The 105155-nt window shown below is 44.1% G+C and overlaps 1 protein-coding gene across 4 annotated transcripts; it reads right to left on the minus strand.

Annotated features, from left to right (window-relative positions):
* Positions 1-13195: 13195 nt before the first annotated feature.
* LOC125458159 (receptor expression-enhancing protein 2-like) lies at positions 13196-104941 on the minus strand. Of its 4 annotated transcripts, XM_059650799.1 has the most exons (9): positions 104486-104939; positions 60863-60935; positions 44987-45063; positions 44043-44163; positions 40623-40736; positions 29990-30137; positions 26256-26422; positions 23656-23769; positions 13196-13995 (listed from the first exon to the last, which is right to left on the minus strand). In XM_059650799.1, the coding sequence occupies exons 1-8, from the start codon at positions 104515-104517 to the stop codon at positions 23695-23697; spliced, it is 807 nt and encodes a 268-aa protein (XP_059506782.1). In that variant the 5' UTR covers positions 104518-104939; the 3' UTR covers positions 13196-13995; positions 23656-23694. The 4 variants fall into 4 exon arrangements, with proteins under 4 accessions (XP_059506782.1, XP_059506784.1, XP_059506781.1 ...); XM_059650801.1 differs by lacking the exon at positions 23656-23769 and having other exon boundaries at positions 104486-104941; XM_059650798.1 differs by lacking the exon at positions 13196-13995 and having other exon boundaries at positions 19807-23769.
* Between the last annotated feature and the right edge of the window lie 214 nt (positions 104942-105155).

A 105155-nucleotide genomic window follows, 5' to 3' on the forward strand; every position in this document is an offset into this window, starting at 1 on the left:
CTCTCCACCTATCTTCTTTACTCTCCATCTTCGGTCCGCCTCCCCCTCTCTCCCTATTTATTCCAGTTCTCTCTCCCCATCCCCCTCTCTGATGAAGGGTCTAGGCCCGAAACGTCGGCTTTTGTGCTCCTGAGATGCTGCTTGGCCTGCTGTGTTCATCCAGCTTCACATTTTATTATCTTGAAACTATGGGATGATGTGTTTTGGAAAAGATCAGAGATGTTTCTCAGTATCTTGGTACATTTTGAGAACAGAAAGCTCCAGCATCAGAATTTTTAATTTATAAATCGCACAAGGAAATGTGGATTGCATTTTAGATTGGCAGGGAAACTTGTTTTGCCCCTGAAGCAATGGAAAAACTCCATCTTAGCTGCAACAGGTAAGAAAATCTCTAAGAGATGGGAAACCAGCATTTTAAATGAGAAAGGCCAGGAACATTCCCAGTAAGCAGAACAGAGATAATGTAATGCTATTTGGCAGAATTTGAAACTTTAAAAGAGGAGAAAACTACAGTACTAACTTAACATAGAAATTTATTAGAAGAAAATACATCATAGAGTTTAACAGCTTACAGCCAAAATTAATGCTGCAACATGCTATTACATAGTTTAAAAGTTTGAAGAGACTTTAAGACAAGAGAATTAAAGCATCATTAATGTACTGCAAGATTAAAAATATGAAAACACCAGCATTTATCTACAGAAGGATTATTGAATCTTTGAGTAAAGTAATGTATTCAACATTGAAATGTAACAGATTTAAAACAGTTTTAAAGCAATAAAAAGAAATAACCACGTTACAAAGAAATAGAAGGAGAAATAATATGATTAAAAAGAGTTAATGTCAGAGATATGCCAAACAGGACATAATTTTGGGCATTCAGAGATAGCAAGAACTGCAGATGCTGGAGTCAGAGATAAGATGTTGTGGAACTGGAGGAACTCAGCAGGCCAGGCAGCATCAGAGGAGCAGGAAAGTTGATGTTTCGGGTCAGGTCATTTCTGAAGAAGCATTCCAAGCCAAAACATCAACTTCCTGCTCCTCTGATGCTGCCTGGCCTGCTGTGTTCATCCAGCTCCACACTGTCGTAAGTTTGGACATTCTTGAGAAAACGCTTCATTAGCGGGAAAATTGTGTTATTAAATCAAAATTAAATAGTAAATCTCAAGCTGCACAAGTCAACACACTATTACAGTCGTACAGCACTGAAACAGACCCTTTGGATCAGCTTGTCCATACTGACCAAGTTTTCCAAAATAAACTAGTCCCAGTTGCCTGCATTTAGTCCATATCCCTCTCAACTGTCTCTATTCACGTACCTGTCGAAATATCATTTAGATGTTGTAACTGTATCTGCACCTACCACTTCTTATGGCAGTTCAAACCACGTACAACCCACCCCATGTGTAAAAAAGTTGTCTTTCATGTCCCTTTTAAATCTTTCTCCTCCCACCTTAAAAATATGCCCTCTAGTTCTGCACTCCCCTACCTACAGAAAAGATCTTTGCTATTCACCTTATCTATGCCCCTCACGATTTTATAAACCTCTATAAAGTCACCTCTCAACCTCCTGTGCTCCTGTGAAAAAGATCCCAAGATCTGATGATCGAAAGATCTGTAGCCTCTCCTTATAACTCAATCCCTCCAGTCCAGGTAACATCCTTTTCAATATTTTCTGCACTCTCTCCAATTTAATAACATCCTTCCTATAGAAGGGTGACCAGAACTGTACACAGTACTCCGACACCATATTGTATTCATTCAGTCCTGTATTTGACTACATTGCAAATCATAAAAAAGGGTACAGATATTTTTAAAGAAGTTCTAACAATTTTGGTAATGACTTCATTCTGAGAATAAATAAAATCCCCAAAAGAGTTTTGATTTAACAGAAGAGTTCAACATACCAGTGAATTCACAGATAACTTCCAGAATGACCTTCACTAATTAGTACAGTACTATGACAATGGAGGTTTGAAATTAGAAATTGTAAGAGGCAAAATTATTGTTGTAAATATTGGCCAGTCTTTGTCAGATTTATTACAGTAAAACGAATATTTGATATTGGAGAAAGCCATTCAAACTAGAGGGATTCAGAGTCAAATCCTGAGAGGAGAAGGATAAGCTTATCGTAGGAGATCAACAGAATTAATCCACTTTGTAAAGGACAAAAATTCTATTGATACGTTTGACCAGACAACACAAACAGTAAACCAAACAGCATGTGCATCAGGACCAAAAACAGAAGTTGCTGGAAAAGCTCAGCAGGTCTGGCAGGATCCGTGAAGATAAAATCAGTTAAGGTTTCAGGTCCGGTGACCCTTGCTCAGAGGTTTTCACTGAGCATGTGCATCAGTGTCACTGCTGTGGAACAAAGAGCCTCACAAGCAAAAACAGTGCTCTGCTCTAATTATTGCTGCAGATGTAACCTATTGGTCACTTCCAGAAGATGTCCCAAAAGAGGATACAGTTTCAGAGTAGCAAAAAACCAAATGAGGTTTACCATACAAAGAGATTTTGTGTGGTATGACCTCCTCTGTATGAAAAGAAATCCAAGGCATTCCCAACGGAAACTGGTGATCCAACTGGTTCAAATTTGACAGAATTTCTGCGTGACAATGGACATCCCGTTAATTTTAAGTCTGAGCCAGATGTGTATATCAATGCTCCGTCAGTTCAAATATCATGACTCATGAAACAGAAGCTACGGTCTACAGAAATGAAACCATACGCAGAATAATTCTCCAGATAAATGGTATGCTCCAAGTAACACAACAACACAAAGAGATTCAGAGAGTTGAAAATGTTTTTGTAATTTGAATTCAGTACTTGTCTCTTTTGGGCCCACAGGTGTGTCTTTGCCTGAGCGTCCTTAGGACAGCAGAAGGTGTTTAATTAGTTCCAAGAGAACAATTGGTTCAGAAAGAAACTGTCGCCATCTAACTGATTAAAGCAGGAGCTATGGAAGATTTCACTGGGCTTTCCAGTCACATGGTGAAACCCAAAAAGAAGAAAGAATCCATTGCGATTACTGACACAAGACAATTATTTCATACTGTCAATAGGAAGGAAGTTGCAGACTTTACAGGAGTTGTAGAAATATCTTCCATTCCCATTATTACCAAAGAATGTTCAAGTAATAACAATCAGCAAAATTTGTCTCAGTGCTAAACATCCTTAAGAATGAATGATATAACCCAGTTGAGCTAACTAACAAATCTCCACCTGAAGTTCTTCAGGCAGCAGAATGCATTGAATAAATTGATGTGGCAGACATTTTTCAATGTCAGATGATGAGCTGATGCAATCTCACGAATAACGTCAATCCTTCATCTTTCAAAGCCAAGTTATCAGTATTGATGACAGAGAAACTGTTCATTAAGCATCAATCCTCTTGCACCTTGATTGAGGATGTGAAAGTGCCTCATTCAATTGAAGTGTATTATAGAAAGTGAATGAAATTGTTAAACCTACTGTCTAAATTAAATCAAATTTCCATACTTGAACTTGGATGAATGAGCAGATTGCTATGATCAAATGAAGAGGGATTTGTGACAATACTATGGCTTTAAGAGGTGTATTTTGTCCCGGTTTTTATTTGAAGAGAGGTTTTGAGCCATAGTTGATGAGCTGTCTCTCCCAAGCCAATAAAATAAACAGCTTGTGAGGCCTTGGATTTTTTCAAAGTTCAAAAAAAGAAGCAGCACAAATGGGCGGAGTCAGGCTCCCACAGAAACTAGGGTTTCAGTTTAGCTTTCAGAACTTATTGGGGATTTGAAGTTAGCTACGGAAGTGCTATACATCTCTGTCCGCCACAGCAAAAGGCCTGAGTTGTCTTACTCAGCCAGAATTTTCTCTTGGCGTTCTTTTCTCCTGGAATGGAGAAATATTGCACGTGAAACAATCTATTTTACTGACTTTGCCTTTGCCAAAAGTGTGTTATTGCATTTTACTGTCCTGGAACAGTAGCTGTTCATAATTAAATAAACCATTATTCAGTTAAGCTTTCCAAATAGAGTTAAAGTTACGTCAATTTGTCTTACTTTTATCTGTATTTTTGGTGTAAGTGTAAACTGTGTTTTGCTTAAAGCTGAGTAGCATGACCAATTGAATTATATCTTGAATGCAGCACCTTTTACTTGCCTTTAAATAAGCTGTAAGTTAAGGTCTGGGCTATTTCCTTGATATATTTGAAGGGGGGGGGCTAGTGTGGTCCATATCGGTAATTCAAGTATCCTCTTTTTAGTCCTGTCGTGGTCAGTCACAACAGGTTTTTTAAAAATTATTTTAGCACAGCTATTGTATTTCAATTAGAACATTGTTCCAGTGAAATTGAGAAATCAGTCGTAAGATTTTCTTGTCTGAAAGAAAGAGAAATAGTATGATTTACAAACCCAAGACAAATCGCAAGATATGATATCACACACACAAGCAATACGTTTTAAAAGGAGAGAGAGTGGTACAGAAATGAAGAAAATAAAGGCTGTACAGTTTAAAAGTCTGTGAGATGTTAGATTTTGAAGCTATGATCGTGGTTATGTAATTGTTGACAGGGGGAGCAGATTTAGCACTGAGTTGAGGAGGAAATTCTTCACCCAACGGGTTGTGAATGTGTGAAATTCCCTGCCCAGTGAAGCAGTTGAGGCTACCTTATTGAATGTTTTCAATGCAAATATGGATAGACTTTTAAACAGTAAAGGAATTAAGGGTTATGGTGAATAGATGGATAAGTAGAGCTGCGTCCACAAAACAATCAGCCAGATGGCCGACTCCTGCTCCTATTTCTTATATTCTTATGATCCCCAGCAGTGGTGAAGTTCCTAGATATTTTTGTGTTCTCAATGAAGGTTTGTTTTCCCTGTTTGCTTTTTTTACTAGACACTGTCTTCAAGATGATGAAGAGGAAATGGGAGAGAAATACTTCCAAATATTGTTGTTACAAGATCATTTTTCCTAATCTCTCCTCTGTTCTGCCAAGTAGTGAATTAAAAGTGGTTCATATGTATATTCACAAATCTGGCTCCATTGTTTTTCCAAGCCAGCTAGAAGTAAGGCTTTTCAATCTCCTGAAGTGTGAAGTTATCATACAGGAGTGAATTGAAACAAAATATATGTACTCCCTAATCTGATTCAGTTGGCTGGTTTCAATACCTTTAGCTGACATAACTTCACTGCAGACAGTTCCTGAGAAAGGGTTATACTCGAAATGTTGAATGCCCCTTTCCTCCAGACTCTTCTTGGTTAGCTGTGTTCTTCCAGCCTCCTGTTTGTCTACATGTATTCCACATGAATTCCAAGGATTTGCCTTAATCCAGGAATAGACAATCACAGCAAATTTTAGGTAAGTATGTGTCTTTTCTTTAAAAACATAATTTGGTTCATAACATTCTAAGGTATAACAATTGGATGACAAAAGTTAAAATTTGATAATCCACACCTCTCCACAACAAAGAAAGAACATAAAAGATGTTTCTCCTTTTTGCTTGCGCTGAGATTCTGTTAAAAGTTTGAATGGGAAATAACAATAAACCAACAAACATAACCCACATTCACCCACTTCACCCAAACCTGAGTTCAAAAGCCTGAAGCTGTTCTTGTTTCCTGAGCTGTTTGCTTTTCTGAGTTTTAAGCTTTCACTGCCCACATCTATAATTCATGCACTAGATTCAGGCATTTTTACAATATTTATTTCAAGGAGGTTGGTGGGTGGTAATTTTCTTCATCATTCTTTCAGACGATTTGGGCATCTCTGGCTGGGCCAGCATTTATCATCCTTTCCAATTGCCCAGAGGGCAGTTAAGTGTCAACCACATTGCTGTGGGTCTGGAGTCACCTGTGGACCAGATCAGCTAAGGATGGCAGATTCCTTCCATCAAGCACATTAGTGAACCAGGTGGGCTTTCCCCCCAATAATTAACAATGATTTCATGGTCATCATTACACCCTCAGTACCAGATTTTTATCAAATTCAAATTGTACCTTCTACCATTGGCAGGATTTGAACCCAAACGTTACCTGGGCCTCTGAATTAACAATGCAATGGTAATATCACTAGGCCATCCTCTCTCTTGAAGTTTGACTGCCATATGGTGTCTGAACTTACACCTAAGATGAAGGCTATCTATAAATAATATATAAATGCTTTAAATTCATTCTTGGGATGTGGACATCACTGGCTGGGGCAGCATTTATTGCCTGTCTGTAGTCACCCTTCAGAAGGTGGTGGTGAGCTGCCTTCTTGAACTGCAGTAGTCCATGTGCTGCAGGGTAGATCCACAGTTCCCTTTGGGGGAGAGCTCCAGGATTTTGAATCATTTGTATCTGGGAGCTCAAGCTCTAAAGTGGAGAAAAAAAAATGGATTTTAGTTTTCAGTTCTGTAAAGGTCTGGCTTGCCCTATTTTTGAAAACAAAGTCAGAAAGTCATTTTGAACAGTGATTTGAAAGCGAAACAAATGATGTAACTTTAGCTATATGAAAAGCATGCCAACTCTGGAGATAATTATTAGGGTGATTGCTCACTTGAGTTTTATGACCCAGAGAGAGAGAGAGAAGGGGTCACCAATACAGATGTTGTTAAACTCGAAAGGGTGCAGAAAAGATTTACAAGGATGTTGCCAGGGTTAGATGGTTTGAGCTATGGGGAGAGGCTGAATAAGCTGGGGCTATTTTCCTGGTATCATTGGAGGCTGAGGGATGACCTTGTAGAAGTTTATAAAATCATGAGGGTCATGGATAGGGTGAATAGCAAAGATCTTTTTCCTGGGGTGGGGGAGTCCAAAACCAGAGCGGCATAGGTTTAAGATGAGAGGGGTAAGATTTAAAAGGGACCTAAAGGTCAACTTTTTCACACAGAGGGTGGTGCATATATGGAATGAGCTGCCAGAGGAAGTAGTGGACACTGGTACAGTTATAACATTTAAAAGGCATCTGGATGTGGTATAGTAACAGGAAGGGTTTAGAGGGATATGGGCCCAATCTTGGAAAAAAGGGACTAGATCAGTTCAGGATATTTGGTTGTCATGGGCTAGTTGAACTGAAGAGTGCATTTCCAAGCTGTACAACTTTATGATTTTGTGATTCCATAAGCAAGTCCTTTCAAACAGAGCTGGTGAACTCAAGAGAAGAGTCGTTATGTAGTTGAAGTGCTGTTTTTAGTTGACCAAACCATCAAAGGGTGCTCTAAAGAAAGCCAGAAACAGAAGGCTGTGGAGGTATCGGAGAGAAAGGCATCCTGCAAGGCTATTGAAAACATGAGGTTAAGTGCCAATGGTAATTAGTAAGTAATTAAGCGAACAATTTGTTTGAAAGTATTGGGCTGAGACTTGTACTAAAGAAAATAGCATCAAGTGAGTGCAGAAGCTTGCCAAATGATTACAGCTGTGCCAGAAGTTTCATAGTGGAGGCAGGCCTGACATTTTACATCAGAAACCTTTTTTGAAGAAGGGCCCTGACCCGAAATGTCAACTTTCCTGCTCCTCTGATGCTGCCTGGCCTTCTGTGCTCCTCCAGTTCCACACTGTGTTGTCTTTGACCCTAGCATCTGCAGTTCTTGCTATTTCTGATATTTTGCTAACATTTGAGCATCTGTAATGTTGCAGTTAGGGGAAGGTATTGATGCTTCTTTCTGATATTTATAACATGACCATTTCAAACAGTTTTTGCCTTGTGAAAACAACTTGTTTACTTTTTGTGTCATAGACCTTTAAGTTAGTTTGGTAAAAAATGTCTTTTTTCAATCTCTCTCCTCTCACCTTAAAATATGTCCCCAAATCTTGAAATACCCCATCCTAGAGAAAAGACACCTACCATTAACTCTTAGCTATGCCCCTCATGACTGTATACACTTCTACCAGGTTGCCACTCAACCTCCTACACTCCAATGAACATAGTTCTAGCCTATCCAGCCTTTCTTTATAATTCAAACCTTTCATAGCCAGCAACATCTCCTCTGAACACTCTCTAGCTTACTGGACAAGGCTGGTGGGCTATTTCTTGGCAGCTACAAGCCAAATGGCTACCTTTGTGTTCCAAATTTATGCTACTAATACAGATTTTTCTTAAGTTTTGTCTTTCTTTATAAACAGTTTCTCACCATAATTATCTTAACTAAGATCGTGAGCCTAGGTAACTGCATGAAACATGCAGCATTTAAATGGATATGATTCACCCTCTGCTGGCTATGCAGGATGACTGTTTGAACTAACACCTTCGAGCACAGAATCAGCTTAGCACACATGAAGGTATTCAGTCCTACCCCAGAAGTGATCACCAGGTCCGAAAGATGGAAGCAATGATTGTAACAAGGGTCAGCCAGTGGACCTCACAGAATAAGAGTTTCCTGATAGGGGCTGTTAATCTGGTCCAAGCAGGGAGCCATGTCTCTCAGATATAAACAGGAGTGTCAGAGGTTCTGTTCACTCTGAGAGCTGGCTCTGAGGAAGCTGGATCAGGGCCAAGCATTCTTCATGTATAAATAAAGGGTGACTTGATGATGGGATACCAGCCTCTGTGGTGTATTTCAGTGGAGATAGAGTCATAGAGCTGTGCAGCACAGAAACAGACCCTTCAGTCCAACTCATCCATGCAGACCAGATATCCTAAATTAATCTAGTCCCATTTGCCAGCATTTGGCCCATATCCCTCTAAACCCTTCCTATTCATGTACCCATCCAGATGCCTTTTAAATGCTGTAATTGTACCAGCCTCCACCACTTCCTCTGGCAGCTCATTCCATACATGCACCACTGTCTGCATGAAAATGTTGCCCCTCAGGTCTCTATTAAATCTTTCCCCTCGCACCTTAAGGCTATTCCCTTGAGTTTTGCACTCCCCAACCTTGGGGAAAAGACCTTGCCTATCTATGCCTTGGATGACTGCCTGCGTGGAGTTTGCACCTTCTCCCCATGTCTGTGTGGGTTTCCTATCTATGCCCCTCATGATTTTATAAACCTCTGTAAGATCACCCCTCAGCCTCCGGTACTGGCTCTCCCTACCTCAAAATGGTGGACAAGAGAAAATCATGGTGGAGAGGGTTTTCTCAGTGGTGGAGATCTTTTAAATATCTTTTTGAAGGAAATGTTAAGCACTCCTGTACTGTTGATCAGAGCACCACAAGGGTGTTACCAGAGTGAATGGGAAGGAGGGCAGGAATTTCTAATGAACGAAGTGGCAATTTCACAAGAAAGCATCATGTGGAATGCAAGATAACAAGGTGTGGAGCTGGATGAACACAGCAGGCCAAGCAGCATCTTAGGAGCAGGAAAGCTGACACTTCGGGCCTGGACCCTTCATCAGAAGTGGGGGAGGGGAAGGGGGTTCTGAAATAAATAGGGAGAGAAGGGGAGGCAGAGCGAAGATGGATAGAGGAGGCATTGGTGGAGAGGAGACAGAGGCAGGGATGGAGCCAGTAAAGGTGAGTGTAGGTGGGGAGGTAGGGAGGAGATAGGTCAGTCCGGGGAGGACGGACAGGTCAAGAGGGCGGGATGAGGTGAGCAGAAAAGAAATGGGGGTGCGGCTTGAGATGGGAGGAGGGGATAGTTGAGAGGAAGAACATGTTAGGGAGGCGGGGACAAGCTGGGCTGGTTTTGGGATGCAGTGGGGGAAGGGGAGATTTTGATGCTTGTGAAATCCACATTGATACCATTGGGCTGCAGGGTTCCCAAGTGGAATATGAGTTGCTGTTCCTGCAACCTTCGGGTGGCATCATTGTGGCACTGCAGGAGGCCCATGATGGACATGTCATCTGAGGAATGGGAGGGGGAATTAAAATGGTTTGCGACTGGGAGGTGCAGTTGTTTATTGTGAACCGATCGTAGGTGTTCTGCAAAGCAGACCCCATGTCTCCGCTTGGTTTCCCCAATGTAGAGGTAGCCACACCGGGTACAGTGGATGCAGTATACCACATTGGCGGATGTGCAGTTAAACATCTGCTTGATATGGAAACTCTTCTTGGGGCCTGGGATGGGGGTGAGGGAGGAGGTGTGGGGGCAAGTGTAGCACTTCCTGCGTTTGCAGGGGAAGGTGCCGGGTGTGGTGGGGTTGGAGGGGAGTGTGGAGCAGACAAGGGAGTCATGGAGAGAGTGGTTCCTCCAGAAAGCAGACCAGGGTGGGATGGGAAAATTGTCTTGGGTGGTGGGATCGGATTGTAGATGGCGGAAGTGTCGGATGATGACACTTGCACCCTCCTGGCTGTAGTGGCCACAGCTTTATCAAAGGCTTCGTCGTTGGTGGCTGTGGCCTGTTCCTCCAGGTGGTAGCATGTTGGTTTTGGTCATGGCCAGAGTGGTGGTGGCGTGGTGGTTCTGGTTCGATCCTCGTGGCTTCGGCGACAATGTGGTGGATTCTGGCGGCAACTGAAGTGGCAACGTTTTCAGCATCGGTGACTTGGGGGGTGGGGGGCTCCGGTCTGTCCCTCCTTACGATGGCGGTGATGCAGTGGTTTTGGTGCTGGCTTCGGCAGTGGCAGGGTGGTGGTGTCTGGTCCAGAAATCCTTGCTTTGGTGGCCTCAGGGGCTGCGTTAAGCAGCAACGTTCTGTAGCCAGGAGCAGCGGAGGTAACTAACGATGAACCCTGTCTTAACGTTGTCTCAATTATTTCTTCTTATAATTGCTGTAAATTGGTGCCAAATTATGGTGACTTATACCCATCTCACTGTATTTTCATTACTACAAGTGACAGCAAATTGCTATTCTATTCTATATAATAACCTTATACATATCTGCTCGGCCCAACCCTTTCCTTTTTAATTCCTTGCATTTAGCATTCTGATAAAATATCTTTGGCTTTTCTGCGTTTTAACCTGCCTTATTTTTAATATCCTCTCTTTGCTTTTCTAATTTCCTTTCTGACTTCACCCCTGTACTTTCTGTACTCCGTCAAGCTTCGGAGAGCATTACTTTCATGGAATTGTTATAAGCTTTCCTTTTCTGCTTTATCCCACTCTGCATTCTCCTGGATAGACTTGACAGTACCACCCTTTATCTTTGTGGGAATGAGTCTGCACTGCCTATAAAATCTCACTTCTGAATGCCTCTCACCCTGTATAGCGGTACTTATCTCCAATATGGTCAGCCACTAACACTCCTGACACTCGTCCAGCTTCACTTTTAAGACTAAATCTGGAAATGCAGCCAGTCTTATTCAGGGCATGATGCGCTGGTTAAAATGTCCATGTTTAATGTTTGAGAACATTGTGCTGTTTGTACCATTCATTCTGTTCATATCCCAGTTGATATTAGGGTCATTGAAGTCCCCAATTATTAATGCCTGATGGACTTTTAGCTCAAATTTGCCCACACACATTTGCTGATGTATCTCCCTCCTCTGTTAGCATTGGGGCTGAGTGACCCCGAAATAACCTGCTTGTAAATTTGACACCATGTTCATAGTTCATAAAATATCCACCGAATCTCAACCCCTCACCGTCCCCAATCTGTATGCCTAAAGAAATCTACCTGAGTGCAACATTTAACTACAAAACGGAATTAAAATTAGATTTAGCTTTACTGTCACATGTGCTCACATAAGTACAGCAAAAGCATGACAAGCCACCACTTCATTGCCTGACAATGGAAAATTCCAGGAACGGGAAGTTTATCTTGGACTGGAACACCCCCCATCCATGCCAACCCAGGGCTCTTTCCCATCTCTGTGCCCCTTTACAGAGCCTGTGCCTATCTCCCATGTCTGCTGATTCCCCATATATGTCCAATCATCCCAATGGCCCTCTATTGCCCCATGCCAATTTTGTGCCAACTTGGAGCCCCAACCACCACCCGTTGCCTTTCCCTCTCCATGCCAACACACATGCTTGAGTGTAACTGTGTCTCCACCTCTGTTGGGTCTGTTTTGCTGGTGGAACAGGGTGAATCCAGGGATGGTGATAGTGGCATCTGGATGAGAGCACCTGTCCATCCCACTGCACTGACAACCTCCCTCACCTCCCAACCAAGAGATCCCTGACTCAGGCCCTTTATTTGTCCTGGGGCCGTATCCACAGGGGTACATAAGTATCTGTAAAATGTCCAATGTAACATGCCCTTAACTTGTCTTGTGTCCTTACTCTGGGCTGCAGACTCCAGGGAGTTCCAAAATGATTTGTAGAGGCAGTGGATCATTGAAATGGCCAAATCTTTCTGTGGACTGTGCATGATCCAGAACGGGCCCCAGTCTTGCAAATCCACATGCCTGCTGCAATCAAGGTGCTCTCCATCATATCAAAATATTATGAGCCTCGAACTCTTATGTTGTTAAAACTCAGGAAAATTTGCCCACTTAACCCCTTACAGCCAGCACACAAACAGTTAAGTGCTTACATTGCACTGGTCGGTCAAATTATAAAACACATGTGACACATTCAAATCAGGAAAAGCTATACCATCTATTTTGTTCCTCCTTACCTTGTTGTAATATGTTTGATTAGCCGTATCCCTCTAAGACAATGGTGATGTTTTTTCTGGCACCTTGATATGACATAGTCATAGAGTCCTAGAGCTGTACAGCATGGATCAGACCCTTTGATCTAACTTGTCCATGCCAACCAGATATCCTAAACGAATCCAGTCCCATTTACCAGCATTTGCCCCTTTATCTCTAGAAACCTTTCCTACACATGTATCCATCCAGATGCCTTTTAAATGCTGTAACTGTACCAGACTCCTCCTCTGGCAACTCATTCCACACACACACCACCCTCTGCGTGAAAATGTTGCCCCTTAGATCCCTTTTAAATCTTTCGCCTCTCACCTTAAACCCACACCCTCTAGTTTTTGGACTCCCCTACCCCGGGGAAAAGACCTTCGCTATTCACCCTATCCATGCCCCTCATGATTTTATAAAGCTCTCTAGTGTCACCTCTTAGCCTCCGATGCTTCAGGGAAAAAAACCCCAGCCTATTCAGCCTCTCCCTATAGCTCAAACCCTCCTTCCCTGGCAATATCCTTGTAAATCCTAACTTCGTCACCTTTAGTGCGGGGCCATCAAGGCCAGCCTCTGATAGACATTGCACTTCATGTTGATACCACAATTCTCAAACAATCGAGTGTATTATTTATTATGGGCCGAAAGAGTAGATTGGATACTGCAGGGTATCTGTATGTTACTTCGGGTCGAAGGTGAGATCATTCTCAAAGTTTGCACAGTCAAATTTAAAACCAGTTACACAACTCAAACAGAGTACAACAGGTGAAGTCAGTTTTTTTTTAATACCCAGTTTCCAAACTACAAGACATTGTTAAATATTTTCAGGTAAGGTCACCAACAGCTGATCTAAACCAATTCAAATCATGTTTGGGAATGCACAACTTAAAAAGATTAACATACAGAAAATGCAATTCCTGTTACAGTTTATCAAAAAAATTCACTGACAGTCACTGCTAATGATAAATAATTGCACCTATTTTGACTTGTCACTGAAACAATTTGTTGCAGAAATACAGCATTTGGACCTACATTGTCTCTTGGGATGTACAATGAAAAAAAATAACCATTAATCTAACCATGGTTACAAGAGATGCTAAAGGAAGGTTTTGTTGAGAATACTGCACACACCCATGTTCAGTTCAGCTATATCATACACTAGATAATAGACACAGCTCCACATCTGGGTCAAGCTCAAATCCAACTGTGACAACAATATAAGTTTGCAAAATAGCACATGCTCCCTGGAGGTTAGCAGACAGGATCTGCTCCAAATCCTGATCATTACATTTCAAACCAGTTCTGTGGATCAAGGTGACTGGCCTGTGTTTCACCTGTGTAATTAAATTCTGGCAGGGTAACTATATTAAATCCCAGTGAACAGCATACATAGCTAACAATTCAGGTAGCCGATAAATTCCACGGCATCTGGGATATAGCTGTCTGATCACAGAAACATTGACATAAATACATTCCGGATTTTATCGAGTTGTTTTCATGCTGCCGTTCAATCCAGTGGCAATCCATCGAGACTAATTCACTGCGGTGCCAAGATTGAGTGTTCCATTGAAGGATCCTGTAATAGAAAACCTATTGCATTGTTCTCATTGATATTGGTGTAACAGGGCCCCACCAGGACAATGGTTCAAACAGATAATTGATTGTTTAGCTCATTGCACTGTTACAGGTTGAGAAGTATGGCATTGTTACAGTTGAGTTACTGAATGATAAACTAGGCTGGCACAGAGAAGGAAAAGGCATAAAAACAGATGCTCACTTTCCAAGAATGAACTTTTTAAAAAAATGCTGCTTCACCTTTCTTCTCCATCAGACATAATTCCCTTCTGTCACTTCCTTTCCAACCAAGCACAAGGGCATGTTCTCATTCTGATTGTAAACACACACACACACACACACACACACACACACACTCTTCCACAGCGGTCACTAGCATCAATTGCTTGTCATTAACTAGCCTTCATGTAAAAATCAACAACCTCTCTCAGAACCTTCATTAATTCTCAGGCCTGCCACTTCCTTCACATTCTGATATTTTTCATAATATCCTGATTGCATTTGCTTCTGTCCAGCAGGATTTGCATCAGCTCCACAAAATTGTGCTCTCCTTTCCAGTGGCCATTCACTACCTCTTCCGCAAGGCAATATCCCAAAACTGTGAGAGAAAATGGTGCAGGATAGGGGCTTTCAAAAATAGAGGGATTTTCTGGTTTCTGCCCTCCCAAGGATTAATGGAAATGCTGACATTCTCCCCTTGAGAATAGCACACATTAATATCCTGAGGGCTTATTGCCTCATTAGTCCTCGACAGAAACCCAGCTGGAATAAACTTTGAAGAAGCTCAAAGTGCAAGTTTGTCCATCTGAGGCCAGTACACTCAGGAACCATCTACCACAATGTGTCAAAACAGCCCAAATGAGCAACAGCAGCCTTTCTCCAACTTTGTTGTAGACTCTGGGAGAGGGGACACACAGGAGCATTAACAGTGGAGTTAACCTCCTGTGAATCACCATGAGTTGTGCATTTGAGTGTTACATGATTTTAGTTAAATTTTGATTGTAAATAAATTTATAACCTCTGACATATTTGGGATTTTGGCGTGTAGCCTCTTTTCAATCCAGTTAATTTGTCCATAGTGGAGGAATGCTAGTGATTATAAAAAGGTTGGCTGCTTTTGCTGTTCTTTAAAGGGAATGGGTAAAGAGATAGCGAGGACTGTTAAACGTGAAAGAGCTTGTTGCAGGGCTCCCTCAGAACAGTCAAGGCCTGAATTTTAGCTTCACAGTGCCAGTGGTAGTATCCAATGGTGTATATGTCTGATCTCTGGTTATTATTGTAGGTTTGCTGCTCAAAACGTGGTGGGGTTGCCAAAGTGTGTCACAGCAGTGGAGTTCTATGCAATGGGTACCCATTTGCTCCTGACAGTCAGCCTTCGATATTCATGGAGGTGCAGGGGAGAGGGGGAGAGATAGTGATGGTCATATATGTAATGTCAGCAAGTTTTGTGCAAAGATCTTGTTCGTTATCTGTTGACCTGATAAATACAGGCTTGCAGCCAATGATATTGACAAGGATACATAACCATTGCTGTCATTCCAAGACTCTCATTTTGACAGTTGCCACCATTAACAAATTAATGTACTGATTTGCTGTGCTGGAGGTGACCAGTGTAGACCAGTGGGTGATAGAGGTGATGTCTCCAGTAGCAGATAGGAGTGAGCATGGTGCTCTAGTCCAGTTTGGCATGCAGCAGGAGGTTACATAGCTGTGATAATGTGCCGCTTCCTGACACACTGATGCCCAGAGGCAAAAGAAGAACCACTTAATATCAATATTCATAATGCCTCCATTCCCCCTCCCTCCCACCCTGCCCATCCCCCAGTCCCTCCATCCAGTGCATTCAAATCGGCACAAGCCTATTCAATCATCCAATTTCTCCAGAGTTCAACCCGGGGCAGGATGCTCTTAGTAAAGTTGGTGTGGACTGGATGGGCCGAATGGCCTGCTTCCACACTGCAGGAATTCTACTCTATGGTTCTGTCAAAACCAATGCGTTTGGGTTTCTCGAGGAGTCACTGATCCATGAAACACATGCCATCTCCAAGTCGAATCTCTCTGATGGAATATCTGCCAGAAGTGTCTGCCACAGAAGTGGTGAAGTTGGCAGGTTTGTCTTTGTAAACATCTTTTCATTCTATGTGGTCTGATAATTGTGAGCTAGTAATTATGTGGATGTGAGTTTGATCGCTGGGCTGGAAGGTTAGTTTTCAGACGTTTCGTCATCATTCTAGGTAACATCATCAGTGAGCCTCCGACGAAGCGCTAGTGTTAAGCGCTGGTTTCCAAAGAAATCTGAACAGATAACTAGAAAGCAGGACATAACACCAGCGCTTCGTCGGAGGCTCACTGATGATGTTACCTGGAATGGTAACGAAACGTCGGAAAACTAACCTTCCAGCTCAGCGAGCAATCTCACATCCAGAACCTCAACCTGAGCTACAAATCTTCTCAAAACTCGCTAGTAATTATGTCCTGTGTGAGTACCACACTGTCGGTTTTTCAGCTGGGTAAAGATACAGGAGCACCTTCTCATTGTGGTTCATAACTTCCTGAATATAGAACTGATTTCTCATATTTACTTCTATTTAAAGTTAAGGAGTCAAGTTTAACCCTGTCAATTACATCAATGGGCAATTACAGAACAAACTAAAGCCGTATTCAGACTTCTCTGGTCTCAGCTTCCAGGAGGGATATTAGACTCAAAACATTCACTCTGTTTCCCTTTCCATTGCCAGACCTGTTGAGTATCTCCAATATTTCAGACTGATGGCCTTTCATCAGAATGGATGAATTGATCTGAAATACGAACTGCTTCTCTCAGCACACACGCTGCCTGACATCCTGTGCAGACAATGGGATCTCACTGGTGTCGTAGCTGGTTCCTGACAAAGGAAGTTACTGTTTTAGTATCAGGCTGATGGTAGGGACGAAAAGGCTTTCAAAACAGTCAGAGTGTCCTTTCTGGATCAGGACATCTCTTGCTGCCTTTTGCACAACCTTCTGAAACTCCTTCCCTGCCAGTTACCTGGAAGCTGCCAGGGACCACCCCATCTTTCTCTGCACTCTGCTTGCCCATTCTGGACAGGTGGTCTGGTGATCAAAACTGCCTGGGCCTTCTGACCCTTCAGGTGGGTAAGAAACTAACCTGTCAGGGCAGATACCCTTGGAAAGCTGTTTCAAGTTAAAGACCATCCTGGAAACCCTTTATACTGAATCCTCCTTCAGAGATCATATGTTGGTAAATTGGATTCAGTGATACTGGAGGGAGACACATGGGAATTTTTCTCTGGCCGTGATGACAATAACTGTCCTTTTACCAAGCATCCTTTTGCAACAACAGACACATCATGGAGATAAGGTCCACTTCACCAGATCGTGTGGATGTCCATCCAACCCATACACTGTACAGGTGAACAGGTGGCTCTGACCTCCATAATGATGAAGTGCTTTGAGTTGTCAGTCATGGCCCACATCAACTCAAGCCTCCCAGCCTGCCTTGATCCCTTGCAATTTGCCTACCAGCGCAACAGGTCCACGACAGATGCCATCTCTCTGGCCCTGTGCTCATCCCTAGAACATCTGGATAACGAGGACACCTACACAAGGTTCCTATTCATTGACTACAGCTTTGCCTTCAACCAAACTAATCTCCAAACACCGAAACCTATTCTGTCCCTTGCAACTGGATCCTCCACTGCAATCAGTGAGGATAGGCAACAGCATCTCCTGCACAACAATCCTCAACACCGGCTGGGGACTCAGCCCCTAACTGTACTCCCTGTACGCTCATGACTGTGTGTCCAAATTTTATCCTAACTCCAGCTCCACAGGTTTGCTGACGACACCGTCACTGTCGGCTGGGTATCAAACAATGATGAGACAGAATACAGGAAAGAGATAGAATGCTTGGTTGCATGGTGTAACAATCTCTCCCTCAACGTCTGCAAAACTGAACAGCTGGTCATTGACTTCAGGAGGAAAAGTGGAGGACACACCCCTATCTACATCAATGGAGCTAAGGTGGACATGGTCAGCAGCATCAAGTTCCTAGAAGTGACAGTCATCAACAATCTGTCCTGGGCCCCCGACATTGATGCAAAGGTCAACAAAGCACAACAATGCCTCTACTTCCTTAGGAGGCTAAGGAAATTCTGTAAAGACTCAGCAATTTTTATAGATGCACCACAGAAAGCATGCTATCTGGGTGCATCACAGCCTGTTACAGCAACTGCTCTACTTAGGACCATAAGTAACTACAGGGAGTTGTGAACTCAGCCCATCACACAAGCCAAACTCCCATCCATTGACTCTAACCACACTTCTCACTGCCTCAGGAAGGCAGCCAATGTCATCAAAGACACCTCTCACCCAGGTTATAATCTCTTCTAGCCTCTCCCATCAGGCAGAAGATACAAAAGCTTAAACACACGTGCCAACAAGTTCAAGAACCGCTTCTTTCCTGCTGTTGTCAGACTTGTGAATGGGCCTGTCGAATTTCAGATCTAATGTTGATCTCGCTCCTTGTGCACCTTCTCTGCAGCTGTAACATTGTATTCCTCGCTCTGCTCTATTACCCTGATGTGATTTGTATGGTAAGATCTTCCTGTACTGCATGCAAAACAATACTTTTCACTGTACCTAAGTACACGTGACAAAAAAAATCAAATCAAATCAGTACAATCCATGGTCTGGTTAGAGAGCAGTATGGCCATGAAAAAAGGAATTCATATTAAGTGTGAATGGACCCTTATTCTCCATTCTCTAACAGGAGAATGTGATGAACTGAATGCAGTGAGTCCCAAAGCATGGGTCTGTAATAATGCATTGAGCAGAGTGGATGCCTTTTGCAAAGGCACATCTGATTATCCACTATCTACATTTCACAACTGATGTCAAATATTAGCCATTTGCATTGCGGAACAGGAATTGGTCACAAAAATGAAAAAAAGCTCTCAGAAGATTTTGCCGTCTATTTTCCAACTCTGCCCCAGTAGGGATGAGTAATAAATGCTGGCCTAGCCAGCGATGCCCTCATCCCATTAATAAATTAAAATAAACTCCTTAGGCTCCACTTTCTTGACGAAGTGTTCGGGGAACATTCAGGATCAATCTAGGCGGCTGTCAGAACTTTGGCAATTGTTGTTAATTCCCAAACCATCAAAAAAATTACTTCAGGATTTTTATTTCACAGCTAGTTGCTCTCCTCTTTATGACACTCTGATCTTGCTGACCCTTATTGTTGTGTCGATTTTGACAGTTTCAGGTAGCAGAGTTGAAGGCTGTCGCGTACCAACATTCATTTGCATGGTCATTGTAGTGAGGATCATTGGCGAGTGATCTATGGGGGAAACGATTTCTGCTCCCTATTCCAGCTGTACTGACACCATTGGCATGCCATTGCTGCATCCCGAAAAACAAGTCAATAATAAAACTTGGAGCTTTCCTATGTTTCAGCTACTCAACATTCTTGTAGCTACTGTAGGATCCCTACTTAATTTCGCAAACCCTCCCCCCACTCACCCAATCACTCCAACCCAATTTTCTTTTTTCTCCTCAGAAGATGACAATGTGCTGACTGAAAATATACAAGAATTGACTGGGAGTTAAACATAACCAGCACACTCTGGTACCTTCTTCAATAAAAGCTGAAAGAACTGAAGATGCTGTAAGTCAGAAACAAACGCAGAAATTGCTGGAAAAGCTCAGCAGGTCTAGCAGTATCAGTGGAGAGAAGTCAGAGTTAATGTTTCGGGTCAAGTGACACTTCCTCAGAACTTGACCCAAAACGTTAACTCTGGCTTCTCTCCATAGATGCTGCCAGACCTGCTGAGCTTTTCCAGCTACTTCTGGTACCTTCTTAGTTAGATTGACAATTTTTACATACTGTATAGCCAATTGTCAGACCAACCATACAAACCATTAACACACTTTTAGTGTTTCTGGTATTTTTACCCTCTCTTGGAATGGTGAAAGGGCCGTACTTAGATTCACAAAGTCAACAAATGTGACTGATTGTCTCAGGAATCTGCACTTGAGTGGTAATGTTTAAATTACATTACTTTGGAGAATTCCTCATGTATAAATTTTATAAACACATTATTTTCTTCTGTTTTTGTTATTGGAGTAGAAACAGAGCAGAATAATCAATCACAGAAGTCAGTAGAATTACTCCCACACACCTATAAAGGGTGCATTAAAGTGCAAGAAGATCTGAAAATACAATGCATACGATGTGAACTGTTCCAAAAAATGGTGAGGGACAGCCAATGGTGTTTTCAGCACACTGTCATGAACTGACTGTCAAATGTTAAAAACTAAGACAAAATCAACATTTAAGTCAATGGAAAAAGATCACCCATCTTTCTTTGAGAGGAATGCAGCAGGCAGCACAGACTAATAGCATTTACGTAAAAGAAAACTTCAGACAAGACTGCGGTTTGCAACATATTGGCTCCCTTATGAGTGAGTGTTGAATACTGCAGGGCTAGAACATCCAAATCTAAATACACATAAACACTAAACCACTACTTCCTCTCTGGTTAGGATCAGGGTCCTTTTATTTTCCTGTCACTGCTTTAGATGATGGATATTTGTGATCCATACTTCTTTGCTGGCTGAGATTAGCAATCCATTTAATTCCTGTTCAATGCAATCATTGCTGGTCTTTTACTGCCTCCAATTAGCATATGGTAAATACTCTAAAAGTGGATAGAGCTTGGCTCAGCCACTCAAAACCACCTTGTAATGAATAACTGGTATTAACTGACATGAGAAACACTGGGGTGCTGTGAATTACATAAATTAATTAACAAACTGCAAAGTCTTTTGGATGGTTGGAAAATGAGTATGGGTACTGTGTGTCCCTAGAAAAGCCCATACAATTTTTGTAACTAGTGTATTCATGAAAAGAGTGCGACAAACCCTTAACAGAAATGAAAAGGATGACATGCAACTAATGTTGATAGAAAAGATCTTAGTCAAATAGTTTCACATTGAACATCTTTAAGCAGTGATGACCATCACTGAGAGGGTAGTAGAGCTTTTGGGTAAAATAAGCTAGCATTCTTTTTAATATTTCGAGGGGTTGGGGGTTATTAGGACATTAATAGCATTCTCTATAAACTGTTCCCCTTGATTAAAGGAAGTCTGATGCATCTGGACACTGGAATCTATGCTCCTTTTAGCCAATTACTCTTCCACACCTGCCATATTTTATTGGACTGAGACAGATTCCAGAGGAACTGTTGACACAAGTCCCTGAGATGGTGACCTATTCATCATGGTCCACACCAGTCAGTGAAGGTGCTTTTATATTATATGAGTCCACTTATGGTCCGTGCAATGACACAGGCAATTGTAAATAAAAGGACACAATGCATCTTGTTCCAACAACAGCGAAAAACCCAGTATATCACGGGGTTTGGGAACCCTGCGAGATTTGCCAGCTGACAGACATCCAATGCAAACAGTTGCAGACCCGGAATGTAAACTGAGCAGAAATGGAGATGGAAGCTGCATTGACCCATTCTCTGAAAACAACATAAAAAAAAAGCAGCTTCATACCAATTTTTGAGGCTCGCAGCACATACAGACTTTCAGACCTGCCCATGTTCCGTGATAAGTTGGAGAGAACCACGATTTTGGGCACTTTCCCCACGCACAAACTCAAATAAAGTGAAGCAAACTGAGCAATAGTGACAATAGATATTGAAATGGATGGTATGGTCATCATTTGTGTTAGCCTTATGAGCTAATTAAAGAATACTGACCAGCCTGATACATTATTAGAAGGTGCTGAATGAGAACTTCAAAACTCACTCAATATATGATTATGATACTGGCTTGTCGTATAGGTCCACTATATGGTTTATTCTACAGTTTTACAATCTATTCTGGTTAACCTGCTATATCAGTTATAGTAATTTTCCTGGTAATTCATAACTATATGTCACATAATGCCACACAATGTCAATTCCTACATTACTACCATTTTTATTTACATTACATAACCTCTGCCCCACTTGGGGTACCCACTGGAAATCAGTAGGAAGTCAAAAATAAATATAAATAGTATAAACACAAAGAAGAGCGAAAATCCAGCATTCAATCCATTTCATTCCGAGTTTCTGGCAACATTCATAAATCAGCCTCTCTTCACCTTAGTATATATGGTATCATCAGATCCTGACTGATTGACTTACTGTTTACAACTCATTACCAACCAGTTCCCCACATGATTCTAAAAACTGGGGCACTATTGACTTCCTGACTCTTGCTGTGCACAGAGGAGATACCATAACCTTACAGTCACAGTGCGTATGAAAATCATGCAGGAATTCCAAGAAAAGATCATCATTAAAACAACTTGAATCTGATCCCTGTAGATGTCATCTGGAAAAGAATCTCAAAGCATCCCATTTCAGAATCCTACAAGATTAAAGGGACAATGAACTTCAGATCCGAATAGAGAAAATTCAATCCTTTCCATCAACCAAATCTCTGCCACTCTTCCACATCCTGGGATCTCAGTCTGACAAGTCGCAGCTCCACGTACTTTGTTAAACTGACTCTAACTATGTACAATTCCAAGTGAAGAATCCACATCCCGTAACTCCCATTTTACCAGTTTCCAACATCCCACATCACCTTCTATTCACTTCCACTCTATAGAACAGCAAAGCACTTCCTGTTTACTGTCAATAATTCCAGAGCAAGAGACCCCCCTCACATTCATTCACATTGTAGCAAATTTTAACACATTAAATCTTTACCCATTTTCTCCTACTTTGTATAGAATACTAATAGAGCAGTCTTCCTGTTCATTCCTACAATGTGAAATTTCAGATTTATACATTAAATATTCTCCAGTTGCATAGATTTTAATGGTCAGTTGCCAAATACGGTGAATCTACCATCATAAATGCTTAAAGGTGGCACCATATTTTAGAAACTTAAATAAAATATATTGTTCCTGCATGTTCTGCAGCTGATGTTTTGGTTGAGTTACTGAGTGAACAATTTATCAATTTGTTTGCATTATAAATCTTTCGAAACATGGTGTTCTTGTCTTCCTGGAGGTTCTGTGAGTAATCACAGTTCAAAAACAAAATACATTAGCCATTTTTTTCTGTTTCAGGATTCAAATGGACTGAAAACCAAAGCCATTAAGTTCACAGGTTGCAACTGCTGCTGGTCATGACTCTCAGTCACTTCCACGTGAGAGTGCCAGAAATTTTTATCTGCAATCAAAGATTTTTTAATTAATTCATTGAAATTGAAACAATCGTGGATTTGGATCCTGTGCTTCCTTTTCACATCACATGACGGGACTGGAAGCACAAAAATAAAAGGATCAATCCAAAGAAAGAAAGTGATTATTGCAAAGTGAAAGCAATGTTTTCTTGGAGACAGCTGGGTGAAATTTTGACTTGAATTCTTGTTCCTATTGGTGAGATGTTGATATAACACTGAGCAAGTCTATTTTATTTGGTCTCTCATTGGTTGCCCTAATACTGCTGTGTTGTGCTGACACCTGCATTCCCCTACACCTGCTAAAGACACGTCCCCACGGCTCTTATTTACACAGTGTGGCTCCTCTGTGCTTTAGCAACTTCCTGCTTGAAGCAAGACTCAAAGTACTGAAGACAGATGGAAAGACCTGTTGCACTCTGCAGGACCTTGTTTCCACACATTCTGTTCATGCAGACTCAGGACTGCTCGCAGTGCTTGCAGCCTTCTTCTTCGTACGTAACTTGAGACTCTTCGATTGTGGCTGAGAAAGAGATATTAAAAGGCAACTCATCAGATCTTTTGTGTTTGGAGATACTCACACATTCAACCACCTTATCCCCATCAGCAGAGGGGAGATTCACAATGCATCATCCATTCCTCATCATTCTCTATATTTCTTCATGGGATGTGGGCATCTTTGTCTCGGCCAGCAATTATTGCCCCACCCTGAATCGCTGTGGAATTCAATGACATACTGGGCTGTTTCAAAGCACAGTTAAGAGTCAACCACATTGCAGTGGGACTGTAGTCACGTATAGTCACAAATCAGGTAAGGGTGGCAGTTTTTGTTTTGAAATAATTGCCCAGAGGCCAGCATCCCATCACCAAATCACCGTTTATTTACTTGTGCACAGTACACTGGCTGTGATCAGCCAGCTCAGAGTCAGTCCCCTGAACTGAGGAGATTGATAATCTCCTGTTTATATTGGCCAGCCAGGCCTTCCTGATTGACCCCAGTTAACAACCCTAGTCCATGACATCCACTTGTTTTGAATCACTACAATTTCCTCAAGGATTTTCAGATTGTACGGTCCACTACTGGCCTCAGCACTATGTTCCAACTGGATAAAATTAACCAGTGGTTATTAATGCAGATCATAAACAGACAAAGACCCAGCACTGATCCTTGTGACACTCTCCAACTTCAGGTTTTCCAAGTTGAAAATGGCTCATTTTTCCTGACTCGCTGTTTCCTGTTAGCTCATCCTTTGCCCACTAACACTGCCAACACCAGAAGCTCTTAATTTGTGCGTGCTAACCTTTTATGTGACACTTTATCAAATGCCTTTTGGAAATCCAAATACCCCAGATCTACCGGTTCCCCTTTAACTATGGAATTTTGGTCGATTACAAACAGTGGATCCACTATCACTGCAGCCAAGTCTGTTATCATCCTTAGAAAAGACCATCAGGTCCAGGAAACCTGTCAGCCTTTTGCTACAAAAACAGAAATTACTGGAAAAGCTCAACAGGTCTGGCAGCATCTAGGGAGAGAAGTTAGAGTTAACATTTTGGATTCAGTGACCCTTCTGATTTCTCCCTCCATTAACTCTGATTTCTTTTCACAGATACTTGCAAACCTGCTAAGCTTTTCCAGTAACTTCTGTTTTTCTTTCTGATTTAGAGCATCCGCAGTTCTTTCAGTTTTTATTTAGCCTTTCAATACATTCGTTTTTTGATGTATTTCCCCTTAGAAACAGGGATTGCTCTAAGCTCCTCTCTCCTTTTCCCATTGTGATTTTCTCCTCTTCTCAGAATGCTTTTGATGTCTTCTGCTGTGAATATTGGTACAAAATACATGTCCAAACCCTCAGCCATTTTCTTGTTTCCCATTGTTAATACCACAGCTAAGTGTAAAAGTGCTTCTGTTTTCTAACACAGGTCCTCACTGCTCACACTCCACTAACAGAATGGCAGTTTTCATGCTACATAACTTACTGGTAACCTACAGAAACCAAGAAAACCGGATCTTTTCCCTCCCACTCTAGCCCTGAGGAGTCATCTTAAACATGGCACGGCGCAGACAACACTGCCTTCTGGAATCTCGCTCTCATCTACAGAGACGCTGTATCTGATCAGGGCAGAGGATGCCTGCTATTGTCCCTTGTTGTCCCAGTCCATCCATTCATCAACTTGTTACCCATGCATCATCTTGACCAATAATTTTGTTGTCTGTTCAAAGAATTTCAGTAGTTAAAGCATGTCATCAAATGCTGCTTTGAAATCTGTGCTTTCTTCGGAAAATTACATTCAATTCTGGTCTCCCTGCTACAGGAAAGATGTTGTGAAACTTGAAAAAGGTGCAGAAAAGATTTACAAAGATGTTGCCAGCGTTGGAGGGTTTGAGGGGAAAGGCTGAATAGGCTGGGGCTATTTTCCCTGGAGTGTTGAAGGCTGAGGGGTGGCCTTAACAAGTTTATAAAATCATGAGGGGCATGGATAGGGTGAATTGTCAAGGTCTTGTTCCCTGCGGAGGGGAGTCCAAAACTAGAGAGCATAGGTTTAAGGTGAGAGGGGAAAGATTTAAAAGGGACCTAAGGTCACACAGAGGGTGGTGCATGTATGGAACAAACTGCTAGAGGAAGTGGTGGAGGCTGGTACAATTACAACATTTAAAAGGCATCTGGATGGGTACATAAAGAGGAAGGATTCAGAGGGATATGGGCCAAATGCTGGCAAATGGGACTAGATTAGTTGAAGATATCTGGTCAGCATGGACGAGTTGGTCGAAGGGTCTGTTTCCATGCTGTACAACTCTGTGATTCTGCATTACTTAAGTATCCATTGGCAAATGACTGGATGTCACCATTTGAAATAGAAGTCTGAGATTACCAGAAATCAAGTTTGGTGAGGTTGGAGGGGAACAACTCTTGGTCAATGGAACTGCAAACATTCACCAGCGAAGGCATTAACAGTGCTGCGGATAGACAGCGAGCTAAAGGGCTGAGGTGAACAGTCACATGATACCTCTGAACGCTGCAGCTTCTGTTTAGGGGCTTTAAGGCTCTGGGTGCGTTTTGGCACTTTCTCCATATCATCATCCAACTGTTCAGGTTTCGCATCCGGCTGCTCCGCCTCGGACCTTGGAGCTGGGGTGCTCCTTACCTCTTCTCCTGAAGGAAGCCAGCGTGTGTCTGAGAAACAACAAGGCAAAAAAAGGAGAGCGTGAAAACCAAAACCAATATTTAGCAAGAGAACATGAGGTAAAGACATGTCTTCTCAAAACGGTGCTGACACATTGGGAGAAATAATTTTCAAATAAATGGAAATGACTGTCTCACAGAAGGTGGGCTATTTCAAACACCTTTTGTATTTTCATCATGGCAAGCGCCTTTGTGTATATTTGGAAGTAACATATACATACATTATGTCATTTCCAAATGACTAATCAACCCAGCCTGCACATCCCTGGGCACTATGAGGCAACTTAGCATGGTCAATCCACCCTAACCCGCACATCTGTGGGTTGTGGGAGGAACCCAGAGCACCCGAAGGACATCCAAACAGACACTGAGAGAACGTGCAAACTCCACACAGACATTTGTCCAACGACGGAATCTAACTTGGGTCCCTGGCGTTGTAAGGCAGCATTGTTAAGCACTGAGCCACCATGCTGGCCTACCATAACTCCCTGAGACATAATGGAATGCAGCATAAATTGAGACTCTATTACAAAAATCTCTCCTATTGTAATTGCTAAAATGGGCAATTCATTATAATAAGATTCAACATTCAATACTTCCGTTGTGGCAAATTCTCATCATAAATATTGTTAACATTGTGCTTGGTGCAACAAGAATAAAATTACCTCATAATTGTCTTCATGCAATAAGTCCTTGTTGCTACCCATCTCATTTTGAGAAATAATTAATACACAGCAGAAGTTTCATTGTAATCAGTAAGAGATGTATCAGGTGGCATCTTCTAAAGGCGACAATTTGTAATAAAGTGGTTTGGCTAGGCATGTTATGAACTGAATGATTGATGAGCACAATCAATGCAGGCTGAATGGAGAAGGTAGAACTTACATACAATTCCCAGTGTGAGGCAATGGAAGAGGAGGAAAAAAATGAGAGTTAAAAGATTGGAGCAAAGACTTCTTCAGGGCATTTGAATGCTTCAGGGAATTAGGTGCTCCATTTGCTTTGTGAAGGAACATTGTTAAGCTATTCTTCTGGAATGTATGTTTGTAATTTTAATAACTTTCTACAGAAACTTTTAACACAGCACCTCCTCATCATCTACATTCTTTGATAGGGCAGCAATTTAGGAACAAGCCCTGATTTTGCTAGAAGCTCCACTGACCCCAACTTGTGTTGGGGAGGGGAATTAGGCAAATCTCCATGTGATTCACTAAATTCCAGTAAGCAGTACAATTCCGTATCTGGCAACACAGCAATGCTGAAAGCCAGACACTGTTAAAACACAGAGTCAACAGGTCCCACAACGTAATCTCATCTCCTTCCCCTAATTATAATTAAGTCTGTTTAAATATATCGAGTGATTGAGTTAAGCAGGGAAAGGCAGCTCCTAGAAGCAATATCATGTCGCATCCTGTTCAAATTATACCCAGTAGCTGGTGGAAGCAAGTGGAAGAATTTCAGCCAATACCCATACTGCTGTGAGCTGAATCAATCACAGGACCATCTATTAATGAAATGCCATCCCTGTACATTATCGCATGAATCATGTGGTAATAACACAGCTTTGAGTGCATGTATCCATGATTGTGGACACTCTTCACACCTCCTGCCTATTCCAGTTCAAACTGCAAATCTGGACCTATATCCTTATAAATATTCAAATCCATCTCATGTGTACCTGAATAACTGTTCCAGCTTCATCTCGAACGCCCTTGAAACAGCCTAACTGCTAACCTGCTTCTGAAAGACAACAGAGCACGCTCTGTTTTCATGCAATGAATCGACTGTTAGCATGAACTGCCAACCAACTTCCTTTATCCAGAGTCTCCTGGCACAGGCTAGTGCACAGAGCTCACTGCACGTCTGCATCAGTCACAATGAACTGAGCAGGCACAATGGAGAGAGCAGCCAACGAATGATGGGCAACGCAGGCCTTGTCTTCACTCTGACTCCTGTAGGGCTGAGCTAATGTCTGACTGGCTACTTAATAAAAAGAGCACATTAATATTCCACACACACACACATATACACACACACAGTGCTGCTGAACAGCTTTAGCTCACTGAAGCCAAGTACTGTATCTTTATTTAGTCAGATCAAGCAGCCTTCATGTTAATTCAGGCCATGTAATAGCCCACATAACGCTGAGGCAATGCATCAGCAGAGTACAGCAGTACTCGGTTGAACTATTTTAACCGAGTTACAATTAAATGCAACCCACTAAATTCCCAGGTTCACCTCTACGAGCAGGGGCAGTTTAATTCTGTATCAAAAACTCTTGATACAGATGAAATTATACTTGGGTTCGTTTTGATATTATGTGATAGCAAGTGCTGGAAGTTAGCAAACAGGGGCTTGCTGCTGCCTCCTGATTTCATGAGACTGAAAATAAAAATGGTGAGGTATAAAACAGACAGGCAATTTGCTTCCAATCAATCCACACAATTCCACAGATGACTCAATTTCTCCACACTTAATTCAAAGGCGGTGAGTAATGCTTTCAAGCATGGGAATGCACCTCCAAGTAACATTTTTAACAATGTCTGCTCACTGCAGAAGGAGACATCTTCAGAATGTGTGGAGTGTAATCAGCAAGTCAATAATTTTCAGTATGATCATTGATACATTAGCATGAGAACAAAATACGGGAAACCTGAAACAGAAACAGCAAATGCTGGAAATACTCAGCAGTTCGGGTGGTGTTTACAGACAGAGAGATAAACAGAGTTGACAGGCAGAACTTTGGGTCCGCTCAAGAGTGGGACTGAGCTGAATGGTTGCTAAACAGAGCACCATTGCTTGGGGCACCAGGGTCACACTGCCGTTCCGACTGCCGATAATTTTCTTCAGCTCGGGAAAACTGGGGTCCCGGAGTCTGCCTGATTTGGGAAGGAGGTCGACGAGTGTTAACTCATTTGATGGGGGTGCATAGCTGGTTTGAATGTTGGCCCACGGATAGTTTTGGCCAATGGAGATGACAATGCAGCAGGGAGCCATAGCTGGATAGCAAGAGGGCCCGTAAGAGTGGGCACAGCTCAAGGGAGAGTCAAGACTTTGGCGCACTGCCACCATTGAGTGGGTAGAGCTGGGAGAGGTGTATGCCTGGAGAGTGCAGGGGTTGTAACCCACCCGACATGGTCGGGACACACGCAGAAGGCCTAGGGTTCTAGAGAATGCAGTGTGTGCAGCCCAGCAAAGTAAGGGAATCACTTGTCATTGGAGCACAATTCTCAGATGTTTTCTGCAATTACAAATGGGATTAACATCCTGAGCAACAGAGACAGAATCATGGGGAAGGATTGGGGAAGGAGCGACAGGAATGCACATGCTGTTGAAGTTGGATCTCCATGCACATGTCAGAGATCCTTTCACCACTACCAGGAAGCAACGATGTGAATATGACCTCCACTGTAGCACATCAACACACACTGCACCATCATTTATCGGCACACTTTGGGAGTGAGCAGGAGAACAGACCCTCCATTTGCAAACATTGGCTTTCTCGGTTTACTAACCCTTGGCATAATGCACACTGTAAAGTGATTTCTCACAACCTACCAGGATCATTGACCATTTCAGGAATGTTGCCAATGGAGGTTCTCATGACGGGGTCAGCACCCCGCAGGTGGATTGAGTCTTCATCCCTCAGCAGTGTCAGATCCTGCATGCTGAAACTCCGCAGCTTATCCGACAGCACTCCTTGACCCTGGGCCAACAAAGTAGATGGGTGAACAGATCAGCAATGGAGAAATCTGACTGCAGTAAAGACAAAACTGGAAGTCACTCTCTTCACCACCAGGAGAGAGGCCTGGTTTCTGGCTCGCTTGAAGTCAAAGGACAAGTCTTAAGTTGACCACACTGCTCGCACTGCACACTGTTCACACTGCACACTGTTCGCACTGCACACTGTTCACACTGCTCGCACTGCACACTGTTCACACTGCACACTGTTCGCACTGCACACTGTTCGCACTGCACACTGTTCACACTGCTCACACTGCACACTGTTCGCACTGCACACTGTTCACACTGCTCACACTGCACACTGTTCGCACTGCACACTGTTCGCACTGCACTGTTCACACTGCTCACACTGCACACTGTTTGCACTGCACACTGTTCACACTGCTCACACTGCACACTGTTCACACTGCACACTTTTCGCACTGCTCGCACTGCACACTGTTCGCACTGCACACTGTTCACACTGCTCACGCTGCACACTGTTCGCACTGCACACTGTTCACACTGCACTGTTCACACTGCTCACACTGCACACTGTTTGCACTGCACACTGTTCACACTGCTCACACTGCACACTGTTCACACTGCACACTTTTCGCACTGCTCGCACTGCACACTGTTCGCACTGCACACTGTTCACACTGCTCACGCTGCACACTGTTTGCACTGCACACTGTTCACACTGCTCATACTGTTCACACTGCACAATTTTCGCACTGCTCGCACTGCACACTGTTCGCACTGCACACTGTTCACACTGCTCACACTGCACATTGTTCGCACTGCACACTGTTCACACTGCTCACACCGCACACTGCTCACACTGCACACTGTTCACACTGCACACTGCTCACACTGCACACTTTTCGCACTGCTCGCACTGCACACTGTTCACACTGCACATTGTCCGCACTGCACACTGTGCGTACCACACACTGTTCGGCCTGCACACTTTGCTCGCTGCACACTTTTCGCACTGCACATTGTCCGCACTGCACACTGTTTGCACTGCTCACTTCACACTGCACATTGTTCGCACTGTACACTGGTTCACATTGTTCACAAGCTCACACTGCACACTGGCTCACACTGTTGGATGGTTCAAAGCTACGAGTCACCCTGTGCCTCCAGGGGACAAAGGTTGAATAAGATAACAATTCTCTCCCATTCTCACATCCCATTGCCAACCTGGAGAGCCTCCAGTGGAAGGGGATTTGCAGCTGAATGGTCAAGACGGAATATGGGATGTTGCACTCGGGTACTGCCTAAATCTTCTCTGGGTTATTGCTGGGAGCTTCATTTGCTCTTTCTGTCATGGTTCAACTCAATAGCTTGTGGTTTTACAACTGTGTGAACTGCTTGGCATTAAGATTGGGACTGAAGTCAACCAGAGCAGGAAGTGAAATCAAAATGTCTCCTTACAATCCATTCTGGGTTTTGCCCATCAATCCAGCCGTTGTCATGGTCACTTCATACAATGTCTACTCAGCACCGATCAGATTATTTAATTCATTTTCACAGCTTGCTTCTGTGGGGTTTGTACTGACAATTCCTCGATCTCTAATTCCATACCTTCATCTCTGTATTGTTTTCTGCAGTGACCCTGCACTGTCCTCCCATTCCGAGGGAGCCCAAGAAATAGTCGGTTTGAGAAGGGGAAACAGGATATTGTCGGAACACTGCTAAAGAGGAACAGAAAAAAGTGGGGGTGGTGGGGGGGTTGGTGGGCGCATCAGGGCCTATGCTGAGGATGTGTCAGATGCTACAGGACGTATGGAGGAGATGCAGATGAGGTTACTATCCCTTTGGGGAAGTCACATTCTGTCTGCATGGTATGACTAAATGAAATGACTTGCTTTGGTGGCACTGTGGCTCAGTGGTTGGCACTGCAGCCTCACAGCACCAGGGACCGGATTCAATTCCACCCTCAGGTGACTGTCTGTGTGGAGTTTGCACATTCTCCCTGTGTCTGCGTGGGTTTCCTCCGGGTGCTTCGGTTTCCTCTCATAGCCCAAAGATGTGCAGGTCAGGGTGGACTGGCCGTGCTAAATTGCTCATAGTGTTCAGGGATAGGTAGATTAGGTGGATTATGCAGGATGGGTCTGGGTGGGATGCTCTGAGGGCCAGTGTGGACTTGTTGGGCCAATGGGCCTGTTTCCAAAATGTAGGGATTCTATGATTTCTATACTGGGAAATAAGCAGGACTTTATCTACAGCTGACCTAAGCAAAGCAGAGAAATGTTGAAAGCTCTTCACTAATGCCGGCATCGCTGATCCTCTGCCACTAGGGCAGCAGTAGGATAAGAAGATTAGGATGTAAAGAAACTCAAGCATTTACCATCCGCACAGATAAGCAACAGGACAACAACTAGTCACACCTTTTGTATCACTTTTAAGTTATGATTGGATTTCATTTCAGAGTTACTTTTTAAGGGTGTAGAATGAAGAGTTAACAAATGAACAGGCGGCACGGTGGCTCAGTGGTTAGCACTGCAACCTCACTGCGCCAGGGACCCAGGTCTGATTCTAGCCTTGGCCAACTGTCTGTGTGGAGTTTGCACGTTCTCCCCATGTCTGCGTGGGTTTGCTCCACTTTCCTCCCACAATCCAAAGATGTGCAGCTTACAGTGGATCAGCCATGCTAATTTGTCCCTAGTGTCCAGGGATATGTGGATTGGCCATGGGAAATATAGGGATAGGGTAGGGGTTGGATCTGGGTGGGATACCCTTCGAAGAGCCGAATGGCCTGTTTCCACACTGTAAGGATCCTAGGACCAGACTGGCAGCCACGATGTTGCGAATGTTTTTGGTAGGGAGACTGTGTGTTATTAAACACTTTGCATTTCCGGGCAGCTACCTCTCTCAAAGATAGTCATCGAAAAGGAGATCCGGCAGAGAGTCACACATACCAATGTTACCTTCATAAAAAAAGAACAACCACGCTACATCAAAACGTCTACAATGTGTTCTTTGGGAAGTGTGGGTTGCAGGATTTCTATATGTTTGCTGCTTTTTATGTCCATTTCAACAGACAGCGAAACGTGGTTGAAAGGGGAGCTTCAATATCCTGAAGGCTAATCTTGCTGTCTGCCTTCTTTAAACAGCTTAAGCAAAATAGGTCATCGTCCTTATCTTGTGATCTAAAATTCAGCTCATTTTAGTTCATTCGCTCTAAAATTCACTGAACGCTGCTTGAATTTAGTTCATAAATAAATCTGGAATTTCCAGTTAAATTACTTTATTCAGGACTCATTCCACACTTTATTTCCCTTATTCATTAGTGGGATGATGATCTTACTGGCTAGGCCACATTTATTGCCCAGAGGGCAGTTCAGAGCCAACCACATTGCTGTGGGTCTGGAGTCACACATAGGCCAGACCAGGTAAGGATGGCAGTTTCCTTCCCTAAAGGACATTAGTGAACCAGACGGGTTTTTCCCCAACAATTGACAAGGGACTCACGGTCATCATTTGACTCTTAATTCCAGATATTTTATCAAATTCAAATTCCACCATCTGCTGTGGCAGGATATGAACCCAGGTCCCTGGAACATTACCTTGGTCTCTGGATTAACAGTCCAGCAATAATACCACTAGGCTATCACTTCCCCCTATCATATTGGTAACCTTTTATTATGATGAAGAGCTTCTTAAAATGAGCCCTAAATGTTGTCTTTTACTGACTCAAACTGTTGAATCCTCTCACCCACTCTCGAATATAATCTAAAGTAATTTTAAAGGAAATGTTTAAAAGATCAATCTTCCCAAGCTCTAGTCCATTTGTGGGACTTTAAGACCCCAGCAGGAATTTTGGATTCTTTTATATTATGATGATGCTTTATGTTAATTATGTTTAGCATAAGGTTACATGCAGGCAGCACAAAAGCTTCTGGGAATGTGGATCAGAATCAGATGGACACATCCAAAATGTGCCTTCTATCCTGACATGGGAGAAGTGGGCTCCATTTTGTGGGGACTGGTACCAATCGTTGGCATTGTACCATTGGGATGGTCCATGTTGGGATGACACTGGCATCTGATTTGATTTGATTTATTGCTGTCACACTGAGCACATTGGAAAGTTTTTTTTGTGAGCAGCACAGGCGGATCACAGCAAACAAGAACATACAGATCATCGGGTGGTTAGGCAGAGAGAGGCATACAAGGTTACAGGTTCACAGGAGGGGGCACAAAAGCAAGATCAACGTTAGATTTGAAATTACAGAGGTCCATTCTGAAGTCTAATAACAGTGGGGAAGAAGCTGTCCTTATGACCTTGTGAGCCACATAACGAGGGACACAGAGGGCTTTCAACAAAACAAGGGAATCAATGTGGAAACACGTGACAAATTAAATAGGAGAGACAAGGTAAGGGAGGAAAATAGTGAGTTGGGGAACAAGGGTCAGAGAATGGTACAAAGGGACAAAAGAAGCAGACTATCAAGACCACATATTACAAAAATAACAAAAGTCTCTGCGTGAAAGCATTGTAGCATTCAAATCAACGACACGGGTCGAAGTAAGTAACCACAATCTGATCACCATTACAGGGAGATGACATCGGGATAATGGATTAGAACAGTTTGGGAGGAGCCCATTCAGCCCATCAAATCCACACTGACCCTCCAAAGAGCAAAGATTAGGTCCTGAACAGTGAGGGCTCTCCCAGTTAAATTGGAAGCGAGGTAAAGGTGCTGAGACAGCACTGCTCAGCAATGCAGGTGTTGATGCAATTGTTTGAGACGGCCTCAGTACAGGAGGTCAGGATAGTGGAACATGGGGAAAACTTTCACTGGTGGTAAAGGTTTACAGAAACCCTAACAGTAACTCTGATGTTGGACAAAATACACAGGACGACAAATATGGTTTTGGCAATAATTGTGGGTGATTTGAAGTGACATATCGAGTGGAAAACCAGTGGTAGCCTGGCTGAGAAGTTCATAAGGTGCTTTTGAGGTTGTTTCTTACAGCATTGCAGCTTGGAACCAGGTTATATGAGGCTGTATTGTGCAACATGACACAATCAATGCAAGATCTCCAAGTAAAGGCACCCCGAGGTAGCAGTGAATATGATTAAATGTTTCATCTAGTTGGAAACAGCCTGAGATTAATGAGCTACATTTAAATAGGGACAACGATGCTGGGATGGCAGCTGAGCTAGCTGAAGTGAACCGGCAAAGGAGACAGACCAATCAAAACACATAGACAGACGTTTAAGGAGACATTTCAGAATACACAGGATAACATCGTTCCTACTATAAAGACAAACCCTCACAATCTGCGGTTAGTTAGAAACATAGAAATATAGAACAGGAGGCCATTCAGCCCTTCGAGCCTGCTCTGCCATTCTTCACGACCATGGCTGATCATCCAACTCAATAGCTTAATCCTGCTTTCTCCCCATAACCTTTGATCCCATTCGCCCAAGTGCTATATCTAGTCACCTCTTGAATACATTCAATGTTTTGACATCAACTACTTCCTGTGGTAATAAACTCCACAGGATCTCCACTCTTGGAGTGAAGAAACATCTCCTCCTCTCCGTCCTAAATGGTCTACCCAGAATCCTCAGACTGTAACCCCTGGTCGTGGACACACCCACCATCAGGAACATCCTCCCTGCATCTACCCTGTCCAGTCCTGTTAGAATTTTATAAGTCTCTATGAGATTCCTCCCTCATTCGCCTGAACTCCAGCAAAAACAATCCCAACTGAGTCAATCTCTCCTCATGCATCAGACCCGCCATCCCCGGAATCAGCCTGTAAACCTTCGCTGCACTCCCTCGAGAGCAAGAGCATCCTTCCTCAGAAGAAGGAGACCAAAACTGTATAACTGTAACAACACATCCCTGCTCCTGTACTCGAAACCTCTCGCAATGAAGGCCAACATCCCATTTATCTTCTTTACCACCTGCTGCACCTGCATGGTGACCTTCAGCGACTGGCGCACAAGGACACCCAGGTCCCACTGCACACTCCCCTCTCCCAATTTACAGCCATTCAGGTAGTAATCTGCTGCCTTGTTTTTGCTTCTGAAGTGAATAACCTCACATTTATCCAAATGACACTGCATCTGCCATTGATTTGCCCTCTCACCCAACCTGTCCAGATCATGCTGAGGGATCTCTGCATCCTCGTCACAGTTCACCCTTCTACCCAACTTGGTATCATCTGTAAAATTGGGCATGTTACATTTTGTTCCCTCATCCAAATCATTCATATATTGTGAATAGCCGGGGTCCCAGCACCAATCCCTGTGGCACCCCACAAGATACCGCCTGCCAATTTGAAAAGGACCCATTAATTCCTACACTTTGTTTCCTCTCTGACAACCAGTTTTCTAACCATTTCAATACACTCCCCCCACCAAAGACATGCTCTTTAACCTTGCGCATTAATCTCTTAGGTGGGACTTTGATAAACGCTTTCTGAAAGTCCACATATACCACACTGACTGGTTCCCCCTTGTCAACTCTACCAGTTACATTTTTATAGAATTCCATCAGATCTGTCACGCATGATTTCCCTTCATATATCCACGCTGACTCTGTCTGATCCTGCCACTGCTTTCTATATGCTCTGCTATAAAATCTTAGACAACGGATTCAAGAATTTTCCCCACTACCAATATTAGGCTCGCCAGTCTATAATTCTCTGTCTTCTCTCTACCTCTCTTATTGAATATTTGAATGACATTAGCCACCCTCCAACCTGCAGGGACAGCTCCAGGGTCTATACAGTCGTGGAAGATGACCGTCACTGCATCCACTATTTCTACAGCTACTTCCTTAAGAACACTGGGCTGTAGATTATCCCGGGGATTTATTAGCCTTCAATCTCAACAATTTTGCCAGCACCATTCCTCTACTAACATTGATCTCCCTCAGTTCTTCCCTCTCACTAAATCTTGCATTACCCAGCAATTCTGGTATCTGATTTGTGTTCTTTTTTGTGAAGACAGAACCAAAGTATATATTCAGTTCCTCAGCCTTTTCTTTGTCCCCTATTACACGTTCCCTCATTTCTGTCTGTAGGGGACCTACATTTGTCTTTACCAATCTCTTTCTCTTCATGTTCCTGTAGAAACTCTGAGCATCAGTCTTTATGAACCCTGCAAACTTACTTTCAAACTCTATTTTCCCCTTCTTAACCTATCGATTGGTCCTTCTTTGCTGAATTCTAAACTGCTCCCAATCCTCAGGTTTATTCTTTTTCTTGGCCAATCAGTATGCTTCTTCCTTGGATTGGATACTATCTCTTATTTCCTTTGTAAGCCATGGATTGGCCCCCTTTCCCATTTTGCTTTTGTGACAGACAGGATGGTTGAGACTGGACTTGGGGGAAGGTGGGAGATGTAAAAACTGGATGGGTTACATCTGGGCAGGACTATGTTTGCTAGAGCGGTTGGGGAGGGTTTAAACTAGTATGCTGGGGGATGGGGACTCATGTAAGAGAAGAAGGCAGCTAGAAAAGGGAATAAGAAAAGTGATAGGCTGAGAAACCAAGGACAAGATTCAAACAGGGCTATTGAGAAAAATAAAGAGCAGACAAACACTGTTAAAAGGACAAACTTAAAGGCCTCGTGCCTTAATGTGGGGAGCATCTGCAACAAAGTGGATGAACTAATTGCACAGATAGATGTAAATGGGATTACAGAGACATGGCTGCAAGGTGACCAGGGATGGGGACTGAATGTTCCAGAGTGTTTAGTATTTGGAAAGGACAGGATAAAAGGAAAAGGTGTTGGAGCGGCATTGCTGGTCAAAGAAGAAATTAACACAAGAGTGAGAAAGGATATTACTCTGACAATGCGGACCCTCTATGGGTAGAGTTGAGAAATACCAAGGGGCAAAGAACATTAGTTGGTGTCAGATATAGACCCCCAAACTGCAGTGGTGATGTTGGAAATAGCGTTAAACAGGAAATTGGAGATGCATGTAATAAGGGTTTATCAGTAATCTGCACATAGATTGGACAAATCAAATTAGCCACAGTGCTATAGTGTGTACAGGGGACGGTTTTCTTGACCAATACGTGGAGGAACCAACTAGAGAGCAGGCCATCTTAGACTGGGTACTGTGTAATGAGAAGGGAATCATTGCCAATCTAGCTGTGTGAGGCCCCTTGGGGAAGAGCAACCATAACTTAATAGAATTTTTTATCAAGAAGGACAGCGAGGTTGTTGATTCAAAGACTAGGGTGCTGAACCTTAATAAAGAGAACTATGAGGAGATGAGGTGTGAGTTGGCCTTGGTAGATTGAGGAGAGTTACTTAAAGGGATGGCAGTGGATTAACAATGGCAAACATTCAAGGAAGGCAGAGGGGAACTGCAATAACTGTTTATTCTTGTCTGTCGCAAAAGCTAAACAAGTTAGGGAAAGCATCAAACACAGGGAAAAGCATATAACTGTGTAAAGCTAACTGACAGGTCAGATGATTGGCAGGGAATGACTGAAAGGTTAATCATGACAAAAAATTTAGAGTTTGAGAGGAAGCTAGTTACAAATGTGAAAACAGACAGTGAGAGTTTCTATGAGAATTTCTATTTAAAAAAGAAGAGGTTTAATAGAGTGAGGGTTGGTCCTCTGGGGGGGTGAGGATGGGGAGTCAATTATAGGTAACAAGGAAATGGCTGATAAATATTTTGTTTCTACCTTTGCTATAGATTATAGAAAAAAAATTCCAGTTAATAGCTGTATACCAGTAGGTGGAAGGGAGAGTGAAATATAATGAAATTACTATTGCATGGTAATGGTGTGAAACAGACTGATGGTGTGACAAGTGCTTGGTTTCAGATGGGTTCCATCCTGCGATCTTAGGAGAGGGGCTAATGAGGCAGTAAATGTCTTCGTGTTAATGTTCCAAAACATCTCTAGATTCAGGAAAGGTTCTGTTTGAGTGGCAAATGAGAAATGGGGTGGCACAGCGGCTCATTGGTTAGCACTGCTGCCTCACAACACCAGGGACCTGGGTTCGATTCCAACCTTAGGTGGCTGGCTGTGTGGACATTCTCCCTGCGTCCATGTGGGTTTCCTCCAGGTACTCCAGTTTCTTCCCACTGTTCAAGGATATGCAGGTTAGCAGGATTAGGGATAGGGTGGAGGGTGGTGGTGGTGAAGGGTCTTTGGAGAGTCAGTATAAGCTGAATGGCCTGCTGCCACACCATAGGGATTCAATGATTCTAAACACAACCGCTCTACTCAAGAAAGGATAAAGGGAGAAAACAGGAAATTATAGTCACATTAGCTTGATGTCAGCAACAGGGGAAGCGTTCGAGTCCATCAGTAAAGGTGTTGCCACGGCCCATTTTGGAAAATTCAAAGCAATCAGGAAGAGTCAACATCCTTTTGTCAAAGGCAGACCATGCTTAACCAGTTTCTTCAAGTTATTTGAAGAAGTAACATGCTGTGGTTAAAGGAGAACTGGTAAACATACTCTACTTGGATTTCCAAAAGGCGCTGAGAAAATAAAAGCTCATATTTAAAGGATCATATACTAGCATGGTTAGAAGTTTAGCTGGCTGGCAGAAAACAGGCAGTTTTATAAATGGGCCTTTGTCTTGTAGGCAAGATGTGATAGGTGAAGTGCCTCGGGTCTGTGCTGGGGGCTCAATATTTACAATGTATATCAATAACTCAGATGAAGAGAGCAAATGCATTGTTGCCGAATGCACAACTGACATCCAGGTAGGTAGGAAAATGTCTTGTGAAGAACATGTAACGAAGCTGCAGACAAATACGGATAAACTGAATAAGTGGGCAAAAGTTGGCAGGCAGGGTTTATCGTGGGGAACATGCGAAATTGCCCAATTTGGCAGGAAGAATAAAAAAGTCTAGTATCATTTACACAGAACAACTTAGGGAGTCCTAGAGCACGAGTCTCAAGAGGATAGAATGCAATGACATCATCAAGAACGCTATGTAGATGCTGTTCTTCAATATGACTAGAATGGTACAGAAACGTAAGGATAAAAGTGAAAGGACTGTGGATGCTAGAAATCAGAAACAAAACCAGAAATTGCTGGAAAAGCTCAGCAGGCCTGGCAGCATCTGTGGGAAGAAAGCAGAGTCACTGTTTCAGGTCCAGTGACCCTTCCTCAGAACCGTTCTGAGGAAGGGTCACTTAACCTAAAGTGTTAACTCTGATTTCTCTCCACAAATGCTGTCAGAGCTGCTGAGCTTCTCCAGTGATTTCTAGAAGAGTTGCGATGTTATGGTTCAGTTATCCAAGGCCCCATCTGGAAACAAGTGTGGACTTAAAATGACTCGACGCAGCTCCAGTCTGTAACATTTCTCTGCTGGAGACAGGGGTGAACTCTTGCTGCGGGAATACTCAGAATTCACTCGTTCCCAGCGGTCAGAATTTGGGAGATTGGGCAAGACGTCCCGAGGCGAAAGTGGTGCCCAATAATGAAACAACTCCCGAGCGAAGTGACCCAGCACGCACCTTTGCTGCCGCTGTCACCGCAGCGTTAGCGGCAAGATTGAGTCCGCGCTTCCCAAACCGCATCATCGTTTCATAACTGCGATCTCTGGCTTGGCTGATGTACTCATCAATTTCCTAGAGGGGCAGACAGGAAACAGCAGGTTGAGAAGGAGGCGGAAAATCAGAGTGAAAAAGCTGATGCACCAGCCTGCAGAAATAGCAGTATTTAATTGTTTGCAAACACCAAGGCTCATGCACTGGCCTTAAGAGCAGCGAAACATCCTTTAACCACCCACAGCAGAGTCCTGTCTCATGCAGATCATGCCACTCACCTACATCAGAAATCACTATTCTGTGTGGCCTCTGGTGCATGTGTGGACATCTGAGTCATTATTCCTGATATGTTTCTGAGGACAGCATTGTTCACAGTGCCTGGTTTGTCATTTTTAAGGTTGGACCTATAGACAACAGTTTGGAGGGATGCAGATACAAAACACCTTCATATTCCGTGTATGCACATGGAAGATCGGGAAACTGGGAGTTTATCATTAGAATTCATATCTCTCCTAATGACTGTCACTGAGTCACACTTATTGAAATCCCCAACTTACCCACTCTCTTAGTTATACAGTCATACAGCATGGAAACAGGCCCTTCCACCCAACTCATCCATGCTGACCAGGTTTCTTAAACTGAATTAGTCCCATTTGCCTGCGTCTGACCCATATCCTTTAAACTTTTATAACTGTAAATCATGAAATCCCTACAGTGTGGCAATGGCCCATTCAGTCCAACTAGTCCACACTGACTCTCTGAAGAGCATCCCACCCAGACTCACCCTCCCTATCCTAGGAATCCTGTATTTCTCCTGGGTAACCCGCACATCCCTGGTCACTGTGGGCAATTTAGCATGGCAAACCCATCTAGCCCTGCACATCTTTAGACTGGGAGCAAACCAGAGCACCCGGAGGAAACCCACGCAGACACAGGGAGAACGTGAAAACTCCACACAGGCAGTTGGCCGAGGCTAGAATCGAACCCGGGTCCCTGGTGCTGTGAGGCTGCAGTGCTAACCACTGAGCCACCAAGCCTTTGATTAACCTTAGATAACAAGGTGTCGATCTGGAGGAACACACCAGGCCAAGCAGCATCAGAGGAGCAGGAAAGCTGACGTTTTGGGCCTCGATCCTTCTTCAGAAAATCAGAAAATCGGTCTAGGCCCAAATTGTCAGCTTTCCTGCTCCTCTGATGCTGCTTGGCCTGGTGTGTTCCTCCAGATCGACACCTTGTTATCTCAGATTCTCCAGCATCTGCAGTTCCTACTATCTTTAATTAACCTTTATCATTTTGATTAATGTTAATCAAAAATAAAGATGTCCATATGTTTCCTAAAGTGGAATAACTGGCTTGGCTGTAAAAATAAATTGCATTTTACATTAACATGGGTAAACACTCACACAGTGACGCACTGCATTTAATACTGCCCTGTATCATTCCTCAATACAGTCTGTAAAGACCATGTTTATTTCTTTTTATTTCTCTGTATGTTTGATTGTGGAGTGAAATGAGAAATGAACTGTTTTAAAAATCTAGCATTAGAAACATAGATACTCAGAGCAGGGCTAAGCCATTTGGTCCTTTAAGCCTATGTTGCCATTCAATATGATTATGGGAAGATTGTTATGAAAGCAAGGTGCCTGATAGTGATCACAAGCATCATTTACACAGCTATTGGTTCAAGCAGTGATTGAAGTGAACTTTGTAAATGGACTGGAACCAAGGGGTGTGTACAAATGAAGATTAGTCCAGCAACAATCAGCTGATTGGTCTGTGGTCTAGTGACCAGATATTGATGACTAAGGGCTTCTGCCTTCCAATAGCTATGTGATTGGTTCTCAGGCAGCTGAACAGATAGGGGCTGTGAACCAGAGACAGAGAAGTGATCTGATCTTCATCAACTCAGGAGCTCTCCCTGTTCTTGGAAGCAAAACCCTGTTTAAAGGTGAAGTTAAAAAATGTACTTTTCCTTCCCAGTTGTGTGAATGGTAACTTTTAACAAATCAGAGACTTTTCTGAAAATGGGAACCAAACCCCATGCCTCCCGTAAACCAGTATAAGAAGGAAGACTCAGAAGTAGCTTTTGACGACCACATGAATCATATCAATCATCTGAGCTATTCTGTGAACAGGAATCACTGAACTAGCTTCTCAGTCTTTCCATCTACCCTAAAAAACACATAGTTTTTCAATATCTTGGTGTGGATGTGTGCGAGGCAGTGTGTGTCTATGTGTTTGTCTTTGTTTATGTGTCAGATTGTGTGTGTGTGTGTGTGTGTGTGTGTGTGTGTGAGTGTGTGAGTATGAATGTGTGTTTTGTGTTGAAGTGTGAGAAAGAATGTGTTTATGCATTTGTATGTGACTGTGTGGATGTTTGTCTGTGACTGTGTGTGTTTGTTTGGGTGTATGTGTTTTTGTGTGTGTGTTTGTGTGTGAGCACGCGTGCATGTGTGTGTTTGAGTGCATGTGATTGTGTGAGGGTGTCTGTGTGCTCATGTGTAACAATGTATGAGTGTGTGTTTGTGTGTGAGAATGTGTGTTTATACATGTCAATGTGTGTGTGTGTGAATGTGTGTAACGGGGAGTTCACAACAGGATGAGAGTTTAAATTAATACAGTTACCTGTCAACAGTTCATTAATGTTTACCTGCAGTTAAAATCTAATTACTTGGAGTAAACAGTCATTTTTGATTAGTGGGGAAAGCTGGTCTGTTTTTTCTGATAGCCAGAATCTGTGAATGACGTATGTTGGAAAATCCTGGTGTACTTTTAAAAAAATCTTTAACATTTGTAATGTCTCCAGGAATATCAGGGCTTTATTTCCAGTGTGCTGTCCCAGTAAGGATGGCAAGTCTGAATTGAACTGGACCTGCAGATGGTGGCAGACTGCTCAAGCTGAAATGCTCTTTCAGCGATATTGAAGAGCAGAGAGTAGAATTCATCATTTGTAAACAGACAAGAGGTGATGGTGATGATGTTGGACATGCGTATTTAATCTTCTAGGATCTGCTGGAACTTTATCTCAAAGATTCGAGTTAAGCTAATGAAAGGTTTTAACAACATTGATGCAAATCATCATGACATCACTTCTCGAGACCAAGGACACTGCCCTACAAAATAAATCACTTACAGCAAACACAGATGGAGCTCACTAGCCAGAAACTGCTGAGCATGGTGAAGAATTTTATACATTAGGTCCTTGTATGATTTATGCCAAATGGGTGACTGGATCCTCGGTGAAATTAAATGATGAGATGTGAATTTACAATGAATGAAATCAATCATTGCTGCATTATTCCATAAAATATTCATGGAATACTGAAAGCTTCTTCTTCTTCAGGTGAAGCAACAATAAAAGAGACAGTCAAGATGCATCAGTGGTACCTTCTCTTTGCTGGACAGGGTTGGATGAACAAACTTTCTGTAGAGAACGCTGGATCCTTTCGTGTAAGGGGACAGCAGCCAGATAACAAAAGCTATCTTCAACTCAAAGTAAAATGGAAACCTACGGGAACACAAGAGGAAGATGATTGAGAAGAATGAGAGTCAGTGACGAAACAGACTGTCCCCAAAACTGTTCAAACTTTTCAATCCGTCTTCAAAGGAAGTCAGTGATCGGCACCACACACGTCACTGAACAGAACGCTTTCAGAATCACGTTTTCTCAACGTCAGTTTGAGATTCAGTACTTCCTGATTTTTAAGCTATCTCTTATCATACTGTCTGTGTCTCACCCACATCAACTTGCTTTCTGGAGTAGGTGAGCCAATCCCAGTGTAGGAGCAGCTCCAATGAAGACTCGCCTAGACTGGAAACATTGGCTTGCTCTCTCTCCATGGATGCTGCCTGACCTGCTGTGATCACCTGTATTTTTTTGTTTTCAGTTGACCTATTCCAGGGGGCTATTTCGCAACCAGTAATTTAGAACCAGCTGACAACTGGTGAAAACGAAATTCAGGTCTGAAGGCGGGGAGGATGTTTCTCTAAATCCGACAATCAATGGTCTTGTATATGGCAAAACACTAATTTCTTACACTCATTTGAGATTCAATTGTAGGATTTTGTGGTGAAGTCCAGGCGTTTTGTTGAGGTGGATGAGATATATTGGGTCCTACATATCAACCTCACTCTCATCCATCACCAAACCAATCTTTGAGTTGATACTGGGTGGAAGGTGCAGGGGGTGCAGACTCAGGGACAGGCAAATCAGAAATAGAAAGGAAACTGCACCCTCGAGCTTTATCCCTTAAAGGGACCTGGTTAATTGATTGAGCAATGCTGTTCGTACGTCGACTCGCGAAGCAGTCCTGCTGTGATTCTTTACTCACCATGACAGGATTAGATCTGTGAGGGTCTCTGCTGTAGTAAAAAATGCAAACACAATCCAGTACATCATCCACTTCACCTGAAAGAGATGGCAAAGTGTCAATGACTAACAAATAGCCCATTCAGGAACACTCTCCACTGCAATGTTAATTCGCTGATTCAGAAGGAAGAGTTGGAGAGCAAATTCTTATCCGCTGGTACAGTTACACAGCCAGCAGTTCTCAACCTGCTTGACCAAACAAGAACTCTCAGGACAGGTTCACTGGAATAAAGCAGAACTTGCACAATAAGTGGGTCCCCACAAGCTGCGCAATCTACAATAAAACAAAGAACTGCAGATGCTGGAGATCTGAAACAAAAACAAAAATAGCCCAAGAAATTCTGCAGGTTTGGGAGCATCCATGGAGAAGAAACAACATTAACATTTCGGGTCCAATGGCTCTCTTCGGGAGTGGGATGTCCTGTTCTGTTTGAATTTGTCACTCCTTACTAAATGCATGAAATTAAACCTCATCAATCCAGGAGTAATCTATCGCTAATTTTTATCCTGATAATTTAAACACAGATTTTAAATTTAACAAATACATATTAATTCAGTACAGTGAAAACTAATGTTAGAATTGCATGGTGGCTCAGTGGTTAGCACTGCTGCCTCACAGTGCCAGGATCCCAGGTTTGATTCCAGCCTCAGGCAACTGTCTGTGTGGAGTTTGCACATTCTCCCTGTGTCTGCGTGGGTTTCCTCCGGGTGCTCCGGTTTTCTCCCACAGTCCAAAGGTGTGCAGTGTCAGTGGATTGGCTGTGCTAAATTGCCCACAGTGTCTAGGGATGTGCTGGTTAGATGGGTTAGCCATGGGAAATGTCAGGTTACAGGGATAGGTAAGGGGGATGGGTTGCACTCGGGAAGGTGGTGTGAATTTAATGGGCCAAATGTTCTGTTTCCACACTGCAGGGATTCTCTGAATAATTTTCCTCGAGCCTTTAACTCTAACACGTAGTACCAGCTCGATGCCACTAGATGTCCTAAATTTGACTTCAAATCCATGAACTTGTGAACAAAGCAACATTGACTATCCCTGCCAGCCTTTCCCATACTTGTCCTGCTCCTCAGGTACCTCGACAGCTCTTGCAGTCGGGTTTATGTTCCCCATTCTATTGAGCATTATGAAGATCATTTGGGGTTCTAATTGGGTTTTGAATTTCAGTAATGAATTAATTGAATAATTTTATAGAATGACAGATGAATCACATATTTAATGTTAAGGGGTGTAAATAACGACAACATCCTCAGAAAACACTAAACTTAATCGTTCTAGATGGAGCGAATTCAGCAAAAATATTTGAACAGCAGCCAGACATTTCACTCCAGCTTCTTTACACTGCAGTGACCTCTCAGCTGAAAATTGCTGCATTTGTCAGCCTCTCATTCATCGATGAATACATTCGTTTGACAGTGTATGTGGCTTATATGTGTAAATGGTGTACACGTGTGTGTACATGCATGTGTTGTTTGTGGGTGAGTCTGAGAGTGTGTCTGTGTGCCTGTTTGTGTCATTTGATGTTGTGTCTGAGAATGTATGGTGTCTCTGTGTGTGTGGAAATTGGTGTGTTTGTGTGTGTGTGTGTGTGTGTGTGTGTGTGTGTGTGTGTGTGAGAGAGAGAGTGTGTGGGTGTGCGTATGTGAGTTTATAGTGTGTGTCTTTGTGTGTGTGCGAGTATGTGCATGTGTTGTGAGAGTGCTTGTGTGCATGATATATATGTGTCTGGGTGTGTATGGAAATTGGTGCGCGTGTGTGTGTGTGTGTGTGTGTGTGTGTGTGTGTAGAGTATATTGCATGTGTCAGTGGGTCTGTGTGTAAATTTGTACGCAATGCGGTGTGTTTTGTAGATAGGCCAATCTTGTTGGGTAATGTGAAGCGAAACCAATTAAGAAGGAGTTGAAGAAAATCTCGGCTCAATCTCCAGGAATTTTAGGCCTGTCTTCTCATAGCTACACGCAGTTTGGTTTTTTTTTTGAGGATGCATGCAGCTTTTTCCGTTCAAAGCCAACAAAAACGTTGATTTCCATTCACTGGAAGTGAGTCCCATCTGAATATCCTGTCTTTATCGAAGCTTTGCTGACTGGTAGATGATAGACCATTCCTATTAATTCAGGGAGCATTTTAATATCATGGAAAATTTGTGAGTTCTGAGTTGCCTCAGAAGCAATATTCTAAACTGAAATATGATGGCTATGGCTGTGTTAGTGAACAAGGTGACTGACTAAGACAATGCTTGTCATCCTCCACCGCCCACAGTCTGTCGATCAACACTGACATGTAGGCCCGTTCACCTCAGTGCACTTAGAATATCTACTCCAACAGAGAGGTTCACAGTTACCCCACAGATTCCCAACGTTTGTCACACATCACCTTTCACCCCTCATCCCAAATATCAATAATGTCTTCTGTTGCCTATCTTCCAGCAAAATATCACACAATTGCATTTCATTAACAGCCAGAAACAAATGCCTCTGATAACCAACATCTTTATGAGGCTAGAGGGCACAGATGAGCAGGGCCAAGATCAAGTTTCCCTCCAGGTACCATCCCAATTGGGCATATCTTATTGGTCCTCATTGTCACTGGGTCAAAGCCCTGGAATCGCTCATCCAAGAGCGTGTTTCTTCAATTCACTCGTGGGATGTGGGCCTCGCCTGCTGGGCCCAGCATTTATTGCACCATCCCTAGTTGCCCCTTGAGAAGGTCGGGGTGAGCTGCCTCTTGAACTGTTGTAGTCCACCTGCTGGGGGTTGACCCACAATGCCATTTGGGACGGAATTCCAGGATTTTGACCCAGTGTCAGTGAAGGAATGGATGGTGAAGCTTTTGGAGGGAAAAGTGGAGGTGGTGGTGTTCCCATATATCTCTGCCCTTGTCCTTCTCGATGGAAGTGGTCGTGGGTTTGGAAGGTACTGACTGAGGATCTTTGGTGAATTTCTGCAGTGCATCTTGTAGATAGTACACACTGCTGCTACTGAGTGTGGGTGGTGGAAGGAGTGGATACTCGTGGATGAAGTGCCAATCAAGCGGCTGTTTGTCCTGGATGGTGTCAAGCTTCTTGAGTGCTGTTGGGGAGTATCCCATCACACTCCTGACTTGTGCCTTGTAGATGGGAGACAGGATTTGAGGAGTCAGGAGGTGAGTTATTCGCTGCCATATTCTGACCCTCTGACCTGCTCTTGTAGTCACTCTGTTTATGTGGTGAGTCCAGTTGTGTTTCTGGTTAATGGTAACTCCCAGGATATTGATAGTGGGGGATTCAGTGATGGTAACACCATTACAGGTCAAGGGGCGGCAATTCCATCATCTCTTATTTGTGATGGTCATAGCCTGGCATTTGTGTGGCATGAATGTCACTTGCCATTTGTTAGCCCAAGCCTGGATATTGTCCCGATCTTGTTGCATTTGAACATAAACTGTTTCAGTATCTGAGGAATCACGAATGGTGCTGAACATTGTGCAATCATCGGCAAACATCCTCACTTCTGACCTTCTGATGGAGGGAAGGTCATTATGAAGCAGCTGAAGATGTTTAGGCCAGGGACACCACCCTGAGGAACTCCTGCAGAGATGTCCTGGGTCTGAGATGATTGACCTCCATCAACTATACCCATCTTCCTGTGTGCCATGTTTTTTAAAAAAAATTCATGGGATGTAGACGTTGCTGGCTAGGCTAGCATTAATCGCCCAGAGGGCAATTAAGAGTCAACCACATTGCTGGAATCATACGTAGGCCAGACCAGATAAAGATGGCAGTTTCCTTCCCTAAAGGACATCAGTGAGCCAGACGGGTTTTTCCTGACAATCAACAATGGATCCATGGTCATCATGAGAAATCTTAATCCCAGATTTTTAATTGAATTCAAATTCCACTATCTGCTGCGGAGGGAATTGAACCCAGCCCCCTGGGACATTAGCTAGGTCTCTGGGGTAACAGTGCAGTGGTCATACTAGGCCTCCCTGCATATGACTCGAATCAGTGGAAAGTTTGCCCCCAACGTACATGAATTCCAATTTTGTTAGGGCTACTCGATGCCATGCTAAATGCTATCTCTCTCCCCTCACCTCTGGAATTCAGCTCTTTTGTCCATGTTTGAACCAAGGCTGTAATGAGGTCAGGAGCTGAGTGGCCCTGGCGGAACCCAAACTGGGCGTCACTGAGCAGGTTATTGCTGAGCAGGTGCTGTTTGATAGCCCTGTTACTGACACCTTCCATCACTTTACTGATGGTCGAGAGGGATTGGCTGGGTTGGATTTGTCCTTCTTTTTATGTACAGGACATACTTGGGCAATTTTCCACCTTGTTGGGTAATACCGGTGTTGTAACTGTACTAGAACAGCTTGGCCAGGGGAGCAGCAAGTTCTGGAGGACAAGTCTTCAGTATGTGGTGATACTGTGCCTTTAAGAGATGTGTTTCCTACTGTTTCTCTTGTCACCATGGTGCTGGCAGGCAGTTTGTAAACAGCTTTGAGTTTCTCCCTGGCTATTTTTTTCAAAGTAAAATAATCATGAGAGGTGGGGTCTGGCTCAGACCCAGAGGATGTTGGTTTTGCTTTCAATTTCATTTCGTTTATTAGCTCCTGGAGCAAACAGCTAGGGTTCTCTCTTAGAAGATTTGGAGAGTTTTTCTCTTTGAAATCAGAAGGGGCAGATCGTTTCACTCAGTGTTTCTTTCCACGGGACTGAAGAGAGACAGCACGTGAGATTAATAACTGCTTTTGCTGCATTGCAATTTACTAAAGGGCGTGTTTATGGGATGCTGCCTATATTGGATCAGTCATTAACCAGTAGTTAAATAATACATTATCTTGTTAAGTTTTTCAAGAGAAAATATATTCTGCGACATATATACTGCTACACTGTTTTTTCATTATGTTGTATCTTAACTGTGTTGTAGGAACAAAGGAGAATTTGATTAATGCTTAGTGGTAAACACATCAAATCATATCTGGGATACAGCACCTTACACTTGCCAAAATTTAGTGTCTACGCTATCTCGATACTAAATTTTGGTGGAAGCTGGTTGGGTCTCTACAAGTACTATTGCTGGAATGATGTCAGGACCCATAGCCTTTGCAGTGTCCAGTGTCTGCAACTGCTTCTTGATATCACGTGAATCGAATTGGCTGAAAACTGGTATCTGCGACACTGGGGACTACTGGAGGAGGCCGAGATGGATCTACACACACACAAAGTCACAAACACATACACTGTCACAAACACACATTCTCACACACATACACACACACACACATATATAAATATATATATATATACACACACATGCACACAGTCACAAAAACACATTTCACACACACGCACTCACACACACACACGCACACACACAGTCACAAAAACACATTCACACACATACGCACTCACGCACACACACAAACACAGTCACAAACACACACACACATATCTATGAGGTGAATCATTTCATAAATGTTTGTTTAATAAATTGTAGTCACAGTCAGTCAGTGTGACATCTTATACATTCTTTCGGAATAAAACCAGCCTGATTCCAGGTTTAAACTCTGAGACAGATTCTGAACAAAACCTCACACCTACAATTCAGTTTCTGACCTGAGATGTCACTTTTTGCATATTCCTCTGGCTCTACCTGGTTATCATGGACAGCACAGCACTGACACAGACTTTATAAACACTGTACACACCATCTGTCACTCCTGGTCACCTGCAGAGACTTAACATCTGACATTCCGCTCACGCCAGTTGTACGGGGATCTTTTGATCTCGCTGCCCTTGATCTCTCTGCCTATAAACTCTGTGTTTGTGTGCTTTCCTCTCACTGCACCTGATGCAAGGGGTACGCTTCGAAAGCTTGTATGATTCCAAATACACCTTTTGGACTATAAGCTGGTGTCATGCAACTTCTGACATTCCCCAAAAGTATGAGATATGAAACTTCATAAAATACTTTTTGAATGTTTGCATTGGGCTTTCATCTTAGGAACAGCCACCTCCTCAAGAAATTCCAATCACTTCACGAGGAATGAGGCATTGCTTTGAAACAATACTATTTACTTCATAAAATCTGCGCTTTCAAACCATCTATACCCCATTTTAAGCCGTCCCAAATAGGGTTATGCAATTGTTATATCATTGAAAATAAAGGTAGCCTACTATTTCATTACCGAATCCCTTAAAAATTATCAGGAACCTCATGCAAAAGATTGGTGTAACTAACTGCAGAGTTACTGATGCTGAGTGCATCAGCACTCAATACCAACAACTGTCGATTCCCAGATGCCATCCTACAACTCATTCGTTTCATCCTCAACAACAACGCCTTCACCTTTGACAACAGTTCTTTATCCAGGCACATGGAACAGCCATGGGGAGCAAATTTACTCCCCAATACACCGATATTTCCCTGCACAAGTTTGAGCAAGACTTCTTCACTGCACAGGACCTCCAACCGGTGCTCTACACCAGATACATCAATAACATTTTCTTCCTTTGGACTCACAGCGAAGGAATCACTGAAACGACAACACAACGATATCAACATGTTAAAAAAGAATCTACTTCACTTGACAAAAGGGCAACGCTCCGAAAGTTTGTGATTTCAAATACATCCATTGGACTATAACCTGGTGACATGTGAGCTCAGACTTTGCATAGTTACTGGCTGGGACAAAGACCCAGGGAGGATACATGGGCCCAGGAGGAATAAGGGACCAAGGTGGTGGACAGGAATAGCTTAGGAATCTGCATCGCAGTGAATAACTAACACGCTCAACCTGACCACATTCAGGGACGAAAAATAATGTACATCAGCAGGTGGAGGGGACCCCAAACTCAGGGAAAGATGCTAATTCTGTCTTGGGGGTGCATTCTTTAGCTTTGTTTCAGAACAATCAGCAAAAACAAAGTACACTCTCTCAATGATTCTGTGCCCTGCTGTCGGGGATCACTTGCACTCCTTGGATAAATGCAGCACCAGGCTGAAGACAGTAAGTCTTCCTGATTAGGCAGAGCACACATTTAATTACTGATCTGGATCAAATTCCACAACTGTAGCTTTGGCAACCCTCATTTTGTACATCAGTTTTCCCTGGCTCAGGAGAGGAACGTTATCAGTCCCTGTGCCCAATCAGTACCCACTGATTCCTACTGGAAAGTACAGTGTATATGTCTTTCCATGATTGATTCAGCTGAGCAATGATATTCGTCTATAAAGTCAATTAACCTGCTGATGTTGGCATGGTGGCTCAGTGGTTGGCACTGCTGCCACACTATGTCAGACACCCGGGCTCGATTCCACTGTCAGGCAACTGTCTGTGTAGCGTTTGCACATTCTCCCTGTGTTTGCGTGGGTTTCTTCCAGCTGGTCTGGTTTCCTCCTACAGTTCAAAGATGTGCAGGTTGGGGTGGATTGGCCATGCTAAAATTGCCACATAGTGTGCAGAGATGTGCAGTCTGGGTGGGTCAGTCATGGGAGATGCAGGGTTATGGGGACAGGGTGGGGGTGCGTATGGATGTGGATGGGATGCAGACATGATGGGTCGAATGGCCTCTTTCCGCACTGTAGGGATTCTGTGATTCTCTGTTTGGAGAACAGCCAAATGATAAAGCTCTGTACTCCTGCCAACATCTTTTAAACATCACTCAACTGTCGGTTTCTGCCTTCCGCACAAGACAAAGAACCGCTGGAGTTTACAACCTGATTGGAATCTATAGCCAGAATCAACTTTTCGCCTAAAAAGATAAAAAACAATTTAAGAGGCATCAGATAACTTCCTCTTCCCATGATGCGTGGAGTTGAATTCTGCAGGCACCTGCCCTGTGGTTTCTCTGGATACCAAAGCCAGGGAATTGATTTAAAAGAGCACTATTTCGCTCAGTTTCATGTCACCTGATTGGCTGCATTGTGGAGGAAATGGAAACATTCCAAAATGATTTAGGAGCACACAGATTCCTTTCGTATTCTTGGATAAAAGAAGTGTGTGTGTGTGTGTGTCAGTAAGTGTGTGTGTCTGTGTCTGTGTGTGTGTGTGAGCGTGTGTGTCAGTGTGTGTGTGTCAGTGAGAGTGTGTGTGTGTGTGTGTGTGTGTGTGTGTGTGTGTGTGTGTGTGTGTGCGCGCGTGCGTGCGTGCTGCTGTAATCACATTGAAGGAGAGCCACAGAATGGTGAAAAGGCAAGTCAATAAATGCAAAAGTCAATGAGCACTGGCAAAATCTCAGGCTAGAGGAGGACGCCGGGTCCTGTGTTTCAGGAAGCCCACAGTCTCGGGCAGTTTTGCTTTCTCGTGGTTCATCAACTCTTGGTAACTTCTGAAATATCTTCAGTCACAACTTGCACATTGTAACTTTGAGAATGCACTTTTAGATGTTGCACCCAAAGTTCTGTGGCCCTGCAGCTTCCCCTGGAGTAGCTCCAGAATCTATCGCTGAAAGTGGCTTCACATTGCAGGGGCCAGTAAGAGACGCCTGATGTTACTTTATGTAGACAAACTCGACTGTTTTCCCAGTCCAGCCGAGGGAGCAAGAGTATTCCTGTTAATGCAAGGAGGTGCTTGCACCTTTGAACCATTCGTTTCTGGCCAAGATTTACACCTTCGCTTGGAGTATCGAACCAATCTAACAAAGCGAGAACCTTCGATTGGCTGTTTTTGTCAGCTCCCTCAAGCGACTTAAAGAGGAGGCAGGCAGATAATCGACTATTAATCGCTTATGGCTTGTGAGCAGCAGAGACCTAGGGCAGATCAACTGTAGCAGGTCAGGCTCAGGAGGCAGATTTCCTACGTTCCTATATTGTCCTGTATCTATTGGAAATTATTAAGTCACCCTTCAGGCTCATTATTCCCTAGGCCACCCTGTTTAGCTTTCAGAAAGGTGGTTTATCTACCGCTCATGAAGCTAAATCCCACTTTCCCGAATCAGGGTTTCCAATGCCTTGTTTCACACTGCAATGGGCATATCCCTGGCAGACTATCTGCTGTTGGTCAGTCCTGGGAGCTGTCGTGTACAGGAGGGATGGAAACGTCCATTCTTATAATATTCAACACATTCTGAGTCATGGAGACATATGGCATGGAAACAGATGCATCAGTCCGTGCTGACCAGGTTTCCAAAGCTGAACGAGTCCCTTTGTCTCCATTGAGCCCAAGTGTTCTGCTCGCATCTGCTTCGACCACTTCCTCTGGCAGTTCATTCAATACATTCACCCATTGTCTGAAGAAGTTCCCTCTCAGCTCCCTTTTAAATCTTTCCCCTCTCGCCTGAAACCATGCCCCTCTAGTTTTAGAATCACGCACCCTTGGAAACACATCTGGGCTGTTTGCCCTATCCATGTCCCTCATGATTTTATAAACCTCTGTAAGGTCACCCCCTCAGCCTCTGATGGTCCAGGGAGAAAGGTCCCAGCCTCTCCTGAGAACTCAAGCTCCCCCAGTCTCAGTAGCATCTTTGTAAATCTTCACTGAACCCTTTCCAGTATAACAACATCCTTTCTATAGCAGGGAGACCAGAATTGGACACAGTGTTCTCAAAGTGGCCCTAACCAATGTCCTGTACAGCCGCAACTTGATCTCCCAACTGCTCTACTCAATGCACTGACCAACGAAGGCAAGCATGCTAAACACCCTCTCCCACCACCCTGTCTACCTAAATTATTACATACATTACCAGAGCTGACATCCTGGAAGCAGCACTCACAATGCAGAGACCAGGGTTGAACAAACCCAAGAACAGCACAGATTCCTGCTCAGCCTCATGCTCCATATGAATTGGAGGGTCCTCACATTTTCATCTCTTGGCCCTCTGTAATAAGAGATACCCAGGATCTCTTGTGGGCTATCAGTAATTACTTATGTTTTTGAAAAAACTGTGCTAAGCCAAATGGATATCAAACTTTGAAATGCATTGCGAACGCTCTTGTCGATGCCCTGGGCAATAAGGCCATCGGGGGACATCGCAGGGGGACTTTACTGATATATGTATCTGTGCCAGCATGGACACATGACATCATTATGTCATCCAATAATGGAAGACAACTAGTCACAGATCGCTGGTCTTTGAATATCCAATCTCCTTGGCCAATTGCTTCTTGAAAGTCAAACGAGAGTTAGGAACTTTTGAGAACTTTTGATTTGATCCCAGACCAGCACTCCTGACTAACAACAGACACTTTCTAACACGATCACCCACTAACATGTGGTTAGCTGATTCAAGTGGGATGGACAGAGGATCCAGACACTTGGAACTTGTTCACTCTCCTCAGCTTCTGCCCATGAGCAGAGCAGTTCAATTGGAACTAAGCTGTGGAGAGTTTTTGAACTGCCTTGTTGCTGTGATATCAATTTGAAAGTGACACAAGTTTGAATCAGGTTCAAACCCAGGCTGGCCTTCGTAACGTCACTCACACTCCCACAAACAAACACGGCTCCCCATACCCCCAACACGCACGCACACACACACACACACACACACACACACACACACACACACACACACACACACACACACACACACACTCTCACGCACTTCAATACTCCCACAGACAGACAGACACACACACACACACACACACACACACACACACACACACACACACACACACACACACACACTCTCACGCACTTCAATACTCCGACAGACACACACACACACACACACACACACACACACACACACACACACACACACACTCTCACGCACTTCAATACTCCCACAGACAGACACACACACACACACACACACTCACATACACTTACTTACGTTTCCTCACACATGAAGACAGGAATAAGAGTTTTACAACAAAAAATATGAAAATGTAAAGTGTAGGTGTTAGTTTGTGTGAATCATTTGGTCCAGTGAGGGTTCCTTCACTCATGGAGTTCAACATTTAGGCACAAGCAGATGGCTGAGTGCTGGTTGTTGAGGAGTTTTGTTACAGTTGGTAGTGAGGCAGTGAGGGGATGTCTGTTTACAAGAAACTGGCGCAGTTTGAGGGTAAATATGAGGGTCTTCCAGAAAGAGGTTTTGAGCAGGCCTTTAGGTCGGTCTAACATTGACCTGTATTGTTGCACATTGCCCTGTTCTAATTCCAGACAGAGGCAGAGGTTCCGAGATGTATAATGAACATTCTTCAAAGACCAGACGAGTTTTGATCACATCCATGGATAAGTCAGTTAGGTTAACAAGGGAAATGCTTCTGCTTGCTTCAGTAAATCCATTGCTGACTTTCCAATATAGAGGGTGGGGTGGTAGCCTCTCTGCAGGCTTGGTGAGTATTGATTAGGTCGCTTTGTTGTCAGGCCAGACCCAGAGATAAAAGTTAGACTCCTCTCCTTGTTGCAGAGTGAAATTATTAGGTGGGAAGTTTGTCCTTCGAATTAGAGTTGCACATTTCAAGATTGTGGGCCAACTTATGAATCATGTGAGATAACAAGGTGTACAGCTGGATGAACACAGCAGGATGAGCAGGAAAGCTGATGTTTCAGGTCTGCACCCTTCTTCCCATTTCTGAAGAAGGGTATAGACCCGAAACATCAGCTTTCCTGCTCCTCTGATGCTGCTTGGCCTGCTGTGTTCATCCAGCACCACACCTTGTTATCTCAGATTCTCCAGCATCTGCAGTTCCTACTATCTTCTGAATCATGTGATATGTGGCAGCCATTTTCGAGTCCAGAAAAGTCGTTTTTTTAAACAATAAACAATTATCTATATTTTTAAACAATGGCCACTTTCCTGTCCTGCGAACGTGACTCCGGTGTAAATTTTTGCGTTGTTTTATTTGTAGAAAATTCGTTGAAAAGTACATTCAAAATGGCTGTCATTCCATTCCATACAATCTTCCCAACGATGAAAAAGAAACACAGACGAAACAACTCATACAGCTACTGTGCATTGCAATGACAGGGGCATTCTTAACTCACACAGGATGGAACTATTTATATTTTGAGGTAACAAGCGGGTTCAATAACTGAACAGGCCTCTGTTCTACTTCAACAGAAAGACTCCAGATCGTGATCTTTCCCCGCTGTACCTTGACAGCTGCTGTCCCCAGCTTCAGTGAGTTCCACCATTGACACAACACGACAGCAGTGTAAATCTCCCAACAGAAAGGATTGGTGATGATCAGATCCTTCTGGCTCATGTATAAACTCATCGACTTTACCTTCAAACAGCTGTGATCTGCTCAGTGTGACTGCATGGGCTATCTGCTCCTCTTCCATGAAAATCTATCCACATGTATGAATTAGGATGTCGATGTGAGTTTGCTCGCTGAGCTGGAAGGTTCGTTTTCAGGCGTTTCGTCACCACATTACAGTACAACATTACAGTGTTTAGAATTTCAAAGACCAGGGCTGGTTGGTTAACAGAGCTAGTTGGATGGTTAGTTGGTGGTTCAGAATTACCAGCATGGATTTAGTTCCTATTCCAACTGGGACCAGCCTCCCCACCACCTCTTCACTGAAAGTGGAAGGCTATGGGTGGCACACTGCCATTGACAGTAGGAAAATAGCTCAGTACGAAATCCTCGCAAACAATAAACCAAAACCTCGCTTATGGGGAGAGCACATATGGAAAGGGGAATTTAAAAGAAAACCTTAACTCTCAGCACACTACAACATCCCAGTTCCTCAGTGAATACTCTTGCTTTGTTATCCAAATTAGGAATTCCTTATTCTCAGTAACGAATACCCGAGTTCCAAGACGATTTATTGCTTGGAGAGAAAGTGACAGGATACTTTTGAGTTGGAGTTGCTGCTAAAAATATACCTATCAGCTGAAGTACGTGAACTTGGCAGAGTTTAGAATCATTGAATACCTAAAGTGTGCAAAAAGGCCTTTTGGCCCATCCAGTCCACACTGACCCTCTGAAGAGCATCCCACTTAGTCCTACCCTCCTACCTTATCCTTGCTTTTCCCATGGCTAACCCTCCCAGTATGCCATATCCCTGGGCACGACAGGCAATTTAACACGGCCAATCCACCTTAACCTGCACATCTTTGGACTGTAGGAGGAAACCAGAGCACCCGGGGGAACCATGCAGACACGGAAAGAACATACAAACTCCACACAGATAGTCGCCCAAGGGTGGAATGGAAGCCGGGTCTCTGGTTCTGTGAGGTAGCGGTGCTAACCACCGAGCCACCATGCAGCCCATAGGATAAGACGCTGAAAATCCCTTCAAAAGGAAGGTGTTGGACAAAGGCACAGGATAGAAAAGAAAAGAACAAGTGAAGATAATTGGGAGCAAGTGAGAAGACAAGTAATCAGGTTGGGATAGGTAAGGGAGTATGAAGAAGGTAGTACAATAGCACAGACATGTGGAATTGAAAAGAGATGAGGAAAAAAAATGTGAAAGAACTGTGGATGCTGTAAATCAGGGGCAAAAACAGAAGTTGCTGGAAAAGCTCAGCAGGGTCTGGCAGCATCTGTGAAGATAAAACCACAGTTAATGTTTCGGGTCCGGTGACCCTTTCTCAGGAAAATAGCAAAAATGAAATCAGTTGAAAACTAACAGCATGGCACACTTAAGACATGCAAACTTCTCACCTTGCCCACCCTGACTAAATCATTTGCCTATGCTAACTCTTATCTTCAGAATGGAAAGATTCAATCATTTTATCGCAATGTGCCTGCAGGCATTAGTCATTTGATACTTTCACCCCAGAGGAGTTTAAAACAGCTCCTGAAGGGCAATAATTCCTCCTTAAAACTGATGTTGAAATCTTCAGGTTAAAACATTTAGTGATTGGTAAAGACCTGACCTAAAAAGAGGTCACAGAGACTAGACTCTGTCTAAGGGGAGATGGAATTACAGTCACATTAAGCATAGACCAGCAAAGCAATACTGAGACATTATGTGCAGCTATATGGCGCATTTTTCTTCCCCTTGGTGAAGTATTTTGAGTTGAAAATTATTGAGATCTACAGGGATAAAGAGGAAACGATGGCATAGTAGTATTATCAATCCAGAGACCTAGGTGTTGCCTTGGGGACCCAGGTTGGGCAGATGGTGGAATTTGAATTCAATCAAGAAAATCTGGAATTCAGTGTTTAATGGTGCCCATGAGTCCATTGCTTTTGAGCTAAGATTTTACGACTGTATAGCTTCCCCTTCACAGTACAGTAGGATAATGGTTATGCATTGGGTCGAGTGATCCAATGAACAATCAGAGGGATGAGGTGGCCTGTTGGTATTATTGCCTGTTAACCCAGAGATACCAGGGGTGACCCAGGGCTGAAACCCGGCTGCGGCGGATGGCGGAATCTGATATTCACTAAATTTCTGGAATTAAGAGTCTGATGATGACCTTGAACCCACTGCCAATTGATTTACTGTCACATGTACCGAAATACAGTGAAAAGCTGTGTTATGAGCTGTGCAGGCAGATCATAGTAAGCAAAGGATGTACAGGGCAAAAAGGCTTAGAGGCATACAGGCTACATTTGACAGGGTGTGCGCTCAGCGAGATCAGTGTTATTTGAGGCTAATTGTTCGGAAAATGCCCTCTGGTTCATTAATACCCTTTAGGGAGGGAAACTGCTATCCTTACATAGTCTGGCCTACACGTAACTCCAAACCCACAGCAATGTGGTTGACTCTTACGCATCCTCTGGAGTGGGCTATAAATGCTGGCCCAGCCTGTGACACTATCATCCCATGAATGAATTTTCAAAAGAGTGAAAAGCTTCAGGTGAGATGGATTGCCTAAAACCTTCCTCTCTAATGCAGTTAGCACTATCTTGACTGATTCGTTCACAATGAACTCAGAAATGTCTCAAATGTGGAACAAACTCTTGTCAGTCAGCCTTGATCAAAAGGTTGGGATCGAATCTTACAAAGCTATAAAAACTACAAACAGAAAGGAAAAGGTAAATTTAGAAAACTCACTCTAAACTTCCAGAAGTAAGGGTGGCAGGTTTAAAACAGTAAATGCCAAATTTAATACTGATATTGAAGAACTTTTTCAAATAGGTTGATAGCCCCTGCGGGTAGAATTCAAGGATCAATTAATTCCTGAAACAACCGCACCTGAGTGACGTAAAAACTGAAAGATCTGCGGATGCTGTAAATCAGGAGCAAAAATTCCTGCTCCTCTGATGCTGCTTGGCCTGCTGTTCTCATCCAGCTCCACACCTTGTTGTCACAAAAACAAAGTTGATGGAAAAGCAACTCTCTGGAGAAGGGTCACCAGACCCTAAACATTAACACTGTTTTTCCCTTCACTGATGCTGCCAGACCTGCTGAGCTGTTCCAGCACCTGAATGACATTCTGGTTAGGGGAACTGAGGTGGCCGAAAGATATAATTCCCTCATGAAAAACTATCCTGATTTGAATAGAAGTTTTGCTGAAGGTGCAATGGATAATTAAACTCTGAAAACGTGGTTCCATTCTCATTGAAACTATGGAAATTGCTCCAGTAAAATGCATGATGCCTACATGTGATTCCAGACCCACAACAACTCTTAACTGCCGTCTGGGCAATTAGGGATGGGCAATAAATGTTGGCAATGCCCTCATCCTGTGAATGAATAAAAGAAATTGTAGACTGGATGTCAAATACTTGTTCTGAAACTTCATTGAGTACTCCTCTGGAGTTGGAGGTAAATCTTAACATTTTGCCTTGGGACTTAATAAAGCTACGTTTGGTTAACTCTGAATCTAAGACAGTAAACATATATCATAGGCAGACCCAGCTTCGCAAATCCATCCAGACTTTCTCACTTTTTGCTCTCTTACCTAACTACATCCCAACAGCGGGATTCTCAATATGGAGACATGACTTCTGTTCTGGAATTCTTAAGTAAGACCAGTTCCAAGTTAATCCTCTAAATGTCAAAATTACTCACATATTCCTTCACATTCTTTGTCTTCACTGCCTTGTAGGAGGAATATGCTGGGTACAGGGTGCCGAATATTAGCCTGTGGGAACACAAATGGCAACATTAGTGGATAAAGGAAGCCATGAAGATTCAGAAAATAACACAGTTAGGAACAAGATGTGTGAGCTGGACTCAAATCAACAGGTGATCAGGTACAGTTTAATAACTGAAGCGAAACAGACAACATGTTGTATTGTTAATGAGAACGAATTGCCAGGTTACCGTGATTTGGAAAATATATTTTTGACCTGCAGTCAAAGAGCAAGTCGATGGCAAGAAATCTCTGCTGGCTCTCTGGAGGAGTAATTCACCCACAGCCATTCCACCACCTTCTCTCCCTATAATCCTCCACATTTTTCAGATGTTGATCCAATTTCCTGTTGAAGGTTTCAATTGACCCGGCCTCCACCACAATCTCAGGAAGAGTACGATATATACGAAACCCTTACTGCGTGGAAAAGCTTTTCCTCATGTCATCATTACCTCTTTTTGCGACAATGACCTTAAATCTGCATCCTTTTGTCCTCCATTCTGTCACCAATGGGAACAGTTTCTCCCTATCAACTCTGCACACCCTTCTTGATTCTAAATACCTCTTTCAAATCTCTTTGAACTTCTCCCAGAAAAATGCTCCAACTTCTCAAATCTCAGCACGTTTGTTTTTATTTATTAATGGGATGAGGGAAACTGCTATCGCTGTCATCGCTGGCTAGGCAGGAGTTATTGAACTCAAGTCCTTCAACCCACTTTTGTGAATCCTGTACACACTCTGCAGTTCCATCGTTTCCTTCCTAATACTGGTGCCTTGAATACTCCAGAATTGAAGCTGAACCAGGTATTATGAAAATTTGCCATCGATTCTTTGCTTTTGTTTTCAGTGTCTCTATTAAAATTACATTGGGATCCGTTCAATTATCAGACCCTCCCGGTGCCTCAAACGCATGCAAATACAGTCTGTATGTGAAAGAGATAGGAAGAACTGCTGATGCTGGAGTCTGAGATAACACAGTGTGGAGCTGATAGGAGTTGTGTATGGGCCTCCGAGCAGCACTCGGGACATAGAAAAGGCATGTAAGAAAGACACTATTACGATAAACATGGGATACGTAGGTGGACTGCGAACATCAGGCTGGTAGCAGATTCAAAGTAAAGGAATTCGTGGAATGTCTATGAGGTGGGTTTTTTCTGGAGTAGCTTATTGCAGAGCCCATTAAGGAACCGGAGGGAAACCAGGGATGCAGTATTCCAAAGGTGGCCTAACCAATGTCTTGTACAGCTGCAACATGACCTCCCAACTCCTATACTCAGTGCACTGTTTAATAAAGGCAAGCATGCCAAATGCCTTCTTCACTTATCCTGTCTACCTCAGCCCCCACATTCAAGGAAGAATGAACCTGCACTCCAAGGTCTCTTTGTTCAGTAACACTCCCCAAGACCTTACCATTAAGTGTATAAGTCCTGCTCTGATTTGCCTTTCCAAAATGCAGCACCTCACATTTATCTAAACTAAACTCCATCAGCCACTGCACAGGTCCATCGGCCCATCTGATCAAGATCCTGTTGTACCCTGATGTAACCTTCTTCATTAACCACTACGTCTCCAATTTTGGTGTCATCTGCACACTTGCTAAACAATATTCTTATGTTCACATCCAAATCATTTATACAAATGACAAAGCAGTGGACCCAATACTGATTATTCTGGTCACAGGCCACCAGTCTGAAAACCTTCTACCACCACCCTCTGTCTCCTATCTTCAAGCCAATTTTGTATCTGATAGGCTAGCTCCCCCTGGATTCCATGTGATCTAACCTCACTAACTGGTCTACCATACCAAACCTTGACCAACCTTTGCCCTGCTTAATTCATGACAACTGTACAATTAAATTCAGTATGCTCCTAAACTCGTTGTAAAACTCTTTTAGATATCCTTATTCCCAGAAGTGCAAGGTAACAATGTTTGGTTTTCAAGAAAACATTTTACGAAATCTCTCTCACTACTGGTACAGGGAGGAACAAGAAGCAGGTGGAGATATAAACTATTCACCTAGTCATTATCAGATCAGCGATTAGGCTCATTCAATAACATTCAATGCTACAGCACGAGACAAAAGAACATTTTAAATTTCTTGTGCTATATACTAAAGAAGAGACAAAGTCACATACAAGCCAATTTCATGATCCTCTGAGCTCATGATGTCATCTCATCATTATTATCAGACTTATCTATCAGCACATTTGCTCTATCCTCATGTTGCGGAGCTCACTATGCTGTTTCCAAATATAACCTGAGTTTAGACAAATCCTGTTTCTGCATTTCAAATGGATATTTAAGAACACTGAAATTCATTACACTGTTACTAAAATGCAAAAGAAAACACTGTCTCACATTGAATTTGCATAGTCATAGATATTGTGTAAATTACCATAATCTCTGAGGGATTAAAGCATCATTTTTTGATGGGCAGGAGGTTTGAGATGTAAAGACCAGTAAGATCACACACACACACACACACACACACGCACGCACGCACGCGCACGCACGCACACACACACACACACACACACACACAGTCATCATTTTATGTCTCATAGAACCAGATCATAAGGTTATTTCTGTAATGTGCTCCCCAATGGTGTTATATTTCAATAGCAACAGATTTCAAACCATAATTCAACAGTAGCCTACCCCTGTATATTCTGGTAAAAAGCAAACTTGCTTTTGGGTCGGCAACAAAAGTTCAAATTGCTGGAAAATCTCAGCAGTTCTGGCAGCATCCGTGCGGAGAAATCAGAGTTAAAGTTTTGGTTCCAGTGACCCTTCCTCCAAATGTGGCTTTGGGGAACGCCTTCAACATGGTAAAATCTCTCAGTGTGCTTCTCAAGCATGTTGTCAGGCAAAAATTGATACCAAGCTGAGGAGGGAAGCGTGAGGGCAGGTGTCCAACTATTGGTCAGACAAAAGTGATAACTTCAGAACTTCTTGTCCAAAAGGTGAACTGTTCATGGAGAGAGTCCTAAAGCCTAGACAATTGAATCACAGGCACCGACAGTGGGGGTAAGGAGGAGGAAATACACACGAGGAGAAATGTGATGTCATGTGCAAGCATGTGGAAAGAGGAGGTTACAGAGGTAGACTGGGGTAGTCCCATGAAGGGATTTGTACTGGTCAGGAGAGTGAGAAAGCAGAGGTCGGGGCAGGCATAATCAACTGTTACTTCAACAAAGATGACTCACAAAAACATAGTGATGTACAGCACAGAGTCAAACCCTTCAGTCCACCTGTCTGACCTAACACTGAATGTTAATGATTAGTCTGCCAAAGGGATCAGCGCTAGGGCCTCAACTGTTTACAAATTCTACGAATGACCTTGGAGAAGAGATGTCGCCAAATTGGCTGATAACTCAAAAGATGGTAAGAACAGTAACTTCTGAAGAGAACGCGAGGAGGTTACAAAAAGGCACGGGCTGATTCTCCCAGCCCATGAATGACTTTGGTAATGACGAGATCAGAGAAATGAAGTTCTCGACACTGAGGAAACAAAGCCCAATTCTACAACCAGGTTTTGAATGGCAAGCCAAGAATGTTTCTGGGTGAGTAGCAAGGTGCCTATTTGCATGTGTTTACATCTCTTTAGAATGCATGATCTCACCTCATTATACACTGGTTCCTGTTTTCCTACACAGCATCTCAAAACTGGACAGTGACAATTTCTGACATTGGATACCTGGTGGCTCAGATTCTGATTCACTGCCTGCTCCTCAGGGCCATCCTGGATACAGTGCCCAGCATCTCCGGGCGTTCACTGCAATCTATGGCAGTTGGTATGGACACATACCAACGAATCACCATGGCACATCTCCATTCCAGATCATTTCAATGTTACACTTTGAAGCAGACCAGGACTTTTTTCAATGGCACCGCTGTTGCTAGGCCATTTTGCATGCAGGAAGAGGCCCTCACCTGTTGGATTAGGCTGGGGAACATCTCCAGGCTCCTCACTCGCTCTTCATGTTCACTCACAACATCTCCGCTTTGCCTTTCTGCGGTCGTTGCTGCCCGATTCAGAAATAAAAGGCTAACAGTGCACCTTGCCGTTTAGTGCTGACTCAGAAGCAGCCAGGCACAGTTGTCAGCAGTGATCAGAATGTGGAGGGGATGGTGGGGGGAGGAAGAGAAACGTTGCTTCATCGATGTCCCACCCACATCGAAGGCAACTACTTATGTGGTCGACACACTGAATAGCATTAGTCCTCAGTCAGGCCAAGGCAATTTCAGCTTAACATTACAGCCACTGCTGTGGTTGGGAAGTTGGGGAGGTCCTGCGTGGGATTACAGGCAGCTTGTCGATGTACAGGGACAATCATTGGGAAAGGAGCTGACTCAACATTTAAGGCTGGGGGTCAGGAGAACATCGGAGGATTGAGGTTACTGCAGAAACGGGGTTCACTCACAGTCAAACCATTCTGACCTGGTGGGGAGAACACTGCAGCACCATGGTTTGCATGATTAAGCTGTTGGCCCAGGTTTCGGGGAGATGTTGGGGGATGGAGACAGAAAAGGGAGCATTCGATGGGAACGTGCGGAAACTTAGTACTGATGGGTTGAGTGCAAGCAAGAAAGGGACCCTCCTCGATGACCAGACTGAGTCCAGAACCTCACTCTGGCAAAGCACAACTTATCCTGCCTTCCATCCTCACCCTCACCCTCAATGGGAAGGGAAAACGGCTTTACTCATCCCCCCAGAGCAAGGCTCCATTTAGTACATAGAACAATACAGCGCAGAACAGGCCCTTCGGCCCTCGATGTTGCGCCAACCTGTGAACTAATCTAAGCCCCTCCCCCTATACTATCCCATCAACATCCAAGTGCTTATCCAAGGACTGTTTAAATGCCTCTAATGTGGCTGAGTTAACTACATCGGCAGGCAGGGCGTTCCACGCCCTTACCACTCTCTGAGTAAAGAACCTGCCTCTGACATCTGTCTTAAATCTATTACCCCTCAATTTGTAGCTATGCCCCCTTGTACACATTTCTCATGTGAAACACAGACAACGTCCGACTGCATGGTATACAGGTCCTGGTCACAAGCACTGACTATTAGATCATAGAATAGAATCCCTACAGTGTGGAAACAGGCCTTTCGGCCCAACAAGCTCATACCGACCCTCACAGCATCCCACCCTGACCCATCCCCCTATGACCCACCTAATCTACATGTCCCTGAACACTACAGGCAGTTTAGCGCCGCCAATCCTTAACCTGCGCATCTTTGGACTGTGGCAGGAAACCGGAGCACCCGGAGGAAACCCACGCAGACACGGGGAGAATGTGCAAACTCCACACAGACAGTCGTCCGGGGGTGGAATCGAACCTGGGTCCCTGGTGCTGTGAGGCCGCAGTGCTGACCACTGAGCCACCGTGCCGCCCATAAATGACTGTGTCATTGGCCACTCCAGAGCGATCACAGCCCTCTCAGTGATGTTAAGACAAACAGAGGTAACTTTCAAACCAGTGGGCTCCTGGTCACAGAGACAATCTGAGATCTGATTGGCTGCACAAAGGCACAGAGTTGATTCCTCACATCTTGAACTGTAATTACCACCATGCTCTCACATACAAGGCTGTCCTTCCTGGGCAATGGGTGAATGACACATGATTTCAATAATCCTGCTGGACAGGCAATCTCCCATTGCATTGTGGGAAAGGGTTGGGCTGCAGACATTGGATGAAGGTCCCTTGATTCGAAGGAGGACTGTGTCAGACTGTCACGTGTGTGTGTGTGTGTGTGTGTGTGTGATGTTTATTCTGCAATTGGCCACAGCGTTAGCCACGGCTGGATTATCGCTCCCACAAAGGTGCTGAGAAATACAGCAGACGGGTGCAGCAGTCATGAACTCCAGCAGCTGTCGAATGGCCTCCATGTGAGGAACATGCAGCAGCAGGCCCCCTCAGGCCCAGAGTCTCCCATCCTTGATGGTGGCCGCAGATTGAGGATATCTAGGGACACTGTCACAGAGCTGTGCTCGCTGCTCTGGGGCCTGAACAGCTGGGTGTCCACCCTATCCTGGTGGCCATCAGAGGTGCCTGTTGCATTAAATATTCCAAGGAGCCACCGGGAGCTGCGTGGGATCCCAATTCTCAAACCACAAATGCTTCCAGTCATGCCAGAATACCTGGCTACAGCTCATTTCTGAGCTCGCTGTGCCCTGTACAACTAGAGGGGAAGAAGAGGCGATGTGATGGAGGCTGCAGTGTCGGGACTGCAGCTGTGTTCTTCTTCTGAGGAGGAGGAGGGAAGAGGACCTGGCACAGGAGGAACAGCACTTCCAGTAGGAGAGAGTAATGCAACATTGCAGGCAACAAGACAGCCAGGACTACACTGACACTTACTAATATCAATGTGAGCTGGGGGCAGTCATCACTCAATGACTGTAAACTGTTGTTACTGTCAAGTTTGTTCCTAGAAACAAATCCAACTCTTTTCTTTGCTTGTTGTTACTTCATTTTTGCCGGTGGTCAAGAAAGGTAGGCATTTCCGAGGTTTTCCTAGCTGTTCACAAGAGGGCATTACACTGCACAAGACGGCAGGCACTCTGCGAGACAGACAGGACATTCCCACTCTGTACACTGTGAAGGACGGCCCCTGGCTGGTAGAGCTTGACCTAGTTCACAACTGGCCTGTAAATACCACGCCGGCACTAGGAATCCCAGGAGGTCCCAGCTATTTGGAATACCACAGCATGATCCGCAGAACTAGAGTATTGTTTAGGGAGGATTCTGACTTGCAGATGTTCAGTCATTATGTCACAGATGGTAGCTTTGCACCATTAGCCCCTCAGCCAAACATACAAACCTCCAGGGAACAGCATGAGAAAACCCTGCCTAAGGTCAGCGGGAGAGAAGCCAATCGTGACACTCCCCTGAAATCAACACTTAGTCAATTCTCTGGTAAAATTCAGCACATTAATGTACGGGCAAAGATATGGCAAATGGAGCGTAATGTGAGGAAACGTAAGTGTCATTTTGGCAGGAAAAACAAAAAAGAAGCATTTTATTTAAATGCTGAGAGGTTTGTGACTGTGCTGTCACTTTATGAGGTTATTAGATTAGATTCCCTACAGTGTGGGAACAGGTCCTTTCGGCCTAAAAAGTCCATGCCGCCCCTTGAAGCATCCCACCCAGACCCACCCCTTTATAACCCACACACTCCTGACCACTATGGCAATTTAGCACGGCCAATCCACCTGAGCCTGCACATCTTTGGACTGTGGGAGGAATCCGGAGCACCCGGAGGAAACCCATGCAGATATGGGGAGAACATCCAAACTCCACACAGACAGTCGCCTGAGACTGGAATTGAACCCGGGTCCCTGGCGCTGTGAGGCTGCCGTGCTAACCACTGAGCCACCGTGCCGCCCATTTTGTCCTATTTTTTGTAGAGAGGTTTTGAGGCAGCGGTGTTAACCTGGCTACTGAACACTACTTGAGTAAACAGCTTGAGAGGCCTTGGGTTTTTTTTAAAACAACCTGAATGGGTGCGGCCAGCTCTCACAGATCAGGATTTCAGGGTTTTGGTCTCTTAGTGACATCAGAAATGTCTTAAAGAGTCAGAAGCTTCAGTGAATGTCTCCTCCAGTGAATCTTCTCTTGATGTTGTTTTCCTCCTGGATTGGAGAACTGCATGTGAGAATCCACGCCTGAATGTGCCTTTTTGCCAAGGGATGTGTTTATGGTATGTTATGATATTGATTAATTAGTAATAGTTACTGTATCTATTATTTAAGTTTTCCAATAGAGTTAAGTTATTCTAAATTCCTCTATTTTTATTTACATTTTAACTACACTATTTAAATAAATTGTGTTTTGCTTAATGTTGAGTAGTTTGACCAGACACATTGGGACCCTTTACATTTGCGTTTAACATTAGAAAATGTTTGGCTCTAGGCTACCTTCTTAGAATATTGTAAGAGGATCTGATCTGGTCCATTACAGGTCGCAGCGATCAGAGGCGTATAAGGAGATGTCTGTTCTTGTTGATTATTCACAGACACAGCAAGTAAATCGGAAAGCCAGCCGTGTGTTATAATTTATTGCGGGAAGAATTAGAGACAGAAGTGGGGAGGTTATGCTTCAACTACACAGCACTGGCAAGCCCACGTCTGGAGTCTGTGTGCAGTATTGGTCTGCTTATTAATGGATAAATATAAATGTGTTGGAAGCAGTTCAGAGAAGGTCTATTAGTCTAATTCCTGGAGTTAATTTTATAAGGAAATATCGAACAGGCTGGACTTGCATCTGCTGGAATTCAGGGACGACTGGAAGAGTTGGAGGTGATTTGATTGTTTAGGGCTCAGTTTCCAATTTGGGTGATCTACTTTGGCATAATTTATTACTTTACTGTTTAGAATCTTTGGAGTAACGTTTAATTAAATTGCACTTTAACCATCCTGTGTAACAAATAAAATACAAAATGCAGATACTATTTGTTTGAAGATACAGCTTTCGTAAATTAATCCTCAAACATTCCTGACTGTGCAAATAGTTTTTAAAAATGCAGCAATGTCACAAGGTATAAGTTCAAGCAGTGTCGCACAAACGGAACTAACGCAGCAAATGTACAAATGTCACACACAGCAAAAACTGAAGATGCTGGAGTCAGAGATAACACAGTGTGGGTTCGGACTCTTCTTCAGAAATGGGGAGAATTACCCCGGCCTGAAACATCAACTTTCCTGCTTCCTCTGATGCTGCCTGGCCTGCTGTGTTCCTCCAGCTCCACGATTTGTTGTCTCACCTGGTTTATCTTGACAAACAGGAAATGCTGAACAGAAATTTGATTTGTTTTGATTTATTAGTGTCACATTGTGCCTAAGTACAGTAAAAAGTTTCCATACCATACAGAGCACATGAGGAAACGCCAATGGGACTGAATTTCTCTGTTTTCCACTGAATTTAACAAGTTAATGCACTGAAAATGCAAAATAAAAACAAAAAGAACTGCAAACACTAGAAATCCGAAACAAGAACAGAAATTGCTGGAAAAGCTCAGTGGATCTGGCAGCACTTGTGGAGAGAAATCAGAGTTAACGTTTCAGCGACTCTTCGTAGAACATAGAACATAGAACAGTACAGCACAGAACAGGCCCTTCAGCCCACAATGCTGTGCCGACCATTGATCCTCACGTATGCACCCTCAAATTTCTGTGACCATATGCAAGTCCAGCAGTCTCTTAAATGTCCCCAATGACCTTGCTTCCACAACTGCTGCTGGCAACGCATTCCATGCTCTCACAACTCTGTGTGTAAAGAACCCGCCTCTGACATCCCCTCTATACTTTCCTCCAACCAGCTTAAAACTATGACCCCTCGTGTTAGCCTTTTCTGCCCTGGGAAATAGTCTCTGGCTATCAACTCTATCTATGCCTCTCATTATCTTGTATATCTCAATTAGGTCCCCTCTCCTCCTCCTTTTCTCCAATGATAAAAGTCCAAGCTCAGTCAACCTCTCTTCATAAGATAAGCCCTCCAGTCCAGGCAGCATCCTGGTAAACCTCCTCTGAACCCTCTGCAAAGCATCCACATCTTTCCTATAATAGGGCGACCAGAACTGGACGCAGCATTCCAAGTGCGGTCTAACCAAAGTTTTATAGAGCTGCAACAAGGTTCCTCAGAATGCAACTCTGATTTCTTTGCACTGAAAATATAAGTTGTCTAACATTCTTTTCTGGTGAGGAAATCAGTACTGCCGATAGAATCTGGCCCACAGGGATTAAAAGCTTCAGCCAAAATGATGCTGGGATCAGATACTTGTTTCCTACAATGCCCGAAGATAACACGCTGATGGTGGAGCTGGCTTCAGACTCTCATGTTTCAGCTATTCAGAGGCAAACGCTGTTTGTTATGCAAATACATCAGGTCAGTTGGAAAGGATTGCATGGCACGAAAATCACTCAATGATACCAGCAGGGTAGGATGGAATCCTAGCTCAGAACAAGCTTCAAACCAGGGTGTCGTTAAACTCCCTGCCACTTTCTATCAGCTTCCCTGCTGTTAATATAGCAACCAGAAACTGTTACAAGTGTGTAACGACAGGAAATACGATTTAACAGTTACTCAGAGGTGGATTCTCCAATGACCACAAATAAGATAGTTCCATTGCTTTTATGTTACGGAGCTTGAAGCTCATCAACAGCAAAATTGGTTTGACGGCGGGAGACAGAGGATGGTGGTGGAGGGTAGTTTTCAGACTGGAGGCCTGCGACCAGCGGTGTGCCTCAAGGATCGGTACTGGGTTCACTGTTGCTTGTCATGTATATCAATATTTTGTATGGAAGTTTAGGAGGCACGGTTAGTACGTCTGTGGATCACACCAAAATTGATGGTTCTGGCCGGAGCTCCTCTGCTCTAGCAAACCTTTTCCTTTCTCACCGCCCCTCGCCCTCCATTTCTGGAGTGTTATTGTTTTCAAGCCTTTAACGTGTAACTCATTTGGAGGGGAGCACAAGAGGTGATTCCTGGACGAGAATCCGGTGCAGGGGGAGGGGAGTCCCAGGCCAGAGCCCGGTGGGGAGGAGGGGAGTCCCAGACTGGAGCCCGGCGCAGGGGGAGGGGAGTCCCAGACCAGAGCCCGGTGCCGAGAGGGGAGTCCCAGACCGGAGCCAGGCGAGGGGGGAGGGGAGTCCCAGACTGGAGCCCAGTGCGGGGGGAGGGGAGTCCCAGGCTGGAGCCCAGCGCGGGGGGAGGGGAGTCCCAGGCCGGAGCCCGGTGTGGGGGAGGGGAGTCCCAGACCGGAGCCAGGCGTGGGGGGAGGGAAGTCCCAGACTGGAGCCCAGTGCGGGGGGAGGGGAGTCCCAGACCAGAGCCCTGTGCAGGGGGAGGGGAGTCCCAGACCGGAGCCCGGTGGGGGAGAGGGGAGTCCCAGACTGGAGCCCGGCGCAGAGAGGGGAGTCTCAGATCAGAACCAGGCGTGGGGGAAGGGGAGTCACAGACCAGAGCCTGGCGCAGGGGGATGGGAGTACCAGACTGGAGCAAGGTGCGGGTGGAGGCAAGTCCCAGGCCGGAGCCTGGATCAGGATGGTGAGTCCCAGACTGCAGCCCAGCACAGGGGAAGGTCAGTCCCAGACCAGTGGCCAGGGCGGGAGGGGTGAGTCCTGGACTGGAGGCCAAGGAAGGGAGGGGAGTCCCTCACTGGAAACCAGGGCGGGGAGGTGATTCCTGGATTAGAGGACAGGGAAGGGATGGGAGTCCCAGACTGGAGGCCAGTGCAGGGACCTGCTGATCCAGTCGCCATCCCTCTGGACTGCTGAATTTTCCCAGCAATTTCTGATTTTTGTTTTTGTTTTAGGTCTGGGCGGCTCTGTGTAAAAATGAGGCTCTCCAATTTAAGATGGAAACAGGGAGAATTAATTTCTCTTGGACAGCTGAGAGTCCGTGGAACTCTCCTCCCCAGAGAGCAGTACAGGCGGGGTCATCGAATATTTTGAAGGCACGAATCAAAAATCTTCACTGACGGGAGTCAAATTGTTTGGGGAAACAGAGAAATGGATGAGGCTACAATAAGATCAGCAACGATATCATCAACTGGTAGGCAAGGCTTGAGGGGTTGAATGGGTCCACTCCTGCCCTTAATTCATTTGTTTACAAATTTGGACGCATTGAGAAGAAAGAATGCAAACTGTCAAACCTATCCAACAATTCCCGGTCACAAGACTAACTCTCAGTTGACCTTTCTGCTTTAGTTCAAAGTTGACTTCATCTTTCAACAGGGTTTTGATGTGACTTGGATTTGTTATCTCTTTGTGCCTCCGAAGCTTAACACAAGCAGCAGTTGTTTCAAGAAACGTTAATGCAAACATATCAGAAAGCAAGCTCATTCCTCTGACACATCACAGCCTGTAGCCTTCGTCCAGGCAGGTTCCTACATGCAGACTTACAGGAGGAGGAAACAAAATCAAAATTTTCCAGCAAAAATGTACAAGAATGCTTTGGTTCCGTTTTATTTCAATTTACACTCTATTTTCTCATGGGTTTACAAAACCACTCAGTCTGTCAATAGGACAATTTCGTCAACAGGCAGATAGGAAGGAAAGCTCATCAGCCTGGAATCTAGAATAAACCTCCACCCACTCCATCCCCTATTCCCAATTCCTTCTCCTTGGCCGCATCTGCTCCTAGGATGAGGCATTTCACTCCCGTACATCTCAGATGTCGTCGTTTTTCAAGGGCCGCAACTTCCCCCCACCTCCCGCAGTGGTCGCGAATGCCCTCGATCGTGTCTCCAGCATTTCCCCGCAATAATAACCAAAACAGAATCCCCCTCGTCCTCACATGCCACCCCACCAACCTCCGGATGCAACGCATCATCCTCAGACACTTCCGCCATCTACAATCCGACCCCACTACCCGAGACATTTTTCCATCCCCACTCTTGTCCGCCTTCCGGAGGGTCCACTCTCTCTGGGACTCCCTTGTCTGCTCCACACTCCCCACCACACCCGGTACTTTTCCCTGCAACAGCAAGAAGAACTACACATGCCCCTACACCTCCCCTCCCACCCCATTCCCAGGCCCCAAGAAGACTTTCCACATCAAGCAGATGTTCACCTGCACATCTGCTAATGTGGTATACTGTATCTGCTGTTCCCATTGTGGCCTCCTCTACATCAGGGAAGTCAAGCAGAGGCTTGGGGACCGCTTTGCAGAACACCTCCGCTCGGTTCGCAATAAACAACTGCACCTCCCAGTCGTGAACCATTTCAACTCCCCCTCCCATGCCTCAGACGACATGTCCATCCTGGGCCTCCTGCAGTGCTACAATGATGCCACCCGAAGGTTGCAGGAACAGCAACTCGTATTCCATTTGGGAACCCTGCAGCCCAATGGTATCAATGTGGACTTTACAAGCTTTAAAATCTCCCCTTCCCCCACCGCATCCCAAAACCAGCCCAGCTCGTCCCCTCCCCCCACTGTATCCCAAAACCAGCCCAGCCCGTCCCCACCTGCCTAACCTGTTCTTCCTGTCACCTATCCCCTCCTCCCACCTCAAGCCCCACCCCCATCTCCTACCTACCAACCTCATCCCACCCCTTTGACCTATCCATCCTCCCTGGACTGGCCTATCTCCCCTCTACCTCTCCATCTACATTCACCTTTACTGGCTCTATTCCCGCCTCTTTAACTTGTCCGTCTCCTCTCCACCTATCTTCTCCTCTATCCATCTTCTATCCGCCTCCCCCTCTCTCCCTATCTATTTCAGAATCTCCTTCCCCTTCCCCATTTCTGAAGAAGGGTCTGAGCCCGAAACGTCAGCCTTCCTGCTCCTCTGATGCTGCTTGGCCTGCTGCGCTCATCCAGCTCTACACCTTGTAACCTCAGCCTGGAATGTAATTGGTAAGCAGCACGAGATAGGCAGAAAGCTTTTCTTCATCCATTTGTCCCGAATATGAGAAGCGCAAATCATTGCTCAGCAAATGATCCATGGAGTCTTTCCTTGATCTTTCTTTATCTTGCTACATTGTGGGACTATAAATAAGGGGAAAGAAAATCATAGGGGATTGTTTGCTGAAATATTCCTTGATTTTAATGAAACAATGGAGGACAGGTGCAATGGCATACAATTTCTTTGTTATTTAATTAAAGTTATGTCTTAGCTAAGGAACTGGAAGTTCAAATGATCCATGTTGTGAAATGGAGAGCAGCCTCCAACAACAGAAATAGCACACAACTCTAAAGCAACAAAGCCATCTCATCTTTAAATACATATACAGTAAATTACTGCAAGATTAACATAATTAAACTAGAATATTTGTGTAGGCTGAAGATATTTATTCCATCATATTGTATGAGCATTGTAAATAGTGCACTAAAATAAGCAATATTGAAGAAGACGTTTCGGTTAGAGAATAACGTATATTATTTTTCTGTTCACTTAACATTTAAAAGCAGCCCGCTGTTGACAGTGAATTATGAGGATGCATTAAGGCTAATAATCAGCATTTGTGCACTACAGACCATCAAGTAAAACTAACCAAGTCAGATCAGTGTAGGAAATGAAGGCAAAAACATTTCTAAATCTAAAGCTTAAAATAACAAAGTGTGGGGCTGGATGAACACAGCAGGCCAAGCAGCATCTCAGGAGCACAAAAGCTGACGTTTCGGGCCTAGACCCTTCATCAGAGAGGGGGATGGGGAGAAGGTTCTGGAATAAATAGGGAGAGAGGGGGAGGCGGACTGAAGATAGATAGAGGAGAAGATAGGTGGAGAGGAGAGTATGGGTGGGAGGTAGGGAGGGGATAGGTCAGTCCAGGGAGGATGGACAGGTTAAGGGGGCGGGATGAGGTAGTTGGTAGGAAGTGGAGGTGCGGCTTGAGGTGGGAGGAGGGGATAGGTGACAGGAAGAACAGGTTAGGGAGGTGGGGATGAGCTGGGCTGGTTTTGGGATACAGTGAGGGGAGGGGGAGATTTTGAAGCTGGTGAAATCCACATTGATACCATTGGGCTGCAGGGTTCCCAAGCAGAATATGAGTTGCTGTTCCTGCAACCTTCAGGTGGCATCATTGTGGCACTGCAGGAGGCCCATGATGGACATGTCGTCTAAGGAATGGGAGGGGGAGTTAAAATGGTTCGCGACTGGGAGGTGCAGTTGTTTACTGTGAACCGAGCCGACGTGTTCTGCAAAGCGGTCCCTAAGCCTCCGCTTGGTTTCCCCAATGTACAGGAAGCCCCACCGGGTACAGCAGATGCAGTATACCACATTGGCAGATGTGCAGGTGAACATCTGCTTGATATGGAAAGTCATCTTGGGGCCTGGGATGGGGGTGAGGGAGGAGGTGTGAGGGCAGGTGTAGAATTTCCTGCGGTTGCAGGGGAAGGTGCCGGGTGTGGTGGGGTTGGAGGGCATTGTGGAGCGAACAAGGGAGTCACGGAGAGAGTGGTCTCTCCGGAAAGCAGACAGGAGTGGGGATGGAAAAATGTCTTTCATGGTGGGGTCGGATTGTAGATGGCGAAAGTGTCTGAGGATGATGCATTGTATCCAGAGGTTGGTGGAGTGGTATGTGAGAACGAGGGGGATTCTCTTTGGGCGGTTATTGCGGGGGAAGGGTGTGAGGGATGTGTTGCGGAAAATGCGGAGACACGGTTGAGGGCGTTCTCGACCACTGCGGCGCCGGGGGGGGGGGGGGGGGGGGGGGGGGGGGGGGACGTTTGCGGTCCTTGAAGAACGAGGACATCTGGGATGAGCGGGAGTGAAATGCCTCATCCTGGGAGCAGATGCGGCAGAGGCGAAGGAATTGGGAATAGGGGATGGAATTTTTGCAGGAGGGCGGGTGGGAGGAGGTGTATTCTAGGTAGCTGTGGGAGTCGGTGGGCTTGAAATGGACATCAGTTACAAGCTGGTTGCCTGAGATGGAGACTGAGAGATCCAGGAAGGTGAGGGATGTGCTGGAGATGGCCCAGGTGAACTGAAGGTTGGGGTGGAAGGTGTTGGTGAAATGTATGAACTGTTCGAGCTCCTCTGGGGAGCAAGAGGCAGCGCCGATACAGTCATCAATGTAACGGAGGAAGAGGTGGGGTTTGGGGCCTGTGTAGGTGCAGAAGAGGGACTGTTCCACGTAACCTACAAAGAGGCAGGCATAGCTTGGGCACATGCGGGTACCCATGGCCACCCCCTTTGTCTGTAGGAAGTGGGTGGATCTTCTCTGGTCACAATCTCTACTAACTCCTCAAAAGAATTTAACAGCTCTCCCTGCTGACTTGCAGGTTTCCTGGGTTGGGTGGTGTGAAAGGCTCTGTAAAACTCCGGGAGACCTTCCTGCTATCTGTCTGCTCATCCCTTACCTGCCAGACCTCACACTGGAGCTGGGCAAGGCATTGGATAGTGCACAATAGCCAGCACTTCGGGGGTCACCTTCCGCCAGGCCACAATTCTGATATGGGCGGGAGAAGGTCAGGGATGAGGAGTCCCCTAATCTGGACAAGGGTGGGATTTTATCTTCAGCCGAACTCAGGATCATCGGTCTGTCATTTACAGAGCAGTCCTTTCTCAAGGTACGTGTTATTGTCTCTCCAGTCCTTTCGGGTGCGTAGCCAACCAGGCTGGTGCTTTCTAATGGTAACAAAGAGCTGGGGAGGGAAATGCAGTCAGTTTGATGTACACGGAGTTCCAGAAGATATTCAATTAAGATTCTGTGAGCAAAGTTAGAGGCCCAAGGATAAAAGTGACAGCGACAACACAGGATATGAAACTGGCTGAGTTAAGGGAAATAGAGAGTGTTTAATGGATGCTTTTTTCGAGTGGAGGAACATTTATCATGGAGTTCCCTAGGGTTCAGTCTTAATGTCTTTGATCTTCCTCACATATGTACACAAATGACCTTGACTTTCGGAGATGAAAATGAATCAATGATATAAAAGGTGGATATTGTGAATTGTGAGGGCAGTACAGAACTTCAGAATGACATTGGCGGGTTAATGCAATGGACAGAGAGGAGCAGGTGAAATTCAATGCAGAGGCATGTGACGTGATTAATTTTAGGGTCAGAAGGATGCAGAGAGATGAGACAAAACCAAGGGTAGAAAACTAAAGGGAGTACAAGGTCAGTGCTCAAAATACAGCATAGCAGGCAAGTTCACTCTGAAGCCCCAGGGAAAGTCAATCCTGTGGGTGAAAAATCGTACAAAAGCTGGGCCCATGAGTAGAACATCCAGCAGTGGGGAGGTGCTGTTCCTCCAACTACAGGCTGGGTGTCTGCGCAGCTGGTTGGCTACAGTACTCCCAATGTCGGAAGGAAGCAGCCTGTGATTGGAATATCGGGGAGAAGGAGAGTGACAGCAACAAATGGGGCTGGGTTACTGTAGCAGGACCCACCAACCAGGAGTGGCAGGGATTGGGTGTCGGCAGGCGGGGGGGGGGGGGGGGGGGGGTGGTGGGAGGAGGGAAGCCTGGAAGGGCCCTGGAAGGAAGATCGGCTGGTGCTCTGTTGGAAAAGTATGACTGCGAAGGGCAGACAGAAGCCATCATTTTGTGCAAGGGACTGCAATATGGAGGATGGGCTGCAAAGGGGTGGGACCGATACTTCAAAAGGTGAGAGAGGGACCGTCAAGGGGAAAGTGGGTTTGCAAAGGGAAAACAAGAGGAGCTGCAAACGTGAGATAACAGCTTAAAATCTTCCAATACACACATACTCAACAAACTGAGAACCTAATTAAAAAGACACTAAAGTAATACATTCCTTGCAATGAATGTGGAGTCTCTAGCTTAAGGCTACAAAAGTTTAGGAGCTACTATGTGGCAAACAATACAGTGGATGCTTTTGTAATGAACACTATATCAATGAGATAATTTAATAATAAGCGGTTCATTTCATCAAGATTTGCTATTCTGTATTATCACATCTCATTACTTGAGGTACAATTATGCAACTATTTTGTTATGACTTCACCAGACCCCACAAACATGTGAGATGGTTAAGGCTTTTTGTGTTTATAAGTCATTGATTCACTTGCACCTTTCACCTTTGCAGTGATGAAGTTAGCAATTTCCCTGATGTGTTATCTCAATCCATGTGTTTAGGTCTTGATCATGCTAAAATTAGGAGTTAACTGTTTTCTTTACCTTCATTTACATAAAAGCACATCGCTTTCTGGCACTGCGTCCTAATCTTGTGTGCCAACTGATATCATCTGATGTTCAATCCATACTCCCTTTTCTCAGTCATTGCTTAAAACCTCATGCTATAACAACACTTGTAAACAGAATGAAGATTGATTAATTTATTGTGAATGCTCTTTATTTTAAAGTCACTTGCTCCTACTTAACACGGTCAACCCTTCTGCTTCTCTTCTCCTTCTTCAACTGACTTTCTGTCTGATTAATTCTAATACACATTGGTAGTTTATGCAGTGATGTTCTTCAAAATGTTCTTCCCATCAATTCTAGTTTGAATACATTTGCAGTTCTGTAATTAGCCTCTCCTAAAGTACATTGAGACCAGGTATTTAAGATGATTTTGTCCATATAGCCTCCCAAATACCGATGCCCTCATCATTCAAATGTTTCCAGAATATATTACATCACTATGCACATATTTACCTGCATAATCCTATCTTGGTTCCAGTATTCAGTGCAAAAATAAAGTTGCTGAAAAAGTTCAGCAGGTCTGCCAGCATCTGTGGAGGAGAAAACAGAGTTGACGTTTCCGGTCTGGTGACTCTTCCTCAGAACTTCCGAGGAAGGTACAATTAAGTTTTGACGAAGGGTCACCGGACCCGAAACGTCAACTCTGTTTTCTCCTCCGCAGATGCTGCCGGACCTGCTGAGCTTTTCCAGCAACTTCTGTTTTTGTTCCTGATTTACAGCCTCCACAGTTCTTTTGGCTTTTATCCAGTATTTGGTGTATTTGTTGTACAGAGATCCTTATCTGATGCAGGTATTAACGTCTAAAATGGCATTTTTTGTAAGTGGCCTCCCAGCTCCTTTCTCGTCATTGTCCTAGATCTACCAATGCAATAGTTTGACGGAGGTGCATAACAATGAAAATATCCAATCACATCTTATATATATCTACTGCAACATCACCAATGCTAAACCCTATATTAGTGAATAAAGTTGAAGTGACAAAGATAAATGGCTAATCTCTCATGGCACACAGATCTGACATCAGCATGGAACTAGAAGGAAGCTGTTCTACTCCGACAGGATTCACTTGAACTGTCCTGGGACCTGTGCTCTGGTGAATCAAATAACCAAGCCTGTACAGATGGCTTTTAACTAACTGGGGATTGTGAGGAGGGTATGAGAGAGAAGAAATGTAGGCTTACAAAGCAAAATGATATAGCAGCATTGCAGTATAGCTATTTAGACAGTGATATCCAGAGTGGGCCAGGGAGGGATAGAGAGTGCCAACATAGAAAAAAAGTAGCAAATAGGGTTCAAGGGAGAAAAGTGTTAAAAAGACAAAATAATGGCTTGTTATTTGAATTTAAATGGACAGTATAAACACATTAATAGGTATGATCTTATGGACACTACAGGGACATGTTTTGAAGGAGATCAAAATTGGAAGCAAATATTTAGGGTATGTGACATTTCAAAGGACAGACAGGAAGGAAAGAATGGTGGTGGTCGCTTTGTTAGTGCTTGATAAAATAGATACAACAGCAACATCTGATCTTGAATTGGAAGATATAGATTCCAACAGTGAAGGTAGGAAATAATAAGGGGAAGAAGACACTGGATTAGTCCACAGGCTCCCCCAAAATGTAGCTATAAATCAGGAGATAATGAGGGTACGCAAAAAACGCAGAATGTTAATCATGGGTGACATTATTCTTCATATAGATTGGGATAGTCATACTAGCAAAAGGTAACTATGAGAAAGAACTCATAGAACATATTCCAGTCAGTTTCCCAGAACTATATTTTATGAATCTAATCAGGGATCAGGCAATTTTGGATCTGGTAAAACATAATGTGGCAGGTTTAAGAAATGATCTCAGAGTAAAGGATCTTGGAGAAAACTGCGCCACGCTGTAGTATAACTTAGCATTCAGTTTGAGAGTGAGAAACTTGGGTCAGAAACAACTGTGCTAAACCAACTAAGGGTAATTACAAACGAATGAGGGCAGAATTATCTATAGTAGAGAGGGGAAAATATTTAACAGCAAACATGTTGAGCAACAATAGCAACAACTAAGAAAGTTGTTCATGGCTCACAACAAACATATATCCCAGAAAGAAACAAGGCTTTTAGGAATGGGTCAAGCCAACCACAACTAAACATGGAAGTTAGGAATGGAATGAAATTGAAAGAAAAAAACATATTAAAGAATAATGGCAAACTAGAGGATTAGGAGCATTTTTAAAACTGACCAAGAAAAGGATTAACTTTGAGTGTAAACTTACAAATAATATAAAGGCAACCAAGAGCCTGTCTTAAATATATATAAAAGGAAAACAGAGGCCAAAGTGAACAGAGGCTTTTAGCAAATGAAGATGGGGAAATAATGTTGGGCCTGGAAATGGCAGAAGAGCTGATTAAATATTTTATACCAGTTTTCATGGTAAAAGATACTAAAAGCATCCCAAAGTTACAAAAATAATCAAATGATCTCCAGATAATCAGAGACCAAACATATTCAAAAAGCTGCATGGTGGAATGCCTCAGGACCCCCAACTCATCAACTATGTGGAAATTGTAAAAGATGTGGAAACATTCAGTGGCACCTTCTCTGCACCTGGAACTCATAAAACGTCTCCAACTTTGACTTAGAGTCACAGAATTCCAGCTCATTTATTTGACTAACTACCCCAGACCATTTTGAGATTAAATAGGCCAGAATTAAGTGAATGGCCTAATTCTGCTTCTGTATCTTATGCTGTTATAAACGTCAGGCCCAAAAAGTCACAGCAGAGTGAGTATGTAACTGAGAGGAGGACAAATTTCTGCACCAGACAGTGGTGAGGCTGCAGATTTCTCTACCACAGAGGTAACTATACCTATGAATCCCTCTGCCTTGATCAAATCAACCCCTCCCACACTGATTCTTTGCTTCCTATTGCAATGTATCAATATGCAGCTAAACAGGGAGGGTGCATCTTCCTCAAAGCAAATGGTCTGCTGCACTGTGTCTGTTGGGATGGATCTTGTATCAGGCTTGTCATATGAGAAGCGGTTGAGGACTCTGGGTCCGAACTCCATGATGGTGCTTAGATGGATGAAAGGGGATCTCACTGAAACTCACAGAATACTGAGAGGCCTGGACAGAGTGGACATGGAGAAGATGTTTTCACTAGTAAGAGAGACTAGGACCTGAGGGCACAGCCTCAGAGTGGAGGGATGACACTCTGGAAACGAGATGAGGAGGAATTTCTTCAGTGAGGGAGTGATTAATCTCTGGAACTCACTGCCACAGAGGGCTGTGGAGGCCAAGTCATCGAGTGTGTTTAAGACACAGATAGACAGTTTCAAGATGAGTAAGGGAATCAAGAGTTCCAGGGAGTAGGCAGCACAATGGGGTTGAGAAAAATACCTGCCATGATCAAATGGAGGAACAGACTCAATAGGCCGAATGGCCTAATTCTGCTTCTGCATCTTATGGTGTTTTAAAAGTCATGCCCAAAACGTCACGGCAGAGTGAGTATGTAACCGAGAGGAGGACAAATTTCTGCACCAGAGAGTGGTGAGGCTGCAGATTTCTCTACCACAGAAAGCAGCTGAGGCCAACACATGGTTAGATTTCAAGGAGGAGTTGGGTACAGCACCTGTGGCTAAAGGGATCAAAGGATAGAGGGGAAAAGCTGTAACAGGTCTTTGAGTTGGATGATCAGTCTGGATCATAATGAATGGTCGAACAGACTCAAAATGCTGAATGGCCTACTCCTGTTCCCATTTCCTATGTTGTACGTTTTTATGTCTGATCTGGGTTGGAAATAGGGGTGCTGATGCAGATTGCAAAACCTGTCCCCATTCAGTCAGATCTTGTTGTTTTTAGTGGGTCATGCAATGTTTCATTTTGTGTAGCACCTTTTAGCGTATCAAGGTCGCTTGCTGTCCTTCATGTACAGCACAGCTGAGGGCTCCACTATGTTAATTTGAACAACACAGGAAAATGGAATTCTAACAGTTCTCATTAAAATAAAGTATCATGCAGAGCAAGCTGCTCAAACAGAATATATAGAAATACATGACAAGATGAAAAGTTTTAGACATCTACAGATTTGACTAGATCTTTTTTCTTCCTTCATTCAGTCATGAGATGAGGGTGCCACTAGCTAGGGCAGCATTTATTGCCCAGAGGGCAGTTAAGAGTCAACCACATTGCTGTGGGTCTGGAGTCACATGTAGGCCAGACCAGGTAAGGATGGCAGTTTCCTTCCCTAAAGGACATTGGTGAACCAGATGGGCTTTCTCCAATAATCAGCAATGGATTCACAGTCATCATTAGACCCCTAATTCAGATTTTTTTCACTGAATTCAAACTCCATCATTTGCTATCATAGGATTCAAGCATGACTCCCCAGAATATTAGAGATAATGGGAACTGCAGATGCTGGAGAATCCGAGAATAACAATGTGTGGAGCTGGATGAACACAGCAGGCCAAGCAACTCCTAAGAGATGCTGCTTGGCCTGCTGCGTTCATCCAGCCCCACACCTTGTTATCCCCAGAATATTATCTGGGTCTCTGGATTGACACTCCAGCGAGAATACCACTAGGACATCACCTCCCTCACCTCAAGAGAAAGTATCCCACCTGCCTGGACAGAATCAGGAGCAGGCAGGTGGGACTAGTTTAGTTTAGGATTTTGGTCAGCAAGGACTGGCTGGACTGAAGGGTCTGTTTCTGTGACTCGAAGTCAACAGAAACATACAAAGTAATATTCTGACTTAACAATATCGTGTGATGAAGGAGACAGTGAGACTGAGAAAGGAGGTCCTGAAAAGCAAAACAGAACCTCTAAAAATCCCAAAAATAACAAAACAAAGCGGCCAAGAATATATGTTGAAAAATACTTTGGCCCCTAAATTTCTGAAGTCTGGAAACAAGCCACAGCTCCACACTTTGTTATCTCAGGTACTTCTCTAGTTAGGGTTATACAATGCACTGCAGCGTCTAGTTAGATTATGTGAAAGTAGCAAAGTTACTTTCCCGATCAAGATTTAAGCTTCACTTAAAGTTGCTTATTTTCTGGTTGCTATGAAACTCGGTGACTTGGTCTTAAAGCTTTAACTTCAAAGCAATAAAAAGCCTGATATTTATTCCCATCCAATTCAAATGACATGCCCCTGTATTTTTTTTATTTTGGGAGACAACGCGTTATTTCTTCCACAGATTAGAGGGTGTGGTTGCATTCTTCTTCGTACTGTCATAAATGACTGCATTTTAGTTGCAATGCATCTCAAAAGTAAGATGGAAAGACGAGTGGACAGCTTTCCTGCTGCCATTTTGCTCCTGGCCCATATCCTTCCCAACTTTTCCCATTCATGTTCCTCTCCAAATGTCTTTTAAACATCCTAATTGTACCTACTTTCACCACTTCCTCAGGAAGTTCATTCCACACACGAACCATCCTCTGTGTAAAAAGTTTTCCCCTCTTGTTTTTTTAAAATCTTTCTCCTCTCACCTTAAAAATGTGCCCCCAAGTCTTGAAATCCCCCATCCTCGAGAAAAGACCACAGCCCATCAACTCTATCTATGCAACTTAACATTTTATGAACCTCTATAAGGTCACCCCTCAACCTCCTGCACTCCAGTGAAAAATGTCCCACTCTGTCCGGCCTTTCTTCATAACTCAAACCCTCCAAACCTGGCAGCATCCTGGTCAATCTCTTTTGGACCCTCTCCAGCTCAAAAATATCCTTCCTATAACTGGGCGACTAGAACCGGATACTGTATTCCAGAAGGGGCCTCATCAATGTTCTGTACAAACTTATGAGATATTTGAGCACCGACAGAATTAGAACAATTTATCAATATTCTCAATAATCATCACACCTCCGTTAGACTTAACATCACAATATAGAAGGAAAGCATTCATGTCCTAAACACCATGGTATTTACATTGATACTAGAGAGGTGAGCAATGGAAGGCTTTTTCAAGCCAACCTTTACCGAAACAAGTCTTCCACAGACTGGTGATGGCACAGCTTATATACTTTCTCAGAGATAGTAAGATCTGCTGATGCTGGAGTCAGAGATAACACAATGCGGGGCTCAAGGAACACAGCAGGCCAGGCAGCATCACAGGAGCAGGAAAGGTGATGTTTCAGGTCGGGACTGCTAACATATTTCCATTGTATATGCACAAAGTGGATTTTCCTAACACAGCTGCAAACCTTGCAGTCACACCTCAAATTCAATTCTAGCCGCAGGAAAAGAAACCCCTGCTTTCAGCTGGAAGACAGAGAGACAATAGCGTCTACATCCAGCTTCAAGACCCCAGCAACAACTACTGAAAAATAAAAATCCGGGATCTGTGGGAGCTTGATCCCAGCCATTCAGGCTGCTTCTGTTGTTCCAACTTGAAAATAAAATCCATAAGCTGTTTACTCTATTCGCATTTCGATATAGTTACAATTAAGCCAATTCTTTTTCATTTTTATTTAGTCTGCATGTTATCTCTGGTGTAAAAATAAAGTGTGTTTTGCTTGACATTGAGTAGTTTAAATCATTGAACTGCATCAGGAGCGCAACACCTCACACTTACCTTTAAAATAAGAAAAGGTTGGCGTCTAGACTGTTTTCTGAATTTATTTTGAGGAGGTTTGGTCTGGTCCATAATATTCATCCCAAACTTCTTAAAGCCTCCCTGCTCCCTCAAAGACCGCTTCTCCCAGCCTTTGCAGGCTCCCCCTGGTCTGCATCCGACTCCTGCTTCAACAACCCAGCATCAGCAGAAACCCAGCCCCTGATCTGCTCACTGCAGCCAATCAGCTCCTTGCTCCTCCTCCAACCAAAGGCTGTGACTCTCCTCCTTCTGCTGTTGACAGCATCATAAATTAAAGCTCAGCGGAAGATTTGCAGTGTGGGGATGGTAAGCAGAGGGAGGTGGTTTTGGCACAGAACCTATTTAACTCAGAGCGTAGCATCACATTTATTGTGGCAGATACAATTGCAACATTTAAAAGACATTGGAACAGGTACGTGAATAGGAAAGATTTAGAGGGATGTGGGCCAAGAGCAGGCAGGTGTCTGTCCAGTTTTGGTCGTCCTGTTATTAGGAAGGTCACTAATGAGCCGAAACAAAAACAGAAATTGCTGGAAAAGTTCAGCAGGTCTGGGAAGCACCTGTGAAGAAAATAATCAGAGTTAATGTTTCAGATCCGGTGACCCTCCCTCAGAACTGATGGTAGCTAGGAAAACGTCCGTTTATATGCAGAAGATATGGTGAGAGGATGGGGTGAAGGAGTAAACAATGGGTGGGGATTGAGCCTAAAGAGAGAGAAGGGCAGTTGGACAGACAAAGGAGAGGATAACGATCAGGCAGCGAGGGTGAATAGCTGTTAATGGAGCTGTTAGTGACTAACAACAGGGAATGCATAATGACAGACTGTGATAACAACACCTGATGTGTGGGGTAGGGGGCTGGGACATGGGAGAGTTTAAGCCCTAAAATTATTGAATTTGATATTGAGTCCGGAGGGCTGCAGGGTGCCCAAGTGGAAAATGAGGTGTTGTTCCTCCAGCTTGTGCTGAGCTTCAGGTTCAGAAGAAATTTACCAGGATGTTGCCAGGAAGGGAAGGTTTGAGTCATAAGGAGATGCTGAGTAGGCTGGGACCTTTTTTTTCACTGGAGTGCAGGAGATTGAGAGATGACCTTATAGAGGTTTATAAAATAATTAGGGGTACAGACAAGGTGGATGGCAGGTGCCCTTTCTCTTGGCTGGGGGATTTCAAGACTAGCGGCATAATTTTGAGGAGACAGGAGAAAGGTTTAAAGACAGACATGAGGGCCATTTATTTTACACAGGGAGTGGTACATGTATGGAATGAACTTCCTGAGGAAGTGATGGGTGTGGGTGCAGTTACAATGTTTAAATGACATTTGGACAAGTACATGAATAGGAAAGGTCTTGGGGGGATATGGGCCAGGAACGGGCAGGTGGGACCGGTTTAGTTTGGGATTATGTTTGGCGTGGACTGGTTGGACTGAGGGGTCTGTTTCTGTGCTGTGTGACCCTATGACTGTATGATGTTGATATCCAACCAGTAATTTTCTTCTTTCAAAAAGCAGTGAGGATGGTTTTTTTTTCTATCGGGTATTGTGATGTGATAATGATCTGAAATAAAAGGCAATGTGGATGTGAGGCTGTTAATGTTCAGACTGAGTCATCAGTCAGCTCTGATTAGTGTGAATGGGGCTTAGTGAAGCAGACAGTCAGCAATGGGTATTGACTAGAATAGTCCTGACAGGGGGTCTGTTATATACGCGCATAACTAAGGCAATGAAACAGTACAATGAGTTTGAAAATTAGGAGATTTTTCCAGATGAAGTTTTATGAGTGCATGACAGATTATGAGTTGTTGCTACTACAGAGGCTTGGTTAAGCGAGGGACAGGATTGGCAGCTTAACGTTCCAGGATACAGATGTTTCAGGTGGGATAGAGGGGGATATATAAGGGGTGGGGGAGTTGCACTACTTGTAAAGGGGTAATCACAGCTGTACTGCAGGAGGACACCTTGGATGGCTCATGCAGCGAGACAATATGGGTAGAGCTCAGGAACAGGAAGGGTGCAATCACAATGTTTAGGGTTTACTATAGGCCTCCCAACAGCCAGCAAGAGATAGAAGAATAGATATGTAGCCAGAGTTTGGTAAGATGTAAAAGTGACAGGGTTGTTGTCATGGGTGATTTCAACTTCACGTGTACTGACTGGGACTCACTTGGTGCTTGCTTGGGACAGTGTTTTAGATCATAGGATCATAGGATCCCTACAGTATGGAAACAGGCCCTTCGGCCCAACAAGTCCACACCGACTCTCAGAGCACCCACCCAAACCCATCTAATCTACAAATCCCTGAACACTACAGGCAATTTAGCATGACCAATCCACCTAACCTGCACATCTTTGGACTGAGGGGGGAAACCGGAGCACCCAGAGGAAACCCATGCAGACATGGGGAGAATGTGCAAACTCCACACAGACAGTTGCCAGAGATTGGAATTGAACCGAGGATCCTGGTGCTCTGAGGCAACAGCGCGAACCACTGTGCCAGTGTGCCACCCAAAGATCATTAATGACTTTGTCTATCTGGACTGGTTGCATATTTTAAGAAACCTTTGCTGGTAGCCTCAAACTATCTGCCCAATGTGCAGTTTTGGCCTACTCTGCTTGATCACTCATGGTGCATTTTTTAAATCTCCTCTGTCTTTGTAGCAATGTCCTGTGCTCTGGAATATTTAGACAATTGGTTGCTGGGAAAAGTTGTTTACACTTTTGTTTAGCATAAATTGGACTAGGAATGTTAATTTGGTGTTATGCAAAAATACAACAATGCAATGCAGAACTGTTGTTTGGTACTTAGTAATCATTAATTTGAAAATGCATATCATGTGTTTTCTTGACTAGCTGAATGTGAATAATAGAGTGAAGTACTCACCACGCAGCACATATGCCTTGAATGGTTTGCCACTGTACCACTATCCATTGTATGTAAGGAGGGCTTCTTGAAACAGTTTGTAGATGCCAGGAAAGGGGCTCAAGAACCCCGCAGCCCAATGGTATCAATGTGGACTTCACAAGCTTCAAAATCGCCCCCTCCCCCACTGCATCCCAAAACCAGCCCAGCTCGTCCCCTCCCCCCACTGCATCCAAAAACCAGCCCAGCTCGTCCCCTCCCCCCACTGCATCCGAAAACCAGACCAGCTCGTCCCCGCCTCCCTAACCTGTTCTTCCTCTCACATATCCCCTCCTCCCACCTCAAGCTGCACCTCCATTTCTTACCTACTAACCTCATCTCGCCCCCTTGACCTGTCCGTCCTCCGCAGACTGACCTGTCCCCTCCCTACCTCCCCACCTCCATTATCCTCTCCACCTATCTTCTCCTCTATCCATCTTCGGTCCGCCTTCCCCTCTCTCCCTATTTATTTCAGAACTGTCTCCCCATCCCCCTCTCTGATGAAGGGTCTAGGCCCAAAACGTCAGCTTTTGTGCTCCTGAGATGCTGCTTGGCCTGTTGTGTTCATCCAGCTTCACATTTTGTTATAAGGGGCTCAACTGGACCTGGTATTGGGGAATGAGCCTGGCCAGGTGGTCGATATCTCAGTAGGGGAGCAGCTCGGGAACAGTGATCATAACTCAGTCAGCTTTAAGGACACTGATGGATAGATAGGTGTAGTTGTCAGGTGAAGGTGCTAAATTGGGGGAAGGCCAATTACAACAATATTTGGCAGGAACTGAAGAAGGCAGATTGGAGGCAGATGTTCGAGGGAAAATCAACATCTGATATGTGGGAAGCTTTCAAGTGTAGGTTGCTGGGAACTCAGGACCAGCACAGAGTGGATAGTCAGAAGCTTTATCCCAGGGTGGAAGAGTCAGTTACCAGGCGCCATGGGTTTAAGGCATGAGGGGCAAGTTTAAAGGTGATGTACGAGGCAAGTTTTTTTACACAGAGGGTGGTAGGTGCTTGGAACTCGCTGCCGGGGCAGGTTGTGGAAGCAGATACTACAGTGATTTTTAAAAGGTGTCTTGACAAATATGTGACTAAGATGGAAGTAGAGGGATGCGGTCCCTGGAAGGGTAGGGGATTTTAGTTGTGACGGGCAGCAAGTCAGTGCAGGCTTGGAGGGCCGAAGGGCCTGTTCCTGTGCTGTAATTTTCTTTGTTCCATTTAAAAAGTGAACCTGATTGCCATCTCTGGATCCTATGATTTGCTGGAACGTATTATTAGTCAGACATTTGGCACAGAACTCTGAATTGTGAAGAAATATCAGAGATGAGATGTGGGTTTTCTGGTTGAGGTCTCGAAATAGTTAGGCTGCGCATTGGGCCATTGTCAGGCACTTTATGTACTGGGTGGTACCATGTCTCGCACAGCCAGCTCCGCAGCCGGCATCCCCCCCCCACCCCACCCACCACAGCCAGCTCCGCAGCCGGCCTCCCTCTCTAATGCTCCCATGTGTAAGGTGTTTGTCACTTTGACCATAACATTGCTTTCCATCTAAGTGGCAATTAGCTTGCTCTGACATTGGGCCACCTTCATTAGCCCCAGCGATACAGCTCTCCATCTAGCAATGTACAACCTGCCTAATAGTTCCAGGCCCTTAACCTTTCATATAGATGCGCCAGGAATTCTTGTATGTAACCTCCCCTACCCCCATTACCATTACTCATGGCCCTACCACTGTGAGGTACGTGAACCATGACTCATGGCTGGGATGGTGATGTTGGAGCTGATTCACCTCAACCTGTGTAAAGTCATTAATTGAATGCTCACACAATAGAACTTGATTATTTCTGTTCTAATTCCCTCAGCTGACTGTGTTTGTGGCAACGTAAGAAGTGAAAACATCAAGGTCCTCCTGTTTGTAGCATCCACTCCGTGAGGGGCCTTTTTGAGAACACTGACCTGAGGAAAGAAGGTGATTGCTAATATTTTCTTTGACTAATGCATCCTCGAACCTCCTCTTTTAGATTAAACACTTACCCCATTGTTGTAGATGTTCTTCCCCTTTCCTCTAGTGTCCTCTCTCTCCTCCTTCATACTGCCTCCTATAACAATCAGCCCTTTCACTGTCTCCATTCATATTCCTGCTTTTCCCCCCAACAAACCAGATCAATGTGCAAGCCCACACAAGACAAAGATTTCCCATGACCTGCTTGAGCTGTTCGGCTTCACCTGGCAGTGTAGCACAAATAAGTGGCTTGGTTATGAAGGAGCCAGGTAATCGAAAGGACTCACACTCAGTGGAGGTTGTGGGAAGAAGTCTACTGTGCCAGGCATGGACGGACAGTTAGACGCACACACACACACACACACACACACACACACACACACGCACGCGCACGCGCACACGCACACGCACACGCACATGCACACGCACACCCACATACACACACACACTAATTCAGCAAACAGCATCCCACCCAGGAAGCTCTCAGTTGAATTGTGAACCAACAGCCAACTAATGCATTTGATATCAAGTCCAGCATCTGTCTTAACAATTATAATACATTTTGGTCAATTACTTTATAACAGGGTACATGGCTCAGAATACAAGTAAATTGGTCATAATTTTTGATCTATGTGATAATGAAATCAAGTTACTCAGGCCTACTTATAAGGGGCTTCAGCTTTAAGAAGGTGGAACTGGCTATCTCTTCAATCTCACATTTGTTTCTACAAAATATCTTCAGCCACCCACATCTTGCTATCTGTAGATCGACCCACCAACACCCACATCCCCAGGATCAATACAAAATAATCCACATCGCTTCCAATTGCGGTGACTTCATCTTGCAGATGATTCATAAATGCCAATGACTTTTGTCTTCTTTACATTTAGAGATAATCAAATTTTTTTGTATTGTCCATGTACATTTTATTAGTTTGTCTCTGCAAGTCATTTTGAGCTGCTTCTCTGTAACAATCATCAGCAATTAATCTAAAATCTTGATGTCAACTTTTCGTGTAAGAATCATTATCACTTCCACATATAGGTTTTCAAAAAAAAGTTGATAATGTGTATTGTTGTCTCACTTTCCATTTAAACAGTTACCTATCTGTTCAGGATCTTGTTATAGATTTTTTTTCTCTCAGCTTGGCACATTTCTGAGCAATACTGTACATCATTAAGACATGACATATCCATTTACACTGTTCAAAGCCTACTCAAAACCTAGGAAGCTGCTGCATTAACAGAGTTTATTATGCTATAAATTTCTTCAAAATCTCTCTTATCACAGACTATTGATTGATTGTATTTCATCTTTGTCGAAAAAAAGCTTCTTCAGAAAGTCAGAGAAATTTAATAGCGGTGAGGGTCTGGAATGCACTGGCTGACAGTGTGATGGACACTGCTTCAAGCAAAGGACTGGAAGGGAATTAGTCTGTTACCTGACAAAGAAGAATGTACAGGGTTACTGGGAGAATTCAGGGGAGTGATACCAGGTGAATTGCTCAGCGTAAAAGCTGGTACAGACCCAATGTTCCAAAGGACTCAACTATCTGACCATTCTGGTCTTCCACTGCAGCCAATTTATGCCTTTAAGATTCACATAATCTTCTTACAAGCCAGTACAGCCCCAGTTTTCTGTTATTTTGCCTTTTTGTACCAACCGGCCCTTCAGCTGATCTCATCTCCCTCTCTGTATTTGAGTTTTAATCCTCTGATTCAACATGCTGTATTTAGATCGAGTCCTGGAATTTGTTTAATTCATTCATGGGATGTGGGCACTGCTGACTACAACAGTGCTTATTGCCCTGGAGGAGGAGATGGTGAGCTGTCTTCTTGAACACTGCAAATCAGTAGGACAATGTGGGGACACTCAGTGCTGTTAGAAAGGGGGGCTCTGACCCAGCAGTGGTGAAAGAACAGCAATATATTTCCAAGTCAGGATAATGTGTGGCTTGGAGAGGAACTTACCAACAGTGGTGTTCCCATGCATCTGCTCTCTTTGTGCTTTGAGGTGGTAGTGGTCACAGGTTTGGAAAGGGACATCGGAGGATATTTTGGGAGTTACTGCACTGCATCTTGTAGAAGGTACATGCTGCTGTGTCTGTGGTTGGTAGGAGCGTGCACTGAAAGCGGTGGATATGGTGTCAATCAAGCGGGGGCTGCTTTGTCCTGGTTAGTGTCAAGCTTCTTGAGTGATGAAACATCACTCATCCAGACAGGTGAGGGGTATTCCATCACACTCCTGACTTGTGCCTTGTAGATGGTGGACGGTTTTGGGGAGTCAGGAGATGAGTTACTACCGCAGTATTCCCAGCCTCTTGGAGCCACTACATCTATATGGCAATTACCTGGTCAATGGTAATCCTCAGGGTATTGATCGTGGGAGATTCATGGGACTACAGGAACGGAAGTAGGCCATTCAGCCCCATGCGCCTGTTCCACCATTCAGTGAGATCACAGCTGATTTGTGGCCTTACCCCATATGCCTGCTTTGGGCCCATATCCCTTGATGCCTTTCATTAATAAAATTTTCTCTCTCCAATTTAAAATTTAACAACTGAATTAGCATTGACTGCTATTTGAGGAAGAGAGTTCCAGATCTCCACTACTCTTTGCATATGGAAGTGCTTTCTAATGTCTCTCCCGAATGGCCTGGTCATAATTCTTCGAGTACATCCTGGTTCTAGAATCTTCCACCAGTGAAAACAGTATATCTCGATCCATCCTGTCCTTTCCTGTTAATATCCTGAAGGCCTCGATTAGATCACCCCTTAACCTTCCAAATTCGAGAGAATAAAGGTCTAATCTGTATAATCTCTCCTCAGAACTTAACCCCTGGAGTCCAGGGGTTGCCTTTGTAAACCTTCTACATTTTTGTGTGTCCATATCAGACCAAAATTGACACTTAAACCAAAATGGAGGCATTAAGACAGGCCACGAGGAGGTGGGCTGGGTTTTTACTCCCAACTGAAGAGCACAGACTCAAGTCAACTCAAAAGGTGGGGAAGAGGTACCACAGAAATGTGGATTTTTATTCTGGGACGCATAAGCCGGGCTGAGGTGACAACTGAAGTTGGAATCACAGAATCCTTGTAGTGTGGCCAGGGCAGCCAATGAAGAAGAGATCCAGCACCTCCTCCCATGAGCGAACACAGCCTTTGGCTGCCTGAGGAAAAGGGTGTTTGAGGACAACAACATCAGACCAATCACCAAGCTCATGGCTTACAGAAGCTGTTGCTGGTTCCTGCCCTCCTATATGACTCTGAGATATGGACTGTCTACCGCAGATTCCTGAAGGCCCTGGAGCAGTCCCACCAACGCTGCCTGCACAAGATCCTGCCAATCCGCTGGGAAGACAGATGAATCAACACCGGCATCATCAGCCAGGCCAACATCCCCAGCACTGAGGCACTGACCGCCCTTGATCGGCTACAATGGGCTGGGCATGTCATCTACGCGACTGACACGAGACCCCCGAAGTAGGTGCTCTACTCCCAGCTCCGAAACAGCAGGCGAGGCCCAGGAGGACAGAAAGCACTTCAGTGATACCCTCGATGCCTCACTGGGGAAGTGCAGCATTCCCACAGATACTTGGGAATAACTGGGCCAAGACCGTCAAGGGCTCAAGCAGCCATTGGGTAAAAATAGAAGCCAGGCATAAACAACATGAGGACCGCTGTCCCAACCACCCCTTCCCGTGACCACCACCTGCCCCCAGTGTAACAGAGCCAGTGATAGGTCGGTACAGCCACCTACAGACTCACTCTGAGACTGGAAGAGAATCATCCTCATCTGTGAGGGGCCACCAATGATACAGTGCAGAAAATGGCCTTTTGGCCCATCAAGTCCATACTTACTCTCCAAAGAGCACCCTACCCAGACCCATCCTCCCATGCTATCCCTATAAACTTGAACATCCCATGGCCAATCCATCTAGCCTGCACATCTTTGGACCGCGGGAGGAAACTGGACCACCCAGCGGAAACTTTAATGTAAAAACTTTAAAGTTTTACAGTACATTCTGTAATGATAAATTCAGGGAGATAGAAAAAGCAAGTAGTTTATTTTTTGAAACGGCATACAATGTTGCTTTCCAATATTGAAATGGCAAGAGTTGTAAATGATTTGCAGACTCCTTTGGAACGTTTCAATGAGGATGCACTGTTTCGTGCCTGCTTCTAATAATCTCATTGGGCACCTTCTCTCTCCCAAATGACCTCTGACACACCCCCTTCGAAAAATCGTCTCCAGTACCACATCCAAACAGCAACCTTACCTCTCTAAAAGACTCCAACTGTAGCCGTTCTGCATCTGAAAAGCACACATCATGTTTTGAACGATCCACGAGCAGAAAATCAGTTCGGTTTAATATGTGCAGTTGCCTCAGTGAAAGTCAAGCATGCCTTTTGGAATGTGCCTTGCTCACCAGGCACTGCCAAAGTACTAGGTGCCAGCTTTGGGGGTGGAACCTCCAGATTCAGGCATTCAGACCATCTTCAATATAACAGAGAGGCTTTCTGCCTTTACAAAAGCTCAGGTCACAGATTCTAGGCTTTTGCTGCCAGATTGTATCAATTGGTCCTCATCCCAGATTTTGGTTTTAATTGTTTTTCCGGCTGTGCCTCCTTACTGGTGCAATAAAAATAAACGAACTGATGGTTCGAGTCATATTTGCGTGTTAAGTGCAACAGTTACCTTTGCTCCAGAGCATGCAAACATAGGGTTGACTGTACGATACATGTGTGTACCTGTTTGTGTAAGCAATGTCAACGCTCATTGCTTGAAGAAATGAAATAGTAACCGACTCCAGTCTTTCACCATCTTCCTTTGCTTCAGCAAGCTACAAAGATAGTTCATACTTGGCCCTATAGCCCAAACTGTTGAAAATCGCACACTGACAGGATGACTGTGTTGGAAAAATCCCTTGGTGCTTTCTATTTTTTTCTGGGGTAGGGGCATCAAATAATGTATTGGTTATGTGGCCAAATCACAGTAGATGAAACGAGGTGGTCTGTAATAATGGAAATGGCCTCATTAAAGAATAATGCTTTTGCAAAAATTAAGGATTTTGAGTCCTTGTGAAGTCCATTAGGATTTTTAAAAAATACACAGGAACAGAGGAGGGATTTGGGTCATCATACAGCGTGGAGCTGGAGGAACACAGCAGGTCAGGCAGCATCAGAGGAGCAGGACAGTCGACGTCTTCAGCTCCAGCATCTGCAGTACTTGCTACATCATTTGTGTCACTATGTTGTTCGTCGCGTAACGGCAATTTTTATTTAACAAAGCATCAAATAAAACAAACTTTAGACGAGGAAATATTTGACATCTCTGTTATATCAGAGAAGAAGACATTACCCAAGTGTTTGATAACTCAGGGCGGTGAAAATCCTTCTCTCATGAAAGGAGTCGTACAGCAAATTGTAACGTGCTTAGGATGTCCTACTGTATGGTACAATTAATCACACGCTAACGTCAGAAATATAGTCACCGTTGTCGTGGAGACAGGGCACCATTTTACACACAGCCAGATTCCACTCAGCAAGGGATCGTTCAGATTTTTTGTGCACTCATTAAAAATGTTTTCCTATGTGTTCACAGATTAGGAGTGGTTTGCACTTGGTGCGTAGCTGCTAATGTTCGAGAGAAGGCAGTAGTGAGTGGCTTGCAAGGTCATTTCTGAGGACAGGTAACAATCACATGTTGGCCTGACTTCTTAGGGACAGATACGAGTGGACCTGGAGGGTTTTTAAATGACAACCCAGTAGTTTCAAAGCCAAGATAATAAAATGTGAGGCTGGATGAACACAGCAGGCCCAGCAGCATCTCAGGAGCACAAAAGCTGACATTTCGGGCCTAGACCCTTCATCAGAGAGCTCTCTGATGAAGGGTCTAGGCCCGAAATGTCAGCTTTTGTGCTCCTGAGATGGTGCTGGGCCTGCTGTGTTCATCCAGCCTCACATTTTATTGTCTTGGATTCTCCAGCATCTGCAGTTCCCATTATCACAGTTTCAAAGCCACCTTTGAACACAATTGCTTTCTATTCCACATTTGTTGTATTAACTGCATTGAAATCGCCAACAGCCATGATAGGATTTGAACTCACATCTCCAGGGCATTAACCAGGCCTCTGGATTACCTGTCCAGTAAAATAACTACCGTGCAACCATCTCCTTCTGCATCAGCCAGACAACAGGAACATTCCCTGCTCTCCCTAAAATGGAACGTCATTGGATCTTTCCTATCTTGTCTTTCAGATAAAATATTAAACCCCAGTTGGAAATTCCAACAAATCAATCAAAGTGAAGTGTGTTCTGATATCCCAACAGACACACATTATCCTTCTAGAGTTGAAGACCCTGCTGAAGGACACTTGATGAGATCCTGCAGTATGTTTTGTATCCAGTGTACACTCCTGCCATTATGCCCGGCATTGGAGGGAGGGAGAATGTTTAAGATGCAATCCAGCAGACTATTTTACCCTGAATAGTGTCAAGCTTCTTTGGAGTCACATTCACCCAGGTAATTGAAGAGTCCCAAATTGTGCACTGTGGATGATGGGCAGGCTTCGGGGTTATTTCCCATGCTCTCATCTGTTTTGTAACCATTGTGGTTATATGCCTGATCCAGTTACATTTCTGGCCAAAGATAGAGGTGGGGATTTCAGTCATCTACCCTTCATTCATTCAGCATCATTTGCAATTCCATCACATGTTAAAGGGGAAACAGTTAGTTTTGCTCTTGGTCAATACAGCGTGGAGCTGGAGGAACACAGCAGGTCAGGCAGCATCAGAGGAGCAGAAGAGTCGACGTTTCGGGTCAGGACCCTTCATGAGGAGTCTGAAACATGCTCCTCTGATGCTGCCTGACCTGCTGTGTTCCTCCAACTCCACACTGTATTGACTCTACTCCAGCATCTGCTGTCCTTGCTATCGCTGAGATTTTCTCTGAGAGGTGGTTAATTGCCTTGCTCTTGTCTGCCAGGAGTGTGATTTGCCACCTATCAGCCCAAATCTGAATGTCTAGATCCTACTGCTGAAAAAGTAACAAGCAATTTACAATTAAATTATGATGCAATTTTTTTTTACACTTATACTTCCCAAGCATTTCTTCCTGTGTTTTTGCAAAGAGCAGTGTTAATATAAAGGAGACTCAGTTTCCTCCATTTCTTCTCTATTTCCTCCCCATCTCTGAATAAAATATTTTAAATATCCAAAAGCTCTCAGGTTCTGCCATAGCCCTCTGAAGTTTGAATAAGGTCAGACCTTACGTGGTTATTTGAACAAAATTATAAGCTGCAACAGTTGAAAACTCACTCACTCTTCCTCTTGCCAATAAATCTCTGGGCAGTTCAAAAGTAGACCAATTTTTTTTTGCTCCCTCATGTTTTCACCATGGTCCCCTGGATTAGACAATTGCTGGAATGGAAGACTGGCTAACAAAGTTTTAGTCTTGTACCCATCAAACAATCACAACCATTCATACTACAAGAGAAAGGTCTGCAACTGGCAAGTCAACTCTGATTGGCTAAGAGGTTGCCGTGGAGGAAGCTATATGGAATTATGGGCTGCGCAAGTTGCTGGTAATTCAGAAAGGCACCAGGCTTGAACATATCTCTTTTGTTTGCAGAGAACAGGTCTCTGCGTATGTCATTTCTAAATGGCAATGAATGAGTCACACCGCAGCCTTGACTGATTATTTGAAATTTGAACATTAGCGCAGCTGTTAGTGCACTCAGATTGTTCAGTGAGTGCCATCTCAGCTCAGAATCACACCCGACAGGAGGCATTTTATTTTGGGTTTTACAAATGTAGACTAATTGATTATGGTCCGTTCTCTGCCTATTACAAACAAGCAAAGGAGCAGGTTCGATCAGCCAATTGGTGCGATATATGCCCCACGTTCTAGCATCATATCAGCCTGGAAATTTAGACACAACTTTGCTCAACAATGTGGCAGAAAGAACATACTTTTGGACCAATGGCAGCATACTATTGGTGGAAATACTGCTCACACAACCATTGTATAGTATCAAATGTTGCGATTGTTTAAAATCTGGCATTTTGCCCTTTCACTGACCAGTGCAAGACTAAAGCCTTCAGCAAGATGTCTCTCTTTTCAAAACTGCACACTTTCACTGACATTCCTGGTACTGCACTGACACAGTTTCCTTCCCTTTTATCCCTTTGGCATTCCTTTCATATCTATGCGGTATTTTAGCTTCTTACGCTGACAGATAGGCCAATTCTAACTCTGTCCAACTGTGCTCATAGTAACTGATGCTCTAGTAACTTACTTGAAACATTTTTTTTTAGGTCTGCAAAATATACTTAACCCTCTCGGGCTACCACCAGCCATTCCAGCTTTGCCCAAGCATTTCTCCCCATGTTTTAGCAAAAAGCAGAGTTAATATCAAGGAATCAGAGATAATGGGAACTGCAGATGCTGGAGATTCCAAGATAATAAAATGTGAGGCTGGATGAACACAGCAGGCCAAGCAGCATCTCAGGAGCACAAAAGCTGACGTTTCGGGCCTAGACCCTTCATCAGGGTCTAGGCCCGAAACGTCAGCTTTTGTGCTCCTGAGATGCTGCTTGGCCTGCTGTGTTCATCCAGCCTCACATTTTATTATCTTAATATCAAGGAACCTCAGTTTCTTTTGAAGGAACAATCACATCCTTCTGGATGTTGTGTGTGAGATTGTGCTTTGGAATAACAATTATCTCTTTACTATGAATCTAACTATCAGAAGACCTATCCACCAACATCTACAATATAGAATCACACAGCACAGAAACAGACCCTTCAGTCCAAACAGTCCATAAACCCAAAGATAGCTCATAATATTGTCAGTTTTAGTCTGAACAGGCTGATTTAAGAATCATTTTTGTAAGATAATACTCAGAACCAGTAAGAAGTTATCAGCACAGTGCTTAAAATATATATTCAAAATTAGGATTAAATTTGATTTTGTGAAAAATATTTGTTATATAGTCCCAGGAGCACAAAAGCGGGTCTAGGCCCGAAACATCAGCTTTTGTGCTCCTGGGATGCTGCTGGGCCTGCTGTGTTCATCCATTCTCACATTTTATTATCTTGTTATATTGTCCATTGGACTTCAAGCTCACAGAGTCAAAACAGACTTTTGCACACTCCAGAGTACAATTTCATTTGCAGTTAATAATTTAAGTGTATACAAAACTAAACTGAACCATTCTAAATATGAAGTTGCTGACAAAAAAAGTGCATTTTAAAATTTGTTCTTTGGACTTAACTAGCAACTATGCCATCACATTCTTTACTTATAGATGGTGGGCAGGCTTCAGGGAGTCTGGCGGTCAATCCCTCACCATGGAACTCCCAACTTCTGTCCTGCTCTTGCAGCCAGTGTTCATAAGCCGGCCCAGTTCAGCTCATCGGCATACAGAATACCCAAAGGAAACAGGAAAAGTCAAGAGTCACATGACACCAGGTTATAGTCCAACAGGTTTATTTGAACTTGCAAGCTTTCAGAGCGCTGCTCCTTCAGCAGGTGAAATGATTTCAGATAAACCTGTTGGACGACAACCTGGTCTCATGTGACCTCTGATTTCATCCACCCCAGTCCAACACCAGCACCTCCACATCAAAAAGAAATGGGGACCTAGGTCAAAGAATGCAGCTTATTGTACGCAAAATAATTTACCAACAGATGTTTATGTATGTCTCAACAAAAAGGGCATAAAACTCCAAAAACAAGTCCAAACCAATAATCAGGCACAACAAAACACCTGGCAATTTTCAGACAAAACAATGCAGCTCGTCTGTCACAGACGGCTCAAGCTGGAGTTTCTATCTAAACATGACAAAGAAATACATTGTTATACCATTGATTTAAACAACTATATTCTCAAAAAATATGTTATCCTTGAAATTTCAGTGTAATCTATGTCCAGTTTGATTAATTACGTCTACATGTTAACAAGGCAGTACTCCTAAAAAAAAGTCAAGAGCTCCATCATGGCTAAATTTCGGCGTTGTCTAATTGGAGGAGCTCAGCTGAGTTTAAGGCAATACCTGTTGCAAGACTCTTATTTACTGACAAACCTGAAGCCTGGAAAGAAATAGAGACCGTCTGGTCACGGACTGCTATTCAGAGCAATATCAGTCTCCAGTCATTATCAAATACACCTATATTTAAATGGTTTAGTTTCAAAGCCTTTAATATGGAACTGTTACAGCATGGAACAAAAGCCGTTCGGCCCACTGTGTCTACAAAAAGGAACAATTAATTCCCTTTTAATTAAGTCTGCCTCTACCACACTCTCAGGCAGTGCAATCCAAACCCTAAACATCCCTGTGACAAGAAGGAATTCCTCATATCACTATTGCTTCTTCTGATAATTATTTTAAATCTCTGCCCTCTCCTTCGTGATCTTTTGGTGAGTGGGAACGCTTTCTCCCTTTTTACTCTTTCCATGATTTTGAATACTTTAAATCTGATCTCTCAGCCGTTTTTTTCCTCTAAAAACGGCTTCTTTTCAATTAAAAATCCTTCCAGCGACAGAATGTCCTCCTTGTTTTAACCACGACCTGCGTTACATCACCTTCTTTGGTATTAGATATAAAGTCTTCATTTAATGCTTCAGTCTTTCCCTCTGCTTCCATTTGTAAATTGGCTGTATGGTCCCCAATGGGCCACACTCCATCTTTTACCACACTTATGTTATTTAAAGAAGGTTTTGCAATTATCTGAGCTTCCGGTCTCCTTTCATATTCCCTCTTTGCTTCTCCTACTTGCGTTCTCGCCACCCCTCCAAACCTTCGACATTCATCCCATTGTATTGTCTACCTGGCATTGGTCACGTGCACACTTTTTCTTCTTTATCATAATTTCTACCTGTTTTCGGGTCTTGCTGTGGATTTGCTCGCCTTTTTGTGGGAAGACATCTTGCCTGTGCTTGAACAACCTCATCTTTGAAGGTGGTCCAATGTTCAGATATTGCTTTTCCTGCCAAACTCAGACTCTGATGTATCCGACCCAGATCCATCTTTACCCCACTGTAACTGGCTTACCCCAACCAGTCATTAACCTTCTCTATCTGCTACTGTTCTCCAACTGGCACCCGCTTGACCCCAGGTGACTTATTTCCGAGATCCGGATCGAGTACTGATTCCTTTCTTGTTGACCTGAAAACATGCTCCTGGAGGAAACTGCACTGAACGTACTCTGGCATCTGTCCTTTACACAACTACCAGCCCAGTCTGTACTCCTTTGCTTCCCCCCAATTTTTTGCTCCTTCAAACATGGATGGTCCCAAGATAAAATTCCAAATAGCATTTGGTTGTAAAGCATTATGTAACCATTCCAAAACTCTTCCGAATTTGAACAAAGAATGAAGAATAAGCCTTCAGGCCCTCAAGCCTCTTCAGCCCAGCGTTCAATGAGTTCATGCTTGGTCCACATTTCAACTCCATCCCTCAGCCTTTGCTCCCTATCTCTTGACACTCTTAAAATTCATATCTATACAGTGATTTTGAACACAAAAGATCATCTTCAGTCTTCAGACAGGCTTTAAAGGACAATGTATGGCAACCGACAGCACAAGGGAGATATTAGGCCAGGTGACCAAAAGCTTGGTTAAAGAGGTTGAGGAGTTATCTTCAGGAAGTGAGTACAAGAGATTGGAGAGTTTGGGGCCCAGGCAGCTTGAAGGTACAATCACCAACAAAATCCATCAATCTCAGTCCTAAAGCTCCAACATCCACAGCCTTTTTCAGGAGTTGCAGATTCCCACCATCTTGTGTGTGGATACAGGTTACCCAATTTCATTCCTGAGTGGCTGATTGTTGATTGTGGCCCCTGTTCTAAATTCTCCAAGCAGAGGAATCAACTGTTCTGTATCTGTTTCATCAAGCCCCTTTGTCATTTTAACCACATTTTAATCAGATCACCTCTAAACCTCAGGAAACCAAATGAAGTCAAGCAAACCTTTTAAGCAGAGTATCTGCAGCAAAGTGTTATCTCCAAAGTCAATATATATCCTGTGTTCAACATCTAACCTATCAAGGTTTACTCTTTTGAAACAGTCTGTTTAAGATAAAGGCTATTAGACTTCCTAATTCTATTTGGAAACTAGCTGTTTTCAGTTTATCCATGTGGACATCTAATCTCTTCATTCCTCCACAATTCCTAATTTTGTATCCACAGGATATGTCTTTCCCAAGAGCAGTGTGAGGGAACCTTACATTTCCCATTGCTCAGCTCGACCTGCCAGCTTTGACGGCTCCCTTCCTCTGTCAATGCACAGAGTGAATCCAGCCGAAAAACAACTTGGACCACAAAATATCAATAGTGTAATAATGACAAAGTACAATCTTTCGAAAGTTCTGGTCAGAAAGTATAATTGGTTTGAGGTTGTAGGCTTGCTCACCGAGCCGGTGTGTTTGGTTACAGACTTTTCATCACCTTGCTCAGTGACACTGACGCTTCACCAGAGGCGCACTGACAGAGTTCTGTCCCATTTGTTATTTATATGCCTCTGTTTGCTGGGGTGGTTGGAATGATGCTGATTCTGTTTCTCAGTGGTTTGTATGTGAGATCCAGTTCAATGTGTTTGTTTATGGAGTTCCAGTCCACCCCTTCCCCCTCTCCTCTTTATCTGCAGATCTCCCTAGCCCCACATCTAGACCTGAAGAAGGGTAATACATTAAACGTTGACTGCTCCTTTCCTCCTGATGCTGCCTGGCCTGCTGTGTTCTTCCAGCCTCCTGTTTGTCCACCTTGGACTCGAGCATCTGCAGTTGTTTTTTGGTCTCTATTCCAGTTGGAATGCCAGGCCTCCAGGAATTCCCTGGCATGCCTCTGTTTGGCTTGTGCTATTATGGATGTGTTATCCCAGTCAAATTTGTGTCCACGTGTAGTGAGACCAGTGAGAATTGGTCATGTTTCTTGGTGGCTACTTGGTGTTTGTGTATCCTTATTGTCAGTTTTCTTCCAGTGTGGCCTGTGTCATGTTTTTCACAGTCCCTGCATGATATTTTGTGTATTACATTAGGTTTATTGGTTGTGGGTATGGGATCCTTTATGTTCATCAGTAGCTGTCACAGGGTAATTGTTGGTTTGTGGGCTACCCTGAGACCAAGGGGTCTGAGCCACTGTTTCATTGTTAAAAAAGCAGGAGCAATCAGTAACCATCACTTTAAAATGGCCATTCCATTCCACAGGTGAAGCTAAAATGCACTATGGAGACATTCAGGACAAGAAACAACATCACACAACACCCGAGTCATCTGCTTTTGATGCCTGTTGGCATTCACAACATCATTGCAAGACCAAATGATGTTGACAGTTCTGTCTCATGTTTCTCAGACTGACAGTGACCTGTTACCCAGAGCTGAACTAGATTCGCTCAGCATTAGCCTATATCCAGAGATGTACAATCCTACCCAGCAAATGGATACCACCCACTTTCACACAGCATTCCTCCAGGCCCAGATCTAATTCAGATTCATAGCACTGTCCTTGATGTCGTAAAGCCCACACTCACGGTGAGGACAAGGCCAAACAGACCTCAGGAATGTCTGCTGTGAATACTGGGCAGCAGGCAAGCAGATTCCTGATAGAATCAATGGTTCCCCAACCCCTTCCCAGAATCCCAGGACCAACCCAGCTCTCCTACCAAATCTTTAGTGCCAATGATACAGTTCACCTTCTCCCCATGCCCACTGCAGCACTGCCAGGAGGCAGTTCCATAGCGCCCCCCACCCCAGTCCATGCCCAACTTGCAACATTGCCCTACCCTCTCAATGTGCCAGCCTCATCTTCAAACAACATGTCCCCCACCCCCACCAAGTCATTGTCCATCTCGGGTCTGCCCTTTAATTGCCCTGTTACTGAACGCCCTCCCCAAATCGATACCCTTCCATCCGAAAACCGAAAAACATTTTACTCAGCCCTCACCCTACAGTATTCCGTCAATGCCCCTAGCACTGTCAGGGTTCTAGGTCTCTCGCTGCCCTGCCCCTCTCCTCCAACGCCCTTCTGAATTCCTACTGCAATGCACGAAAGATCGAGTCGCGTCTCTCAGCGCCGGCTCCGAAGCACTTCCCGCTCCTGAGGTGGGGACTCTGCAGCAGTGAATGAGACCGGCCCCTGTCCATCTCTGCACAGTGTTCCCCTCTGCACCTGACGGCCAGGAGCTCAGAAATTAACATTGCTCCCAAACCATGAACAGCCCGTGGGAACCAGAGAGGAATCACTGCAGTAAAATAAACATGTATTTTGTCTCCTTCAAAGCTAAGCCTCTACCGGCCACACTTGCACCTTGCAATGGCTTTTAGAAACAGAATTAACGATGTCCATTTTGATTCATTTCTGCACAGGCATTCGGCAAAGTGTATCTCCTTAGGGAGGGAGCGACGGTGAAATGAAGGCAAAGCTGCCAGTAAGCAGATCATTATGGTACAAGATGCTGCAATATACTCACACCACCAGTCGGGAGATCATCCAGGAGACCATGGCGAGGAGTCGAGCTTGCAAGCGCTGGGGACGTGTCCTGAAGCGAGCTCCAGTGTTTCGATCGCAATGTGCTATAGGAGCCCGAGCCTGCGCTTCACCTTGCCTTCCACACCCCCAGCACAGCACAGAGTGAGAGAGTTCCGGCTCCTCAAGCAATACCAGGCTTTAAAAGGCGAATGACGCAGCCTGCCTCCCCTACAGGACAGAAATAAATATATAAATGCACCGCTTTCCTTTTTCAAAGCCGGGCTTTTCCTCTCTGCTGCTGTTGTCAACTCCGCATGCACAAATATAGCTCTGTCATGGCCCTTTCTGCTGTGTGTCTCTGAATGCAGTCTCATCCCTCAGGTTAAAGAACTGATCTGCGCTGGAAGGGTGCTCCTACCAGGCCCACCGATGCTGCAGCATTTATATTCATGGAGCAAATGATGGAATCTGTACTCAAAAACCAAAAACAAAATACTGCTGGTGATCACAGCAGGTCAGGCAACATCGGTGGAGAGAGAGCAAGGCAACGTTTCCAGTCTGGCCTCGGAAAATTGGCTTGCTCTCTCTCTCCACCCATGCTGCCTGACCTGCTGTGATCACCAGCTTTTTGTTTGCTTTCAGTCTTTATTTTGATGTTGTTTGTTATAACA

Source organism: Stegostoma tigrinum, chromosome 13, assembly GCF_030684315.1.
Source record: "Stegostoma tigrinum isolate sSteTig4 chromosome 13, sSteTig4.hap1, whole genome shotgun sequence".
Lineage (NCBI taxonomy): Eukaryota > Metazoa > Chordata > Chondrichthyes > Orectolobiformes > Stegostomatidae > Stegostoma > Stegostoma tigrinum.

Coding starts and splice junctions, on each gene's coding strand:
- LOC125458159 (XM_059650799.1), bottom strand. CDS start 104,517: ATGGTCTCCTGGATGATCTCCCGACTGGTGGT. Junction 44,164..44,986: donor ACAGATCTAATCCTGTCATG/GTGAGTAAAGAA, acceptor GTGTTCCCGTAG/GTTTCCATTTTACTTTGAGT. Junction 40,737..44,042: donor CCCTGTCCAGCAAAGAGAAG/GTACCACTGATG, acceptor CTGCCCCTCTAG/GAAATTGATGAGTACATCAG.